The 118,287-nt window shown below is 54.4% G+C and overlaps 4 protein-coding genes and 1 long non-coding RNA gene across 8 annotated transcripts; 3 read left to right on the top strand and 2 right to left on the bottom strand.

The window, feature by feature from the left end:
- Window positions 1-13,761: 13,761 nt before the first annotated feature.
- Window positions 13,762-36,430, bottom strand: SMTNL2 (smoothelin like 2). Of its 2 annotated transcripts, XM_077165603.1 has the most exons (8): window positions 35,937-36,430; window positions 28,392-28,479; window positions 27,664-27,906; window positions 26,988-27,063; window positions 25,794-25,973; window positions 24,633-24,750; window positions 24,127-24,278; window positions 13,762-16,527 (listed from the first exon to the last, which is right to left on the bottom strand). In XM_077165603.1, exons 1-8 carry the CDS (start codon window positions 36,327-36,329, stop codon window positions 16,401-16,403), a joined length of 1,377 nt encoding a protein of 458 aa, XP_077021718.1. In that variant the 5' UTR covers window positions 36,330-36,430; the 3' UTR covers window positions 13,762-16,400. The 2 variants fall into 2 exon arrangements, with proteins under 2 accessions (XP_077021718.1, XP_077021719.1); XM_077165604.1 differs by lacking the exon at window positions 27,664-27,906.
- Window positions 36,431-61,225: 24,795 nt separating this feature from the next.
- Window positions 61,226-64,668, top strand: GGT6 (gamma-glutamyltransferase 6). The gene is made up of 4 exons (XM_077165602.1): window positions 61,226-61,759; window positions 62,385-62,587; window positions 62,676-62,789; window positions 63,139-64,668. Exons 1-4 carry the CDS (start codon window positions 61,626-61,628, stop codon window positions 64,152-64,154), a joined length of 1,467 nt encoding a protein of 488 aa, XP_077021717.1. The 5' UTR covers window positions 61,226-61,625; the 3' UTR covers window positions 64,155-64,668.
- A 1,524-nt stretch (window positions 64,669-66,192) lies between these two features.
- On the top strand, window positions 66,193-80,566 carry MYBBP1A (MYB binding protein 1a). 2 transcript variants are annotated; one of them, XM_077165600.1, is made up of 26 exons: window positions 66,193-66,451; window positions 66,655-66,750; window positions 67,387-67,470; window positions 67,545-67,619; window positions 67,734-67,841; window positions 68,751-68,926; window positions 69,054-69,221; window positions 69,347-69,464; window positions 70,878-71,173; window positions 71,397-71,507; window positions 72,117-72,242; window positions 72,398-72,565; window positions 72,672-72,771; window positions 74,424-74,523; window positions 74,620-74,771; window positions 75,095-75,181; window positions 75,261-75,425; window positions 75,504-75,677; window positions 75,776-75,933; window positions 77,026-77,278; window positions 77,511-77,636; window positions 77,712-77,780; window positions 78,177-78,290; window positions 78,453-78,554; window positions 79,572-79,696; window positions 79,861-80,566. In XM_077165600.1, exons 1-26 carry the CDS (start codon window positions 66,245-66,247, stop codon window positions 80,474-80,476), a joined length of 4,074 nt encoding a protein of 1,357 aa, XP_077021715.1. In that variant the 5' UTR covers window positions 66,193-66,244; the 3' UTR covers window positions 80,477-80,566. The 2 variants fall into 2 exon arrangements, 1 of the variants encoding a protein (XP_077021715.1); XR_013177807.1 differs by lacking the exon at window positions 79,861-80,566 and having other exon boundaries at window positions 78,177-78,352; window positions 79,572-79,583.
- SPNS2 (SPNS lysolipid transporter 2, sphingosine-1-phosphate) lies at window positions 79,386-117,685 on the bottom strand. Its single transcript, XM_077165601.1, has 13 exons — window positions 117,147-117,685; window positions 103,697-103,762; window positions 93,455-93,591; window positions 89,646-89,797; window positions 89,371-89,437; window positions 87,644-87,786; window positions 87,104-87,256; window positions 86,782-86,971; window positions 86,389-86,454; window positions 84,061-84,159; window positions 83,798-83,961; window positions 83,240-83,286; window positions 79,386-82,616 (listed from the first exon to the last, which is right to left on the bottom strand). Exons 1-12 carry the CDS (start codon window positions 117,505-117,507, stop codon window positions 83,244-83,246), a joined length of 1,641 nt encoding a protein of 546 aa, XP_077021716.1. The 5' UTR covers window positions 117,508-117,685; the 3' UTR covers window positions 79,386-82,616; window positions 83,240-83,243.
- LOC143688059 (uncharacterized) lies at window positions 102,621-105,414 on the top strand. Of its 2 annotated transcripts, XR_013177809.1 has the most exons (4): window positions 102,621-102,787; window positions 103,412-103,789; window positions 104,258-104,826; window positions 104,928-105,414. It is a non-coding gene; the product is annotated as an uncharacterized LOC143688059 (long non-coding RNA). The 2 variants fall into 2 exon arrangements; XR_013177808.1 differs by having other exon boundaries at window positions 102,621-103,789.
- Window positions 117,686-118,287: the final 602 nt, after the last annotated feature.

Genomic DNA, 118,287 nt, shown 5'->3' with positions numbered 1-118,287 from the left:
ACAGAACTAATTGAAAACTATTATATTACATGGTTACAGAAAATTATAGAGAAAGGATATTAAAGTTAGCCGAAGGAAAATACACACGGTAAAGTCTTTGAGGGTGCCACATGCCAAGTTTCCATTGTCCTCAGGTGACAATATCCTCCCAGTTATCAATGTGTGAGAACAGAATAGAGTTTATCCAAACTTTTGCTGTCTAGGATTTTTACGGAGTCTTCATTCATAGGCATGGCGGAGTGGCTGAATGATTACCCACACTGTTTAACTTAGTCTTCAGCTCCTCTCATTCAGGAAGTTAGCCTATCACCAGGCTTTAATTTAAACTCTCAGATGTGGCCTGAGCTGCCCACTATGAACACAATGAACTACTTTCACTTGAGAATGTCCAAGGGTTTAGAGGTTTCCTCCCAGGAACCAGGTGCCAAGACCAGACCTCTCTTTGGGCAAGATCAGATTATCTATTACACACCTTTCATCTGCCTATGCCTGAAAGATGTGTCTAACAATGCAGTTGCAATTAAAGATAGAAAGAGATACTATACTGAGAGTGAATGAGGTGCCAGGCACTGTGGCAGTATTGTTTCTTTTAAAAAAAAAAAAAATTAGTTCTATTGATAATCTTCACACACATACAGTCCATACATGGTGTACAATCAGTGACTCACATTATCATCACATAGTTGTGTAATCATCACCATGATCATTTTTAGAACATTCGCATCACTCCAGAAAAAGAAATAAAAAAAAACCTCATACATCCCATACCCCTTCCCCCCACCCTCATTGACCACTAGTATTTCAATCTACCCAATTTATTTTACCTCTTATCCCCCTATTATTTATTTAATTTTTTACCCGTCTGTCCATACCCTGGATAAAAGGAGCATCAGACAGAAGGTTTCACAATCACACAGTCACATTGTACAAGCTATATAGTTATACAGTCATCTTCAAGAGTCAAGGCTACTGGAACACAGTTCAACAGTTTTAGGTACTTCCTTCCGACAGTACACCATAAACTAAAAAGGGATATCTATATAATGCATAAGAATAACGTCCAGGATAATTTCTTGACTCTGTTTGAAATCTCTCAGCCACTGACACTTTTGTCTCGTTGCTCTCTTCCCCTTTTGTTTGAAGAAGGCTTTCTCAATCCCATGATGTTGGGTCCCAGCTCATCCCAAGGATTTCTGTCCCATGTTGACAAAGAGATTTACACCCCTGGGAGTCATGTCCCACATAGCAGGGAGGGCAGTGAGTTCACCTGCCGAGTTGGCTTAGAGAGAGAGAGGCCACATCTGAGCAATAAAAGAAGTTCTTTGGGGGTGACTCTTGTTGGTAATTTAACCCTCACAGGAATAAGTTTCATAGGGGTGAACCCCAAGATTGGGGGCTCAGCCTATTGTATTGGCAGCAGTATTGTTTCTGATTCTCACAACAACTGTGCAAAGTGTTGCTAGTTGTCCTATTTACAGATGAGAAAATTGAAGGTCAGAAAAGTTGCCTAAAGTGTTAGAGCTGGAAAGGAGCACATTTAACCGTGTTGCCACAGCATACTCCTTGGCTGTTTCACCATGTTGCCAATTTCATTCCTCCTCCTACAAACATATATTGAATTCCTACTATCTGCCAGGAACTGTGCTAGATGCTAGGGATACTGTGAAGAACAAAATAGCCTGAAATCCCCGGCTTAAATGGCCTTGCTATTCTAATGGGAGAAACAGACAACATGCAAATCAGAGAAGTAAAATTATGCTATTTGAATGGTAAATCAATATGTGTACCTTGTTTGGATCTGTATTCAAACGTAACATCTTTGAGACAATTGGAAAATTTGAATATTGACTGATAGTATATATGAGTATTAATTTTGTTAGATTTCATGATGGCGTGGCAACTGGGGCATTTTTTTTTTTAATGTGCCTCCCTACTCTGTATCTATACACACACACACAGAGAGGCAGATGTGTGATATGTACACCACAGGGAATTTTGTTCACGTTTTTTGGTTTTTAGGTTTTATTTTTTGGGGGGGTACATGTACTGGGAATCGAACCCAGGTCTCCCTCATGGCAGGCTGAACTAACAGTGCACTCACGCAACTGAGGTATTAAAACAAGTTACTCATCATTTAAAGATGCAGATCGAAGTATTCATTGATAAAATAAAATAAGATTGGAAAATTTTGGGAAAAAACCTTATCACTAATTTCTTTTGAGGGATAAAATAAGATGTTACAGCCATGAAACAAGAATTAGATGCGATTTTTAAAGGGTTAACAAGCATGAGATTTTTAAAACAATTTTAAAAGAGAGTAAGAATAAATAAGTTAAAAGGAAGTTGGAAGATAAAGGAGAACAAAAAGACAAAGAGATTTAAAAATAATAATAATCAAGGAAAGATAAGAGGACTAGTCCAGGAGGTTCAATTTCCAATTAATAAGAATTGTAAAAAGAGAGACCAGATACAGAGAAGGTCGGGTTTAACAAACGAGTATGATTGCTGAATCATTATACTGTTATTTCTTTTAGTCTCCAGTATGTTAGAGCAGGTAGAAGTAAAAACCTAAAATTGTGGAATTGTAACCCATTCCAAACTCTGAAATCTGTTCTATAGCTGATTGTTGCAATGAGCTTTGAAATTTATTGCTTTTTTGTATATATGCTATTTTTCACCAAAAAATAAAAATTATTCTAGCCTTCAGTGTTTTGGAGCTACTAGAAGGAAAAATCTGAGATAATGGAATGGTAACCCATAACAAACTCTGAAATCTATTCTGTAACTACTGGTCGAAGTGTACTTTGAGAATCATTGCTTTTTCTTTCTTTTCTTTGTATATATGTTACATTTAACAATAAAATATATATTTAAAAAAGAGAGAGAGAGAGAGCAGGAAGAAAGAAAAGTGGAAGGAAGGAAATTAGAGCAAAAACATGGAGATTTCCAGAACTGAAGGACAGGAGTTGCCATACTGAAAGATCCCGCTAAGTACCTGACACAATGATTAAAGACCCACACTAAAACGCATCATCACAGACTTTAGAGTGCCCATAATAGAGAAAAGATTTTCAGGGTTTCCAGAAAGAAAAAACATGCAATGGGCCAGGTTCAAAAAACAGTACTGGACTTCTAAACAGCCATACTAGAAGTCAGACCACAATGGAGCAATAATACCTTCAAACTTCAAGGTGAAAATGATTTTCAGCTTACAATAGTTGTCACTAGACAATCAATGAAGTATGAAGGTGAAATGAAGACATTTAAGACATGCAATGACTCAAATTTTACCTTATATGTATGTCCTCTCTTAAATAGCTATGGCAGTACGTGCTCCAATAAAATAGGAAAGTAAACTAAGAAAAACAATGTGGAACTCAGTGACACAGGACTCAATACAGAAGAGCAGAGCAGAGAAATGCTGGGATGACAGCAGATAGAGAGCAAGAGGGAAGCAGGAGAATGGCGGTCTCCACAAGGGACACACCCAAGGAATAAAAGAAAATGACATGTTCGAGCATATAGAGAACAGTAACCACAGGCGGGAGTGATGAAGCCCATGCAGGAAATACTAGCAATTGGTACATAAAATACTAGGCAAATAAAAAGCAAAAAGCAATGATTAATTCCAGGAAATAAAGGAAGAGAATGACCCATGCAATGGGCCTTAGGTAGAAATGAGCCTAGAACATTCAACAAATAGCAATCCCCTCTTGGAGGAAAGAGTAGATGGTGATGTCAGAGATGGGATAGGAGTACTTTGTGAGTACTCTGATTTTCACTGAGAGTGAGATGGGAGCTGCTGGCTTGCATGTTAGCAGGATAATTCTGAGAATAATCTCTGCAGGGGGAATAAATAGAAGCAGGATGCTACTGCAGTTAAAAGGACATTGCATGGGTTTGTTTCCTGGTGCCTGCCCATGTAAGAAAAAAGGGATATTGCAGTGGCCCAAGAGGATGGTGGTGGCTTGGACCAGGATGCTGGAGTGGAGGTGGTGAGAAGTATTTGTGTTGGCTTGAAACTGTTACGTACTGCAGAAAAGGCAATGTTCTTTTCTTTCTTATTTTAACTTTTTTATTGTATAGTATAACATATATACAAAGCAAAGAAATGAAAAAGCAATAGTTTTCAAAGCATTCTTCAACAAGTGGTTACAGGACAGATCCCCGAGTTTGTCATGGGCTACCATACGATTCTCTTGTATTTCTCCTTCTAGCTGCTCCAGAGTATAAGAGGCTAGAGGGCTTAAATACGCTTTTATCATCACAATCAATTTTTTTCCTTCTTTTTTTGTGAACAATAACATATATACAAAAAAGCTATAAATTTCAAAGCACAGCACCACAATTAGTTGTAGAAGATATTTCAGACTTTGACATGAGTTTCAATTTCACCATTTTAGGTTTTTACTTCTAGCTGCTCTAAAATACTGGAGACTAAAAGAGATATCAATTCAATGATTCAGCATTCACATTAATTTGTTAAGTCCTATCTTCTGTGCATAATTCCATCATCATCTTTGATCTTTACATCCCTCTCTTTAGGGGTGTTTGGGCTATGGCCATTCTAAATTATTCATTTTGGAAGGGTCTGTCACTAATATGGGGTAGGGAGGTGGAACTGTCTGATGTTCTGGAGAGTCTGGGCTAGGTTTCAGGACTTACCTGGACCAGGGACCCATCTGGAGGTTGTAGGTTTCTGGAAAGTTACTCTAGTGCCTGGAACCCTTGTGGAATCTTATATATTGCCCTAGGTGTTCTTTAGGATTGGCTAGAATGGTTTGCTTTGTAAGAGCAAACTACAGAGTAGCCTCTCAACTCTATTTGAACTCTTTCTGCCCCTGATACTTTATTAATTACACTTCTTTTTCCTCTTTTGGTCAGGATGTAATTGTTGATCCCACGGTGCCAGGTCTGGATTCATCCCTGGGAGTCATCTCCCATGTTGCCAGGGAGACTTTCACCCCTTGATGTCATGTCCCACGTAGGGAGGAGGGCAATGATTTCACTTGCAGAGTTGGGCTTAGAGAGACTAAGAAGGCCATGTTCTTTTAGTCTATTCCTGTGGGTGAAGACCTATTGTAGGAGGGAAATTTTTTGTTTTGTTTTGTTTTTTGGGTACATGGGCCAGGAATCGAACCCAGGTCTCCTGCATGGCAGGTGAGCATTCTACCACTGAACCACCTGTGCACCCTTGGTGGGACCTTTTGATTAGATTATTTCACTTGACATGACTGTCTCATTCAAGGTGAGTCTTAGTTCTCTTACTGGAGTCCTTTATAATAAGATAAAACACATACAAAAGAAGCTAAGAGATGAAAGAGAGAGAAATTTAGCAAAAAAGCCACAGATGGAGAAGCCAGAATCCCAAGCAACAAAACCCAGGAGGGAAGGACCAGCAGACGCTGCCGGGTGCTTTGCTGACAGAGGAGCCCGAGCTCCCGATAACCAGTCTTCAGAGACGGTATTGTCCTGCTGTTGCCTTAACTGGGACATTTTCATGACCTTAGAACTATAAATTTGAAAGCTAATAAATCCCTATCATTAAAAGCCAGTCCATTTCTGGTATATTGCATTTAGCCAACCTAAGCAAACTAAAACAGATTTTGGTGCTGGGAAAGTAGGGTGCTGCAATTTGCTAATACCAAAAATGCTGGAATGACCTTATAAATGGATAAGAGGAAGATTCTGGAAGAATTGCAAGGAGCTGGATAGAAAATACCTAGACTGTTGGTAGAAACGTCGATGCTAAAAGTACTTCTGATGAGGCTTTAGACAGAAATGATGGATGTGTCATTGCAAACTGGAAGAAAGGCAATTGGAAACAGTATTCAAATTCAGAGACGAGGGAGACTGCAGCTGGGACAATGCTCCCATTATCTGTTGCTGTGTAATCATCCAAATTAGGTGGCACAAAATAACAACAGTCATTTATTATTATTAGCTCTCCTGGTTCTGGCCGTTGGTGGGATGCAGCCAGGCCGTTCTCACTTGGTGGCTGAGGCTCGAATCATCTCAGAGGTCTCCTCTCTCATGGATCCGTTGCTATGCTGGAAGATTCAAATCGCTGGGGGGCAGCCCAGCAGGGGCTCCTTGGACATCTCTCCCTGTCTTTATCTGGTCTCTCCACACGATCTCTCCAGCAGGGAGGCTTCTTACACGCTGGCTTACAGGACTTTCGGGACTCCAAAGTGGCAGGTCCCAAGAGGGAGAGAGAAGTGCTATGGCCTTTTGTGGCCTGGCATCAGGGGTCACGCAGGGTGCATTCTGTTCCTTAGAACTGAGTCACCACCTTCAAGGGGCGAGTAGGTATTAGATTCCCCCTCTTGGTGGGAGGAATGCCAAAATAGGCATGGACATGTTTCTAAACCACCGCAGCAGGTTTTGGGGAGATGATAAGAATTCATCTGGGAGACATTTCGAGCTGAATGCTATTTGCATAGTCATAGCAAAGTAAACATTGGCTATCGATTTAGCCGAAACTTGTCATATGACCTCATGATGGGGGTGGGCAGTGGGAGAAGGAAGTGATGGGACCATAGTGTGGGAGCGCTAAGTTCCCACCCTGCATGACGGGAAATCAACAGACACAAACAAAGAAAAATCAGCATGTAAGAGTAAAACAATGTCCGTTGGAAATATGGGGATAAATACAAAGACAAACACTTAGAAGCGGTAAGGACGGCTCCTTGCAGGAAGTAAGATGGGGTAGAAATGAGATGAAGAAGGGGACTAGTGTGCTACATCTGTCTTTTAGTACTGACTTCTAAAGCTATAGACAGGTATCACTTTGATAGAAAGGACTGATTTTAAAAGAATATAAATTACATTTCAGTAAAATTGATTTTTAAGATTTATAGAGAAAATGGGGATGTAAATCTCTCCCTGGAAATGTGGGACAGGGCTCCCTGGATGAGCTGGGACCCAGCATCAAGGGATTGAGAAAGCCTTCTTGACCAAACCGGGGAAGAGAGAAAAGAGACAAAGTGTCAGTAGCTGAGAGATTTCAAACAGAGTCGAGAGGATATCCTGGAGTATGCATTATATAGATATTTCTGTTTAGTTTATGGTGCATTGGAGTGGCTGAAGGGAAGTACATGAAACTGTTGAACTGTGTCCCAGTAGCCTTGATTCTTGAAGATGATTAAATAACTATATCGCTTTTACAGTATGACTGTGTGATTGTGAAAATTTTGTGTCTGATGCTCCTTTTATCCAGGGTATGGGCAGATGAGTAAAAAATAAGGATAAAAATAAATAAATAATAGGGAGGATAAGGGGTAAAAAAAATTGGGTGGATTAAAATACTAGCAGTCAATGAGAGGGACGGGTAAGGGGTATGGGATGTACGAGTTTTTTCTTTTTATTTCTTTTTCTGGAGTGATGCAAATATTCTAAAAATGATCACGGTGATGATTACATAACTATGTGATGATACTGTGAGCCATTGATTGTACACCATCTATGTACCACATATGTGTGAAGATATCTCAATAAAAATATATTTAAAAAAAAACTTATAAGGAAAAAATCCAACCCATAAGTCAAATGCAATTTTAGGAAAGGCCTCAACCCAGGGCCCTTCCACTCCACACCTGTTCCTTCTTCTCTCTGGCCTGGAAGAGTACTTAGATCTGCAGGGGGCCCGTGCACACCCCAGGGGGACAATTCCCACTGTGTCTTCACGCCTGGACCACTGCAGATTCCAAGGCCCCACCTGGTACTGCGATCCCTCTTCCCAACCCTGCCAGGCAGGGCGGGGCAGGTGTCCATGTTAAAAAGGAGGCAACTCGGGCTTGGTGAGTGAATTCACGTACTCGGTTAAGTGAGAGAGATCTAGACTCGAGGTCCCCTGGCTTACAGTCTAATGACCTCGCCACATGAAAAACGGTGGTTACCAACCAACAGCAGATTACACTGGGGGGAGGCATGGGCATTCTTGAAAGGGAAATCCAGCCCTTAAATTAAGTGCATTATTTTTCCTGAATAAAAACACACCTGTCATGAAATCCACTGCCCCAGAAAGATACTTGATACAGCAACTGTGTTGGCCCCTGGCTGAAAATACTCCATTTCCCCTTAGTCACCCTCCTGCAAGTCAATTTGAGACTGCAGGATAAAGTAACGGAAAGATACAAACAGATCACCTTTGGAGTGAAATTCTTTGGCTGAGCAGAAAACACAGGGAGCGAAGTTCTGGGAAGAGCCCTGGGTTTTGCTCTTACCCCAAGGCAGGTTGAAGGTAGGACAGGAAATCAAGAGCCTAGAGGACTAGTCTAGTCTGCTACCAGGGGGCTCGTCCCGGGTGCCTGGAGACCAACCTTGCCTTCGGAACAGAAGGAAACCTCCCTCGACCCAGATTATGGAAAAGCGGTTAACCCTCTGCAGACCAGGAACCAGCGGCAGAGCTAGCGAATCAACTGATTTGTGATGTTATGCAAAACATCCTTCTTTGGAGGAAACATTTTGGAGAATGAAAGAGATTCGGAGCGAGCAGAGAATGCTGCAGCACCACGAAGCAGAGAGTCCACGAGCCAGCGACCTTTGGAGATAAAGAAGGAAAATGCCTCCCAGGGAGCTTCCTGATACTGGAAGCCAGGAGAGAAAGCTGGCAGATGACGCCATGTTTGCCACGTGCCCTTCCAGATGAGGGAGAAGCCCTGATTGTGTTCACCATGTGCCTTCTCACTTGAGAGAGAAACCCCGAACTTCATCAGCCTTCTTGAACCAGGGTGTCTTTCCCTGGATGCCTTAGATTGGAATTTTCTAGACTGTTTTATTGGGATATTTTCTCGGCCTTAGAACTGTAAACTAGCAACTTATTAAATTCCCCTTTTAAAAGCCAAAAAAAAGGAAAAAAAACACCCTTCTTTGGTCTGTCAAAGCCCATCGTGAAAGTGATTTAAGTGGGCTGGCAAATGGTGTCCCCCTCCCAATTTGTCAAGGTGCCACGCTATGGTAAACACGATGGTGGAACAGTTTTAATGGTGGGCAAAATGACCATTCCACAACCAGGTCCACAGACACCCACTGAGCTCCTACTATGTCCAAGAGAGCACTGTAGAGGGATGGGAGTGGGAACAGACATGAACTAGGGGTTTGTTCACAGTGCGTTCAACGAACTCTCAGTAGGCTGGGATGGGTTCATTTTTCTCAGCAGCAGAATGGGTTGTTGACTGCCTGATTCCAGCATGAGCCATGTGGTGAGTCCAGTTGGCATAGCTATGCGAGGAGAGGATCTGATCAGGTTTGCAGCTATGGGTAGTGTTTTATTCATCAGAAAGTGCTGCCTTGTTGATGGTTCTGTGTGTTTTGAAGCAACTGGAGAGGGCATTGTGGTCTGCTTCTCCCTCATGTCTGCTTCTCCCTCATGTCTGCTTCTCCCTCATGGTCTGCTTCTCCTTTGTTGTCCAGACTCAGTCAGAACTCAGCATTGCTTCTTGATTAAAGCATGGCAGATTCTCCTTAGAGTACCTGACCTGGCTTCTTAGAACGTCCCTAAACTTGATTTTCATGATAATGGCTGGAGGGAAGGAGACTGGAGACTTCCCTTGGGATACTAATTACTATCCTTTGTGTTCTCTCTAGTCCAAGGCACTTTAAGGCCTGAACGCTGAAACTTTTAGCCAATTGTGGCTCTTGTTATGGCTGAAGAAGCTATTACAGCTTTTTACCTTTGGCTTCATTTATTAACATCTGCTGAATAAACAAATGCTGAATGAAGAACCGGTTCCCCCAACAGTCTCCTCCCACTGGCTTTCAAGACTCTGGCGATTGGAACTTGGGCAGCCTTGAATAAGATGGTCCCATTATAAGATTCAGTGGCACCAGTAAGCACTTAAACTTCAGAAACTTGGGCTGGGTCTACAGGGCCCAGAACAAGTAATGCATTCAGCCAGTCCTTCCTGTAGTTACCTGGCCCCAAGCAACCTGCTAAGTACACTTGGAAGCAACACTCATCCATTCAAAAATTACTGATGGAGCATCTACTGTGGACCAGGGAACCAGACTCCACTCTATGCCCTCAGGGAGCATGTAGTCCAGTGATAAAACAAGAGTGGTGAATGATAGGATAAAGTTCAAGGTGCGCCAGGAACAGAGGTGATGGAGGGTGCCACTGAAGGCCCCCCTGGGAAAATGACGTTTCCACTGAGCTCTGAAAAGTAAGTAGGAAGTAAAGAATGGGATAGAAAGATCAAAGGTGATGGTGGAGTTATACAGAGAAGGTAGGGTTTAACAAATGAGTATGATTGCTGAATCATTAAATTGATATTTCTTTTAGTCTCCAGTATCTTAGAATAGTTAGAAGTAAAAACCTAGAATCTAACTCAGCACTCTCACTTCTGGGAATTAACCCTGAAATAACAGCCCCACAAACACAAAACAGCATCTGCTAAAAATTGTTCAATGTGGCACTGTTTGTGGTAGTGAAATACTGGAAACAGCAGAGATGCCCTTTCCTAAAAGACTGCTTGAATTAACTCTGGAATAACCCCACAGTGTCAGACCATGCAGCTATTTTTTTTTTTTAATGAGGAGGCTCTCTATGAAATGATTTAACTTGTTAAGCACAAGTCAAAAAGCAAGGTACACAAGACTATATGCTATGCTGTCTCTTGTCTAAGAAAGGAAAATAAAACATCGATAAGTATTGCTTACAAAAAAGAAGAAATAAAGACAGAACTGAAGAGAAGGAAGGATAACCAGAGACTAAAGGCGGGTGGGGAACAGATGGAGGGATGAGGGGAAATATACCTTTTAACATGGTTTTGACTTTGGACTAGGTACATACATAATTTACATAGTCAAAAATAAAATGAAGTAAAAAAAATGGAAATGAATCCTCAATTAAATACAAAGAGAAACAAACAAACCTAACTATATATCAAATTATTAACATGACTTCACAAGGGCCAGAATCAATACAAGTAGCTTTGGAACCCAGTATTCTGAATCCTTAGGGAATGGATGCTCACAGGGGAAAAGATAGCTGCAAAGAAATCCTGAACCTGACTTAGTAGGGGTTTTGTTGGCAGTGATAACAGTTTAATAATTCTGAAACTACTCTCTGTATATTGCAGTAGAGAGGACATTTGTGAAAATATTGAAATTGTTGGGAACTGGGGTTGTTGGCGAAAAGGAAATAAAACTATGGACTAGCAGAAAGTACAGGTGAATCCTATGGTACTGGATTTAAGTAGAAGGCTTCAGTACAGATGGAGACTCTGCTGGCTGAAAGGGCCTAGAAGCCCAGCACCCCGCTAGCAATGAGCATACTAGTCCCAGGTCTTGATTGATAAATACAGTTCCCCACTTAAAAAAAAGCCAGGATTTCTTGGAGAAATGGCTGAGTCCACTGGATGAGCACACTGTTGCAGCAAGGAGAGTAAAAGGTCAGCCTGGAACATCTAGTGCCAGAAAGAAAGGAAGGGCTCAACAACTGATAGGGACATATCAAAAGGACCTAAGAGCTGTCTCAGAGGCTCTCCCACTAGACATGTTTTGGACAATGAGGGCATGGTTCCAAAAAATAATGAGAGTAAGGGACTATAACAACACTGATTTCTTTTTAATGGTTCACCACTGATTTATTCATGAAGTTTACATTTTCAAAACTCAGCTGCATAGACCAAATGGCAAATGGTGGTTTCGTTCATTTCCCACCATTGAGCAATCAGAAGTTGAATAGAGTCATAAGTTTTGAGGAACAGTACAATTATTTTGCAGACCTAAAGCCTCAACTTCAGAAAAGGTTCCATGTTCAAACATCTAAGGGTATATCTGAATTATGAAACATCTAACCCATTGAATTTTAAAGAAAGAATCCATGAGTCCATATTCAAAAAACAAAGTAGGGGGAAGGAAAGCTCTTCTTTACAGAAGAATGCCAGCTAATAAATACAGAAGGAATGGTAGAATTTGAGTCACCATTCTCCAACCCCCAATATAATAATAGATTCCAGCAAAAATCATCAACAGAGAATAGTAAAACTATTGAGTGAAAGGTTATTGAGGAACAGGATATTCACATGGCCTTGCCTCAAAAGTATCACCCCAAAGATTTCTAATTAATTACAAAGGAAAAAGGTGCCATGGAGAGGTCTACAGACGCTACCTACCCCAAGTAATCAAACTTGTCATCACCAATAGTAGGCAAATCTACAAGTTCTCCCGATGGGATGCAATGGAAATTTACATCACCTGTGCAGCAGGCATGCCAAAATGTTTCACCTGAATCTAATCAGAAGGAAAGCGACAAATGCAGAGTGTATCAGTCTATGAGGCAACCGGTCTGAGCCTCTCAAAAGAGAGTCAAATAAAAAATAGATGGAAACAAAATGGGGAGAGGCCTGTTCTCAATTAAAAGGAACTAAAGAGACATAACCAATGCACTGTGTGGACTTTGATTGGATCCTGGATTTTTTTTTTAATAGCCATGAAAAGCATGTGGGAAACAATCAGAGAAAACTGAGAATGGGTGTACTTTAGATTAATTAATGTTCAACTATTTACGTGCAAATATATTGTGCTTATACAGAATGATGTTCTTATTCTTGGGAGATGTCTGGTAAAGTATTTAGGGTGAGTATCATTTTCTCTTTCTATTACTTCCAAATGGATCAGGAGAAGAAAAAACTATATACAGGGAGAGATAGAACACAGACATGGCAGAACGACAGCAATCGAGACAAAGGGACACAGATGTTCATTGTGTCATTCTTTCAACTTTTCTTTGAATTTGAAAAATTTCAAAATAACACCTTAGGGAAAGCTAGCATCTCTGATACCTCAGGACGATAGAAATCTTGATTCCCCCATGGCAAGGGTTTTGCAGATGCTCAGCTCACAGTGTGTTGACGGAATGGCTTTTGTGGTGGGCCACGACGCTCAGTGAAAGGGCGAGTCCCAGGTTTCCGGGACAAGGTGGGGGTCATGCTGCCATTTGCTGAGAAAGCAAATGCTGGAGTTGTTCAGGAGGGGAAATAAAAGGGGAGGTAAGACATCCAGTGACCCTCCAAAGTCCAAGCGGACCGTGAGCTAGCTTAGGACACAGCATGGAGGAAGGACGGGCAGAGGGACAGGCTGCTCTAATGGAGATGGTGAGGACCAGCCAGAGAGGTGGGGGAAACCAGGAGACGGGGGCAGCGTCACGGATGCCGAGGAGGGTCCAACAGTGCAAGTGCCTGCCCCACCATCCCAGACTTCAAACAAGATAGGGACACTTATTCTTGCAAGGGGCTAAAAATTGAGTTTGTAAAAAATATTATTTTTGACCCCTGTCTACCTGGTAGCAACAGGCTGGATCAACTCAAGGGATGAGGGTGGGGAGTGAAGATGCACAAAAAGACAGGTTGGTGTCTCTCCGTCCAGGGCAGCCTCCAACCCCAACCATATCACTTCCCCAACTGCTTGGGCTCCCCTTCCCTGCTCTTCATTCCACCTGGTCAGAACTTCCCCCGCCAGCCCAGACGGCCTGGATACCTTGGCTGCATTTTCCCTGGGTACTTTTTTCTGGATTGGTGCTCTCGAGGGAGTAGGCCTAGGGATTTTTAATGTGCTCCTTCAAAGGAAGACGAGGGCTGTTTGGTGTCAAAGCAAGTCCGAGCACTAGGAGATAAGAGATCAAAGGCTCTAAAAGCAAGCCCAAAGCAAACTTTCAAAGGGAGCAAGATAAGATGGCTCAGAAATAATCATACTGAGCATATTATCAGGAGCCAACCACACAGATGGAAGAGCATACCTAAGAGATGGGGGGGGGGGGGGAACGGGCTATCTCAAGAGGCACAACCGATTCATCAAAAAGGGTCAGTCACCTGCCACCAGCTGTAGAAGCAGCCCAAACCCGAGGTGGTGGTTTTCCATTGGTAAGATGTCCCACCCCAAACTGACCAATGAAATCAACATTTTTAGTCTTTCATCCAATTGCTTGGATGGGAACATTTCTCTCATGCTGGTCTCCTCCAATTACCGAATACCGACCACTGCAACTGGGAAACTGGAACCTTTTCCTCATCTGACACATTTGCGAAATTCATTGGCTTTAACAAATTGTTCCCCAAACACCTGGCCCGTACGTTCTCCTTTAATTGGCACATGCTGTATCATATTCCGACAGTGCTTATAGGCTCTCGCTTGCCTTGAAAAGTATCCATCAGCTGTCAGAAAAGCTAAAGCCCATCTTGGCTCTGGTAAAACATTCACTTCGGGGGGAAACACACAGCCAATTTGGTCAGACTTAATAAGTTTTAACAAAATCCAGGTGGAGGAATCAATCTGGGAAAGCAGAAACATCTTGGGAGCAGCTCCGAGAAATAGTAAAGATGTGAAACCATCTGGGACATGGCAGAAGGCACCTTGAAATGGGGTTTCATAAATGGGGGACTTTCAGGTAACCCTGCCCTGAAACAGTGGTTTCCAGAAGGTTTGGGGCTGTTGAGACCTGCTTGCATTTTCCCCCCTATGCCTTGGAACCCTCAGATTTTATCCAAGAAGTAATCAAGTTAAAACCCACTAAATCTTATAACCTCACATTCCACCCTGCCCCCTCAAAGACCACATACAAGGTTGCCGTAGGACCTAGTTTAAAAACATCTCAGCTGTATTATTCTAATGTGAGATTAAGAAACACCATTACTGAGGCTTATGGGAAATTGTTCCTTATTCTTATGGGATCAGCTCTGGTTTAGTGCAGAGGGGTGAGATCTGTCTACAATTCAGGAGAACTCCCATTTAAACATGGATGAGTACCCAGTAACATACAGGCTTGCTTTTTATAGAGCCCTTATGTTCCCAGCTCGGCCTCAGGTTTGAAACCCTAAGCTTCAGATGAAAAAGGACCCAGGCACTGGGTCTCTGCTAATAATAGGACTCAACTCCCCAAGCCTACAAGACACAAGGGAGCTGGAACCGAGGGGGTTCCAATGATGGGAGAAAGCAAACAATCGAGCGAGTCTGTAGCCTCAACAAACAAATCTGCTCACCCACCTGACAAGCTCTGCCAGGTTCCCCTCCCCCGTGGCAAAAAACCCACACACCAGGGGTACACATGGGACTCCAAGAAGGCACACACGGGGGCTGATGGTTAAGACCCATTTCATGAGAGGAGGATACATGTGCGCTCCTTAAAGGGAAATCTTAGAAGTTCATGGCTAAAATCCAGCACAACTATAAAATGATTCTTGAGCAAGAGTAAGCTCATGGCTGTGGCTTTACAGTCTGATATTTTCTATTAAGATCCTACAACCAAACCGCGGTGAAAATAAACCAGCGCTCCTTCATGGGCTTCCTGCGAGGGCGGGCCACCCTAAACCTGCCACCTCGGGCCACTGTGTATCACAGATACGTCAACACCAAGGGGACAGACCCACAAGGGGGGACCTGCTGTTCACGCTGTTTCGACATGAAGATTGGGTGCTTGTGAGGCAAAAGCCAGGCATTTGCAAACGTAACGTTCAACTTTCTAGGCAAGGGATTTAAGTACAGCAACAGTTGAGGGGGTATTTCAGTAGATTTTCACTTGGAATGCATGTAAAATCCCTCGTTCACAGGCTCCATCTCTCCCAAACAGAAACAACGAATTCCAAGTGCAGTTCGGCACATCTTTTTATGTACAAACAATTACGTGTACAGATGGAGTTGCTTTTCTTTTTATAAATATCTGCAGCAAATCCTCTAAAAAAAAAAAAAAAAGAGCCATGAGTTATAAAACCACCTCTCAGCACAAAGAGCCTGTCCTTTCCCAAAAGCGTTAACTCCCCTGAGAGCCTATTCTTAGCTGAACCCTTGTGGGGCCTCCCGGGAAGCACGGGGACAATCTGGGACCACAGCAGGAGGCGGCCCATCTCCCCCGGAGAGCAGAGGTGACTTGAAGGTCATCCCTTGCCTCGGACCTGGGAGTGATTAAAGCGTTTCTTCCCAAGACTTCGGTCTTGTCAGGCTGCTGATTAAGCGGTCTCGCTGTTTCCTGGCGGTGGCCCAGAGGGAGGGAGGAAAGAAACCTACAATAGTGCGGGGGAAGTAAAAAACCCTGCGTATTTTGATAAAAAACACTTGGTAATCAACGTAACCCTGCAAAGCCAATGTATCATATTCACCAGAGGCAGAGCTGTAACTGAGCATCCCGGAATCTACAAAGACAAGCATTTTTTTTTTTTAAAGAAGATAATCGCTTAGCACCCATTTCTCCCGCGCGCCTGTGATTTCGCCTTTCCCTCGGAGCCCTAGGCTGTGAGCAGCGCCGCGGGGGCCCGGCTCGGCGGCGCGTTTAATCAGGAGCACGGCGGGGCCGGGAGCGCACCCCGAGGCGGCCTCCCCCACGTCCGTCCTGACTTGGGAGAGCTGGAGCGGCCCCCGCAGTCTCTTCCCGGGGCTGTGCTTTGGCTCTCCAGGCCCGCGGGGCTTTACTCGAAGCGGCGCAGGTGGTTGTACAGCGACTGGACGTAGGTGAAGACACACATGGGGTCCGGCTTGCGGCCCATCACCATCATATCCTCCACTTCGATGAGGCGCTCACAGTTGGCCAGATTCCTGAAACAGAGACCCTCGTCAGGATGACGCTGCCGGCCTCGGCGTTTCCGGGGACCCCCGCCCCGCCCCGCCAGGGCCGCCTCTCACCATCCCCCCAACGCAACTCGGCCTGCAGGCTGGGGGGGGGGGGGGGGGGCCACCCAAGCGCCCATGAGCAGGAACTTAGGTCTTTCAAGCTATATGGGATTCAAATAAACCTGGTAGGACCCCCACACACAACCCCACAAAGTCCCCTGGTCCCATGCAGTGTTCCCCAAACTTCCATAGCCACAAACCACCTGTACAAGTCACATCTGTATTCAAACATACTTTACTTACACTTTAAATGAAATTAAACTTAAGTAAAAAAAAATAAAGTAAAATGCATTTCGCTAGCCTATGGGAAATCAGCATGAATGATAAAGACGTGAAACTAATAAAGGGAAAAATAAATTCACACACACACATGCTAAAACAGTACTTTATAAACTATACTGCTTTGCCGTGATGCACCATGAGAAAGACATTTTTCATCATAATTCAACACATGCAGGCATGTATGTAGAAATAAAGGTCCTGGAAGCATGTGGAAATAAAGGGGACGTTACCCTTGCCACTGCTGATAGTTTGCCTGTATCGTAACTTTTCATTTCTTCCCCCACCTTTTTTAATGCTGGTTATGAACCACTATATTGGTTTTACAATCTACTAATGGGTCACAGTTTTGAAAAAATATCGAAAGTCATCTTGTGACACCCCCCACCCCCAGGGCCCCGTGCCCCATGCTCTGGGAAACATGGGATTAACTTTGCACCCACTGGTGCAGACACGCGGCCTTCCACTGCGGCTGGAGGGAAAGCTGGTCCCCATTCCCAGATCAAGGCCATGAAGCTTCCCGGCCTCAACTGAATGGAAGCTGAGCAGTCAAGACACACCGCCCCAAGCAGGCCAGCCTTGAGTCTTGAAATAATGGCAAATATCTTCTAGAATTTCAAGCAGCACGCCCCAACTTCTGATTCTGTGCTTCCATCAGGCCTGGTTCCCCCAGGCACCCAGTATAGCTGGACTGACATTATCAGGCAGAACCGAAAGGGCAAAAGTGATTGCACTGGGCCCGCAGTCTCAGTGTTCTGTCTGGCTCCAACAGCCGTGTACACTTCTGCACTTCCAGGGACCCCAGTCTTTTGACCAGCTCCCACTCCCCCATCAATAATACAGGACTGTCAGAGTCGATCACAGGCAAAGGGGACCAAATTTGGAACCTAAGTAGTTGGGTACAAATCCCACCAAAGACCTCTCTGTGCCCATTTCCTCAACACAACATCGAAATACCACCTCTGCTCTACCTCCCATCAGGCTTGTTGGGAGGATGTGCCTTTGCAAAGGTACTGTACCCTAAAGCCCAGCCATGGGTGGAGGGGTTCAGTGAGCAGTCCACGGGCTCCTCTGACTCACCTGGAGCCGGGACCCCACTAAGTACGATCCAAGCAGCACTTTCTACCAGGACACGACATGGGAGCTTCATGGCCAGTGGGCAGCAGAGGCCAAGCCTGTGACATTACTCCAAGTTCTGCTCTGCCAGGCCCCCCTATCAGAAACCCAACATCGTGGCCACATGGAGACATCTGTCCCACATCCTACTGTCATGGGCTGGCTGTAAGGGAACCCAACAGCTCTGTCAAGTGATGAGTAGACTTGGCCCAAAGAGCCGGCACCCTCTCTCCCAGGCCAGGGCAGGGCAAGGCAAGGTAGGGCTCAGAGTCAGCAAAATAGGTGCTCCAATGAGAACAGGTGGGCAAAGGGACTGTGTCGGTAAAGGATTCTTACCAGTAGCCACGGACCTGAGCTCACCTTCCTATCACTGAGCACCTGGTGCCCCCCCACCTCACCTGCTGTGCAGGGACAACGCCTCCCGCCTCCTCCATGGGCTAACGAGCCATGCCCAGATTATCACCGACAGCCCCGGCGTCCCCTATGTTAAATGAGGACAGCACCAGAATCCTAGAATGTCAACCCCAAAAGACAACTTAAATGCTGCCCAGTCCGAATGCCTTCATCAGAACCAGACACTTCTCTCAAGTCCACCTCGGCTTGCCCTCCTCCAGAGAAGGAGACCTGATTTCTTCCAAGGACAGTTCAGATCTCTCTGCAGATGGACCTGGCCATCAGAAAATTCTCTCATATGTTTCTTATGCCATTTTGCCTCTTTATGCTTTCTACCTATTGGTCCAGAAGGCTATTTTTATTCTACTATTTTCTCCACAAAAGAGACCTTGAAATATCTGAAAAGAACCTTCACACCCACATCCTCTCCCTGAAGCTAAGCTTCTCTGGTTCTTTAACTGCCTGCCCAGAGGCCACCTGGGACGCCCTCCTCTGAGCTGGCTCTAGTTTCTTTCCAGCTCTCTGCACGTGGAAAGGAGAAGGCACCAGAATTGCTGCGATTTTCCAGGTTTTGTCGCCTGTGCAGAAGGTAGGGAGCTGACCCCTGCTTCAATCTAAACGCTGGGTTGACCTTTAATTAATGCCAACCCCTGCCCCTGCCCAGACAGCAGGTCTTAGAGAGCAAGGAGATGGTCAGGATGGGAGCTACAGACCTACCCTAGAGTCACCTTCGACCCAGACAGGAAGCCTCAGGCAAGGCACTGGCTTCCCCAGCAGGCAACCAAGGGACTGAGCCACAACCCTCCCAGCTCTAGTTCCCTGGGGTTGGACATCCCACCCCGCCCCCTATTATGTTTAAGTTGAGCAGAGGAGAGTGTGGAGTTTCCCGAGGAGGGGGTGTCCCAGCCTGCAGCAAGCAGTGGCTCACCACCTTCCAACTCTCCTTCCTGTCCAAGCCCTGCCTGCACCCACTTCTCTCCAGCAGGTAGAGCAACTTCCCTCTCTTTGAGGTCGTGGCACCCCCACCACCCACCCCCAACACGACAGTGGCTTTTTCCTGCAGAGCATGCTCTCCTCCGACAATATGCAGTGTCGGCTGCAAGGGTCACCGCAAGGCTGCTAGAAGCTGCAGACACGGGTGGAACTACACTTGGGAGACAAGAAGTGAAAAAAAGAAAGCAATGATGGTCACTGACTTTCACAGAAATATTTACATCTCAAAATATTAAGAGACTCCAATTTTGGGGGGGGAGAACAAAAAAATATTAAGAGACCCCAATTTATTTTTTGTATGCTGTATGGTGCGGTCACATTTCATTATTTTTTCATGGAAGTATCCTGTTCTTTCAACATCATTTGTTGAATTTTTGTTTGTTTTGCTTGTTTTTTTTTGGTTTTTGGACGTGCATGGACCTGGAACCAAACCCGGGGTCTCGCGCATGGCAGGCAAGTATTCTACCACTGAACTACGCTTGCATACCCCCCAATTGTTTTTTGTTAACTGCTTTTGTAAAGGTAATTCAAACATGGAAAAGGACAAAGACGAGCATGCAAATCACTGTGAGTGCCACCACACGGCAAGAACCAAGGTTAACACTGGCCTACTTCTGTTGTTAAATGATTAACTTAAGTCCCATCTTGTCTGGGGGGGCTGGGACAGGGGAAGGTCTAAAGGTTTTCCATATGGTGATCTTCGGCTACCCAGGGTTGGCCTTTAAGGGAGATGGAAGAGGTGTTTGGGGTGGAGGGAGGGAGGGAGGATTTTAATTTTTTTAAGCCTTCTCTAAAGGCGGAACAGGATGCCTGTTCCTGGAATCCAGCCTCCCGTCTGGTATTAGACAGAGACACATGGGCACTACAAATAGCCTGGAAGCCCACTTCCATCAGCTTGGCCGTAACCTGAGAGCAGAACACATTCTCCCTGGGGCAAGCGGGTCCTCCGCGTCCCTCGCGCCTTGCCCGCCTGCCGTGGGAGCAAGGGTGCATTCCTCCACCCTGCAGCCCTGAACACCTGTCAGGCAAGGGGAGCTCGGTTTGCTGTCAGCAGGGCATCACTCACACAGATTAGGCCAAAGGGAATCTTAATTATTGGGGGAAGGGGCAGGACAAATCCCCCTTCCTCCACAGGTTCCAGATGCATCTTTGTGCTTTAGCAGCCCTTGTCCGTGGAAAGGTCTGGAAACGTTTCCTTCCTGATGCAAATCAGACTACAGTCTGTACGGGGTCCTGCTTTTCCCTTCCAATGGCCATGCCTCCACCAGACCCCGGGCTCTGCACACCCCACAGCGGCAGCAGCCTGCCTGCTCCCCAAGCTGCCTTTCTTGGCTCTGTTCAGCCGTCTACGTGGCTCCCGAGGTCCCCACGGCCTTTTGCTGGGAAGCCTAGGAAATATCTGTGTCAGACACCAATGACCAGGATGCCCGAGCAGGTACCCTGCGCTTTCTATTGAGCTTTTCCAACCATCCTATTGTCCGAGAAGCGAGGCAAGCCAAGCCACTGGCCCCCCAAGGGGCCCCGACAGGCCAGCCCATCTCCCCGGCCCTCTCCCCCACTAACCTTCGAGATAATCTCATGCCTGACTCATCAGGGGAGACACCTTCCCAGGCTCTGAGCAAGCTCCCCACGCAGGCCTGCTGCCGCGGATGCCTTTCCCTGCCCCCTCGAGTCAGCAGAAAAGCAAGAACTCATCTCAGCAGCCCCGTGAGACCGCGCTCCCTGCCCGCTGGGAGGAGGCTCAGGCCACAGGGAGCCAGGGCCAAGTATCCTACCCGGCTACTTGCTCTAGGTGAGGGGGCGGGGGGGGGAGGCAGGCAAAGCTCGGTCTTGCCCCCACCCACCCCAGCCCCCCTCCCCACCCCCAGGTTGGGAATGGAAGAAACATCTGTTTGGAGTCTGCAGGCTCCATGATCTCAAACCCTGTGCTGGGAAAGCGCCACCCTGAATCACTCAGGCGCTGGCTGCCAAGGGAAGCTGTGTTCCCTGCAAGCTGGGGTGCAGGGCCACTGCCCAGTGGCCTTATCCTCCCTGCCACTGCCCAGCCTGGTCCAGGGCTGCCGGGACCGGAGCTGGCCCCACTGAACACACACAGGGAAGGGCTCTTCGAGTGAAGCATGGCCTCGCCCTGCCGAAGTGGGGTCTCAGGGAGCCCCAGCCCTGCTTTCTCTCATGGTTTCTGCCCGCTGCCATTTCTGGGCTTCGAGCAGCTGGGCCTCCCCCTGGGGCCTACCCCCTCCCCAACATTGCGCCGCCGGACTTGGCTCTCCTTGGCCAGTGTCGGGGTCCAGTTGCGCAACGTGCTCCGTTCAAAGCTGTTTCTGCAATTAGGATGACAGCTAATCCCGAGCAGCCAAGAAAGAGGAGGTTTTTTAAAGCATACAAGGAGTTCTTATGACCCCAGGGGGCCGGGAACTCGGGCACGTCATCTGCGACAACACAACGGGGGCAATGCCGACGTTCAAAAAATCCAGGCCCCGAGTTCAGAGCCAGAGTCTCCATTCTGTCCCCAGAACTAGAAGAGCTGCTCTAGAGGGGAACGGAGGGTGGCGGTGGGGGGGGCGGGGAGCCTTGGCTCAGGACAAGACTTACAACATGAAGCAGGGATCCCGTAACCGGCTGGCTTGGACAGGCTCAGGGCCTGGCCCAGGGGCCTGGGTTAGGGTGGAGGTGGAGTGGGGGCTCCTTCAACTTGACAGGCCTGGGAGGACCCCCCCCCCCCCCGGGATGCAGACACTGAGAACCCAGACAGGAAGTGGGCATGATCAGTCAGAGATAGCTCCCCAACCAGGAGCGAGGACGAGAAAGAAGCTTGTCCAGGAAACTCGGCTTGGGGGAAGGCTTCCTTCCCCCTGACCTCTTACCTGAAGCTTACATTCAGGCAGCCCCCACACCACCCGTCTCTGCCCTGCTCTTTGCCCCCCGAGGCCGGGATGGGCCACAGCGAAGGGCACCCCGTGCCTTCTGCCCACAGGAGGTGGGAGCAGGAAGTCAGGAGGACAGGGCGCTCGGTGTGCTTTGCCCACAGCAACCTCCCCTGCCAAATCGCCAGGAGCCGGCAGCACCCCCTTCCCGAAAGCACAGCTCCTGTTAGGGCACTCTCCACACAGCTCTTCTCCCCAGTTCCGGGGACTTCGGCTGCAGCTGGCACCAGCTCCACACTGCCACCAGCCCGAGGGTACTGTGCTACCCTCGGTTTCAAACCCTGGCTCCCGCCCAGGCCTTTATTAGACTCTCCTCAATTACCCAGGGTGAAATGTGCCACCTGCTCCCTGCCAGAGCCTGAGCGCAGGACCCCGCTCTGCCCGTCTTCTCTGCACACCAGTGATCTGCTCTGGGGGTTGCTCTTGGCCAAGAGCCCGATCCCAAATACGATGGCTTCCTGAGCACATCCGCATCCCAGAACCACCCCACGGCCCCACTCTCCCTCTCCCTAGGAGCAGGACTTTAAAAGGTACCAAATTGAATCATTAAATTGGTATCTCTTTTAGTCTCCAGCATCTTAGAGCAGCTAGAAGTAAAAGCTTAAAATTATGAAATTGTAACCATGTCAAAGTGTGAAATATGTTCTATAACTAATTGTGGTGCTGTGCTTTGAAATTTATAGCTTTTTTGTACATATGTTATTTTTCACAAAAAAAAAAGAAGGAAAAATTCTATTGTGATGTTAAAAAATATTTAAGCCCTCTAGCCTCCTATATTCTGGAGCAGCTAGAAGGAGAAACCTGAGAGGCTCGTATGGTAGCCCATGACAAACTCTGGGATCTGTCCAAACTCTGGGACCACTTGTTGAAGAGTGCTTTGAAAATTATTCCTTTTTTATTTCTTTGCTTTGTATATATGTTACACTATACAATAAAAAAAGTTTTTAAAAATTTCAAATATTATAGGGGCTATACACTATAGAAAGTTATCCCTTTAATTCCCTCTCCCAAAGATAGACACAATTAAAATTTATTGTATATCTTTGTGATTTTTTCTTTGTATATACTATCAAATTCTCCAAGACTTACCACTTTGCAAGTTAGTAAATTAGTATTTTTAACCTAACATTTTTTTTGTTTTTGTTTTTGTTTTTGCATGGGCAGTTACTGGGAATTGAACCCGGGTCTCCAGCACAGCAGATGAGAACTCTGCCTGCTGATCCATCATGGCCTGCCCCTCAACATTTTCTTTTTAAAAACTATATTTAACCTGTTCTGTAACTACTTGTTGAAGAGCGCTTTGAAAACTATTGCTTTTTTACTCTGTTTTGTATATGTTATATTATACAATAAAAAATTAAATATATATTTTAAAAAGTAGCAAATTTCATATTAAACACTAAAAAAGCAAGACCTACTTATTAGAGAACTTTTTCTACTGTGCCCTGATCAGGTAATAGCCTGTTTCCTGCTGCCAAGCAGCCGTGGCTTGTCCAGGTAACTGTGTGTTTCTGCGAGCACAGGGAGGACAAACTTGGTGTTTTGGGGGAGCCCATCCCAGTGCCCCCCATGCCCTGTGGCCGGTCTTGCAGGCTGCACACCAGAGGCTGCACCACCAGCAGAGGGTGGGCACCCCAGGAACATCCCCCTACTTCCTCAGTGGGCAAACCCTACTCCCTCTGGGCCTCAGTACCCCCATTTGCACAGGAGGCAGGCAGACTGCGTGGCCCCGAGGCCCCGTGGATGGCTCAGAGGGCTCAGAGAGGGTGGGCTCAGAGACTGAGCTGGGGCACGGGCTGCCGGGGCCCTCCAGACTCACTCGGCCATGGTGAAGGCCAGTTCGAAGTTCTTCTGCCGCTGCGTGGGGCTCAGGGCGCTGTAGTCGAAGGCGTCGGGGAAGAAGGAGTGCACCAGGGCGCAGAAGGCCATCCCGTCGCTCCAGCTGGAGGAGAAGTTCTGTAGGTCCACGTGCTGCAGGCAGGGCTCCATCAGAGGGGCAGGCGCTGGCACGGGCCCCGGACCCAGCCGCTCAGCAACTCAGGAGACCCTCCCACACCTTCCCTGGGCACCACCACCCCCAGCCACCTCTGCAAAAAGCTGCCATGGCCATTCACCCCCCGAGATGCATAGATGCGTCTGCTCAGGTCTAGATAAGGGATCCTGGAATTTCCCAGCAAGTGTCACGGACAGCTAGGTACCAAGCCTAGCTCCTATCTCCTCTCCCAGCCTCTGGGGTGCCTGCCCTGGAAAAGGGCAGGGGGCAACACTCATCCAAGCCTCTAGCTGTGAGTCCCAGCGGCCAGGCGGCAGGACCCTGGGGCCCACCTGGTAGCCAAGAGTCTTGCTGCGGCACCACTCGAGCAGGATCTGCTTGATGCTGTTGGCACTGGCCACCCCGAAGCTCTGCGATCGCTTCAGCTTTGCCCGGGCCTCACCTTTCCCCCTGTGGGGAGAGGGCAGGCCTGCCGTGGGGGCTGCGGGGGCTGCCCCACCGTTTCAACTCCTCCAAGAGGCAGGGGAGCCCCTGGCCCGGTCGGGGTGGGAGAAAGAACCCACCCCCAGCCCCGGCTCTGTTCACCCAGGGGAGCTGCTCCATCAGCACCCAGCCTCCCCGGCTTCACCCCAGCCCGCACCCGGGCCCCAGCACGCGTCCCACACACCAGTGACACAGCTGCCTTAGGCGCTATCTGGCAGGACCAGCTGCCCCCTCCAGTCCTCTGGGTCCCCTGTTTATTTTTCACAGTGGGGATCAGGGGTCACTTGGAAATCCTGGGACAGAGGACCTGAGCCTGCATGGCCCTATGCCCATATGCAAGCTGCTCTCTGTGCCTGGAACACCTTCCCCCTTCCCTTCATCCATCTGCCCTCTGGAGCCTTCCTGTTCGAGCGAGAGGGGATGGTTTGCTCCTCTGGGCCCCAAGGACATCCCTAATGATAAGGGTCACTGGGTGGGGGAGGCCATCGCCCAGGTCTGTCCCCCTCACTAGCCCAGAAGCAGGAGCCGGCAGGTCTCCCACACACTGACCGGAGGCCTGGGGAAATGTGCAGAGGCAGGCGGGAGCCCGAGGAGCCTCGTGTCTAAGGTGGGTTTGGGATGTGGCAGGGGGCCAGGGCCGCTGGACGCCGGCTGAGGTCTGGGCAGCACAGACATTCTCACCTGTGCAGTCCGTGGGCAGGCCCAAGCCCACGGCTGGGCATTCCCAGCTCCAGCCAGGAATCCCTACTAGCTGGAGACCTCTACAGTCAGGCCAGAAACTAAAGGAGGGGTGTGGGTGGGAGGGAGGCTGGAGGGGGGCATCTGGCTACAGAAGACTGGGGTGCCCAGGTATGGCCCTGCCTGGCTCCCTGACCCACCGTGGGCCACTAGCCTTTGGTGCCCTCCTGGTCTCGGGCCTTGCCCCTGGGAATAAGGAACTATGATGCACCATGTGACCTGACTCTGCTCTGCGGGGGCTCAGGGTCAGGTCAGGGAGCGCGCATCCGTACTTGCCAGCTGTGTCCTGCTCCCACTTCTCAAATAAAGCCTTCCGGGCCTGTGCCCCCGAGGTGCGGGGCAGCGTCTGCGACCTCACGAGCTCCCTGCGGCGCTCCGCTGGGCGATGGGTCTGGGTGGTGGCGGGGGGCTGCGGGGACGGGGGCGACGCGGCTGGCCTCCCCAGAGGCGGGCTGAGGGGGGACACAGACGCGGCGTCAGGAGCACAGACCCAGCCACCACTGGCTCGCAGGGGCCCAGGGGTCTCCGTACCCCAGCGCTGGCCCACACTGCTCCCGCCACCCCATTCGCTGAGTGTGAACGAGGCACGTGCGTGAGTGGAAGGGGCTGCAGCGGCAGGTGGAAAAGAGGCACCACGTGGCCCAGCCCCAACCGGTCAGGCAGGTTTTCTGAACTGAGCTCTGGGTAGAACGCAGTGGGCCCCCTCGCTGGGCATCTCACCCCTTGGCAGGTGTCAATGCCTGAGGTGGGGAGGGCACCCTGCTCGGGCAGGAGGTGTCCCTAAGGCCAGCCCCGCAAGGTCAGGCCTCCCTCCTCCACCACTAGATAAGGCCCCTTTTGTTCTCCCCCCTCTCCTGCAGCCCCTCTCCCGCCACCCCTCTCCCATAGAAAAGTTTGCCAGAAAGTTACAATTCTTCTTTTATCAAAATAAATTAAATGCCACCCCCACCCCCCTAACCATGCACAGGCCGGGAGGAGGCTTGTATCACACAGACACTTCTGCTGACCTGTCCCAGCCCTAGGGTGTTTCCAGCTACTTCCTCAGGCTGTGGGCAGGAAGGACGGGGTCTCTGAGGGGCCCCAGTGAGCCCAGATGGAGGGAGAGGGAAGTGCGAGTCCTTCCCCTCTCCTTCCTCCCGCGGGTCTGAGACATTCCCTCTGATCTTTCTTTGGACTTGCTTTGATGGGTCCACAGAGAAACCAGCCATCTTTTTCCAAACTAAACCCTCCACCAGTCCTCGCTGCCTCATTTCTCCTGCTGAAAGCCCACTCATCAGCCTTAGTTCTCAGCAGGTCCAGCCCCCAGCACCTCGAGGTGGGTGGCTCCCCCGGAAAGCAGCCCAGGGAGCACCCCCTGCAGCTGGCCTGGGCAGCCCGGCCTGAGGCAGAACTAAGAAGACACAAGGGAAGGGCCACCCCTTGGAAGCACAGTCTAGAGGCCGGGCCCTGGGGGGCCCCTGACTCACCTCTCCTTCCTCCTGCCTGCCACCACTGCTCCATAGCCAGAGCTGGACAAAGACCGCGTGAAAGAAGAATTCTTCTCTGCAGGACAAAGGGAGGGAGAGAGAGAAAACAAATCCTGGCCTCAGAGAGGGCCAGCCCCAGCCTCCCTTCCCCCGAGCGGGCCCTGCCCCACTGACCCAGCCTCACTCCTCTAAGCAGGACCCCAGGCTAAGCTGGCCCTGCCTCAACCAGGAGGTGAGTGGAAAAGAAGGTGGGAGCAGAGAGCAATGGCCTGATAGAGGTCTCAGAGCATTTGCACTCTGCTCTCGAGAGCACTGAGCCCACTCCTGGGCCTCCTCACTTTGCAAGCCCGGGGACTGCACCGTAGGACACACAGCTGGCGCCTCGCCACACTGTGTTGTGGGGAGGGGAAGGCTGTGCCCTTATAACTCCAACCTCGACCTGTAACAAAAGCCATGGTCGTCTCCCACGTGGACGAGGCTATTCCACAGCCTCTCAGGGAGAAGAGTCAGGCAGGGGTCAGCCCCTCTGATACCCAAATAGACTAAGGGAAGGGAACAGCTTGCCAAGGCCACAATGACAGTTGGGGTAGGGGGTCGGGGGCGGCAAGGCCAACTCCCGCCCATCCCCTGCCCTCCCTCTCATACCCCGAGATGGGGTTGCCCCATCTGCTCATACCACTCGGGCTGGGGGTCCAGGGCATGGTGGCCTCGCTGGGGCTCAGGCTGAGGCCCCCCAGGATGGCAGCAGAGGTGGGCGAGAGAGCTGCGGCTGAGGTCTCCCCAGAGAACCTCTCGGAGACCCGGGTGACGGCAGTGACCGGTTGGTGGGGCAGCCGCAGAGAGAGGCTCACGGGGCGAGGCTTGGGGGGCTCTGCTGCCGGGGAAGTTTGGGTGGCCTCGGGGGGTCCATCACCTGGGCCTGGAACATGTGACAGGGGGAGGGGTACTCAACCATGGCATCCACAGGAGCCTCAGATTCCCCCAGGAAGGCTCCAGCCTCTCTGCCTCCTTCTTCCACCTCCTCCAGGGAGGCCTCCCTGACCTCTCCTCCTGGGGATGTTTTGTTTCTCCAAGCAGAGTTGGAGTCTTCTTCAACTGGCCTCAATAAATATTAGTTGGTTTGTCAGTCTGTGCTGCACCCTATTCAGTGCTTGGAAAACTCAACCTTTGCTTGCATTCCTCCAGAAATGGGGAAGCTCACCCCCTTTCGAGGTCTCCCATTTTCCTCTGTGTTTAAAAAATGTTCCCACTGAATGATGCTGTTCTCCTGGCAGCCTCTCTGCCGTCTGGGAATCAGGCTCAAGTTGTCCATCCCTCCAGACAGGGGATGGCCTGGCATAGGTGCATGGTCAAGACCCTGACCCCAAGGCTACCCAGTCACCCCTCCTCGGCCCACAACCCTACCTGCCCCGGGCTGGTGCCCATTCTCGAGGATGCCAGAGTTCGAGGTCCGTCTCATCTCCAGCTCACCAGCTTCATCGTGATCCATGCTCTGCGGACACAAACACCTCTGAGGCCCAGGTCAGCCGTCTGTCCACCCTCAAAGTCACTGACCAAAACTCTTCCTGCTTCTGGCAGGGTGAACACTGCTCACTTTTGAGAGATAAGAAAATACCCCAGTGAGGTACGGCGATGGGCCAGGCTCACACTGTAACCTGGGGTGGACCAAGCCCCAGCAGATGAGCCCTGCCATTTTGCAGGGAAACACCTCCGATGACTCATCCCGGAGCCCCAAAAAGCTGGGAACAAAGGTCAAGATCGAGGGCTCCAAATGAGGGTGCCAGGCCTCCCCACCCTTATCCCCAGGCTGGATCAGATGACAGCGACTAGCGATGGGAAAAACCTGGCCTCCTACCCATCTCAACTGGGCCAGGCCAGCACAGTTGCCCGTGTGGGGGCAGCAGGAACCCAAGATCCATCCAGGTCAGTGACTGGCACCCCCTGTGCTGAGGCCTCAGTGGACAAAGGTGCACGAGATTTACTCAGAGGTCCAGTGTGCAAGGGCCTAACTAGCTCCATGCAACCCCTCGGTCCCCATGCCACCAAGTTGCCGTGTGACCTGGATCAGGTCACACCCCCTCTGGGCCTCAGTTTCCCCACCTGAGAAACAGGAGCAGACCATGTAAGCACTATATGAATAGCAGCGAAGACTCAGGTCCTTTTCCTGGACATGCCATGTATACCACCTCACTTCTGCCCTCCTGGGTGGGTGCTACTAGCCCAGTTTTACAGATAGGACCCCAGTGCTCAGAGGGGAGAGTGCTGTCCAAGCTTATACACTGAGAAACTGCATGGATTTGGGCCAGTATGGAAGTCTCACTCGACTTTGTCAGCCCTGCACACGGGAGAGGCGTGGAAGGCACCCAGAGAGTTTGAAAGGAGGCTGCCTGAGTACCCACAGCAACTGGTCTGAGAGGCTGGCCGTCCCTTTCCCTAGGAATCTCCAAGTTGGGCCTCTTGTCTATGTGGTTTCCAGACATACAATGGCCCATCCCTGGTCCCACGTGGCTCAGCTCCTCTTGCAACCAATGCAGAAGGGAGCCCCACCCCACTGCCCACCATGGAGGGAATCAGTCTGGTTGGGTGGCATGAACAGGTGCCTGGCCCCATGAGGGTGCCTAAGAAACTTCCTCCAGCCCGGGCAGCTCAGGGAGACCTTTCTCCAGGAAAGAGGAGGCATTCTCCAGGAGGGTGCCTCGTGTCTGCAGAGGCAGAGACACACCAAAGCACGAGGCATTCTGCCCATGCATGACCGGGGCCGAGCACCCGGCCAGGGAAGCACGTGTGGAAGCCCAAGGAGCCAGCTCCATGGGCTTGGATCTGACTTCCTGGACAAGAAAGAGCTGAAGGTCTTCAGCTCTGTGTCTTAGAACTATCCTTCAGATGCCAGCGAGAGAGAGGCCTGGGAGGGGGAAGCCGGGTGGGGCAGGCATCTCACCAGTCCAGGGGTTGGGGAATGGGCAGTGGTGGTGGAGTAGTCAAGGGCAAAAAGGACCCCAGACCGTTGGAAGAGAAAAGAATCTGACAAGGAGAGCGAGGAAGCTGAGCCTCTTCCAAACCTAAGCTCCAGGCCTGAGTGACTGGGTGACGGGACGGCAAGGCAGAGGCAGGTTTGGGGAGAAAACGAGGGTTTCCCTTTTGGATCTGATGAGTGTAGGGTGCTCCAGCTCATGCAGGAGGGGGGATTAGGAGGGACAAAACTGACTCTGAAATTTAAGAGAAAAGAGGGGGCAAGCAACGGTGACCCAGAGGCCAAGTGTCCAGGTGCCTTCTGGAAGCAGACTGAGAACTGGTGGCGCTGATGGGATGGGGTACTGAGGAGGAACCCCACATACAAGGAACTGGAGCAGAAGAGGCATCTGCAGAAGAGACCAAGGAGGGGCAACCAGGGAGTAGAAGAAGGTTGAAAAAGAAGGAGAAGAAAGTCTATCAAGAAGGCAGGGAAGGGATGGGCCACAGTGGCTCAGTGGCAGAGTTCTTGCCTGCCATGCCAGAGACCCGGGTTCGATTCCCGGTGCCTGCCCATGTTTAAAAAAAAAGAAGAAGGCAGGGAAGGGTCGGGCATGTCCTCAGGCCGGTGACTACCTATCTGACAGCCTACAGTGGCTGCTACCAACTCGCTGCTCCGTGCTGCAACCTAAAGACCAGACTAGAGCAATAATTTGACCTTTCACAGATGTTCTCAAAGGAGCTATTAAAGATAGCCTATGAAATAATGCATTTCATGGAAAGGCTGTAGTTATATTGTTCCTTATAAATAATATATAGCTTCTAAAGCCCACAATTATGCCTAGGGTACTGCAATATATTCAGTAGATCCTTTTTTTGTGTTTCCCATGTGTACACAGATTTTTGTTTAACAATGTTCTTTGGGTCCCCATATTAAATCCCAAAAGGGGTGGGAGGTGGGAGAAAGGAGGAAGGTATGTCACCAGTGTCCAAAGCGGCCAGAGGTCAAGGAAAGGAAGGTCCAGACAAGATCTAAAAGGTAGCGGTTGAGTTTAGCCAAAATAGCCGCTGCTGATGGCTGTAGGACTAAATCAGGAATCAAGGAGTGGTGGAGGCAAAAGTCAGCCTGGGGTAGAATTTGGAGAGAAACGAAGATGCCACCAGATCTGGACAAGTCTGAGCCAGTGACTTCAGCCATGAGGGAGAAGAGAAAGAACAGGGTGAGGAGACCATAGGCAGGGTGGGGTCCCTGGGGAGGCGAGAGAGGAGGCACTCCCTCAACTACTATTCTAGGAGGAGGGAGGGACCAGACCCACCTGCAGGACGATGGGAGAAGAGAGTGAGGCCCCCCTGGCACCCTGAAGGGCAAGGCGCCCCTGAAGCAACACCATGGCTAACTTGGAAGCCAACTCGGCTGGGGGAGACCCAGCCAGACCATCCTGAACCCCAGCCCGCACCTGCTCTGGGGTCTCCCACGGCCCCACCACCTGCCTCGCTCTGGTCCAACAGGTTCCACGGGTCCAGGCAGGGGCCCGAAGGGACAGACTGATGGCGAAACCATTTTCCCAAGAATGTGCATTTATGGGGGCCCCCCACAGACGCCTGTCCCTGCACGTCACAGGTCCCCCATCCCCCATGACCCCCAGGGGACCAGGCGCCACAACTAGATGGGAAAGTTGGTTCAGGACCAGCCAGACTCTGGCCAGAGGGACTCCAGCAAAGGGGCGGGGGGGGGGCCTGGGGCTGACTGTGGCTGGGAAGCAAGACCGCAGCAGGGGCGTAGGGCTGAGAGCTAAGTCCCAGGCCACCCTGCCCTCCCTCCACCAGCCCCTGAGGCTGGAAGCACCCCTTCATCGGGCAAAGGGCTCTGCCCATGAGCTGAGCAAGGGCTAGTCAGGACTACCCCCCACCCTGGGGTCCCACCAGGGCTAAAGGCAGTGGCAGAATCAAGTCTTGGATTCAGGTTTCTTCTCCTGACCCCAGGCTCTGTCCAGAGGGCTCTGGCCTCACACAGGATACAGAACTCACAACTCCTCGTCCCCCAGGCCCTGTCTTAGCCAGGTAAGCAGGAGGAAAAGGGGTAGCCACCCCAACTAGACTTTCCAGAATGCAGAGTTCTTAAACCAAGGAGCAGCGCTGGGTGGGAACAGAGCCGAGGACTTCCCGGTCCCCAGTGGGCTACAGACCTCCTCGGGTTGGGGCTGGGGGGCCACCTCAGCCACAGGGATGGGGACAGGAACACGGAGGGGCCTCTGCGTGCTGGAGTGGGGCGGAACTCATCAGAGCCCTGGGCTTGCACAGACCTTTCTCGAGCTGGCTCGGACACCCCTGAGGTTCCCTGGGATTCTCTGGGTTTTGTTCTGAGAAGGGGGAGGCTTCCCCTAGGCGAGCCCAGGCCTGAGAACATTAGCAGGAGAGGCAGGGGATGAGATAAGTCTGATCTCCAGGGATTCCTGGAGACCCTCACTGGGAAAGATTTTAATCGCTATTTGGGGGGCGGGGACAGTACAGGCCTGCTCACTCCTGCCTGACCCCACACGGGCTCTGCATGGCCACAGGACCCACGCGTGGCTGGAACCGTGACCCGAAGATGCTTGTCACAGCTGCCCTGCCCTCCTCCATTCACACCACGGCCTTCAAGGACTCGACAGAAACTTCTCCCTAAAGCATTCAACTCTCTTATCGCACAGTGTGTCTGGGAAAGGAAGGCAGATAAGGGCGAGTCTGGTTTCTTTCACGGTCAGCCCCGCCACAGCTCTCCTGGCCGTTGTTCCTGAGGGACGCGACGGCCCCGACCCAGCGGCTCCGGCTGGGCTAAGGACGATGTTTTCAGGGAGGGACTCCGGCTCCCGCCTCCCGGGCCCTGGCCCCGGTCCTGCCTCGGGCTGCCACCGTCCCCCGCGGGCACCCAGCCGGCGCCCCTCTCCCAGCCACACTACAGCCGTGGCTGCGGGGACACTTTGTGAGCCCGTAGCTCTTACAATTACTGGCATGCTCGGTGCGAGGGCCGATCCTCTCCAGGTGTAGACACAGGGAAACTGAGGCCCAGCAGGGAGCCCCTGAAAGCCTCACACAGTGTGCTCCAAAAGCAGCTCTGACAACTCCAAGCTCTGACCTCTGCAGAGAGGTTTTCCCAGTGTCACCCCCTCCCAATCCCCCACCCCCTCCCACACACCAGCCCCCCACACCGTCTCGCTGCTGCCCTGGCCTCTCCCTCCTCTCTCCACTCAAGTCTCCCTGTGACCTGGCAGGGTCGAGGTTTGTGCACTCAGAAAGAGAGGGTCCTTTCTGAGCTGAGTTCAGGGCACATTTATGTACAGAGTACAACCAACCCCTGCCGGCCCCAGGGTCTAGACAACTCTAAATCCCATTGCCTACATCAGCCCCAACGATGCCCGGCCAACACCAAATAGCATGGCCACCACAGGCTCGAGTGCACCGGGATGAGACCCACCCATGCACACCCCACTGGGACACTGATGTGGGAGGATGAGGCCGGAAGCCATCCGTGACTCTGTCTAGCATCCACTCCAGGCTTGTCACCGAGCCCTGATTCCTTATATTTGACCAAGCACACGATCCAAAGTATGGATGGTTCCGTAAACTCCCCCTCCCTGCACCAATGCTCCAGAGAGGGTGAGCCGTGGGGACCAGCGCTTCTGGAATGCAGTGCTGACTCAGGCCCAGGGCCCGGGGCTCAGGGGGCTGCAGCACCTCTGACCGAACTGGAGGCTTTGGCCCTCCTCCATCCCCAGCTACACTTCCTGGACCACCCCTTCTCAGACCCCAAACCCACAACCTGCCTCCCAACCGTGTGTCTCCATCCTTACTCCTACAGGCTTTGGCATCCCTGCTGACCCCAACTTCTTCTACAAGGGGAGCTCCCCTCTTTGAGTGCTAAGCGTGGGCTGTCTGGCAGCTCCCTGACCTGTTTTTTTGTGTCCTTCAGACTCCTCTGTCTTTGCCCAGAGCTCCTGCCTCATCCTCTCTTTCGCCCCCACTGCCCCAGAAGGCTTCGCCTATTTTACAACTTTAATTACCACCTGGGCCTGGACACCCTCTGGATACCCCCTGGAGCGCCAGATCCACCGGTCCATCTACCTTGGGACATTTCCACCGAGCTGTCTCCCAGGCCCATCCCATCCAACACAACTCAAATGAAACCCAGCATCTCGCCCCAGGTCTGTGATCCCAGGAGCTTAAAAAGCAGAGCTCCTCTCTGCTTCCCCTCCATATCTTACCTGTCCTGTTGGTTACCAACCCCCTCCCACCTCTCTCCACCGCAGTCCCGCTGGCCATCCGCTCGCCACTGCCCCAGCTCAGACCCATCCCCTTTCCCAGACCACAGTTAAGTCACCCAGTCTCCAGCAGTCAGCCCTGAGGCTGTACTTGCCAAGTACAAGAAGAACCCTGTGCCTCCCCTGCCACTGAAAAAAGTTCTGTTACTGGAGGAAATCCTCCCACATATGTACACACTATGCATGTATGTGCATTTATGTGTATGTATGTGACAAATTATTTTTCTTAAAACTTGGTTAGGTGTACTGAGAAGCAAGTGTTAAAACCTAATAACCAATGGCACCTAGTTTATGAGGCATACGTGAGGCCGCAGTGATGATTTTATTCTATGGATATGTGTGTGTCCTGCATATAGGACAGAATTAAGTGCATCCGCATTTCCAGACACTTCACAGAGCACTGGGACGTGTCTAAGAACCTCTCACCCCCCAGCCCCCAGGACAAGGTCCAACCCTCCTGCTCAGTGTTCCGGGGCCTTCACAACTTGCCCCTCCACTCTCACATACACCAGGCCCCCACCCCGACCAGTGAGTGCTTTTAGCCTTTTGGAGGCTGAATTCAGAGCCCCCCACCTGCACCAGATCTCCACCAGCTCCCAGCCTTCCTTGGACACCCTCTGGGAACGCATTATCCACATCTAAGCACACCTGCAGTCTAGAGCTGTGGCTGCCCACAGGTTGGTACTGCCCAGTCGGGTCTCTCTCTCACCCAGGCTGGAACCCCCAGAAGCCCAAACTGATGCCCCTCATCCCAGCTCCCCGGGGTGCAGACCAGCCCACAGTGTATCTAAATGCCTGATGTACTGGACTAAGGAGAAGCTGGAGGTACAGGCTACTCGGATCCCAATACTGGAAACCCAACCCCAGAGTACATGCCCCGTCGGGTGGAAAATCCCAAGGAAGGGCCACTGCACACACGCTGGAAACATTCTAACCCGGACCTGGACCTGCCAGACCAGGAGGCTCATGACCAGGGCAGGGGCTGTTCTGTCCCGGCCTCCACCCAACCCCGGGTCCTCCGGTGTGGGCCTCTGGCCAGTCACTGACCCCAGGAGTCTAGAGACTGCTCAAGGCAACATTCCCCTGTTCAGGCCCCACCTCTCCCCTGTCCCCACCCCCATTCCCCCCCCCCCCCCGCAACGCAGGGTACCCAGACGCCCCCACTGGACTGCGCCCCTACCAGACTGCGCTCCCCACACCTCACTACACACAGGGCCTCCATTCCCAATTCGGGTTAATCAATAACTCAAGCAGTCAGGCCTCAGTGAAGCGGCAAGGCAGGGGGCGCGTGAGTGCAGGTGAAGGAGTAGTGCTGACCCCTCCAACACCCCGGTGGCACCCAGGTGGTGCTGAACCGTCACGGGCCACACCCCAGCACTCACGTTCTTACCGTCTTGAGGCAGAAGGGGGAGGGCGACAGAACTCCGGGCAAACACGGCCCCGACTCCTAAGACAGGAAGGGACCCGAAACAGGTGCAGCGAGCAGGATAAGACAGAGTTTCCCGGTCCCCTTCAACTCCGGAAAGGTGGCCGGACCCCCATCACCAACTCTTAATGGCCCGATCCGGAGCCGCCCCCGGCCGGACAGACGCGCTCGGGCGCACGCACTGGGGGCGGAGTGGCGGCACCAAGGTGCGACCCTAACTAGTCCGGCGCACGCGCACATGAACACTCGCCATGCGCCGCACTCCGAGGGGCTCACCTGGCCGCGGCCGGACAGCGAGAAGGTGGCGTGACTGGCGAAGCGTGCGGTCCCCAGGCGGGGCGCGCGGTCCCGGGCCGCGGGCGGGGGACTAGGCGTGCCAGGCGTGCCGGCCGCGGGGGCCAAGCCGGTGGCCAAGCCCAGCGCCTCCACCTGGTGCGTCAAGCGCTCGAGCTGCGCCTGCAGCCGCTGGTTGTCGCGCTGCAGATCCGCCACGGTGCGTGCCAGCGGGCCCGCCAGACGCAGCGCCTCGGCCACGCGCCGCTCCACGCCGCGCTGCAGCCCCTGCATGTCGTCGTGCAGCGCGCGCACCGCGCCCTCCAGCGCCGCCTCGTAGCGGCCCAGCGCCTCGCGCACCGTGCGCTCCTCCTCCGCGTCGGGGGCTGGCTCCATGGCCGAGCAGGGCGCCCTGGTAAGGAGCGCCAGCCGGGACCGAAAGATGTTCCGAGCTCCGCAGCTCAGTGCCGCGACTGGCCGCCCGCTGGCCGCCCGGGTCTGAGTTCGCCCGAAGGGCGGCGGGAGGGGCGGGAGGAGGGCGTGGCGGGTCCCGCGCGCTCGGGGACTGGGCGCCGCGCGGGGGGCGGGGCATCGGGGGCGGGGCCGGGGCTCGTCTGAGTCAGCTCGGGGACACCCCCGGCCCTGCAGACCCGCGGGCTGGTGTGGGCTGGGGTCCCCGGAGGCGCCGACGGGGAAGAGCTCGGCCCCCCTCTCCTCTCCCGGGATGCGGAGCCACGGGGCAAGTGCTGAGCCCCAGGCTTCCCAGACCCGGGAGGAGGAGCGAGCGGCCTGGGGGCGGGGCTGCGGGCCCGGGGGAAGAAGGCCCGGGCCCCCAAGTCATCTTTACTTGGAAGGCCAAAGCATTCCCATGGGGCTCTCACCCGCACACCCGGGTCCTGGTGGGGATGGGACCTCCCCAGCTGCTCCAGGAGACCTGGAGCCACCCCCAGCACTGCCGCCCATCCCATCACTCTATCCCGTCACCGCCCTTCCCCTGAGCTGTGGGGGGCCCTCACACGCACATACTCACCTACAGCACCTTTTCCTGGAACTTCTTGCAACTATTGTAAGACTTACAACTTTGAAAGGAGGATGAGGTGGGCAACGAGGTCCCCTCTCTGTCCCTCCAACTATGAGCTCGCCCTTGCCAGCCCCCCTCTTTGTGTAGCAAGATGTTTTTTGCTTTTCTGGCCAGTGTGCAGTAGGGTTCCAGCTCAACAGGGGGTCCCTGTTCATGGAGCCCGAGGATGCTGAGAACAGGCAGGGTGGAAAAGGCGTACTTGAGGGGGAAATCTCCAAATCCTGGGGTGGCACTAATCACCCTCCTGTCCCCATAGGAGTTTCAGTCACTGGCCTCTACCCACAGGCCAGAGCTGCCACCTGCATTCCTTCTCGACGCGCCTTTCATGCCTGAACCCAGGTACTTCCCCCTCCCAGCTGCCCCCTACCATTACAGAAAAGGGAAGAATGGAAACAGTTGTTGCTTTAGGGTGGTGGAACGATGAGGTATCTTTTCTTTAGAAGTTGTAAAATGATTTAAAATAAAAATGGGAACAACCCATCCTTCTTTGTGCAAAAAGCCTTTGCTGATTCCCCTTCTCCTTCCCAGGCCTGGTCCACCTGGCATTTGGCTGGCACAGCCAGCTGACTGGCAAGAACAGTAAGTCTGAAAGTCTTGTTCCCATTGCGTTCGGTTTTCCAAGGATGTTTGGAGCCACAGACCCTCCTGTACTAGTCAGCGCTGCCCATGGGAGCTGGATCAGCCTAGCAGATGCTGAGCGCTGAGGTGCCCCCCACCCCACCCCTGCATGGAGACAGGAAGGAACGCTGGGTTACTTAATCCAAGGAGCCTTCCAGCAATTATTTCATGGGAAAGTCAAGTGCCAAAAGGCGTGCATGTGTGCACGTGTGTGTGTGTGAGTGTGTGTTCCAAGGAGCCGTCTGGGCAGGGTGAGCCAAACCGCTCCCGCATTCTTTCTCCGGGTGGAATCCTTGATAGAGGCCATGAGATGCTGCTGCAGCAGCTGCTGCCCCAGACGGTGCTCTGAGCCCCTACAGATCTGAGCCCAAGAACTGGGGGTCCAGAGACCCTGTTTTCATCCAAAGAAGTCCTTCCATTGCAGGACCCAAGAATGAGCCACGTGGGGATGTCTTAGGACTGCATGCGACTGGGCATGTGCCTGGGCAAACAGCATAGGTGGGGGGTGAGGGCGGGCAGGGGTCAGGCCTTCTCCTTCTTCTTGGGAAATAACCGGCTGGGCCACTGGGGCAGGAATCCTAATGAGGCAGCAGAGGCAGTTGACAGTAGAGACAGGCTGCCCAGGACCCACGCACACCCGTCAGCCTCAGGTGAGTTATCCAAGTTCCTCCTGGTCTAGCACGAGACTATTTCGGAGGGGCTGCTGGTGGCTGGCCAGGAGGGCTCCACCTGGGCTGAAGTAGGAACTCTGTCAAGGGCAGAAATTGGGGTTCACTGGGAAGGCAGAAGGTACAGAAGAATCAAACCACCCCCCTAGACTCCTTTCCCTCTGCTGTCAGGGCCACTGAGTCAGTAGCTGGAGATGCGCCGAGGAGAGGGGAGAGACAAACCCGGAGCTTGAGGGGGAGGGTCAGAGAGCCCGGGGTGGGGCCGAGAGGGACGAGGAGGGAGGCGGAGGGGGCAGGGCCAAGACTGAGCCCAGCATCATCCTGTGAGCTGGCTCCGTGACAAGTGGGGTGAGGCTGCGGCTCTGCTCCCAGGTCCGGGGGGTGCCCCACGGCCCCTCCCTCCTTCCCCTCCCCCTCCTCCTACTCAGGTCCTGCCCAGTGCCAGGCTAGGAGGGAGGTACGGGCTGATGAATCGGACGGAACTCCCTGCACATTCACCAGCCCTGATGTCAGCGAACGAGCAGCGCAGGCCGACCCCCCGCCGAGTCCTGGGGGCTGGGGTGCCTGGCGCGCCTGCCCCTCCAGCTCTGCCTTGCCTGGCTCCCTCACCCTGCTCTGGTTCTAGGTCTGAAGCAGGGCGTGAGACAAGGCTCAGCGCCTCACAAAATCAAATCCTCACCATGCCAAGACCATGATGTCAGGGAAGTTAGAGTCACGGGCCTGGGAGGGGGAAACCGGGGCCCTGAGAGGGGCAGGGACTGGCTCACGCCACACAGCCAGGTATGCCATTAGGGCTGGAACTCAAGGTCCTGCCCCCTGATTCGAGGTCTTCCTTTTTCCTGCCTGCTGGTCCAAGCACACCTCCAGAGCGGAGGCTGGGCCACCCCCTGGGACAGCTCTCAGGGACCTCCAGGGACCCCAGACCCACGTCCATGGCCCTCTGACCCTACCCCCTAAAGCCCATGCCCCTTCCTCCTCAGTCTCCTCGCTTCCCTCCCTCCTCCTTGCCTTTTCCTCTGCAGTGACCTTCCAGCGTGAGTCCATGTTTTGCTCATCCCTTGGTTGCGGTGGTCCCAGGGCACTGAACTGGGCTCCTCCCCCCTCCCCACTCACGGGTTGCCCCCGCCTCCCTCCTGCTGCTCCCACTTCTGTGCCCCCCGCGCAGCCTCTCTCCTGAGCCCCCCTCCGTATATCGCCCGCCTCCAGGACCTCGCCCCTGAAGGTCCCTGGCACCCCTCAGACTCCTCGGGTCCCGACTGAGCTCACGTCGGGCTCACAGGGGAAAAGGGACAAGTGGAATGGTTCGGTCAGCGCTGGTAAGAGGCAGGGGCGGCTGAACGGCTGCCGGGCACCCGCCTCTGCACCCCGGCCTCAGGCAGACCGGCGGGAGCCCGTGGGAGCTGCCCTGGCGCGCGGTGGCCTTCCCCATGGGGCCCCCCGCCGCTGTGAGCAGGGCCTCGGTCTCCGCCGCCCGCCTGTCCCCACACTGGTGTGGCTACCATCTTTCCCAAGTGCTCAGTAATTGGCATATGGGTTCAAACTCATGCATTCACTTGCGCCTGCACACGTTATACATATAAATATTTAATGCACACAAGCACACACACACACTGTACCGTCCGGAGATCGGCAGGCCCAGCAGGACTGCTTGATGGCCGGACATGGGGAACGAGGAAGGGGAGAGACAATGACGACTCCCAGATCTGATTAGGCACCGAAGACATGGGGGTGCCCTTCACTAAGATGGGTCACACTGAGCATGCATTGGAGGGAATTGTGAGCCCAGTGGGGCTCACAAAGTCCTGTCTCCAAGTCACATCTAGGTCGGAAGCAACCATTGGTCTCACGGGGTATCCCTCCAAGCCTCTCTACCAGGAAGGGCACCTACGTGTGTGTGTTGGCGGGGGGACGGTTAGGCAAGCCTTGAAGGGACAGCTAAGAGGCTTGGCCATCCAGCCTCATAACCGGGAATAGACAAGGTATCAGCCACACCCCTCGAGGTGCTCCACAGAGAGAGCTAATGAGGACTCAAAGGGGTGCACACTCCAAGACTGAACCCCAGAAGCCCTGGCAAACAGACCATCCCCCCTACCCCTTTCCAGATCCTGAAATTGGGCCTAGGCCCCTGGAAACAGTTGCTTTGTTATGAGATCCGTAGGGGTGGGGACGCAGGGCTTGTATTTATCTTTTCCTGCCAGGTTGCTGGGTTCAGGAGCCAAGAGGAGTAATAGGGAGGGAGGTAAAGCGTGGTGGAAGCTGTGCGGGAGCGGACGGTCCCCGGGTGGGCGGGTCTCAGGGTCCCCTGGCCTCACTTCTAGCTGGGACTCAGGACCCTGCCCAGGAGAGGGGACCGTCCCCAGCTCTGCCTGCCTGGACCCCACGGGCCCACGCCCCCGCTGTGTGTGAGGTCCTCACAGCTGCCCGCCCCCCCAGCCCCCGACCCCATGCCCAAATCCTCAGGCCTCTGGAGGTGGGAAGGAAACGCCTCCTGGATAACTTCACCCCACTTCCACTGAGCCCTCCTCTGAGCGCATCGCTCCGTCCCAGCGGACGCTCGGCCAGCCACACATGTACAGTTTTAATGCTCCCCTTTCCCCGTGTACCTGAGCTGTGTCATGCTTACACACACACCTGTGCCAGCACATCCCTGTCTGTGGAGTTGGGCAATATGGGGACTGTGGAGTCTGTACATATCTGTGCACATACTTGCACATATGTGTGGTGTGGGGGTATGTGCACATTTGCAGGTGTCCGTGTTTACAGGAGGGCTCCTGTATGCATTTGCCTGTGGATGGTAAGGATGTGTTTGTATGCACATGTGTATGTGCGTAGGTCAGAGGAGATACCAAAACGTGTCCCACGCAACTCGTATGTGAGCATGTGCTTGTACAATATTCAGTGTGTGTGTGTGCTTGTGGACATTAAATATTTATATGTATAACATGTGCAGGCACAAGTGAATGCATGAGTTTGAACCCATATGCCATGTGCCCCATTTCTGGTGGGCTCATTAACCAGGCCTAAAAGGGGACCTCTGGGAGACACAGATGATGGGTGTCGTGGGGTCTGCTCTGCAGAGACTCTTGCATACAAATTCTAAGGCAGCCCTGATCTGGGGAGAGGCATAAAGAACAGGACTTCCTGCTCTCCTGTACCAACTTTGGGGCCTTGGGGCTACCCAGTGAACAAACAGCACCCATCCCTGAATGCAGGGGCTGGTGTCCTGCTGTTCTCACCCCCAGAGGTGAGGGCTGGGAGGGTGTGGAGTAGAGACAGCTGCTTCCAGCCCAGATAAGGCTGTTGGGCTCATATTTTCCATTTCCAGGATCCTCCCCTCGGCTGCCAGCCCCAAAGCGCTGGCCCCACGGCCTGGCCAAGGTCTCTACAGCCCACCCCAGCAACCCCCAGCTCCCACCCTGGAAACCGCAGAGCCAGGAAGGGAGGTGTAGGAAGAGCAGGCACTTGCCCAGGCCTCGGCCAAGCAGGGGCAGGGCAGTGGCCCTCCCAGGACCCCGATCCAGGCCAGAGTGGGTATCTGGGTCAGGTCAGGTCTAGCCGGGGGTGGGGTGGGGGGCCCTCCCGGCTCATATCCGGACTCTCTGGCCTCCGGAAACCCACCCAGAGATGGGAGGAAGGAGGACCGGCCTCTCCTCTTAGAACAACAGTCCCTGCACGTGTGCACTCCCTGCCCTTCCGAGACCAGAGGGCCAAGCCGCCATTGTTTGGGCCGGACTCTGGGCTCCTTCTCCCCTGAGTGTCCCATCCCCTCCGCCACCCCAGTCTCAGGGCCTGGTCCCTCCAGCCCTGCCTGGTCTCCCCTCCCCCCTCCTGGAGAAGGGGCCTGGGAAGGGGCTATTTATAGGTCCTGGCTCAGAGGCCTCCAGGACAAGAGGTGCCGGAGCTCCAGGGCTGCCGCTCACCGGGCCTTCCCCAGGGGCCCCGCGGGCCGGGCAGTGTCTGCTTTCAGCCCAGCAAAAGGCTGTGTCAGTCACCGTGGGCAGTGGGGAGGGGGAGGCCCCGCTGAGGTTGGGGGTGGGCCCCACTTGAGCCCGCTGCAGCCCACAGACAAGCTGGGTTTCCTCAGAAGCACCTTGGAGACTCACTGGGGGAGGTCTGGAGGGCAGAGACCAGCATCAGTGCCCACCAGGGTGCCAGCTCCTCTACAGGCGCCCAGAGGCGTCTTGCTAAGACAAAACTGTCCTGGCTGAACCCCTCCACCCTTCACCCATGGGTCCCCTTCACCAGTGGGTGACGCTCACACTCCTTAGCACAGCTTTCAAGACCCTTCCAGACCAGGCCAACGCCACCCCCTTCCCCAGCCTCCCCTCTTTCAGCTTCCCCAAACCCAGCAAATGCACAATACGCTTTCAGGCTTCAGGGATGGTGCCTGGGCTAGTCCCTCTGCCTGGAGCATCCTTTCCACCTCCCATCCTGTCTGACAAACTCCTACTCCTTTTTCAGACCTCCCTCCTGGACGCCTTCTCTGATGATGCTTCCTCACCCCTCCTACCCACCATGCCCACTGGAATAAATCCTTCCTTCCCTGTGTCCCTCCTCCAGTACTGAGCTTGTGTCTCTCTCAAGTAGCCATCTCTTTGGGGTGTGTCTGTGTGGCTCCCTAAGCCTCTCAGTCTAGGGGCTCCTAAAAGGGCAGGGACCATCTCACTCGTCACTCTATACCCGTCATCAGGCAAAAGTATCAGCACATGCTTGTTGAGTGAGTGCGGGAGGGGTATGAATGAATGAGTGAGTGAACTAGTGAATTAACAGTGAATGTACGTTGGCACAAAGGAGGGAAGGAAAACAGGAAAGACCCCCTCCTCTTTGTCTCCCAAGCCCCAGAGAGTCCTGATGGGTGGGAAGGTGGCAAGGGCAGCCCAGTCCAGCAGCAACTCAGTCACTCTCATTCTTTCCAGATCAAAGTTCTCCCAGGGAACAGCCTGGAACCTGACACCGGCACTGGGGGCTTGGGCCAGCTGGCCCCATGCAGGGGGAGGGCACTGAGAGGCAGGGCACCTGTCCCCAGCTCCAGGGAGGAGGTTGGACACACATACGCGTGCCTACTCCCAGGCCCTCCCCTAATCTCACCCCTCCCTTCCAGTGGAGGGTCACACGGTGGGGGTGGGGGGCGTCCAGCTAGAGATCCCCTGCCCCGGACTTCAAACCCCCATGTCCCAGGGGGTCGGCTCCTTGCACTGCCACCCTCCTGCAGCTGCTTTGATACCTGGGCCTCAACTTCATGTCTCCCCACCCCCATGACCTTCTCCCTCCCCTTCAACCTGCCACATCCCTCAGTTGCCTTGTTCTCAGACACCCTCTGAGCACATCTCTCTCGGACTCCCAGTCTTTGTGTCTTTGTGTCTTTGTGGCTTTGTGTCTCTGTCTTTGCTCCCTTCTGTCTCGGCTCTGTATTTCTATATTTTTATGCCCTCTGTCTTTGTATCCTTGCCTCTCTGTCTGGACCTCTCTGCAGAGAGGAGCATGTTAGCCCATTCTTCTGAGAAAGGAGCTCTTTTCGCATCCCTCCCCACTCCACCTTCCCCATCTCCCAGTCCCTACAGTCTACAGTGAACAGACTTTCCAGATGGTGAGGTAGGGGGCGGAGAGGATGGGAGACGGCAGAGCCCACGGCCCCACTGCAGCCAGGCCTTGTGGTACCCTCAGGCTTTTGTACCTGAGCCAGTCCTTGGCCACACGTGAGCAGGCAGGGAGGACGTGGGGGCAGAGCTGGTCTCAGATGGACAGGTATGATTGGGTCGGTCCTCTGAGTCTGTCCTTCTCTCCTGCCTCCTCACTTGCCTCCCAGCTGTGGAAAGTCACACCGCAGTCAGGGTTTGAGTTCACATTTCCCACCCACCCCCACATGCAAGCGCACACAAAGCACACGCAGACACACACACACGCACACATGCATGCAGCATAGAGTCGTGCAAAGGCAAAGGACTCTGGGTCCTAATCATGGCTCCACCACTCTTTGTGCCTTAATTTTCTCAACTGTAAAATGGGCATCATAGCAACAGTTGTTAGGATTAAATTGCTTAATGTTTATAGGGCCCTTAGAACAACGTCTGGCACAGAACAGGCACTACATATATATGTTTAGCTAAATAAAATCAATAAATATGGAGACATGCTTAAAACTTGGCTCTTAATAGAAAATAGGAGTTGCTTTCACCTTTATCCTATTGTCCCAGGCTGAGCCAGACATGAAAAATGTCCAAATTAAAGCATCAACAAGAGAATACCTTCACTCAAGAAAGGCTAATTCCTGTCTGTGATTTCTCTGCCACCTAGGAAGTCACGTGGTGATGTCTGCCGGCCCTTTGCTCCTGGATTTTGTTGCTTTTAGGTTCTGATTCCAGTGGCCTTTTCTCTGAGCTTCTGTCTGTTTCCAAGCAGCTCCAAAGGTTCCGGTAAACTAATTAAGGCCCAACTTGAATGGGTAGAGTCACTTCTTCATACAATCAAAAGGCCCCACCCACCATTGGGTATGTCACATCTCCATGGAAACAGCTGATCGAGAGGTCCCACCCTATAATATTGGACCAGGATTAAAAGAACACGGCTGCCCCCACAAAACTGGATTTAGGTTTAAAGGAACGTGGCTTTTTTGCGGTACATAACAGTTTCAAACCAGCATAGATACTTTTCCTTAAAAGAAAGGAGACAGGCACCTGCAGTGGAGAGAAGGGGCTGAAGCCAGCAATCCTGGGGGTGGGAAAGGAGCAGGGCTGCCCATGCAGTGTAGATGCCGAGCAGGGCTGAGCTCGTGAACACAGACAGAACAGCTACATCCACCCTCCAAGGTCATGACCTAAGCTAAGTGCCTCAGCAGAGCCAGAAATCTCACAGGGACTGACCTACAAATGGGTCACTCACATGAGGTGGAGGCCCACAGTAGAAATTAAAGAAAGTTCTGGTCTGGAGCCAGGCCCAATGCAGACCAAGCTGAGGTCACTAGCAGATGGTCTTGGGTTTTATGGAATCTCCAGAAAACCTCCCAATCTAGAATCACATTGAAGAAGATCAATATCATGAAAGTAAGTAAAGTCAGGAAATGGAAGAACTTATGGCCGAGAAAGTAGAGTTTTAGGGCAATTTGGAAAGCACTTTAAGGAAGGTATCTTTAAAGTTCTCAAATAATTGAGAAGGGAAGAGCAACCATTAAACAAGAAAAGGAGGTCAAGGGACAAACAGGACAAATGACAAAGATCCTATTAGATCTTTGAAATTTAAATTATAGTTGAAAAAATTCTAAAGATGGCTGAATATCTGACTGAATACAGCTGGAGAGAAACTTAATGAACCAGAAGATTGGACTGAGAAAATCTCCAAGAACATAGCTCTGAGAGATCAAGAAATGAAAAATATGGCCAAAAAATAAACACAAGAATAGAAATAGATCCATCCAGAATGCACAGACAGAAGGAATGGCAGAGAGAGAATGCTAAAGAGAAATTGCTAAAGAGAATGATCATAAATTTGCCAGAAATGAAAGTAAATAAATCCTTAGGTTAGGAAAATCTTCTCATTTACCAAGCATGATACCAAAACCACCACCACCAACAACAAATCCATGCCTAGTTTTACATCTTAATGAAACTTCAGAACATAAAAGATCAGGAAAAAAAATCCTAATACCAAGAAGAAAAAAAAAGGGAGATTACCAAAAAAATAAGGACTTAGCATCTGACACCAGAGTTCTCATCAGCAACTCTGGAAGCCAGGAGACAATAAAATAATATCATCTAAATGATAAAGGAAAATAAATGTAAGCCTAGAGTTGTGCACATAGCTATTCTATCCTTGAAGAATAATAGCAGATTTGAATATATTTTTAGGTGTCACTTAAAAGGAAAAAAATGAACCTGGAAAGAAGATAATGTGTGAAATACTAAGTAAATAAATCAGTTAAACATAATGGTAAATCTAAGTAGCTCCCAGCTGTAATCATTAATTTTATGATGTCTGGTTGCTGGTAAAGTTTCAGACCCCAGTAACATGCAGGTTGGGAGGGAAGAGTGCAGAAGGTGGTCAGGTACAGAGCCTTTCAGGTAGTTTTAGCATCACCTCCGATTTCAGCCAGAGCTTCCGCCAACAGTCCCTGGAAGGCTCACAATGACGGGTCTCACCTTAAGTGTTTTTCATTTTCTGTTCCAGGACTTCTGGAGTCAATGCCTCCAGAGGCTACCAAGAGGGGATGTTTGCTGCTGGACGAATGGGCGGACAATCCTGAGAGGCGTTCTAGAATGGAGTCTGAATTGCCCACAGAGGAGACCTCAACAATGGACTCAGTCCTACAGCTTCTTCTCCAGCTCCCCATAATCACCCCCCATACACTTTCCTCACACAGTTCCTTATCTCAGGCTCTACTTTCAAGAGGACTCGAAGCTAAGACACTAGTGTTCTTGTCTTCTTCAGGAGGATCATGCAGACACTGACTTATTTATTATTGACCTATAGTTTACATAAAATTCTCTCTTTTAGAGGATGCAAGTCAGTGGTTTTCAATATATTCAAAAGGTTGGACAACCATCACCGTTATCTGATTCTTTACGATGACTAATGTACTATCTGTTTCCATGGATTTGCCTATTCTGGATATTTCATATAAATGGAATTGTACAATATGTGTCTTTGTGACTGGCTTCTTTCAGTTAGCATAATGTTTTCAAAGTTCATCCAGGCTAAGCGTATATTAATATTTCATTCCTTTTGATGACTGAGTAATATTCCATTGTTTGGATATGCCACATTTTGTTTATACATTCATCGGTTGATGGATATTTAGGTTGTTTCCACTTTGGGGCTTGTTTTGGTTTACTGATGCTGCCGGAATGTAATATACCTGAAATGGGTTCATTTTTTTTCAATGAGGATTTATTAAGTTACAACTTACAACTCTAAGGCCATGGAAATGTCCAAATTAAGGTATCAACAAGAGGATTCCTTCACTGAAGAAAGGTCAGTGGCATCCAGGGTTCCTCTGTCCCATGAGAAGGCATCTGCTGGTCCGTCGTTCCTGGTTCCATTGCTTTCGGTTTCCGAGTGTCTTTGCTTGCTTCTCCAAGGACGCCTCTCTGAGCTCTCTATGTCTGTAGGTCTTCTCTTGGCATCTCTGGGGCATTTCTCTTTCTGCACGTCCTTCACTTGGTTTCATCTCTCTGTCTCTGGGCTTTTATGGTCTTTTATCCTCTCACAAAGGACTCCAGTAAAGGATTAAGATCCACCTTGAATTGGGTGGGTGTCACCCAGAATAGGTCTGCCCCCACAGGGGTGGATTAAAGGAACACAGGCTTTCCTGAGGGTACGTAACAGCTTCAGACCAGCACAGGGCTATATGCGTAATGCTTCTGTGAATAGCTGCCTGTGAGTTTTCATGTGGATCTCTGTTTTTACATCTCTTGGAATGGAGAGGGGTTGGAGTTGCTGGGGTCATATGGAGACTCTATGTTCAACTGTTTGAGGACTGCCCAACTGTTTTCCAGAGCGGCTGCACCACTGTACATTCCCACCAGCAGTAAGTAAGGGTTCCATTTCTCTATATCCTCCCCAGCAGTTGTTATTATCTTTTCATTGTACCCAACCTAAAGAGTAGGTGTGCATTCATTGTCATTTTGATTTGCATTTCTCTGAGGACTAATAATATTGAACATCTCTCCGGGTGTTTATTGTCTATTTGCATATCTTCTTTGGAGAAATTTCTAACCAAAAATGTCTATTTTTAAAATTGGATTATTTGTCTTTTCACTATTGGGCTGAGCTTTCCATATGCTCTGGATGCCAGATCCTTATCAGATAAATGATCTGCAAATATTTTCGCTCATTCTGTGGGTTGTCTTTTCACGTGCTTGATAGTGTCCTTTGAAATAGAAAAATTTTTAATTCTTATTAAGTCCAGCCTTTCTATTTTTAGCAAGTGTTAAATATCTAAGGTTAATCACTTAAAAATTGTGGTAGACTATAAAATCTCCAAAGAAAACTCATGAGAAGTCTCATTATTTCCAGTCTGTCCCTTCACCCCCACTTATAGAGGCACCTGGCATCACCAATTTCTGAGCATTTCGGGGCTTCTGTGGTGTCAAATCTCATTGTCTGTTGGCTTTTCCCACTGTCTATTTGGTTTGTATTCTCTTGCATGCTAAATCTTTGCCATTATTTCTTTTTTTTTTTTTTTTTTTTTTTTTTAAAGGAAAGACAGAGAGAAGGAAGGAAGGATAGAAGGAAGGAAGGAAGGGAAACATTTTTTTAAACATTTTCTTGTTTTATTGTATTCTGTTTCTCCGTTTTTTGTTACATGGGCTGGGGCCGGGAATCGAACCGAGGTCCTCCGGCATAGCAGGCAAGCACTTTGCCCGCTGAGCCACCGCGGCCCGCCCTCTTTGCCATTATTTCTAATGAGACTTGGTTGAAATCTATTTTTAAAAGTCACATCCCCGGATCCCTTCCCTTCACCCCATACCAATGAAAATACTGAAGGCTAAATTCTAGAACGCTACTTTCCAATGTGGTCATCTCTGGCCACATGTGGCTACTGAGTACCTGAAATGTGTCTCGTCTGAATTGAGATATGACCCAAGTGTAAAATACACACCAGATTTCAAAGACTTGATATGCAAGAAAAGAATGCAAAAAACATATCATTAATAATTGATTACGTGTTGAAATGGTAATATTTTGGATATATTGGGCTAAATAAAATATACCTTTGAAATTAACTTCACCAATTTCTTAATTATTGAAATGTGGCTACCAGAAAAAAATTAATTATGTAAGTAGCTCATATTTCTGTTGGACAGGCCTGGTTAGAAAGTATAAAATGACTAATGCTTATGAAGAACTTACACGTGTCAGGCACTGTTCTAGATCCTTTATACAGAGTGACGCATTTAATCTTCCCAGCAACCCTAGCAAATTGTCCTTATTTTATAGACGAGGAAACTCAAGTTCGGTAACCGTCTGTAGTGGGTTAAATCGGTTCCTCCTAAAAGACATGTTCAAGTCTTAAACCTTGATACCTAAGAATGTGATATTATTTGGAAGTAGGGCCTTTGCAGATGTAAAGTAGCTAAGATGAGGTCACGCAAGCTTAGGCTGGGCCCTAAATCCAACGATCGGTATCTTCATAAAAGAAAGGGGAGCGAGATTTGGACACAGAGATGTGGAAGAGACACACCCAAGGAGGAAGACCACGTGAAGACAGAAGCAGATATTGGAGTGCTGCAGGCTGCAAGCCAAGGACACACCCAAGGAGGAAGACCACGTGAAGACAGAAGCAGATATTGGAGTGCTGCAGGCTGCAAGCCAAGGTATGTCATGGATTGCAGGTGCTTCGGTTCACCAAAGCTGCTGGAGTGCAATATACCAGAAATGGGTTGGCATTTTCAATGGGATTTACTAGGTAACAAATGTCCAGTTCTGAGGCCATGAAAATGTCCAAATAAAGGCATCAGGAGGAAGATGCCTTCTTGGAGGAAAGGCTGCTAGCATCCCAGGTTCCACTGTCACATGGGAAGGCACAAGCAATGGCTGCTGATCCTTCTCTCCTAGGTTGGTTTCAATGGCTCTTTCGTTCCTCCAGAGGCTTTCTCTGGGTTTCCTTCTTCTTAACTTCTCTCCCAGTGGTTCTGTCTTTTATCCTTTCATAAAGGACCCTAGCAGAGGGTTTAAGACCCACCTTAAATGGGCTGGGTCACATCTCCATGGAAACAACCTAATCAAAAGGTCCCACTCACGAAAGATCTGCCCCCCCTCCCCGCAAGAACGGATCAAAAGAACATAGTCTTTTCTGGGGTACATAACAGATTCAAATCAGCACAGCGGGCAACCCCCAGAAGCTAGGAAGGGGCATAGAAGGATCCTTTCCTAGAGCCTTCAGGAGGACATGGCCCAGTTGACCCCATGATTTCAGACTTACAGCTCCAGAACTGGGAGAACTGATGTTGCGCTGAGCCCCCCAGTTTGCAGTAATTTGTTAGAGCAGCCCTAGAAAACTAAAACACCACCCCAAGGCCGTACAATAAGTGGCAGGGCAGGGATTAAAATCCAGGTGGTGGCACCAGAGTCCACACCCTCAACTGCTGTGGAATTCTCACCAGTCCAAAGAGAAAGACGTAAAGATCCTGATATGACAGGTCCCCTGGCTAAACAGCTCAGCGAGACCAGCCCGCCGGGGAACTTGTGCTCACCCACCTGCTCAGAACCTCTCAGGAGTGAGCTCCACCCCCGTCGTGATTTTCTAGGTCCGACCCCAGCATCCCAGAGCAAAACATACAAGTGTGGATTTCAGCTGCAAGACCATAGTTCGATAATTAGCACAATGCCTAAAACGAAAATATCAAGAAGCAGCGACACAAGCATATTATTTAGAGATACAGCAGTAAATATTTTTTAAGTTAGCTAAAAAGAGAAGAAAGTGATTGCCTTTGGGGAAGATGAAATAGGTGGAAAGAAATAACATACAGCTGTTTTTCTAAACAAATCAGAAGGAGTTGATTCTTTAAACTATGTGCATATACAACTGATGGAAATAAAAACTGAAATAAGAAAGTAGCTGGGGGAAAAAAAGCATGATAAGTAGAAAATAGAAGGTAGGAGGGCAAGAGAAGTCCAACTATATCGGTAGTCAAATATAAATGGCTTAAATTCGTTTATTTAAAAAAAAAACTGAGCCTTTCAAATTGGATAAAATCCAACCATCTTCTTTTAAGAGTCACACCTAAAGAAAACAACCACAGCACATAAAGGTGGAAATTTAAAGGGGTGGAAAATATATATATATATATTCCAGGAAGTTACTAAAAAAAAGGAAGCTGATGTGGCAATGTTGATGTCGGACAAAATAGAGTTAAGGGCAGACGGGGTTCACGTGATACTCCGTACTAGTGAAATGAACCATCCACCGATATGATTCACCAGTCACGAGTGTTCCCATCAGTAGTGGGTCAGCAATCATTTCCTGGACACTCCCGCATTATAGGCACTCGCTGTTCCGGGTGCTGGGAATTCAGCCGCGAAACAAGCCCTGGAGGAGCTTATATTCTAGTTTGCAAATATAAGCTATTTTTTTATATAAAAAATGTATTATATAAAAAATTTGCAAAGGAAACACTAAGTCACGGGGCTGCAGGAGGTGGCGCGTGCCGGGAGGAAGCTGAGGCCAGGTGGGTCAGAGCCCTTGGGAGGCGCAGGGCTGCTTTATCCAGGGAGGGGCGTTTTAGGTGAGACCCCAAGGGTGGGAAAGAGGCAACCATGCAACACCTGTTCAAAAGAGCATTCCAGCACCAAGAACAAAAGCCCAAAACCGGATCCAGGTGGAAGGTTTACGGGCAGAGAGAAGGACGATGAGGCTGGAGGCAGCAGAGGCGAGGAGGGCAGAAGGCAAGGCAGGAACGAGATAAGGGCGGTCTTGAGGCTGAGGTGGGAGAACGCGGGCTCTTTGGAGGGCCTCCAGCAAAGGGGGAACAGGATTCCGTTAGATGCCGCTTGGAGGGTGGATTTAGTGGGTTCAGGGTGGAGAAAAGGTCTCCAGTGACTCGGCTGTGAGATGGGGTACGCCAAACCTTGAGGAACCACAAGGAAGGTTGAAAACTCCATCGCAGTGGGGAATTTTAACTTCTGGTGGAGAGCCTCTCTCTGCCCCCTCCCCATGTTGCCACCGGCTCCCACTGCCTTTCTTCCCGTGACACCGTGACACCGCCAGCGCTCCAGGTCCACTCCAGCCGCCAACATCCTCCCCCATACCTCCCAGCACCCCCCCATGTCTTCCAGCACCGCCCCCCCCATGTCTTCCAGCCTCTCCTGGTTCCCCCCACGCCCTCCCCCGCCCCCATTTAGAATCCCAGTTCTCCCCTCCTCTCTAGGTTCCTTTCATTCCCATCTCCACCCTATCAACTCCAATCCCAAAGTTACTCCCAGACCCCCCAGTTCCTCCCCAACCCTCCAGTACAGTTTTTCCCTCCCATTTCCCGGGATCCCTCCAGCGCGCCCACCCCCCACCCAGTCTGCTTAGAGACTCATTATCTGCTTCTTAGTGAGCAAGGCCATTATTCCCACTTCCTAGCTAGGCCATTACACAGAGACCCTCAATTTGTCCTCAGGTACCCCTAGACCCAATGAGACGGAAAGGCAGGGGCCCCCAGGCCTGCTTCCACCTCCCAGCCCAGGCGGGATGGAAAGCATGCTGCTACCGAGGGTGGGGAAGGTCCATCTGGCAGCTAGGAGCCCAGTCCAGGCCAGATCGTGGGGCCTGCCACAGCCGGTGTCCTGGCAGGGGGCGGGGGGCTCTGCCTTTGAGGGGCTAACTGAATGGAGTCAGGCCTCATTGAGATGGCCGGTCCCGGGACATCCCCTTCCCAGCCACCTGTCGTCACCCAGGTTCTCCAAACCCCTCTCATTCCAGCCAGGTCTTCCCAGGCCCTGCCCAGGTCCCCTTAACTCACCCATCCTCTTAGACCTCCGATTGTCCCCCGAGCTTCCTGGTCTCTTCAATCCCACCCCATCCCAGCCCAGAACAGGAAAGGATGAGGAAATCACAGCTAAACATCTCCCTAGAAGACACAGCTGTTGCTCCCACTCTGTTGTCTCCAGCCTGCCCCAGCTTCTCCCCAGTTACTCACAGATTCTCTCTTGGCCCATCTCTGTTCTCACAGCCGCCCTGCTCCCACGTATCCTTCCAGCCTCCCCATCCCTCTTCTCCTCCCTTCCCTCCCATGCCCCCCAGCCCCTCTGAGCACCCCCAGACACCCACGGGCCCTCCAAGTGCACTCCACCCCCATCCCCATTATATCCACTCCCCCTCACCCAACAAACTCTCGCTCCACCCCCTACCCTGTTGCACTCAATTGACCTGATTTGGTCACAATTATCTACCTGCTCCAGAAGGTATTTTTCTTCTGTGGGTTTGCATGAGTTCAGGATTGTGATGGAAACCCACCTCAGTGGTTTAAACAAGGGTAACAGGACATGAGGATGGGACTTGTCTCCCCTCAGTATTGACTAAGACACGACTGCAGGTGCCAATGGCTCCTGCATTCCACTCTGAGGTAAGACCACCAAAGCAGGGCTGGCAAAGGAGGGGGCTGAGAACTAGTTTTGAGACCCTGAGCCTTTCACCCACCCCACCCCCATCACTCACAAAAGAGGCTGGAGAGGCTCTAAAAAACTAGAGATAAGATTTCTCTGGAGAGAACGATGCAGTGTTCCCACTACTAACCCCCCTGAAACAAGGGGGAATGGTGTGTGTGTCGTTGCTCACCTCAGGTCAAGGAAAAGTGTCTGCAATAGGGCCACTCAGAAAGCTAAATGTGCATCATTCAGTCACTCAACAAACATTGAGCACCTACCAGACACTGGTCAAAGGAACCATAGGGAGAACTGAGAGTGAAATGGGGGTTTTCAGTAACAGAGAACACAGTGGATGGGTTTCTGACTCATGCCTCAAATACCTATTACATGAGTTAAGCAAGATCTCAAGACACAAGGTCAATATACAAAAATCAATTACATTTATTTATACTAACAACAATTGGACATTGAAAAATTTTAAATGCCATTTATAATAACATCAAAAAACTTAAAGGGGATGTTTAACAAAAATGTGTTCCAGACCAATACATGGAAAAGTACAAATCTTGCTGAGACAAATCAAGGAGGAACTAAATAAATGGAGAGCTTTCCCATGTTATGGAGTGTAAGACTCAATATTGTCAAGTCTCTCTAAATTAATACCTAGATTATCACAATCCCAATCAAAATCCCCATAGGCTTTCTTTTTTAGAAATTGACATGCTGATTGTAGAATTTAGCCAAAACAACATTTTTAAAAGAAGAAATATGTTGGAGAACTCAAACTATCTGATTTTGAGTCTCATTTATAAAGCTACAATAGTCAAGGTCCTGTTCTCTCGGTGTAAAGATGGAAATAGATATCAAAGGAACAGAATAGAGAGTCCAGAAATAAACTCACACATTTATGGTCCGTTGATTTTCAACAAAAGTTGCAAGGTAACTCATTGGGGGAAAGAATAGTCTTTTCTACAAACGGTGTTGAAATAATTGGATACTTGTGTGCAAAATCCTTGACCTTTTCCTCACACTATACCCAAATATTAATTTGAAATAAATCATACTCCTAGTTATAGGAGCTAACACTATAACTCTTTTAGAAGAAAACGTATGATAAAATCTCTGTAACCTTTGTCTTCGAAAGGAAACAAAAGCAAAACGATATGCTAAATGGAAAAAAAACGCAGATATGAATGGCGATACATATTGTACAATTTCATTTACATAATATAAAAGTATAGGAATCAAGAGCAAATCAGTGTTGCCCAGGGCCAGAATTAAGGGGTGTGGCAGGGAAAGGGTGCTGGGAAACTTTGGTGGGTGGAAATGCTCTTTATCTTGATCACGGGGTTGTTAAACGGCTGCATCCACTGAAACTGGTGAATTTTTTACTAGATGTCAATTATAGTTCAGTAAATCTGATTTTTAAAATTGAATGTGTGTGATGGCCTGGCTAACCGTGGTTCGAGGGTGTCCTGGTTTGCTAGCTGCCAGAATGCAATATACCAGAAATGGAATAGCTTTTAAAAAGGGGAATTTAACAAGTTGCAAGTTAACAGTTTGTAGGCCGTGGAAATGTCCCAATTAAAGCAAATCTATAGAAATATCCAATCTAAGGCATCCAGGGAAAGATACCATACTTCAAGAAGGCTGGTGAATTTCAAGGTTTCTCTCTCAAGTGGAAAGGTACGTGGCAAACACGGTCAGGGTTTCTCTCTGGGCTGGAAGGGCACGTGGCAAACACAGCGTCCTCTGCTAGCTTCTTCTCCAGCTCCCCAGGAGGCATTTTCCTTCGTCATCTCCCAAAGTTGCTCCAAATCTCTCCTTTGTGGTGCTGCAGCATTCTCTGCTCTCTCAGAATCTCAAGCTTTCTTCAAAATGTTTCCTCTTTTATAAAGGATTCCAGTAAAGTAATCAGGACCACCTGGAATGGGTGGAGACACGCCTCCACCTAATCCAGTTTAAGAGCCACTCTTGAGTGAGTCACATAATCTAATTAAAGTTTCCCACCTATAGGACTAAATAGGAATTAGAAGAAACTGTTGCTCTCACAAGATTGTTTAGGATTAAAACAATTGCTTTTTTAGACTACATAAATTCTTTCAAACCAGCACAGATGGTAAAGTGATGAGAGCTTACTGCATGGGAAAGGGTACCCCTAAGAATGTTTCCCAGGGACCAGGTGGGGCCAGGGGAAAGGACCGGCTGCCAAACTTCTTAAAACCTGCCCAACAGCGCCACCTGGAGGGAAGATGGGACCTCAGCAGCCAGAGGCTGAAGATTCTGCCTGAGCTGCAGAGGTCAGCTAGTAGCCGCGACAAGGGAATTGTGCGGAAGAGACCCCAGTAACTGTGTAATGGTGTGAACAGAGGGTCTTGGAAAAACTTACAAAAGTTCCCACTATATGAAGGGTCTGCTTTTGTGCCAGCTCACAACAGCACTTGTCAAAAGAAGACCTCTCGTGAACCTTGAAGACATCATGTCGAGTGAAATAATCCAGACATGAAATGACGAATATTGTATGATTGCACTTACATGAAACAACCAAAATATGCCAAATCCTAGGCACAGAAGGTAGATTACGGGGCACCATGGGCAGTGGGGGTGGGGCGGGGAAGGAGCTACCAAAGGGTACAGAGTTTGCGTGGGGGTTGCTGAGAAGTTTCGGTAAGGGGTGGCGTTGATGGCGACATAACCTTGTGAACGTAATTAAGCCCACTGAACTGTATATTGAAATTGGCTAAAATGATTAATTTTAGGCTGTATATGTTACCACAATAGAACTACACAATGCAGAGAATAAATCCCAACATAAACCATGGGCTATCTTTAATAGTATAATTAAAATAATACTGTGCCATCTATTGGCACACTAATCACAATAGTGCAAAATGTTAGTAATAGAAGAAACTGTAGGGGGTTGTATGGGAACGCTGTATTTTCTGCACGATTTTTCTCTAAACCTACACCTGCTCTAATAAGATATTTTTCATTAAAGAATGAAATAAAAGAAGACTTTTCCCACCCATTACCTGCCTCCTTTCCCACTTCAACCTGGAGGAACCGAGGGCAGCCTAGTGAATGGGATGGGGGTGGGGGGGAGTCCCAGGATGAATGGGCAGGCGGGGGGTGGTCCCAGGGTGAATGGGCAGGCAGGGGGAAGGGGAAGTGAGACGAAGCTAACCAGATCTGTGCACATACGCGTAGTCACACACAACTTTCCCCATCGCATGCTGTGTGCCCAAAACAGACTGCGAAGGCTGCAGGGAAGAAATTTTTAACCTTAAATGAAGCTTTCAGTTTATTATGGCTTTTAAAATAGTAATTCTTGAAATGAGACTTTTACAACTTGAAGTGACCCAGGGACTGTCTGCCAACAGAGAGTTTCCAGAAAAGACATGGGGCCTCCCCTGTATTTAACCTACAAGAGTAAAGAGGAGCCATCTCCACAGAACAAGTTCAAATGGATATCGGGAGTTAAAAATAAAGTCACCTTACAATGGCCTCCTGGGAGTCCTATTTATACAATCTTACGACTACATCAAAAAGGGATTTGTTTTTCTCCAGTAACAAGCAATGTGGAGGTCTCTAGTCCAGGGCAAATGCAACTGGTAGAGAAGTAAGCAACACCCCAGGCTCCTTCCAGCCTCTGGCCTTACCTTCTCATGGTCTGCCTCTAGAAACTGGATTCCAAGCAGGAAGAAAGCAAAAAGGCAAAGACTTTGGGGGGAGTTGGGGGAGGGTCACTCGAATCATTTCCTATGCTGTGTGGTTCAGATGAGTAACCCGACAAAACTGGCTCTAGAGGATTAAGAAGCAAGAAACTTGGCGGTGTCCCTTGGTAGGGCCAGACAGGCTGACGAGTCTCATCTCCAAACGCTGAACTCACTCACTCAGATGAAAAGACCTTTGAGCCCAATTACCTAACAGTTTAGGCCACACGGTCCGTCCTGCTGAAGGATCCTGCTTGCTCAGCTTCCATGCTGGGAGAAGGCAGTCAGAGGCAGGCCCTTGATGTCGTCAGCCTCTCACCAGGACTCTGTGATAAGAAAGGGCTGATTCCCCATCAGAGAATCTGGATACTTTTAGGGAGGAGAATAGAGAGCAGGCAGATGTAAACCTGGCCAACGTGCTCTATGCTGAGTGTGTCTGAAACCAGTGAGGCTCTGGCACAAGACGTGAGAAAAGCCCAAATGTCCTCCTTGCCCTCTTCAAGTTTCCCAGGCCTTTGACCTAGGGTCGAATGCGCTTCGATGCTGCTTCTGTCTGGGTACCCCTCTGCCTCTCTACTCCACCACTTCAAGCAGCATATGACGTGGGCTGCCCTCCAGGCACTCCTAGAGGTATGTGCCTCAGTCGGTGTTATTAGTTGTAAGAAAAAAAATACACCTTTCTAAGTGAATTAAACAGAAAATACATGCTTCAAAGATCGGTGGTCATAGAAAGCAGATTGAGGCGGTGGAGTACAGCTGAAAACATGGCTCAGAGATCAGGCACCCAGGTCCAAAGCTCAAAATCATGCTGCAGAAATGCCTGCTGAAGTCCCTACTGTCAGTAAATGAATAAGATGCCCACCGGATGCCACAGCTTGTCTTCCTAACTCTGAACATCAGATGCTGAGGCCAGATTGTGAACGTGCACTGCCGTCCCTACTGGGTAAAAACAAATGGCCCCTGGATTCTCTGCTCATTGGGAAAGAGAACAAAGCATTTGCCAGGGGCTGTGTTGATTGGCCCTAGTAAAGAAACTTCTGTAACAGCCACGGCAATGTGAGTTGCCTCTTATTGTCATCGTCCAAGGCCCATCTTCTTCTGCAGTAGACAAACCACTAAACAAAGTTGAAATAGGATAGGAATCAGTACTTCTTCATCTTTCAAGTCTTCAGTGGTAGCGTTCATCTTTGCAGTCCTCCAAGAATGTAGCATTGGCTGCTGTTCACTATTCTACTTACAGAGGGGATGCCCCAGAGACTTCCACCTGGCCCTTACTACAGTGACAACTCTTACTCTATGAGTTTAAGTAATAAAGTAGAGATTATGATAGTTACTGAATGTTTTTTCCAACTGCATACTTAGGAAGTGTGGAAATAGCCACAGAATGAGTTAAAAATGCCACCAGACCTATCATGCTGTGCATGGGTAATAATCCTCCTTATCACCCAACCAGCCTCATTCTGATTAGTGGACCACAGAGGCCTTCAGAAATCACCACCAGCTCAGAGCCAATCACCTCTGAAAGGTGGGGGTGTTTCCCTTTTCCTAGTGCAGTGACCCTAGCAAATGGCATATACCTGTCCTACTAATGCCTGCTCTGCCTGGCGCGGTTCTCCTGGCTGGTGCAAAAACATGGTCCAGTGGTTTCTGCAACCAGAATCAGCTGAAGTGATTTTCTTTAATACTAGTATTCTGGTCACATCCCACAGACCTTGTAAGGAAAAGTCAATTCTTCTACTCCCCACCCCCACTTCACTGTCTCCAAATCTATAATTAGAAACCAAATCCCAGCCTGCCTCATGGGGCCAATTATAAAGCCAACCTTGGAAAAGGCTCACACACACACACACACACACACACACACACACAGAAGCATACACGCTCACACAACAAGGCAGATCTGAGCCAGAGGAATGATGGGCAGGGACGTCCTTTCTGGGGCTTACAGGGATTTTAGAAGTGCCAACTGCTGGGCTCCTGTCTTCACTCGCCTCTGGGTTCCCTTTCTGGTTGGAAGGGGCGGCCAGGGCTGCTGAAGGACAAGCTCTGTGGAGTGACGGGTGGCTTGGGGTTGCTCCCCAGGCTCCTTGCGGCCCTCCCCCAGCACGCGGGGACCCGAAGAGATGCTCAGTGGGTCTTTGTTAAATGCATTTGCAAGGATATTATTATAAGCAACTATTCTCAAACCTGGCTACACATGAGAATCCCCTGGAGTACTTAGAAAAAAAAAAAAAAGAACCATGATGACTGGGACGCATTTCCAAAGATGCGAATTCAGTTGGTGTGGGATTGGGGGTTGGAGAGGGACCACAATAATGTTTTTTTTTTTTAAATCCAAGTGATTCTAGTTGCAGAAGCCGCTGATCTAAGGGGAAAAAAATGAGACAGCGTTCTCCACCTGATAGCAGGATCCTGCCCCAGAGATTCAGATTTAATGGGTCTCCCTGGTATTAAGAGTTATAAAGCTCGACCAGTGGTTGCAATATGCACCAAGGTTGAGAACAATTGGGATAAAAGAATGAATGGATGAGCAAATGAAGGGGGGATGGAATCATGGTCTTCCACTTCGGCCTTAGAGCTGCCCCGTGGGTGCGTGCGGGCGCGTGTGGCGTTGCAGAACTGGGGATTATCCAGATGGATCCAGGTCCGGGGAACAGAGAGGAGGGAACTCATGGTTTTGGGGAGGTCCTGCTGGCCTAGATGTGGTAAACGTGTTTTGTGCGCCTTTTTAACTCTCACAGCAGCCCTAGAAGGACAGATACTGTCCTCCCCATTATACAGAAGTGGAGCCAAGACTCAGAGAGGTTAAGAGACTTGCCTGCAGTCAGGGGAGCGGATCGGTGGCAGAGCTGGACTGGCCCCATACCCTGAAGCCACTGCCCCCACCTCACCCCACCCCCACCACTGCTGCCCCCCCCAACCCCCCCTGACATGGAGCTGCCCAGGCAGAGGCTGCCTGGCTTCCCACCCCTAATAGGAACATAGCTAATGGGCACCTCTGGTGGTAGGGAGTGGGAGACAGTGTGTCCTGGCTTAAAACTGTAGGAGTGATAAAGAGCATGTGGGAAAAGGTCCCCAGGACCCTATCTGGAGGTTCTGATGACAAAGAGCTTGCCTGGGCAGAGCCCAAACAGCAGGAAAATGTTGGCCAGGCAGGGCAGGAGCCAAAGAATTGAGTCTGGTGGACAAAGGGAGGCAGCGCCGGGAGCCCAGAGGCCAGGCTGAGGATGGGGCAGCCTGGACACATGAGGCTACCAACTGTCTTTACTTAGGAAGGAAGGCCTGACCTCCACGCTGAGATTATAACCTCCCTACGTTGGGTTAACACGAAGAGAGAGCCAAGAATCTGATGAAATGGGAGCAGGTGGTAATTGTCATTTCCCCTAGCCTTGGCAAAATTAAAATGTGACACATCATGCTGGCATTTCCTTTTGCTGTTTCATTGGCTAGCTTGCTTATCTATTTTATCGGTCAAATAAATCCCAAAGCCTAGAAACCAAAGGTTTCTCTGTGGGCTTTGGAAGAAGAAGCCAGCTTATCCTGGGCTGAGGGAAAGTGGAGACAGCGGGCGCATGTGCCTTTTTTGTAGAACAGTGTTCCCCAAACTGTGTGTCCAAGGTTGGCAGCATCAGGTTTACCTGGGAGCTTTTTAGGAAAGCAGATTCGTGATGTTCACCTCAGACCTACAGAGTCAAACTCTGCAGAAGTCTGTTTTAACAAGTTCCCCAGGGGACTTTGACACACACCAAAGCCGGAAAACCACTGTCCTTGCTTGTGAAGAGGTTGCAGAAAAGGGACATAGCTGGAGAGTGGTATAGGATTAAAGGACATTTTTTGTGGTCGTTTTAATGTAGAAAATACTTGAGGGTTTTAAAAAACTTTTTATTGAAATGCAATATGCCTACAAAGAAACTGCATGCCGTGGTGCACAGCTTGACTTTTTCACATTGGTTTTGCCCCAGAACATCCAGGATGGAAATCCCAGAGCGTAGGAACTTGGGGACTATGGACTCCCAAAAGAGGTCTGTGACGCCACCTGCTGGACAGGAAGCTGTATGACAGGCCTTGGTCCACCCAGAAATTGCTCTCTAGATGGGGGAAACCCAGCATTCAGACTGAACCTTGACCCTAGTCCAAGCCCAGACACACACCCCAACCTGAACCTAGTCACGTGATGTGCTACAAAGAAACTGTAGGGCTAACTTAAACTGCACTGTCCCCACACCAGAGTCCCGGGCTGGTATGGGGGACGCCAGGGGCCACCTGCTCCAAGGGGAGGGGGCCAGCAGGTGTCCTGGGCTGGGCTCCCCGTCACAGGGACCCACTCTGGGAACCGTGCTGTGAGAGCCCCTGGAGCCCAGGCCCGAAAAGGGCAGCCTCACAAGTGTGCTGCCTGCTCCCGCGCCCTGCCCAGACCTGTTCTAGGCTCCGCCACCCTTCCCCAAGGCCGCCTCCACCTCCCTCCCACCCTTCAGCTGGGCAGGGCCTCCCAAGACTCAGCCAGGCAGGGTGGCAGCCGAGAGGGCTGGGAGGGCGCCGGGGGCCCATGGAATCTGCAGCAGGCCCCATGCTGTACCAGAAGCTTCAGCTCCTGGAGCCGGATTTGGAGTCTGAAGAGGAAGAGGAGGAGACAGCAGAACTGCTGGTTCTACACCCCGGGGAGCCCCAGGAGTCCTCAGCGTGAGTCTGGGAGGGGTCTGGGTGCCCAGCTCCTCAGATCTGAGATCTGAGTTGGCAGGTCCCTCTCTCTGGAGCCCCTAAGGGGGACCGACAACCCCCCATGCCTGGCTCAGCCCCAGGAACTTTCTGGTTGAAATGGGGGTGGGGTTGCCACCCCAGTCCTGGCCTGGGCCGGTCAGCCAAAGATAAGTGAACCTCAAGGGGTACTGGTACCAAGCTAGCCCCTGCCGGCTGCTCTGTCCCAGCCCCCACCCCCTGGGGCAGGTGGCACCTGCTGAACAGGTTGGAACCTGGCTGCACCTGGCTGGCCCGGCTTGGCAAGGCACATCTCCTCAGCCTCTTCTCCCGTATCAACCCCCACTCAGGCCCCTCTCCCAGTTAACCCGATCCTGCCTCTCCAACCCCCTTCCTAGATGCGCCTTCTCTAGCTATCCTCAGCTCCTCCAAGCTCTTTCCCATCTCCATGTCATTGTCCCTACTGTACCCTCTGCCCGGAAACCCTTTCTCTCTGGCAAACGTGACCCCTCTCGCAAGACCAGATCCCTTTGGGAAACAGTCCCTGGTTCTCTTGGGGCTCTCTGGGGTGCCCCTCAGGGATGCTGGCTCAGGACACCCAACCCTGCAGGAAGCAGGGTGGTGGCCTGCCTGGGGCCTGGGCCCGACTAGTCGCTGCCCTGCTGCTGCTGGCCGTCGGCATCTCCTTGGCCCTGAGCAAACTCCACACCAGGGGCGGCTCTGCAGGGGGGTTGGACTCCGCGGCCCCCTGGCCCAGCGGCCACTCCCACCACCCCAGCGTGTTCCACCACGGGGCCGTCATCAGCCCGGCAGGTCAGAGCTCGCGGCGGCCCGGGACCTGGGAGGGGCAGGGGTCCCGGGTCCCTAGTCCCTTCCGGTGACAGTCGCTTCCTTGCTGCAGCCGTGTGCTCCCGCCTGGGCCGAGAGCTGCTCGTTGCCGGGGGCAATGTGGTGGACGCTGGAGTCGGAGCAGCCCTGTGCCTCGCGGTGGTGCATCCTCATGCCACGGGGTTAGGTCAGTGACCTGCGTCCCCAGAAAGCGACCCCAACCCTCGGTCTTCTCGGTGACTTGGAATGTGAGCACAGTCAGTGGCCCTGACCTCGGGGCTGGTTAGTGAGCAGGACCTAGGATTTGGGCAAATGATAATGACCCCTAGACTGTGACCTTTGACCCTAAGTATATTCATTCTTGGCCCCAGGACTGGTCATTGACCCCTGACCTCAGGCCCAGTTGGGAAGCTCAACCTCAAACAAGTCAGTGACCTTTCACTTGGGGTTGCTAAGGGACGGTGACCCCAGTCCTGGCCAGTGCTCCTGACCCCTGCGTGACCCCTTTGTTTCCACCCCCCCACCCCCGCCCTCAGGTGCCAGGTTCTGGGGCCTCTTCCACAACGGCTCCTCAGGCAACGCCACTGCCCTGACCCCAGGCCTGGCCCAGACCCTGGTCCCCGGCGTGGGGCTGCCTGCGGCTCTGCCTGCCCTGCAACTGCTGCACGCACACTTCGGCTGCCTGCCCTGGCCACAGCTGCTGGAAGGCCCCACCACGCTGGCCCAACAGGGCTTCCTGGTGGATGCATCCCTGGCAAGGGCGCTGGCAGCCCAGGACACAAAGGGCCTCTGCCCACTGCTTTGCCACGCTGATGGGACACCCCTGGGTGTAGGGACCTGGGCAACCAACCCAAGACTGGCAGCAGTGCTACGCAACACAACCCTCACCCGCACCCCAGATCCATCCAGCAATGCACTCCTGGGTCTGGTGGCCAGTGACCTGGGGCTGGAGGTGCCCTCAGCGGGCCCCATGCCCACCTTGGAGCCAGCGCTGCAGCTGCCTATGGCCCAGGGTGTTCTGTTCACCACCCCCAGCCCCTCGGCTGGCCCAGAACTGCTGGCTCTGTTGGAGGCAGCCCTAGGCTCCGGGACGCCTAGCCCTGCCCCCTGCCCACCGCTCCCACAAGCTGCTGGGACTCCCATGAGCAGCGTCCTGGCCGCCGTGGACAGCAATGGCTCTGTGCTCCTTCTCACCTCCTCGCTCAACAGCTCCTTCGGCTCCAGACACCTGTCCCCCAGCACTGGGGTTCTGCTCAGCAACCTGGTGGCCGGGCCTGCAGCAAATGCCTGGGCCTGTCCCCTCATTCTCCATGGCAGCCCGGATGACACAGAGGCGGACGTGCTGGGGCTGGTGGCTTCAGGGATCCCTGTGGCGGCCAGAACCATGGCTAGTACTTTGCTCAGACACCTGGCAGTGCTCCGGTCCCAGCAGGAACCAACGGAGAGCCCCAGCATTTGTGGCCAAGGCACCCTGCTGCAAGTGGCGGTCCACGCTGAGCATGCTCATGTCTCCAGCGTCCCCCATGGCTGCTGTCCCTTCCAGGGGTTCTAACAGGAGGAGGGTCTGGCGATGGGTAGGGATGCCTCAAGCCTGGGGCACAGCAAGCCCAGCAGCAATGCGTGCACATCTGTTACATGGTACTATGGGCTTAGGCCCCCAACCTCTGGCCTGGTTAGTGACTCTTGATCTGGTCAGTGGCCCCCAATTCCAGGCCTTGTCAATTACCTAGACGTCTAGGGCTAGCTCAGCGGATCTTCAAAGCACCCCTCCTGGATGGATTTTTTGGCTCCTCTTGCAGCTTAGGAGGCTCTGAGGTTAACAGAGCCTGGGAACTCGGTTCTAGGAAGACCAGGTAGGAGAGTGCTAAGCCTCTGGGCCCTGTCCAGCAGAGCAGGTGGATCCTGGAGTGCTGCTGGCATCTCCGCCCTCCCCTTTGGGACTCTCTGGGCCAACTCTCTCCACTGTTTCCATGGTATTTTCTTCTGGACACCGGGGCCACCCTCTGCTGATCTCTCGTGACTGGACAGGAAACAAAATAAAGATCGAATCTCCTAAACGCCAAGTACCATTCCTGCCTCTTGGCTAATTTCACATCAGTCTTTGAAGCACCTAGGTCAGGGCTTCACCCCTGGGCAGCACGGAGACCAACCCCCCCAGAAAGGGGCACAGTCTGAGTTGCTGTCTTTCAGCCCCCCCCCCCCCCCGGCTCCCTTCACCTTCTGTCTCCTAAGGCACACTATGGGCACAGTAAACCTCTTCCTTTCACTTTTGAAAACAGACAGGAGGGCAAGGAAAGAGTTGAGAGGGTGATGAGGAGGTGTCCCAGGGGCCTGGGAGCAAAAGGGGCTGGAGCTGGGCATGTAGAACCTAAAGGCTGCAGCCAACTCTGATCTTTCCCCTTAGGGCTGGGGCCACTTGGGACCACAATTCCAGAGACAGTTTCTCAGGCCAAAAAGCAGGACTAGCCAGTAGAAGCCTGTCTACCCTCTCCCACCCCCACCCCCTCCCCACAAGTTGTAAAATGCATCTCTGATTTAATCGAACCCTTCATCCCACCATCTCTTCCCTCCCCCAATAAGTCCTCCCCAGCTCAATATAGTAGCACAATCTACCCAGTTATTTTGGCTCTAAGCCTCTCTCTTCCTCTATTCCCACATCCAATCCATCACCCACCCTGATCAGCTCCTAATTGGCCGGAATCTCACCTGGGCCGGCACTACCCTCGCCCTAAACACTAGAGTCTCTAACTGGTCTCCCTGTGTCTATCATTACACTCCTACAATCCAACGCCCACCCCAGCAGCCAAAATAATCTTTTTAAAATGCAAATCTGATCCAGGCTTGCCTCTTGTAAAACCCTCTGCTGACTTTCCATCACACTCAGAATAAAACCCAAACTCCTGCTCCTGGCCTGGGGCCCCACGGGATCTGGCTTCCCTGATCCTTTGCCCCAGCTTTGAGGCCCGGGTAGCTGCAGTGCCCTCCTTCCCTGAGCTTCTCGTCCCTCTTAGATCTTCGGGCAGGGGCTCTTTCTCGTCCTGCAGCTCTCCCTGCACAGGTGCCCCCTCCTCGTGCCCTCAAATCAGCCTCGTCGAACCTATTCCACTTTCTTTTTAATTGCAATGTTTTTAATCGATGACGCATTCAGGCGTTTCCAAACTGCAAAGCCTCCCTCTGACCTGTGTGTCTGTACTTTCACTTCTTCATACTAAGTATCATTTTAAGATGTTACTTGGATACTTGTCAATCAGTGATCACCACCCCCACCCCGACCCGTGGAAGCAGTAACTTTGCTTCTATCTCTTAGCCCCGCGCGCAGCACACAGGAGCAGCTCAACAGTTTTCAAAGCACAGGGGCCCCGCGGGGAAGGATCGATTTGCTTCGCGTGTTTTCGTTTTCTGAGAAGGATCCTCAGGGGCCCGGGGAGAGGAGGGTCCCAGGGAGAGGTCAGGGTTGCCACACTGCTCTAAGAAGGTATTATCGCGGAGCAGCCCGCGTCCTCTGGCCCCGCCCCTGGTCCGCCCTGACCACGCCCATTGCCACGCCCCTGGCCACGCCTCTCCCCGGCGACCCAGTCAACGCGCATGCGCCGGGACCTGACCTGGAAGAGGCAGGCTTCAGGGCCCACGTGTTCTTGCAGCATGGCGGAGATGGACAGTCAGGACGTCGCTGAGCCCGTGGCCCCCGGGGAGGCGACGAAGAACGGCGCCCGGCCTACCGATCGCCATGACTTGCTGCAGCATAGCCGCGAATTTTTGGACTTCTTTTGGGACATTGCGAAGCCGCAGCAGGAGACGCGGCTTGAGGCCACAGAGAAACTGCTGGAGTATCTGCGCACCCGGTCTGAGGTATGGTGGCGGGGCCTGGGTCCGGGGGCCACGAAGATCCCTGTAAAGAGGTGGCGGTGGGACCCCTAGTTTGGGGGCTGGCTGGGGCTGGTACGTGGTCCCGAAACGGGAAGCCAAAGTAAGGGCGGGCTGAGGAGCGATGCTCAGCTAGGGCAGGTTAACTCGTGTCACCCGCCGCCACGAGGTCTGTGTTGGCTCCGCAGGGATCTGAGATGAAATACGCCCTGAAGCGCCTCATTAGTGGCCTCGGGATCGGGCGAGAGACCGCCCGGCCCTGCTACAGCCTGGCTCTGGCACAGGTGAGGTGCTGGCTCCTGGCCTGTGGCAAGATGCCCAGCCATGCTAGTCAGCGTGGAGGGGTCCGAAGGGGGCGGATGCCTCCGCTGTCTAGAGAGGGGTGTCAGAGGAAGAGGTTGTAGGGCTGCATGGAGTTGATAGGAACCCACCCTATCTGAGGAAAGGTTCACCACGTGTGTGTAGAGAAAAGATGCCAGCTGTGATTTGGCTGCTAAGAAGCCCAGGCAGGTGGGGTGGGAGGTTGAGCAGGTTCAGGGTGCATGGGGGGATGGAGAACTTTGAGGTAAGTTCCCTTACTTCTGCAAGGTTCGTGGGCGCTCAGCTGGCCGTAGGCCGTCTCTGGAACTTGGATGAGTGGAAGGGCAATAAAGGAGGCTGTGGGGGGAGTCCAGAGCAGACTTTTGGGGACAGGGTGTCGAGCAATCTAGAGGGCAGGGAGATGAGGTTCAGCCCCATTTGAGCAGCAGTGATCTTTCACTGCTTAGTGGGATGCAGCTTCAGAGGCATCCTTGGGGGTGGGATTAGGGACCCAAGGCCTTTTGGCAGAAGTTGAAGGGAGAAGGGGGAGGAGGCCAGGATCTGGGATATGGCTGGGCTGCTCCCTGAGCCTCTCTCCCTCCTGTCACCACTCCTGGCAGCTGTTACAGTCTTTCGAGAGCATCCCCCTCTGCGGTGTCCTGCAGCAGCTAGAAGAAGCCCATGGCCTGCGGAAGGTGAAGAAGGTGAGTGGGGCTCATGACAGCAGAGGTTGGGGAGCACTTGGGCACTTCTCACCAGTGCCTGGGATCCTTTCTAGGCTCTAGTGAGATCCGCTCTCTTCGCAAACCTGTTTGGGGTGCTGGCGCTCTTTCAGTCAGGCCGGCTGGTGAAGGTAAGATTTGGGGACCGGGAGAGTCTCTCACCTGGGGCACCAGGACCGGCCTGGGAGTGGCGGGGCGTAGTCGCATGCCCTGCTCACACCATCTGCTCCTCTGTGTGGTGCCAGGACCAGGAGGCACTGATGAAGTCGGTGAAGCTGCTGCAGATCCTGGCCCAGCACCACAACCACCTGCAGGAGCAGCCCCAGAAGGTGCTGGTGGACGTCCTCTCCCAGGTGCGGGCTCGCTGGCCAGACGGCCTTGGGCAACTCTTCCCCCCCACCGCCATATAGAAACCTTAAGGAAGTGAATGTGTCAGGCCACCCTAGAGTGGCACTGTCTGATAGAGAGAAAAAGACAAGCCACATATGTAGTTTGAAATTTCCTAGTAACTGCATCAGAAAAGCAAAAGGAAATGGGCAATGAATCTTGATGCATTTCAGGTTCTTGTAAACCACTGTGTCTGAGAAGTCTAACATCTGAACATGTAATCAACATAAAGAGAGTTTACTGATACGTTTTACACTCCTTTTGTCATACTGAGTCTTCAGAATCCGGCATGCAGTTTGCACTTACATCAGATTTCAATTCAGTCTCATCACATTGAAGTAGTCGGTAACCACCTGTGGCTGTGGCTGCCACATTTGACAGCACAGCTCTAGGACAGTGCCTGGCACGTGGCAAGGATTACGTATGTGCTTGTTGTTGCTGCTAGTTTGAGTAGGGACTGCACCACTCTGCGAAACTGAAGTAGGCTGGTACTTGGACCCTCTGGAGGCTGAGAAAGGGGCAGGAGGCTGGCACAGCCCAGGCCAGGGTTTTCTGTACAACCCCAGCTCTTCCACTGGTTCTTAGCTAAGACTCTTTGGATAAGAAAGGGGCTGGTTCTCTGAAAGCAAAAACAGAGGAATTATCAAAAGGGTGGTCCTGGGCTAATGTAATCAGCCTCCGTTGGATGCTTATTAAAAACCTAGCTTTCTGGGACTTCGAAGTTTGAAATTTTTTAGCAAGTGCTCTTTGATGGTTCCAAGGCACAGCAAGGCATATGGTGGCTGTCCCACCTCAGACTGTGCCAGGGACTGTCCCAGGAGCCTGGCAGGTAGAGAGGCTAAAGGTGCTGTGCGTGAGCTGTCCCCACCCCCCAGGTCCCAGAGGCCACACTGCAGGAGATCCTGCCAAAGGTCCTCAAGGCTGACCTGAGTGTGGTGCTCAGCTCCCCCGAGCACCTGGAGCTCTTCCTCTTGGCCCGGCGGAAGGTGCCTGCGAAGCTGGAGAAGCTGCTGGGACCTGTCAACCTGTTCTCAGATGAGAATCTTCCCAGGTTTGTGTGAGAGGTGGGGAGGGTTGGCTCTCAGAGGCTTCTGGAGCTGTCATGGCGTCTGGGGGTGGCCCTTCTCTGTTAGGTGGGTACCCTGACACCCCCCCACCACCACCACCCCCCTCTGTAGGCTGGTGAACGTGCTGAAGGTGGCCGCCGCCTCTGTGAAGAAGGAGCGCAAGCTGCCCTCCGTGGCGCTGGACCTGCTGCGCCTGGCACTCCAGGAGGACCAGTTCCCGCGGTTCTGGAAGGAAGTGGTGGAACAAGGGCTGCTGAAGAAACAGTTCTGGCCGGCCAGGTGCGCGCGGCCCATGTCCCATCTGGCCCTCCTCTCCCTGGCTGTGAAGCGGGAGTGGGACAGTGGTCCTGAGTTCCACCTGGGCAGCCGGGGACTCTAACCAGGCTCTGTCCCACGCCCCTTAGCTACCTGTGCTTTCGCCTGCTGGGCACAGCCCTGCCCCTGCTGTCCAAGGAGCAGCTGCAGCTGGTGATGCGGGGAGACTTGATCCGCCATTATGGGGAGCACTTGATCACGGCCAAGGTGGGTGACCCACGTGCAGCTCAGCGCTGCCAGGGAGGGCTGCTGCCTTCCAAGAAGAGGGAGGTGCTGCTTCTGGAAAGGGGCATTGGTTGCTCTTTGCTCTGACATCAAGCGTCCTGGTCTGGGGTGGGCAAACTGAGCTGCTGTTGGGAGGGTCCTGGGACCCAGGTGTCCCTTCCATCTGGGAAAGGTGGGCCACCTGAGCCCTCTCTCCTCTCCTCCCCCTCTGAATGGAATCCTGGCAAGGTCAGGCCCTTCCGCCCTAGACCCCCTTAGCAGAGCAGTGTACATCCTGTGCTCTGTGCGGTGCTCCCTCTGCCCCCAGCTGGTGCTATAATAGTGACAGTTGTCATTGTCACTAATGTTAAAAGCGTTTTCCACATGCCCTACTATAAGCTGCATGCCCAACAGGAGAATCTAGTCGTGGTTAAGTGCCTCGCGGAGTCCAGGGGCAGACTGCCAGGTCCCAAGCCTGACTTCACCGCTTATTAACTGTGTGACCTTGCATAAGTTGCTTACCTCCCCTGTGCCTCACCTCCCCATCTATAAAGCAAAGTGAACAGTAGCTTCCTCAAAGGGCAGGGATGAAGATTAAGTGAGCTAATAAATACAAAATACCTGCCTGGTACGTAATAAGTGCTGTAGTGTTTGCTGGTCTCGCTCTCTCAGTCTTTACAGCTGATTTCAGAAAGCTGGCATTCCCCTCTGATGGGTTAAGGACCAGGCTCAGAGTACCGAGTGGTGGTTAAGAGCCTGATGGCCCCAAGGCCAGACTGACCAGTTCCAAATCCCATTTCTGCCCCTTATGAGCCCCAGGACCCTGAGAAAGTTACCTCTAAGCTTTTTTTTTTTTTTTTTTTGCCTCTTTGTCCTTATCTATAAAATGATGTTAATAGTGACCAAGCTCAAAGGGCTGTTAGGAAGATTCCACAAGCTCTGCACACACACAAAGAGTTTATGGTGTGCTGCCTGGCTGGTGGTGAACCTGTCAGGAGGTGTTGGTTTGCATCCCCAAATGACAGAGCTAGAAACTGGCAGAAGCAGGGCTTAAACCTAGGTCAGTCCGAGGATCCCATCTGTAGCCTTACCTGCTGCTCTGCCCTGCCTCAGGCTGGCCTGATCCAGTGAGAGGTGGGAAGGAAGGGACTTCTGGAGCCAGAGGTGCAGGGGCTGGAGTCAGGCGTGGGGGAGGGGTCCTTGGTCCCAGGCAGAAGCATTGGGATGACCTGGAGCCACTACAAGTTTATGAACAATGGAATGGAGAGGATTCTAGGCTCAGCCTGGTTGTGTGCACAGAGGAGGAGGGGCTTCCTGGACCTCAGTTTAACCTGCTGTGGAAGGGATTGGTGGGCCCGCCTGGACTGGTCACCCCACAGCCGGGTCCCCTGCCAACACCACGCCTGGCTCTTGCAGCTCCCAGACCGGTTCAAGTTTGCCCCGGAGATGGATGAGTACGTGGGCAGCTTCCTGGAGGGCTGCCGGGAAGACCCTGAGCGGCAGCTGGCCTTGCTGGTTGCCTTCTCGTCCCTCACCAACCAGGGCCACCCGGTCGTGCCCACCTTCTGGCGGGTCGTGCGGTGCCTGAGTCCCCGTGCCCTCCGGGACTACGTGGCCTGGCTGCGGGACATGTTTCTCCAGCCTGACCTAGACGCCTTGGTCGACTTCAGCACCAGCAACCAGAAGAAAAGCCAGGACACCTCGCTGCACATGTGAGTGGGCCCAGGGGGCGGGCCCTGGACTTGGCCTCCCAGGGTGTGGGGGCTGGTGGAGGTGGCGGGGGGGTGTTCAGACCTGGAAGGGAAGGGGGACGAAAGAAGCCCGTGGTCTCCTTTTGTGCAGTCCCAGCTGGTGGCTGGGGCGGGCTGGCTGGGGTGCCTTTTTTTTTTTGTTCCCTCTAAATGGCCCCCGTTTCCCCGGCTCTGCTGCCCCCAGGCCTGAGCGATCTGTGTTCCGGCTTCGAAAGTGGATCATCCTCCGCCTGGTGAGCATCGTGGAGGACTCTCAGGTGGAGAAGGAGGAGGACTTGATCGAGGAGGTAGCCAGGTGCGCCCCGTGCTCATGCCTCAACTCCCCCCAGGAGGGGCGGCCGAGGAATGGGGCCCATGGCTGGTCCTAGTGTGGGCCCCCTAGAGCCGAAGGAGGCCTTCGGGTAGAGGCGTCAGTGGGAAGCAGACAAGCCGTTCCTGCTCCTTAGGCACAAGGGGGTTTAGAGAAATTCCTCGTGCCCGGGAGAGGAAGAGTCCCCCGAAGCACAATGTCACAGAGCCCTGAAAGGCTCAGGCTGCCTCCGAGTGTCCTGAGGGCAGCCTTGGCACACTGGCCTTGCCAGGGAGGCCTCTTTCCCAACACTTGTGCCCAGGCACACAGCCGCGTGCTCGTTTAGCCTTACCACCGTCCTGGTGGGGCTCCCTTAGTCCAATTCTTGCAGAATTGGAGGCATGATTTTGCGGTGACTACTCGGCTGGCATCTTCCCTGGTTCAAAGTGGAAGGGCTCTGGTTCCCTCCCCCCAGCTGGCTTGCAGTCCTGAGAAATGGCCCCTTAGGTCACACCCACCAGCTCCATTCCCCTGTGATGCCATCTGGGAGGGGAGCCTGCCACCCTGGCTGGTGCTGTCCGACACTGAGGCCAGTCGCTCTCCTGCCCACCCCAGGTTCTGTTTGTTCCACTCATTCTTTGAAACAAAGAAGCCCACGTCCCAAATCCCAGAGACTGCACAACAGTTCTCCTTCCCTTTGGACAGCCGGGCCCGAGAGGTCGTCAGCAATGCTTTCTTCAGGTGAGCCCTGGGCCACCGGGGAGGTGGGGAGAGTTACAGAGGCCCGATGCGTTCCAGTGGTTGGAGGGCAGGGGCACCGAGCCCTGGGGTGGGTGGGGGGAGGCAGCCAGGGCCCGAGTCCAGCCCCGTGACCCCGCTTCCCACCCCTCACCCAGTCTGCTGCAGGCCCTTGGCATGCACTCCAGGCAAGCGCCGACCCAGACCCAGGAGGGGCAGCCCTGGTCCCGCCGCCTGGTGCAGTTCGCGGGCACGCTGCTGAGCCACACCCGCAACGTGACCTCTGTGACGGCCTTCACCCCGCAGCAGCGCCAAGCCTGGGACCGGTGAGCTGGTGGCTTTCCAGGGCGTGGGCGGGTCCCTCGGTGGTGGTGGGGGGGGGGCCTGGCACTGGCAGCAGTGGCCTGAGGCCATGCCTCTCCCTCATGCCAGGATGCTGCAGACCCTGAAGGAGCTGGAGGCCCACTCCTCGGAGGTCAAGGTCACTGCCTTCCAGCACCTGCTGCTCCTGGTGGGCATCCACCTTTTCAAGGTACGGCCTGCCCGGAACGGTGGGGCTATCGGCTCAGAGTCCTGAAGCATCACACACTCCTTCCGAGGGGCTTGCTGACTGTGGGGCGGCCACAGAAGGCACTGGGGAGTCAGTGCTGGGAGGTTTCCTAGACTGACCTGGTTGTGGATGGATTTCTGCCACCCAGGGGCAAGTCAGTCCATCACCTAGAAGGCACCAGCCAGCGCCCTGGGCTTTCTGGGCAGGTCTCTTGTGATCTCCACCCCTTTGAAGCGGACATTCCTTCTCTCTTTTGACAGCTGTGGTGGATGGGGTGGGGGATGAGGCTTAAAGGCCGAGTAACTTGCCCTGGACTGCACAGCTAGCAGCTGGGATTCAAACATAGGCTGTGGCATGCTGTCCCACGGGGCCTCCCAGAAATGTCCTTTACTGGCCAGAGGTGGTGGAGGTAAAGGGGATGTGCTGCTTTTCCATAGGGGAGGCCCACTCTGGCAGGCCTATCACCCTGGGGTGGGCATGGGGTGAGGCATTTCTTCCATCCTTCAGTACTCCATGAATATGGAATCCCAACTTTTCTATTGAGCTCGTACCCACGGGGAATCAGTGGTAATGGGCTGAGGCTAGTGTTGGTTGGTTCTTTGTCCCATTGTTTTTATCACATTTTATATTCACACACCTAGTAAGGGTTCCCGTACACAGTGACGTCTCCCTTTCCATGTTTTTCACCGAGAAGTTTGAACAGCTCTAAAAGCCATTGCTAGGAAGCCTCTTAACCCTGGTGCTTTCTTCTTGACGTTGAACCCTGATTTCATAGGAGGTTTTCCTCTCGCATTGCACAGGGGGCTTCAGGTGGTAGGACGCCTGAGTAGGATAGGCTCTGGCTCCCTGCTGGCCTCTTGGCTGTGAGGTGTTTTGCTTCCAAGCTCAGCGTGTGGGGAGCGGTGGCCGGTGGTTGGCCACGATGCCCCTTTCGATCCTTGTCTTTGGGCCCTGGTGATTCTAAGACATGTGCGGAGCAGACCCTGGCGTCTCCTGGCTGGATTTGAACAGAGGAGGCTGCAGTTCGGGGTGTGAAACCCAGGATGAAGGAGCACAGCTCAGAGAAGGGCTCTCCCTTCTGGCCGCCCCCCTGCCACCCCTGGCCTAAACACTGAAGGTGCCAACTGCACTGTGTGGGAAAAGTTCTTGTTTTAGGCATCGCATGTCACAACAGGATGTTTTCAAAATGCCTCCCTAACTCAAGTCTGGGCTTTTCCCGAGCAGGATGGGTTTCAGTTGGTTTAAATTTTAATTTAGTTTAGTCGACATAAACCAAGTTCATTGAAACTAGTGGTTTTAAATGCTGTCTTTGTAATGCCAAGCCAGATGTGGGGGAACAATCTAATATTGTGAGTCGGTCGGTCTGGGACCTGCCAGCGTCCTTGTCAGGCTCAGCCTCTGTGTCCAGTGGGAACATCGGGCTTCCGTGTTCCCTGAGGGCTCCTGTGTTCCCCGAGGGCTCCCAGGTGCTGTGGCTGCAGGTCAGGTGCGAAGAAGACCTCTGAGGTCTGGGTCCTCTGTTCCGGATCGTGAGGTGGTTGGTGCTTCAAGGCCACGTGACTAACCCTTCACCTGGCCCAGTAAAGCCTGGGAGTGGGGCCTGGCCCCTGACTTGTCCCCTACCCTGCCCGCAGTTCCCTGCAGAGAGCTGCGACCTCCTGGGTGACATCCAGACCTGCATCCACAAGAGCCTGGAGGGGAAAATTCGCTGGACCCGCTCCAAGGCTGTTGTTGGTGGGTCTTCACCTCTGCAGCGGGGTCGGGGGCATGTCTTGGCAGGGACCTGGAATGGGGGTGCCCTGCCCAGGCTCAGCCTCCTCCTGCCTGCAGGCTCCCAGGAACCCCCATGGGTGGAGGTGCTGGTAGAGATCCTGCTGGCCCTGCTGGCCCAGCCCAGCCACCTGATGCGCCAGGTGGCCCGGAGCGTGTTCAGCCACATCTGCTCCCACCTGACTCCACGTGCCCTGCAGCTAATCCTGGACGTGAGTGGCCCTCACCCTCCTCCCCACGGCTCTGCAGGGGTGGGGGTGCCTCAGTCAAACTCTGTTGCTGTGCAGGCTTCTTCCCGGGGATCCTGAAACGGGTTTGGGCCTCAAGAGGCAGGAAGCTCTGTTGAGGAGAGCACTGAATCCTGGCCATTTGAGAATATGACCTTCTCTCCTGGGCTCCATTTTCCTCCCCGAATCAGGGCCCTTCGACCAACACTGAGCAGGGATGTGGTCAGCAAAGGGCAACGGGAGGGTCTGGTGAGCTGAGGAAGGTTAAGGGGCCCCAGATGGGTCAGTGGCTCTGGCATCCTTCGCAGGTGCTGGACCCCGAGAAGAGCCAGGATGAGGACGACAGCTTGGTGGTCACGGATGATTCTGACGAGAAGGAGCTGGAGAATGTGAAGGTACCTGTCGACGGGGCAGGCAGTGGCCGCAGACACCTGGGCAGTGCGGGGAAGTGACAGGCCGCCCACCCGTCCACAGGACTCAGATGGCTCAGACAGCAAGGACGGCGAGGAGGAGGAGGAGGAGGAGAGCGACCAGGAGAGCGACCAGGGGGAAGAGAGCGACGAAGAGGCCCGAGATTGTGATGTGGACCAGGGCTTCCGGGAGCAGCTGATGGCCGTGCTGCAGGCAGGGAAGGCCCTGGTGAGCTGGAGCGGGGCTGGGGGGTGTCCGTCTGGGCCCACCGGGGACCAGGCTCACAGCCAGGCGTCTGTCCCTCAGGGCGGGGCGGACAGCGACGAGGAAGAGGAGGAGCTGGGCGACGAGGCCATGATGGCCCTGGACCAGAGCCTCGCCAGCCTCTTCGCCCAGCAGAAGCTGCGCATCCAGGCCCGGAAGGACGAGAGGAGCAAGCTGCAGAAGGAGAGGGTGCTGCGGCGGGACTTCCAGATCAGGGTGAGCCCGCGTGCCGCCTGCCCCGCCGCCCCACGCCTTCCCTGGCCCCTCACTCCGGCCCTTGAGCTCTCAGCTGAGCCCACCCGCCCTGGCCACAGGTGCTGGACCTGATCGAGGTGCTGGTGACGAGGCAGCCCGATCACCCGCTGGTCCTGGAGCTGCTCGAGCCGCTGCTGACCATCATCCGCCGCAGCATGCGCGCCAGCAGCGCCAAGCAGGAGCAGGACTTCCTGCACAAGACGGCCCGCATCTTCACGTGAGTGACAGCGCCGTGGCGCGCCTGGGAGGGGGGCGGGCGATCCACGCCCTCTCAGGACACGAGCCGGCCAGGTGCTCCGCGAAGCCGGGGAGGCGGGATCCTAAGCCCGGGCGCCGGGCTGCAGGCTCACCGTTCAGCCCACGGCACATGCCAGGCCTCGGGCGTCATTCTCTGGACACTCGTGGCGCTGCCGTGTGCTAGCGCCAGGGGGCGCCCATGGCCCTGTCGTTGCCCTCACAGAGTTCAGAGTTGTTGGGCAGGCAGACTGGTCACCAGGCAGTGGCCGTCCTGAGAGTGGGCTGGAAGGGGGTAAGTGTAGAAGACAGTAGGGGGCAAGTGAGATAGTACTGAGGCACCATGAAGGACTCCTGGGAGAAGAGGCAGGGGCCCAGGGGGCTGCAGAGTGAATGGGAGCTGATCCACTGGGAGACCCTGGCTGAAACCTAAGGCAAACGGAGGCAGAAGAGCCCCCAGGGACCTGGTCCTAGCAGTATAGGGAGCCAAGGGGTGTCTCCAGCTAGCACGTGGCGGAGGGTGGATGGTATGGGGGGGCCTGCAGAAATGGGCTGCAGTTTGGAGGGGACTGTCTAGAGGCCAGGAGCCCCGCAGGGGGTGATGCCTTCTCAAGCTCATAGTGGGGGTGGGGACAAAGGTTCAGAGACTTGGGGTGCCAGATATACAGATATGGAAGGATGGGGACATGTGGCTCACAGGGCCAGCCCAAGCTCACGCTTTCTCAATTACTTCTCCCCACCGCCTGCTTTGACAAAGTCTGAGGTCTGTGCTTCTCACCCCCACTCTGTTTCCAGCCCTGTGGGGGCACAGAGGTTCTGAGCACAGAGGCACTGTCTCACTTTACCCAGGGCCTGAAGGCCAGTGCCCTACGAGAGATGGGTGCAGGCAGACAGCCGGGGCCCATGAAGCAGCTCCACCCCAGAGCCCTTTCCCCTCTGGCTGGGCCTCTCTCACATCAAATCCCTGTTCTCCTGTGAAATGGGACTGAGGATCCCTGCTCTTGCAGCTGGCTCTGCTTGGCTGGGAGCAGGGGTGAGGAGGAGAGTCTGACCTCTCTGCCCCTTCCCCTCCCAGGCACCACCTGTGCCGTGCCCGCCATTACTGTCGAGACTTGGGCAGCCAGGTGGAGGCGCTGCACGCCCAGGTGGGGCGGCTGGTGCAGCAGGCCGGCCGCCAGGCAGACTCTTCTGTCGCCCTCTACTACTTCAACGGCTCCCTCTACCTGCTCCGCGTCTTGAAGGGCAACGCCACCGACAGCTCAGCCCTCAAGACCCCGAAGAAGCAGAAGGCCAGCGGGGACACCAATGCCAAGTGCAAGGGCCCAGAGGTGAGTAGGGCCTTGCCCTGGAGAGCTGGAGGAGGCTCTCCCGCTTTGGGCCGGAGACCTGGGGGCCGAGAGAAGAGCAGCTCACAGCCAGCCAGCCGGGGTGGAGAGCTGCCCAGTTCACAGGCAGGAGATCGAGGCCAAATCTTCAGCCTTCTAAGGGCAGTCCAGGGCCTGCTCCCATTCCGGGGATGCCCCTCCCTGGCACGTAACTAGCTCTTCTCCCCTGGGCCAGGCTACCACCTGCTTGGACTTGAGCCTGGTGACCCCAGCCTACTCGTCAGCGCTGAGCTCCTTCCTGACCAAGCGCAACAGCCCGCTCACCATGCCCATGTTCCTGAGCCTTTTCTCCCGGCACCCGGTGAGTGTGGGCTGTCCTGCCCCGGGAGCCCCTGCCCGCACCAGCCCTGCCTCACGGCCCCGGCTGTCCCCCCAGATGCTGTGTAAGAACCTGCTCCCAATCCTGGTCCAGCATGTGACGGGCACAGCACGGCCCCGCCAGCAGGTGAGCGACTTCCCGGGGCCCAAGAGGTCCCCACTGCTGTGCTGCCCTGGCTGGCCCCTCCCACCAAACCCGAGCCTTTCAGCCCCGTCCTGAGGGCTCCTACCCCGGCCCACCCAGAGGAGGCCCCTGGCAGCATCTGTGTAGTTTCCGCAGCTGACAGAGGCAGCCTGGGCAGGTGGGACAGGGTGGCTGGGAGGTCAGAAGGAGATTGCACAAGCCGGGAATCTCAGGCTGAGGTCCTTGCTGCTGCTCCCCAGCCTTCAGTGTCCCCACCTGCTTAGCCACAGGGATGGGAGCCCAGACAGACGGGACCTGCAGCAGCAGCCAGCCCCCTGCACACGGCCTGGCTCATCAGGCCCCCTCGTGGCGACCACATCCTCACCTGCCTCCCCCCAGGCCCAGGCCTGCCTGCTGCTCCAGAAGGCCGTGTCCATGCGGGAGCTGAGGCTGTGCTTTGAGAACCCTGAGTGGGAAAAGCTGATTGGCCAGATCCTGGCGAAGGTCACCGAGGTAACGGCCTCAGAGCCCCCCTGCTACTGACCCCGTCAGAAACAGTACTCTGGGGACCAAGGGTGAGATTCGGGGGTCTCCCCAGGAGACATTTCCTCCTTAGTCTTCCAAGGGGGTTGGCGAATCTTCCTGAGCGCCTCGGCCTTGCCCTCTCCTCCCTAGAACCTGCAGACGCTGGGGCAGGCGCAGGCCAAGGCGGAGCAGCAGAGGGAGCTGTCCTTCCTGGAGCTGCTGGTCACCCTCCTCAGGACTGTGCGTCGCCAGGTGGGGCAGGGCCCCGAGCCTGGGCTCCGCGTGGGGAGGGCGTCATGTTGGGGTTCCAGGTCGGACCAGGGGGTGTGGCGCAGGCACAGGAACCAGGTTGAGCAAAGACTCAGGTGGGGAGATGTGGGGTAAAGGCTTTGGGTGAGGGGTCTGGGTTTTTTTATTTGGGTGTTTAGAGCCTCCGATGACAGGGAAGGAGGTGGGAGGGGAGTGGCCACACCTGTGCCTGGCTGGCGTGGGGGTGAAAGGTGCTGCGCTCCAGGCGGAAAGCTAGAGAAGGGGCTGGAGGCTGGGCAGCAGTTGGGAAGGAACCCAGCATGACTCCAGGTTTCCAGGCCTGGGGAAGGGGCATTGGCGGCTTCACCGGGAGGAAAGGAGGGGTGTCTGGGGAGCCGGTTGAGTTCGGGGCGTGTCTGCACATCTGCAGTCTGACTCAGGGGAAGGTTGGGGAGTCCTTGATGTAGATACTGGCTGAAGCCCAAGTGGAGGTGAGCTGGCCAAGAGGTGGGAGCGCTGGGAACGTGCCTTGCCAAACCACAACATTTAAGGGGCAGGCAGAACAGAGGAGTACACAGAGTGGTGGTGAGAAAGCCAGGAGAGAGAGTTGTCTTGGATGCCAAAGAACCATTGCAGAAATAGCCTGTCATTCAGTAGGTGGCCAGGAGGGCAAGCCAGCAAGAGGGGCTTTGGCAACCCTAAGGTCTCTTAATGACGTCCTCAAGGTGGAAGGGTCGGGTCCCCCGCTGGAGCAGGGGAGGGAGGGAGGGAGGGATGAGACAGCGGAGATGGGGCCTTGTGGAGATCTCACTGTGAAAAGGAGACGGACACAGCACCTGGGGGCAGGGTGGGGGTAGGGCTCTTTTTTTTTTTCCCTGCTAAGGTGGGAGAGAATGATTTACAGGCAAGGGGAGGTGGGAGTCAACAGAACGGCAGGGACCGTGCAAGGGTGAGGTCTGGGGGCCTGGAGGGGGCTGCCTCCCACCGCTGCTGCAGCCGCGGCCTTTCCTCTGTTTGCAGAATCTGGCCGTGGACCTGACCGCCATCCTGGGCATGCTGCGGGGCCTGCAGCAGGGGGAGCACCCCACGGGCTCCAGCCGCCTCTACGACCTCTACTGGCAGGCCCTGAGGTTCCTGGGCGTCCGGTACGTCAGGGGTGGAGGTCCTCCCCCACTTGAGAGAGGGCTGGGAAGGCCCTCTGGCTGCACACGCTCAGATGGGGGAGTGGCTGGGGCCCCCCAGGACCCCGGAGGTGGCAGTCACTCGGGCCTTCGCGGGGGCCTTTCACTCCTTGCTCTCTTCTTCCCAGGCGCCCCAAGTCAGAGAAGAAGGATGCCAAGGAAGTCACCAGTGCCCCCCAGAGCCCCGTTAGCCTGAAGCGGAAGAAGAAGGGATTCCTGCCGGAGACCAAGAAGCGCAAAAAACGCAAGCCAGAGGGAACCCCAGAGCCGGAGGCCGGGCCTGCAGCCCCCAGTGGGGAGCAGACGCCCAGCATGGGCAAGAAAAAAAGGAGGAGGAGGAAAAGGACGAAGGCCAAGGTCCCAGCCCAGTCCCAGGTGAACGGGGGGCCTGCTGCCAAGAGCCCTGCCATGGACCCCAGCACCCTAGCCACCCCTGCCACGGGCCCCGGCACCCCAGCCATTCTCACCACAAGCCCCAGCATCCCGGCTAAGACCCTAAAGCTACGGAAGAAACATCAGAAGCAGTCCCAGGTGAATGGAGTCACTCCCGCGGCCACCGAGGGCCCTGCCGATCAAAAGCAGCTTCAGAAGGTTCATCCCAAAAAGGGGAGATCGGGCAGGTTGCCCCAGTCCTCCCCACCACAGAAAAGGTCAAGGCTGTCTTTGGCCAACGGGAGCCCCAGCCTCCTCCAGAGTGGAGCCAAGAAAAAGAAAGCACAGGTGAAAAAGGGGCGAAAGCCCTGAGGGCAGGCCTTGCACCCTGGCCCCACCTCCGTCGGCCCTAGAGACTCCTATTTTTTTCACCATAATTTTAATAAACAAGCCACAGTCTAAGCCACTACTTTCTGACCTGGGGCGCGGGGTGGAAACGTGGTCCTGCTGTCACAAGCAGTGTCTGTACTGGTTTCCGTTTGGTCCTAATGGGATACAGACCCCTGGTCCTGGGCTCGGGCTGTCTCTGCCTCTAACTGGCCAGGTTCTGAGCCCACAGAATGCTTGACCTCTGTGGGCTGGCGCCTTGTTTCCTGCGGCTTCATGGGCCAGGTCCAGGGATCTGGTGCTGTGGCAGCCGCCATGTGCCGAGGCCTGTGTCCCGTGCTGGTGCAACAGAACATCCCGCGCCACCTGTCTCCCACTCTGGCCCGGCCCAGTGGGGCCACTCCTCTCATGTCCCCACCCCAGGCCTCTTGGCTGCAGGAGCTACCAGGGTGTGATTTAAATAGGTTTATTTCTTCATTTACAAGAGGAATATATTTGGCTTCTCTTAGACTCTGAGATTCACAATCAGCAGCTCTAAAAAATAAAGGAGCAGTTTGGCTTCCGGAAGGAAGAGGAGGCAACACTTGGACCTGGTTCTTGTACAACAAGAAAACATTGCTGGGGCCCCAGCTGAGGCTGGGGTGGGGGTGCAGGCCAGGCTGGTCTTTGGGGGACATCACCCCCACCCCTAGCGTTAGGCCCTCGGATGCCCCAGAGCACGGTGGGGAGTGGGCATTCCACTAGCTTACACACCACGGAAGCCAGGGCCGGCCAGCGACTAAGGGACGGAAAGAGCATTGTCCAGACGGACCCTCATGTCCTGCTGGCAACAAGGACCTCGCAGAGCAGGGCCACCCAAATTCCAGCAGGTGTGCCGCAGTGACGAGTTCCTCCAGGGAGCTGGAGGGCCTGTGTGGGGTTGGCAGCTGCACACCAGTATGGGATGCAAGGAGAGTGGCTTGTTTGCACGCACAAACAGGAGTAGGTGTGATCAGGCTGGGGTGAAGGCCTGGGCCCCCCAGGGTATGCTAGGAAGAGTAGCAGAGTATGTAAGTGTGTATGAAATCAGCAACAGTGAAAGCCCAGAGGTGGTTCTGGGGTGTCAGCCTATCTGGGGGCCCTGGGGTAGGGGGATGGGGGGTGTTTTTCCTCTAACAAGTTCATTCCCTAGGGCAGGAAGCTCTGGATGACTGCTTCCTCTGGCAGCCAGAGTCTTGGCTACCGGCCCCGTGGATTCTGGGAACGGTCTCCTGGGCCCAGCCCCTGGAAGAGGGGTGGGAGGAGGGATTCCTGACTTCTGGCGGGATCGGGAGTGCGGCAAAGACAAAGTGAAAGTTGCCCCAGGGATTGCAGGGATCCCCCAAGGATCAGCCTGGTGGCTACTTCTGAGTGGAGACAGGAAAGTGCAGCTGCCACGAGCCTTCCCCTGTTGGTGTCAGCTCCCTGCCTGGGGCGGTCCCCACCTGGCTGGGCAGCCCGGGGTGTCCTCTGGAGTAACCAGCCAGTCTGCGGCAGCCCCGGGCTGGGAAGTGCTCAGTGGCTTGGGTGTGCAGCTCTGCCTGCCATGGCTGAGTCCGACCTCCCCAAGGGTGGAGGCCCAGCTGAGGGGCATGGTCCCCATACTCCAGGCCCACTGGGGAAACTCAGCCTGAGCTGCCTCCGTGAGGCCTGGGCCGCCCCCTCTCTGGGCAGCCCAGGAGCTGTTGGATCTTCAAAGCTGCAGAAAATGCCTTGCCCTGCAGGCTGCGTGGGAAAGTCCAGCCCCCTGGCCCCACGGTCCAGGGAGGGCAGGGACTTGCCCAAGATCACACAAACTGGTGCCAGGCCAGGCTCTCTCCATACACCCACTTGGGGTTGTCTTCTCCCTCGGCCCCAGGGGCCCTGCAGCCCAAATCCAGGGCTGGGAATCTGTCCAACCACCTGGCTCCAGCAGATGCAGCCTTCCAAGTTAATCGAGGACACAGCCTCTTGAAGCCAGGGCCCTTCAGCAGTTCCAGACCAGAGAGGGTGGGTGCCCAGCTGTGGGTCACACAGAAAGCTTTGGGACAACCCAGCAGGTCCGGGATGCCGTAGGACACCTCCCAGACCAGGTAGGAGCAGGAGTTCTTCACTGTCCCAGCAGCACCTGGTGGGGGTCGGGGGGGACAGTCAGAGGTCAGGGTTTGGGGGGGCATCGTCCCAGGGCTTTGCTCCTCTCCTCACTTCCCTTGCTGTTTAGAGAAACGCCTTTTTCCATGTCCTGGGGGAGCTGGCAGGCAAGGGGTATGGGTGCCCTTGGGCCGGCATGGGGGAGCAGTGACTGCGGGTCTGGCACTGCTGGGAAGCTGCAGCCCCCAGAGGCCAGGCCCGGAGGAGGGTCAGAGGCAGAGCCAGGCCTGGCATCTCTGGCAGAGTGAGGAAGGCTGGAGCTGGGGACTCCTTTCTGGCCCTTTGCTTATCTGTCCTTCCAGGCGCCTCCGAGCGGGGAGTTCCTGGCCGCTCCCGGCCCTGACCCTGAGCCCTTCCAAGGAAGGGGGGGCTGACTTACTGGAAGCACGAGCCTGGCCCCCACCCCCCGCAGGTCCCGCAGTTCCCAACGCGAGTTGGCGGGAGGGGCTTAGGCAGGGGGAGCTGCTCCCGCCTCCAGGCCGCCCACCCCGGCCCCCTCCCGGTGCAGCGCTGGGTTCCCCTCTCCCCTAGGCCCTCAGCCCTCCCCGCCCACGTGGAGCAGGGCCCTCGGCGCTCAGGGCCTCCCTGGCCTGCACTCACCGCCTCAGACTTTCATGGATGCCGGCGGCATGGCCAGCTGGTTCGCCCTGAGGGAGAGACGGGCGGGGGTCAGGGCGGCGGCTCAGCGGGGGCCGGGCCCGGGCACGGCTCTGGCACATCGCACGGCGGGGGCCGGCTGACCGGAGGTTCTGGGCAGGGACCTCGTCAGCCCCAGGGGGAGATGGGAGAGCCCAGGAGTGGGGAGAGGAGAGACAGAGAGAGAGAGAGAGGGGTCAAGGGGAGAGGAGAGAGAAGTCAGAAAACCAGAGAGAAGGGAACACCCAAGAAAACCCCAAGTACAGAACGGCTACTGGGGGGCGGGGGTAGCCTCATGCCCACCAGCCGGCACCCCAGGGGGCTCCCGCGGCGCAGAGGCTGGTGCTGGGTGGGGGGCAGAGGCGCCTGGGGTGGGGCGGCAGAGTCACGAGGACAGCAAGGCCTGGGGGGATGTACCCCCTCAGCCAGATTGCCCGCCCCGGTGCCTGGTATGCCTCCTGTCCCGCCGACCTCCCGGGGAGGTCCCTGCCCCACGGCGGACCCCCTGTGCCACCCACTCACTGCTGCTCGGCCTTGGCGCGGTCGCTGAGGAAGAAGAGGGCGGTGGCAAGGAAGAGCATGCCGCCCAGGACCACGACGAAGGGGCAGAGCATGAGCGCGTAGCCCAGGCTCAGGAACTCCCAGAGCGGGGAGTCCTTGGTGCTCTGGCGGATCAGGTCTGAGATCTGCAGGGATGTGGGTGCGGGTCAGGGCGGGGTCAGCTCCAGGCCCCCCCCCCATCCCTGGGCCCCACTCCCCGCTACCCCGCTGCCCCGGGCACTCACAAAGCCGATGAGGTAGGGGCTTCCGGCGTCCCCCAGCAGGTGGGAGGTGAAGCTCTGCAGAGCCACTGCGGTGGCCCGGCGGGTGGGGATGACCACATACTGTGGAAGAGACGGGCGGCTCAGGGCCCCTCCAGGCCACCTCCCGGGGCCGCTGGGGCTGGGACACCCCAAAAGCCCCCATAGCCTTGGACTCACACCTGCCTTGGTGTCTTGATGTCCTCCCCCTCCTGGGCCCTTCCTTCCTCTGCCGCCCTCTTGTTTATTACCCCCCACCCCCAGCCCATTCAGCTCTTCCCAGGCCCCCCCGAGCTTCTCCATCTACCCCCTCACCTCCCTGGGGCCGGACCTCACCACACACGGTTCAGGCACCGCCTCCGCGCTGGTGGTTTCCCGCCCTTCACCCCCAAAACCAGATCTCTGGGAACCCCAGGCCCCAATCCCCTGCTGTCTCCTGGACACCAGCACATGGAGACCCCAGACACTGCCACTCAACCTGCCCCCAACAGCTCAACATCCACCCCCGAACCTGCCGACGTCCCCCCAGGCCCCAGCCACAAGATGGATGCCTGCACGCCCCTCACCCCCCAACAGCTGTTCAAGGAGAGAACAGTTTGGGGACCCCCTGGCCCCAGTCAGGGCAGGCCTTCAGTGCAGGGCTTTTTGAGCCAAGGGACTGTGTCCTCAGAAATAGTCAAGGTTCAGAGTGCTGGGCCACACTGCCTCCACCAGGCTCTGCAGGGAGCTCTTGTTTGCAACTCACGGGGAAACTGAGGCCCGGAGAGGCACAGATTCCCAAGTGATGGAGTCAGGCAGATCTGGGATGACCAGAACCCTGGCCGTGGCTTCGTGCCTTTACCTCCCTACAAGCTAAAGACCCATCCTGATTCCCCCATGGGGACTGGGAGCAGGGCAGAGCTGCAAAGCAGCACCCTGCCTGGAAGAGCTTCCACTTTGACCCATTGGTACCCTTAGAACCGGGTGCCAGGAGCCACTGGGCCCAGGAAACAGCACTCCTGGGAGTCCCCATTAGACTGAACAGGCCCTGACCTCGGAGGGCTGCATCCCCAAGGCCAGGGCAGGCCAAGGTCGGACACAGAGGAGTGGTGGGGCAGGCAGCAGCCAGCTCAGTGGGTGCCCTGGGCTGCCCCCTGACCCCGAGCACCAGCTGCCTCATGTATTCATGGAGCACAAGCCTTAGTAGCACCAGCGTCTGTGGATAGAGAGCAGCCAGCACCCACCGGGCACCCTGGAGGGTGGGGGGGTGACCTGGGTCAGATGAAATTATGTGGCCCTGTTTCCAACAATAATTAGTCACTTGGCTGTGACACTTAATAAAGTAGGACACAATTTCCCTGGGACCCAGACCCTGGAGCCGGAGCTGCCTCTGGGTGGAGCCTGGGCCTTGACTCAGACACAGTCACTCTTCCCTTCACCCTGGGAACATGCAGTGACCCCTGCCCCACCCCTGGCACCCTCCTGGCGCTAGGCCGAGGCACAGAGCTGAGTCAGAACCCCCACACACACACCTCCCCACCCCGTGGACTGGTGGGAGAGAGACACAGCCCGGGAAACTCAGGGCCGGGCAAGCAGGCTTCCTGGAGTAAGAGGAGCTGGCTGGCCCCGACGCCCCAAGCATCCTGAGGGTCGAGCATCAGCGGGCCTCCCTCTCCGTCCCCCAGACCCCCAGCTTCTCCTCTCCTCGCCCTGACTTGGAGGATCCCCAAAGACAGGCCAGGTGGCCTCCGCTCCCCAGACTGTCACTAGCGACCAGGGCCACAGCCCCCCCGGCTCCTCCCAGGCTTCTCCAGTCCCCACCCAGGGACATGAGCCCCTGCTGGCTGCTCAGATGGCCCTTTGTCCCCCGCCAGCCGGCCGTTCTGGAGCCCATTGTTGGCCCCGTGAAGACGGCCTCTGTCCGCCCGGCCCCAGCCGCAGGCACTCGGCCGGCACATGGGGGACCCAGGCTGGGCTGGAAGGGACGGAGCCCGTGGAAGCTCAGCTTCGGGGGGAGGAGTGCTGGCAGGCAGCACCACCGCAGTGCCAGCCTGGCACCGCCAGCCTCCCGTCCGCAAATCTGAGTCTCGAGACATCCCCTTCCCCACCCAGGTCCCCACATCCCACCCTCCTGCCTCCTCAGCCCCCTGTTTCCAGGCTCTGCCCTGGACCCCCTACCTCCCACCTCCCGCTCCCCTCCCTGTCTCCATGTTCACCCTCCCAGGGCACCTTCTCCACGCCCGCCCCCCCCCCCCCAGCCCTGCCAGCTCTCCCACTGCTTCATCCGCCCTCCCCAGCCGCCCCCTGTGTGGTCAAGAGGCCTGCATCACTCACCATGAGGATGTCCGCAGTGATGGCCCAGTTAGAAAACAGCAGTGTCTCCCCCACAAAGATGCAGACCTGCAGGAGAGACCAGAGCAGCCCTCAGGGGGCCTCCCACCCAGCTGCGGCCCCCCGCTGCTCCCTGTACACTGGCTGCTGGCAGGGAGCACCTTACCCCTCCCAACTTCAAAGCCTCCCACCCCTCCCTGGGGCCTGCATCTCCTGGCAGTCACGCCCCTGAGCACTTCGTCTTTTATCCACAGACTCCAAGCCATGCCTGCAGCCCCCAAAGGGTGCCCAGGCCCAAGGGAGGGAGAACCCAGCAAGTTAGACTCAATGTCCTGCTCCAGACCTGCCCCCCCCCCGCGGCCCAGACCCAGCGCCCCACCCCGACCCCGCACTTACATAGGCCCCCACGATGCTGCTCTTGGCAGCCACAAAGATCAGGCAGATGAAGATGGCGGAGCCCAGCATGCCCACGGCGCACACCAGCGGGTCGGCCCTCTGCGTCCGCAGGCGGCACCAGCGCGTGGCTCCCGCGCCCGTCACCACCCCCAGAAAGCCCGTAAAGCAGGTGATGGCTCCAAAGATGAGGCTGTGTGGACAGAGGACGGTGGGCACGGGTTGAGGCGGGAGGCACAGCTGGGAGCAGAGGGGCTCTCCTGCCCGGGCACCCGCACCACCCCGGGCCCCCGCCCCCACCCCACCCGGCCCGGCCTGGCCCCACCTGTCCTTGGCCCCGCAGGGGGGGCTGCTGCACGTCTCCGCTGTCTTCTGCACGACTTGGGCGCGGTGCAGGTAGAGTGGGATCCACATGCCCAGGGCCCCTGTGGCGAAGGACACAGCCGACGTGGCCAGGGAGGAGAAGACGTAGCTGCGGCTGGGGAGAGGCCGGGGCAGCGGCACTGAGCTGGGGGCCAGGATGGGGGAGACGGTGGGGGTGGCCAGAGGCCTCGGGGCCCCAGGAGGGTGTCTTTCTCCCCACCCCTGACCCACCAGCTCACACCTTCCCCAAAGACAGAAAGCCTCTGATACCTTCCCTTAGAGGCTCTAGGGATGAGCGCTCAGGGTACCGGGGCCTCTGGGGTATGAGAATCAACACAAGTGGCCAAAATGTCCCTCCCAGCACCGGGAGCAGCAGAGAGGAGGTTCCTGGCCCCTGGCGGGGTATCTGCTGAGGGTGCTTGCTGGGCTGCCCTGCAAGGGAGGGCTCCTCTCCTCTCAGCACTTCGACCTCCCCTCCAGGACCTCTCCGAGTAGGACTCACTTGCGGATCAGAGCTTTCATGTCCCGGAGCCACGAGGTCCGTGCCTTGAGCTGCCCCCCAAGCTGGTCAACATGACCCCTCTTCGTGGCCGGGACCAGGACCAGGATGAGTGTGCCTGTGATCATGCCCAGGACGGGGGACACCTGGCAGGGCAGGGAGCAAGCAGTTAGGACACCAGGACAGGACCCAGCTTGAGCTTTGCCTCTGCTGCATGAGGAGGGGCTCTCAGGCAAGCCACCCTTCTCCGGGCCTCAGGTTCCTCCTCTGAGCTAATATCCTGGCCAGCCTGCCCATGGGCTGCTGAGCAAAGCCACTGGGGATGATGTTGGTGAAAGGCTTAGGGGCTCAAAATGGACTGCCAAGAACAGAGGCAGGATGGGGCTGGAGGAGCAGGCAAGGAAGACAGACTAAGGAAGAAGGGAGGGACAGGTGGATGGCTAGTAGGCCAGATGGAAGAAGGAAGGGAAACAGCTGAATAGATGGATGTGGAATGGATGGAGATGGCTGGCTGGATGGGTGGATGGGTAGAAGAAGGAATGGATAAATGATGGATGGATGGATGGATGGATGGATGGATGGATGGATGGATGGATGGATGGAAGGGTGGGTGCGTGGGTGGATGGATGGATGGGTGGAAGAAGGAAGGGATAAATGGTGGATGGATGGATGGATGGATGGATGGATGGGTAGATGGAAGGAAAAAATATGGGGGGAGGAACAGACAAGTTGAATGATGACCTTGGGAGAGAAATAAGAGTTTCTGGAGGCAGAGAACCAGAAACCAGCCCTGCTCAACACCTAGGGGCTGGGAAAGTTCCCCAGGACAAGTCCTTGCCCTGTGGGGTACTAGGAAGGACCTGGGTGGCCCTGAGACTTACAGCTAGTAGATCAAGGAGCTCATCATTTGGAAGGAGTTCGTGTGGGCCCTACAGTAACAAAGGCTGAAGGACCCCCTTGGGTCTTTTCTGTGTCCAGACCGTTGTCAAGAACAGAATCTCCAAGGCCCCATGCCTCTTTCCAGATGGGAGGGGGGCATCTTGGCAGCTTGGATTCCACCACAGCAGCTCCTACACAAGCCCATGAGAATGGGGATCTCTGTCCCTACCCCCACCAGGCCTGGGAGCCCCTGAGCTGGGGAGTTCCTCTCCATGCCACTCCTTGCTCCCCATCAAGAAATTCCACGGAGGCTGCTTCCTTCCTGCTTTTGAGGAAAAAACACTTTGTCTGAAGCTTCCGCTCCTCCCGAGACTGGGGATCTCTGTTTCCTCCAATTGCACTGTCCTGGGGCCTTGGCAAACTTGCCCTAACCCTCCTGCAGGACAGGAAGTGGCTCCAGACTCTGGGGACCTCCATGCAGGGGTCTTGTCCCAGCCTCACTCTCACACAGCTCCAGGGCTTGAGTCAGGAAGTGCCACTATGGAGCTGGAATTTCCTGACATGGTGGGAGAGGCCTTCAAGCTTCAACCTGGGGCTTCCAGGGCGGGAGATACCAGCCCTCCAACTGGGGACCCCTGAGGGTGGTGCTGGGTGTGGCTCCCCAGACTTCCTGATCCATCTCAATCTAAACTAATCTGGAAGGACAGGGGTTTCAGCATTCAGGCTTGCGAGGCAGGGAGCTTGAAGGACCCCACCTGGGTCAAGACTGGGCTCCTTCCTGGAATCTCAGGGTGACCCTGGATAAGAGCTGGTCTTGGGGTATCCTGTTGTGGGAGGGAGCCAGGCCTTACCCGCAAGGCCCAGTGCCAGTCTCCAGCCGCCTGCTTCACGCTGGAGCCAGTGATGTAGCCCAGACCGCTGCAGAGAGGACACAGGTCAGGCTTAGCCGTGAGGGAGGCACAGGGATGGGGAGTGCGCTAGCAGGCAGGCTGCCCACCCCTACCACCCAGCCAGCTGGGCAGGGAGCGAGCTCAGTCCTTTCTCCCAGGCTAGCCACCCAAGGGCACCCACCTGTGCCGAAACTTATCTGGATCCTCACCCAAACTCTGGGACCTCAAGTGCTCACCTGCCCAGTGGGATGGCAAAGTAGAAGACGGATAGCATGAGCGTGCGCGTGTTCTTGGTGAAGAGGTCGCCGATGATGGTGGGTGCTATGGTGGAGTAGCTGGCCTCGCCGATGCCCACCAGCCCCCGGGACAGGACCAGCAGCCAGAAGTACTGTGGGGGAGGGGCGGAGAAAGCCGGGGGTCCGCCCTGCTCCTCTGCCTGCTCCCCCTCGGCTCCCACTCTGCCCCCCCACCCCTACTGTGGCAGTGCCTGCACCCCCAGGCCACTTTGGAGCTCAGTCTCCCCCGTCTGCATAGTTGGCCCAGAGCTGGGAAGGGACTCAACTTTCCCAAATTGAGTAAATAAGGCCCAGCTAGGCCCTCCATCCCCCCAAGCACTGGAGTGGTAGAGACGTAGACTCCCCCCGTGGGGAGACCTCCTCCCTGGGTTCTGGCCCCACCTCAGAAGCCTTAATTCATCTCCCACCCTTTGCCCCTCCCCGACATGGGGCCGCTGGGTTGACCCTGGCAGCACCAAGGGCCCGTGTGGGTGGGGAGTGAGCAGAGCAGCCCAGTGGGCTCGGTGCCCCCTCCCCCACACACACATCAAAGGGCAAAGCCCAGCTGCGCAGGCAAGGGTGGGGCCATGCCAGCTGCTGGTGGCACTCCCCTTTGATGTGGACCCCCCACCCAGGTGCCCCCCAGCTCCCCAGGGCCTGAGAACCCAGCCTGGTCATTTTTCCCTAGCCCCACCTTAACCGCCCAGCTGGCCAGTGTTGCCCACATCCAGCCTTCCCAAGGTCTCCCGGTGTCCTTCTCCCCCTCTGCCCAGCCCGTGTCTGGGCCTTTCTCTGGGTCTGGATTGCTGCTCACCCATCGCGGACCTCCCTCACGTCTGCAGCTATTTCCCTTTCACTCTCCCCACCTCCATGTCTTTCCTTAGCTCTTTTCCTGGAAATGCCCGCCCACAGCCTCAGCCTATGTTTCTCTTGGGTTGTTTTTGCTTTGATTTACATTAGCTTTTTGCACATCACTGGTATTGAGCCTTCATTACATATTTCATGCTCATTTTCTGTCATCTTTTTTCCAACTATATGAGAGGTTTCCCCGTGCAGAAGTTTTGTTTTGTTTCATTTAATTTAATTCTGTCAAATCTGTTGATTTTCCTTTCCTGGCTTTTGGATTCCTCACCTTGTGCAGGAAGCCCTACTTCATCCCCAAATCATAAAAGCAGCCTCTTATATATGCTTGACATATTTGAGAGGCAGAAAGAGAGTGGGACAGACCGCATCGGTCATTCACTTTAGCACGAGAGCAGGAGGCACCACCGCCTCCACACACCCCCGCCCCCATTCACCCCCACTCCACCCGCAGGGACCCACCTTATCGCACATCGGTTGTGAGTCCCTCTCTCTTTGCTTGCATATCCGTATATGCACCCATGAACCACATAAGGTGTCCTGTGTGTGCTTTTTTAAAAAAAGAGCATAAAAGGGGACACTTTCCTACACCTTATCCCGAAATTTTCCTCCTCAATCTTATCTTTTTGAAACCCACTTAATGCTGCTTAGTGTTGGTCTACTTCATTCCTTCGCCGGTCAAGAAATTTCACAGAATGAATGTAGCCCTTTTATCCGTGCATCCCACCGTGATGGTCATTCAGATGACTCCTGGGGGTTTTCTCCCTATTGTTACAAGACTGCACCCAACACCCATGCATGCGTCACTGCCTGCCCACGAGTTGGGGTTTCTCTCTTGGGAAGTGGGCTACATACAGCCAGAATTTTACAAAATACTGCCATTTTGCTCTCCAAAGAGGCTCTACCAATTTACACCACATCAGCAGCAGGAGTCCGGGATTCTCCACAGTTTTAATGACACTTGGTATTGTCAGCCTCTTAAATAGTTGCCGATCTGATGGGTGTGAAATGGTATCTCATTGTTGTTGAAATTTACATTTCTCCCGATTACTCAAAAAGTCTGAGCAAATCTCCTCCTCTGTTTCTTGGCCGGTTGGGTTTTTCTGAATTGCCTGCCACTATGCTTTCCCTTTATTTGTCTTTTTCTTGCTGATTTATAGTTCTAGATTTTTATAGTTTGCTTTTTGCTTTACTTTAACCTTTCTGGAATTTATTTTGCAGTATGGATTGAAATATGGACCGAACTTTATTTTCAATCCAGATGGATAGTGAATTCTCCCCAAACCATTTATTTGCGATGGGACTTTCCTCGCACACTAAATCCCCGCAGAAATGAGGATTGCACCGCATCGGTCTCTTGGTGTGCTCCTCTGCTGTTTTAGCCAGAATAGCCATATTTTGATATCTGATAGGGCAAGTTCCCTTTCATTGTTGTTTTTCACAATATTCTTGGCTGTTCATGGGCATTTCTCTGCCAGATGAACTTCAGAATCCCGTTGCCAGGTCCACCAACAACGCTGCAGGACTCAGCGTGATGGCGGTGAATTTATCGATTAATAGGGAAATCTGTTTCTCTCTCTGCTTCTACTCGTCTTCTCTCCCCAACCCTCCCACGCACACACTGAGGGGCGGGCCGGCCTTGGCACCGTGATCCTGCTGACCAGGGCCCTGGCCAGGGGCCCCAGAGGATTCTGGTCTATTCCTGTGACTGTGGCCACCAAAAAAAGAAAGCTCAGCTTCCCCACCGAACGTCTGAGGTCCATCAGGGCCTGATCCCACTACCCTTTCAAGGTAACTCGCTCTCCTCCTTGCCCCTCAGGACACTCCACCATTCTCTGCATTCTGTGGGTTTGCTCCCTCTGCCTATCCCTGTCCTGTCTGCCCTGCTCAAACCACACCTCCTCCAAGAAGTCTTCCCTGATTCTGTGGACTGCAAGAGACTGCTGTCTCTTCCCCGAGCACTCTCAGCACTTGGCATATTTTGAAGGTTTTGAGCATGAGCACTCCTTCACGTCTCCTTCCCACCTCCAGCCTGAGATCTCAGGTCTCCTCCTTTGTCTCCCACACTGAAAGCTCCTTGAGGACAGATCCTGGTCTCCATCTCCTTTTACGGCAGCTGCCATGTGATTGCCCATGCTCTGTTTGAACACCCCTAGAAATGGGAAACTCACTACCTCATGAGGCAACACATCCCCCTCTTTGGAAGAAAAGAGAAATAATTATTTGTTGAACACCTGCCATGTTCCAGTGTCTAGGCATTCATTAGCCCAGTTAGGTCTCACAATAAACTTTCAAGAGGAGAAGTATTATCCCCATTGGAAAGATGAGGAAACTAAGGCTCAGAGAGGTTAAGTAACTTTCTCCAAGTCACAAAGCTGAGTAAGCAGCAGAGTTGGGATGTGCAAACCCAGAACTACCAGAGCCAAGTGAGAAACAGCTTTATGATCAATTAATGTTTGCTCCCTGGAACTTTGGCTTAAGGAGTTAGTTAGCTGGTCATCAAACAACAAAAAGAGTGCGACCCAGAGAGGGGTAGTGACTCCCCTCGGGTTACAGAGCAAGGAATGGCAGAGTCAGAACTGGAGCCCAAACTGGCTTCCACTGTTCCCTGCTTCCTCTACAAATCATGGGGCAGCTCGGAAAGAGCCAGGATGCCTCACGGGGCTGCAAGTCCCTTAGTTCAGGCCAGCACAGGGAAGGCCCCATCTGCAGGGCTGGTTTATAAAAGGGGTCCAGTGACCCCCTCATGCCAGTGCCCTTGGGAGATACTGTCTGGGGTTCGAGCCAAAGGACCAGAACCTTCGGTCTAGACTAGCACAGACCAATCAGACCAGCCACCCACGGGAGGGACCAGGACACACAGACAGGATGTACAGGGATGCTGAGTGTGAAACCGGGGCAGGCCTCACCTGCTGCGGGATGAAGGAGCTGGAGAACGTGACTGCAGACCAGAAGAAGATGCCGCAGCTGAGAATCACCTTCCTGTTGAAGCGGTCACCCAGGTAGCCGAAGATGGGGGCAGCCACCATGAAGCTGCAGATGAACACTGCGGGGGGAGAGCAAAGTTCAGGGCCCCTGTGGCCAGGCCCATGTGCCCACACTGCCCATGAGACAAAGCCCAGCCCGGGCCAGGAACCGAGGAAGCAGCCCCAGACAGGGGACACCTCAGCCGGGCCTGGGCCCCGCCAAGGCAGGAGGAGCCTTCCTGCGTTGGGGGGGATACCATGGCTCCATCCTCTTGAATACATGTCTACAGCTCGCCCTGTCTTGGGTGAGCCCTTCTTAAAAGAGTAAACACTTATTTATTGAATGCTTTCCATGCGAGGCACCGTGCCAGGGGCTTACCACACGGCATCTCGTGTCTCCTTCCAACCTCCCTACAAGGTGGGGACGATCCTGCCACCTCACAGATGGGGAAACAGAGTCAGAGAGTGGAAGTGACCCGCCCAAGGCCCCACAGGCTTTAAATGTCCCAACAGGGATTTGAACCCCTGTCTGTCTGACTTCAGAGCCTGTGTTTTTATACTTTGCCACATTGCTCTCCTAATGTGGAGGGGGAACAGGTTCAGAGAGGGGAAGGGACCTCAGCAGGTCACACAGCAAATCAGGACAGAAATGGCATCGTGCCTGCCAGACCACACAGCTATCCTAGCTCCCAGCAAGTGGCAGAGGCCTTCCTAACAGTTAAAAACACTGTAATTCATTCATTCATTCCTTCATTCATTCATTCAACAAAATTTTTTTGAGGACCTACAATGTATTAGGTACTGTTTTAGGTACTTGGGATATATCAGTGAACAAAGCAAAGAGTCCTGTCCTCTTGGAGCTTCATTCTAGCGAGGAGAAACAGAAAGTTACAAAAATAATAAAATATAATATGTCAGATGGTGACAAGTGCCAAGGAAGGGAAAAAGGGCAGAAGCAGGAGATAGGAAATGTGAGCCTGTGTGTGAGAGAGAGAAAACAGATGTTACCATTTTTAATAGAAGGGTCAGAGAAGGTGACATTTCAGGCCTAGAGGAGATGAGGACACAAATCAGGCAGCTATCAGGGCAAGGTCAGCAAGTGCAAAGGCCCTGGGGTGGGAGTGTGCACCACACTTTTGAGGAACAGCAAAGAGGCCAGAGTGGCTGGAGCAGAGGTAGCGAGGGGGAGAGATCAGAGAGGGCCGGGCCTCCCGGCCTACCATGAGAGTGGCGGCTTCCACCAGCGAGAAAAGGACACACGGGGGGAGGCTGTGCAGAGGCGTGATGTGACCTGGTTTTGTTCTTCCAGAACAAGAGAGCAGCCGAGTCTTACCGGGCTCCCTGGGGATGCCACTGTCAGTGCTGGGCGGAGCCTGGCGGGTCCTGAGTGGGATGCAGAGGCCCAGAACCAGGCAGGAGAGGCCCTGGGTCACACGGCAGCCAGCCCCACCCCTAGCCGCATCCCTCTCCCTGGAAGGCGGCCCCGGGGCAGGCAGATGGCTGGACAAAGGCCCGGGGCGGGCAGGCGAGAACGGGTTAGCTGACCTCTGATGGCCAGGCCGATGTGGGCATGAACTCGGCTGTCCGCCCCGAACTGCATCCCTCAGGAGCCAGGCGAGGGGACGAGAAAGAGGGAGGGGAAGAGGGAGGGCAGAGAGAGGTGAACAAGGGAGAGAGGACTCGGCCGAGTCCAGGGTTGGCAGGGAACAGTGTGACTGTCCCTCTCTTACCCCGCGAGAGCAGGACAGGGGTCTGTGGGGGTGTGTAAGGGGGGCCAGCATCAGCTGTGAGAACGCAGGCACCAGGCATCCCCTGCCTGGGCTGGGAGTCAGCGCTGCCCCTTCCTGGCTGGGTGACCCCCAGGCAGGCCGCAACTTCTCTGTGCTGATAAATGTGTTACAACTGAAATCTTTGCAAAGGGAAGAAGAAAATTTAAACACCCTGACTTGTTGTGTCGGCTGATTTCCATGGCCTCAAGACTACCACTGCAGCTGATTTCCAGGCGACCAACATGATATCGCTGATCAGAGTTGGGAAAGGATGCCAAGCGGTCCCCCGTTATGTGGCATTTCCACCATTCGGACCCGGCTGGCATAAATAACCCTCAGAGAACAGGCGCTAGTGAGACGTAGTAAAACAATTAGGAAGCGAGCAGTTTTGAGTATGTATTATTACCTGTGCTCTTAATAGAACTTATTTAATTGTAAGTGAATATAATTTGATTTTTAATAATGGCTGTGCTTAACAACTGGCTCACAAAATTCCTGAAAATTTAACAATCCACTCTCACGGGCCGGCACAGGCCAGCTCCAGCACGCCACCTTCCTCATCTGTAAGATGAAGATAAAAATAGCAACTCCCTGGGTGGCTGTGAGTATGAGATGAAATAATGCATGTAAGGTGCTTGACACCACACCCTGCCCAGAGCAGGCCAGCCTCAGTCAACATCAGCCCTTGTTTAGATTAGCCAAGGCAGATATCATTTCCTCACATCTACAAAAAGGAGAATTATTCCTGCTGGGCCTGCCTCCCAGGACCTGCCTGAGATCAGATCAGTAATTTGGCTCACACGGGGATTTACACACATTAGGGGGAGGAGGTAAAATGGTTCCCTCCATACCTGTCCATTCTGGGTGGGGAGTGGCAGGAAGAAGACAGAAAAGGAGTTGCCCCCTGTCTGGCCACCCCTGTCTGGCCAGGAGGAGGGGCCGCCCATCCATGGGTTGCCCAACTTAAAAGGCTAAAATTCACAGGAGCCAACAAGAAGTGCCAGGTCCTGCCAGGAGAGTTCAAGGGAGGCTTCCTGGAGGCAGTGATGTCAGAGTTGGACACTGAAGGATGCATAGGAGTTTATCACGAGAAAATACTTAAAATAATAATACCTACAAAAATATAAATTACAAATCTTACAAGCACTAATGTACAATGCTTAATGATGTACATTGCTCATTGTTAATCATAATAACTGCAGTTTTCATTTATGGAGCACTTACTATATGCCAGGTCCCAGGTTGCACGCTTGACACGTGCACAGATTATCTCATTTAATCATCACTATTATCTTCATCTTCCAGAATAAACAACAGAGGCCTAAAGGGATGACATCACACAGCTAGTCCATAGCTGAGCCAGAATTTAAATCCCAATTTGTCTGACTCCAGAGCCCTTGTTCTAAATCACACTACAGGCTGACAGGCTGGGAAGGGGGAAAGTCCCAGCTGATGGTCCCAAGGGTAGAGAAAGCTCAGGGCATATTGGGGACGGCAAGAAGTTGGGTTAGGCTGCAGCATGGGAAGAAATGCCAGGAGGCGAGGCCGCAATGGGAGCTGGGACCCCAAAGCCGATGCCTGGGGTTATATTTTAGTTAGAGGGCAGTGGGAGAACCATGGCAGGTTCTGTTCTCCTTTACTGAGGCTGGGCACTTGGAAAAGCCCCCACTGGATGGGCAGGGAAGGGCCCAAAGGAGGTAGCCCAGGCCCTTGGCCAGACCTTAGCCATTCTGGCTCATCTTTCCTCCCCTGTCCCCATTGGAGCAGGAAGGGTGACCCCTCCTAGTCCTTCCAACCCCTGGATTTGTGCCTGCTGACCGAGATGGGCAGAAGCATCCAGGGCTGCAGCTGGATGACTCTAAGCTGGCAGACCTGTCCCTGCCAGCCAGCCCCGGCCTGCTGCAGGTCCCCGACATGCCCCTCGCTCACCTGGGCCTCACCATTTCACAGCTGGGGCCCCCAAGACCCCGGGCAGTAGAGGAACATGCCTGAAATGACACAGCAGGTCAGGCGGGCCTCCACTGGACCACTGCCTGCCCCTCGATGGCTTTCTCCAGGAGACAGAGACGGGAGGGGGCCCGGCCTGGAGGAGAGGCGTGAGCACAGCCAAGGTAGAGGGAAGGGGGCGAGGAGGAAGGATGTTCCTGGCAGAAAAGGCAGGAATTTGTCCCAGATGGGGGCACGGAGGCTCATCTAGCCAGCTGGCAGCTTGTGCTGGAAAAGAAGACCAGCCCGGGCTAGAAGCTTCCCCATCCCCACCACCCCCAACCCCGTGGTCTCTGTTTGTTTGAGGAGAGCCTTCTGGGCCGGCCAGCCGCCCCTCCCTGATTTCAGTAGGGGTGGCTTTCCCAGCAGTTCCCACATGAGGACATCCTGTGGCCTGGGCGTGGGGAAGCCCTCGCCCCGCTCACGTGTGCTGAGCCCACAGGTCTGGGACAATGGAGCCGCAGGGCTGGGAGCCAGGCGGAGGGGGCAGGGCTCCCTGCCCCTCGCTGGCCTCGCTGCCTCTTCTGTGGGCTGGAGTGATGCCCCGTCCTCACAGGGCAGGTGAGAGGTCACCTGAAAGGGAGCGGCCTTGGACATCACTACAGTGTGTCTACCTCTCATGGCTGCCCAGGGCTCAGAGGGCTCTGCTGGCTGAAAGCCTTCTTCTCTGGGCACAGCCAGTTGTGGGGGGAGGGGGGCAGGTGCAAAGGGACCCTAGAATCCAGAAGTTCAGACCAGCTCCGCTGAAGACCTGTGTCTTGGTACAGACCCCCCACCCATGGTGCCCGGCCTTCACGGGGCTGCTGAGCCACCTTCACCCCTGGTGGCCCTGCTGGACCTCAGGAGGTGGCCCTAGGCAGGAGTGGTCAAGGCCAGGGGAGCCCTGGGCTCTCGCACGGTGGCTTTGGAGCCCGAGCTCAGCCCCGCCTCGGCCTGGGCTCAACCAGGACTATTTTTACAAAGTCCAGACTTCGGCCAGCATGTTATTTGGAGAAGGCTCGCCGCCCTCCACATCCTGTGGGCAGGGAGCTCACGCGGGAGGGCACCACGCCTGCGGCGAGTTGGGCAGGGGACAGCAGCCCGGGCCAGCCATGCCGACGGGAGGGACGCTCGTGGTCACCTGAAATCCCACCAAGCCACAGTCTTCCTGCAGGAGAAGTGGCGGCATCTCCTCCTTTACACCCCACTCGGAGTGGAAGACCAGGGTTGGCTCCCAGCCTCAGGGCCTCCCTTCCGACTGGGAGGCCCTGGGGGGAAGAGCCACAGGGGCTGTCCAGTGTGGCCCAAGCGGGAGGATGGTGCTGTTTGGCTGAAAGGGGCAGGGGGGCCAGAAGGAGACTCGGCCCAAAGCAGAGTTGCCGTCTGGTTTCAGTCTGAGCTGGCTCTTCCTTTGTCTCTACTCTCTCTCTGTGCACCTCCTCATGGCACTTCCTCATTATGACCCTAAAAACCCCAGCCTTGAACTGCCTTCCAGCCCACTCTCCCCACACTTGGGAACATTCTGAAGTGTACATCTCACATGTCCCTTCCAGGCTCCCAAACCTTCTCTGGCTCCCCAGTGCCCCAAGATGGAATACTAACACCCAATCCCAGCCATCAAGGCTTTCACAACAAAAACCCAGATGACTGTCCCTCCATTCAGCTCACAGACAAGGAACCAACAGATCACTAAAACCAGGTGGAATCACAAACAGTCTTTATTCTTTCACCTCCCTCTACCTGGGATGCCTCCTCCCTCCACCCTGGGCTGCATATGTGCCAATTTCCTCAGACCCATCTTCCAATTCATGCATTTTATCTTCACCTGGGTCTAGTCTACCTGTTAACTCATAATTATTAAAATTGTTTATTTTAATGGCATTTTTCACTCTGAGAATTTTGAATTTAGGACTTTTAAACATCTCTTTTCATAACGTGCTATTCCTGTCTTAGGAATTCTCCTCTTTCCTTTAGAGTTTTGAGAATAAAGCACACAATATTTTTTTGTATGCTGTATGGCAGGGGTCTTTTTCCATGTGAGTATCCCCTTATTGTAGCACCATTTGTTGAATTTTTGTTCGGTTGGTTTTTTGTTGGCTTGCTTGTTTGGTTGGGAAGTGCATAGGCTGGGAATTGAACCCGGGTCTCCCACATGACAGGTGAGAATTCTACCACTGAACTATCCTTGCACCCTCCCTCCCACTTAATTTTTTTTTCTTTTTGTATGCTGTATGGCAGGGTGACATTTCATTATTTTTCCATGTGAGTATCCTGTTATTGCAGCACCATTTGTTGGATTTTTGTTTGTTTTCCTTGTTTGTTTTTTGGGAAGTGTATGGACTAGGAATTGAACCCAAGTATCCCACATGGCAATTCTACCACTGAGCTACTCCTGCACGCACACACACACACACACACACACACACACACACACACACACACACACACACACCGCACACTTAATTTTAAAGTTGCTTTATGATAACTGTATCCCCTGCAGTTCTCCAGTAGTTGGTTCTTCCATTTCTGGGCCAGCTGACTCTTTCACAAAGGGGTGGGCTTCCTCTTGTGCTCCATTCATTTTGAATTTGAGTTTGATTCTATGGAGCTATCATCTGTGTCCATGCATGAAAGTGTCCCTCAGGAGCTGTTCTGGCTTTGCCTCAGTGGGAGTCCCAGAAAACATCAGGCCTGCGTGGAGAAGGGAATGCAGGTCCCAAGCCTATGCAGAGCAGGAGTTAGAACCGGGCTCTCTACAGAAAGCTGGAGCTAAGGAGAAGACGTCTATCCCTGAAAAGGAACATGCCAGAAAAGCTGCCAAACCACCCGGGGGCACAGCTTGGAACTAGGGAGCTTGCCCTGGGTGCTGGGTGGAAACTAAGTTGCAGATGTGATACTAGAACCCAATCCTGCATGGACCAATCCTCAGAGTAAAGAAATGCTGAGCCTGGAAACTGGGCCAGCTGGTGAAATACTTTGATGAATCTGGGTGATGGGCAGATGGGGGTCCGTTGTGCTTTTCTCTCTACTTTTCATGTACGTTTAAGATTTTCATGATAAAAATGTTTATCTTAAAAATATTGTAACAAGCTTCTAAGACATATGTCTGGTCCCCAAACTCTCTGCAGCACTTGGCTTCAGTTCCAGCTTCCACTCCAGTTTTTGAGTTCAACTCTTTATTTCTGGCACCTGGAAAATTCCCTCCTCGCTCTAGCTTTCAAGCTTAGCTAAGCAATATGATTTAAATATGGTTTCTTCGTATATTTTAATCCAGATTCTCACCAGTTTGGAGGGGGAGGATGGCTTCTCATATCTGCTCAACCAGACAAACCAACTGGAGATCCTCTCTCCTAAACAAACTCTAACTCATCCTTCAAAGCCCCAATCAACTGTCTCCTCCTCTGGGAAGTCTTCTCTGCTTGCTAACAGTCAGAGCCAGGTGCACACTCACCACCTGTCCCCTAGGCTCCCACAGTTCCCGTGCGCCTGGGAGATAATTGGATCGCTTGTCTGTTCTCATTAGTAGAGAAAACCCCCTTGAGGGCAGGAACTAGATCTGCAGCAGAGAGCCACACAGGCTGGTGAACAATAAGTTCAGTGACAGCTGCCCATTTAGGTGTAACCTACGGGGTTCCTGATTCCCCCAAACAGCAAGACCTATAAACTGTGGTTTGGCTGTGGATTTTTGGAGACTCTGAGCTGTGGGAACTCTCACCATGGCCGGAGGCACCCACCCGCCCCCCACCGGGCACACCAAGATGCCAAAGGCTCAGACACCTAGAACCCGCCTGTGACCACACAGGCCCTGCACGAAGCCAGCGACACAGAAGGCCAGCCACTATCTGCAAGGGGGCTATCAAAACTGGGCTCATCCCAAACCAGCTCCCATGCTCTGGTCCCCAGGGGAAATAGCAGAGCAGGCCCAGGCCTACCCTTCGGCCGCCCCCACCTTGTCTGCAGGCCCAGCAGTTCCCAGGGCCCACAAATAGGCAGGCACCCCTGGTTTCAACCCTTTGATCCAGGCAAGCACCAACAGCAGGCTGGCGCCCTCCACCTAGCTCTGACCTTATCGGGCTTGGGGAACAGACAAGTGTCTGGGGCACAGGCCAATTAGGGGACAGGCCAATTAGGTTGCCCAGTTACATCCTGGCCTCGCTTGACAGGCTTGTTGGCTCAGATGGCCGGAGAGGTGAGGACATTCTAGGGAACCATCCCAGCCATCTGTCTGGGCCAGGGGTCGGAGGTGGGATAAGAGCCATGGCATAGGAACCGGAGGGCCTGTGGGAGTGCTGGGAACTCTTGCCATGGCCAGAGGCACCCACCCTGAGGACACCAAGATGCCAGACACTCAGACACCCAGAATGTCCTCTGGATGCCCCAATCCACTTGTGACCATCCAGGCCTTCCCAGGCCAAGAGGGCAGCACATGCAGAGTTCTGGATCCCAGTTCCAGGCCTGCCACTCTCTCACCATGAGACCTTAAGCAAGTCACTGCCCCTCTCTCAACCTCTGACTCTTCAGCTGAAAACTGGAGCTGACAGAAAGGAGCCTGTGGCATTACTGGAAGAATCCAACCAGATGATGCATGTGGGTGAGTTGTCTACCTCTGGCCAGGCTGCTGTAGATCAGTGGGGATTGCTGGGGCTCTGACTTCAAGGGGCATAACCTCAGCAGAAGCCAGGCCACCCTAACCCTCACACCTTGCCTAGGGGCAGACGTCCCCTGTCTCTGTCCCCATTTCTCCCAAGGAGGCTGGACTGGCCTTGATCACACTCAGTGGGGGTTGAGCGGAGGATGCTCAGAGCTGAGCAGAGCTTTGTTCCAGATCAGCCGGCAAGGCTAGGCCCCAGGAGAAGCTCAGGCCAGTTCCCAAGTGACCAGGGGCCACAGAAGGAGGGGTCTGGGGGGCTGGGTTCCTCCTGGGCCTTTCCTTACCATCTCAGCAGCCTGCACCCTCCCACGCTCCCATTTGGCCTAATGCCATCATCCCTTCTGTGAGTGTTGGCCACCACAAGTGCAAAGCCTAGAAGGCTGGAGCAGGGACCTGTCCCAGGCCCTAGGGCAGGCTGACTTGCTCTGGCCCAGCTGGGGAGGTTCAGAAAGGAGGGAGGGGACAGAGGAGGGACTTGGCCTCATGGCTTGGGCAGAGATGATAGCTGCACCCTTAGGAGGTGCTGGAGTACCCAGCCTTGTCCCAATCCTACCTCAGTCAAATCTCCCTTTTTAGAGCTGAGGCCTGGGGCTGTCATATCTCCTCTCTCTGAGTCCCAAAGACCCTCTGGGAAATGAGGACAGGCAGCCAGGCCTGGTATTCTATGAGCTCACAGAGGCTGCTGTTGTTGAGGTCTGGCATTGTGCATGCTGGAATGCCACCCAGACAGGTCAGGCGGGTTCCTGGATAAGCCAGCTCACTCTTGCCCTCTCCCTCCCCGGACAGCCCCGGTGACCACTAGAGCTGGAATTCATATCACAGACCTTCTGCTGCACATCTGACTGGACTTGGCAGCCAGGGAGACAATAGGTGCAAGAGGCTCAGAGACGGGTAGGAACCAAGCCGGGGCTTGGTAGGAACCAAGCATGGTCGGGGCTGAATCAGGGCCAGGTCTCCTTCCCACAACCCTGGGCTCCAGCTCTGGCTCTGAGTCTCTGCCGAGGCCCATGGGTAGCCTGCTGAGGGTGGACCAGCATAGCCTCAACCAAGGGGAAGGCTGGAGAGCTGGAAGTTTGGGTCCCAGGGAGCCATGTAGGGGTAGGGCAAAGACAAGGGAGGCCTGGTGCCCCAGAGCCAGGCCAGCAAGCATCTCTGGGCAGCCTGGACCGATGGGCTGGGGTAACTGCTTAATGACCTGCCACACTGCCCGGGCCCTGCTCACAGCCCAGGGCATCTCAGGCTCTGCCTCAGGTGGCCCTGAAGTCAAGCAGGCAGTTCAGAAGGCTGGAGTCCCTGGGGAGAAGGGAACTGGGTACTTTAGGTCTGGTTCTAGCCACGACCCAGATTCTCAGACTCCTGGCCCCAGGTTTGAGGACCACTTTGGGGCCAACCAGGTGAGTTTTCTGCTTTGTCATATAAGATGATTGCCGGGGTTGATGGCAATGGCAGTGGGGGAGGGGTATGTGAAAACAGGGTCACAAGGCTCTGCTGGCATTCCCAACTTTCTGCCCCCAGGAGCTCCCTCGCTGCCGCCTGGGGATGGAACCCGGACCACTGGGCCTGCAGGTGTCATCCGCCTCATCACACAAAGAAAGCAACAGACGCTCAGGGAAGGGGCATAGCCTGGGAGTGGCAATGGTGGGAGTCCAATGCAAAGCTCAGGCTCCCCTGAGTCTGGGGCCTGGGGAAGAGCGAGCTGGCGTGAGCTGGTGGAGGTCAGCTGCCAACGAGGGAGCCCAAGATGCCAGCACTGGGTGTGGGGGGGGTGAAGGTGGTGGTTGCAGGGGGTGGGGGGCTCACCTGACTGCAGTAGGCCAGCGCCTCGGTCCTTGACTCCAAAGTGCTGCTGGATGTCCAGAAGGACACCTGGAAAGGAAGACAGGGAGCCTACAGGTAATGCCTGGGTGCCCCACCGGGGATCCCCCAGTCCCCGCCCAGCCTACCATCCCACCTTGCGGCACCCAACCTGGCCCCACCTAGAGAAACCCCTGTCCTGCTGTGACCGCCACCCTGCCCAGGCCAACCAGGCCACCTTTGGGATCTTCGAGGTCAGGCTTTCATCCTTGCATCTGCCTCCACCCAAGCCTCCCATCCTCACCCTGGGGATAGGATCCCTCTGAGGTGCAGAGATGGACAAGGGTCCTCCTGGTCAGAGCCCAGAGGGGACAGCCAAGCCTCCCGTATGCCAGGCCAGACCTTGGCCAGACAGGGTGCTGGGACCCTAATCTCCGGGGAGACCGAGAGCCCCCCACCTTGAGGGGGGCAGGCAAGGGTGGCAGCTACCAAAAGCTGGGGACGCCCTCTGGCCAGGCGCCACTCACAGCCACTCCCAAGCGCTTGCGTTCACCCCCACTCTCCCAGCTGCCCTCAGGACTACACCAGGATCCCCCAGTTTTCAGACGGGGGTGCCGAGATGCGGAACGCAGCAGGGGAGGCTTCAGGCCTGCTTCCCTGGGGCGCAGAGGAGTTCCTTGACGCCATGCCTGTCCTGCTCACAAGTTCAAGCTACCTCTGCCTCGCCCAGCGGGATTTTTTTTTCTCAATCTTGATATATATGTATTTATTTATATTGAGAAATCACACACAAACAGTCCATCCATAGTATACAATCAATGACTCACATGATCATCATAGTTGTGTACTCATCGCCACAATCATTTTTAGAACATTTGCATCACTCCAGAAGAAATAAAGAGAAAACTCATCCATCCCATACCCCTTACCCCTCTCTCTCATTGATCGCTGTATTTTAATTCCCAATTATTATTTATTTTTTTATCCATATTTTTTTACACATCTGCCCATACCCTGGATAGAAGAAGCATCAGACACAAGATTTTCACAATCACACAGTCACATTGTAAAATCCATATAGTTACACAACTGCCTGCAAGAATCAAGGCTACTGGGACACAGCTGAACAATTCCAGGTACTTCCCTTCAATACACCATAAACCAGAAAGGGAAATCTATACAATGCATGAGAATAACCTCCAAGATAACCTCTCGATTCGGTTTGAACACGCATTAGGATCTGCTGTGTCGGGGGGCAGGGAGTGGTGCCGCTGGAACCCCTAGAAGCCACCCCTGGACAGCTGCTGATGGACAGAGAGAGCCGTGGCTGCACGGAGGGCCACCCATGCTCCTGGACCCCTCCCACCTCTCAGAGCACTCGACCTGGGCTCCTGAGTCACCGCCACCCCCAGCACCCCCGACCCTCAGGCCCCAGGGGGGCCTCTGCCTCAGGCTTATCTCTGAGGACAGCAGAAGGTGGGGCCACAGGCCAGAGCCCTCAACCACAGCACTTCTGCATCAAGCAGGAAGAGGGGAGAAAGGAAGAGACAGACCCTGTCTTTAAGAGCTCCTCGCGCAGGGGACAGGGGAGGAAGGGACCCAGGCCCTGCCCTCGGGAAACTCCCAGCTCTTCCTGACAATAACAACAGCATTTTGATAAACCCTACAACTACTCTAATAATATATATAATGAAATAAACAAAAAAAGATGATGGTTTGCATCACCAAGCATTAAATGCCTTACATGTTTAATTCTCACATCACCCTACAAACCTGGTACTATTTCCCACCTGACAGAGGAGGAAACTGAGGCACAAAAGGTTACGTCACATGCTCAAAGTCACACAACAAGGAAACTGGGCACAGTGGAATCTTCAAGCACTAAATGATGAGGGTCAGTCTGGCCGATCACTGGGGGCCTGGAAGGGGGGAGTAGGGTGCTACAGCCCCTCCCGAGACCAGGACTGGGGTGCCAGGTAGTTTCCCGGACACCGGCTCAGACCCAGCCAGGGTCCGGGCTGTCTGATAGAGAGATCAGCCTCTGCGTTGTTAGTGCCCAGAGTAGATTCACCATAATTACCCATAATGAAAAGGCGGAGTGAGACCCAGTTAATGACTTAATAACCAAGGCGATCTGCGGCATTGTCTTGAAGGCGGCAGCCAGGACTCAGACCCAGTGACCTGCTCCAGGGCCGTCTAGTGGGAACCCCAGGCGCCCTGCCCTGGCCTCAGAGGCCCAGAGGCCCATCAGGGCCCACAGGCAGCACAGCTGGGCCTGACCTCGGGGAGCTGCCATGCTCAGCACCCAGCCCCACAGCCCACCCCCACAGCTGGGCCCGGACACCGTCTCTTCCCTGGTTGGGACCTCCACTCCTCCTGACATGCAGAGCTGACCCCCTCCCTCTCCCGCTTTGTCACTGTCACCAGTGGCTCCCTAGTGCCTTTGGGGAATGTCCAAGCTTCTCACCAGGTCACAGGGTCCGCCCCTGACAAACCTGCCCCCAGCCTCACTTCTCAGGACACCATTCTCAGGCGTGGTCCCTCAATGCCATATGCTTCCTTTTCTATTCTGGCACAACCTTGCCGGCTGTGCTAATGCCTACCAGTTCCTAAGGCCGGGTCAGATGCCTTCTCTTCTGGGAAATCTTCCCTGATTTCTTCTCCCTCCACCCTCAATAAGCAAAGTTATCCTCACCCCTCTCTGCCCATCCTTGTCACACAGTAGGATGACTTAGTTCTATAAAGAAGACACACAGGGACATGGATTAGAGGTCTTTGGACCCATCGTGGCCAGCAGTACAAGCCACTAGTTAGTGGTTCCTGCTAAGTTCCAGCACTTGGATGGTATATGAAACCTTACCACCTATGCTGGTATTTATGGTGAACACCCCATTTTACATATGAGAAACCCAAGGTGCCAACAAGTGAAGTACCTTAAGTTGTCCGCGGTGGGATGAGAACCCAGGTCTGAAATCCAAAACCAAAGCTTGTTCCCTGCCACTCTATGTCTGTGTGGCCCACACCTCTGTGTGGATGCACCCAGCCAGCCCACACTGTGAGGCAGGGTGTGAACGGGTGGGCAAGAGTCCGCCCCACCCCACCCCACTAGACCTTGAGCCCCTTGAGGGCAGTGGCCATGGTGAGTCATCTCCAGAACCCAGAACAGGGTCTGTCACAGTTTAGGTGTAGGGTGGACAAGAGGCTGGGTCGGGGTGGAGGTGGCACATGGCTCTAGTGTGACAGCAGACTCACTCTCTGGTAGGGAGGCCGTGTCAAACTGGTCCCCCAAAAGGCATCACATGTCCACAGCAAATTGAAGCACTCAGCTTCCTCCCCATGGCACATCCCACCGTCTGACTGGACCTGCTCCACGTCAATGACTCCAAGATCCGCCTTTTGCCTCTGCCTCCAGGAAGCCTCCCTTGACTTCCTCCGCTACATATAGCTCCTGATAACGGGAAGGGACATTTCTCTTTATTCAGAGAGGAATCTGTGTCTCCTCGCAATTCCAGAAGGCCCAAATGGGCTCTAGACCCCAGTACACAGGAAGCTTTGGAGATGGTCCCCCCATCTCTACCCCATCCCCTGCCTCCCAGAGCCAAGGCCTCAGCTGCAGGCGGAAGGCCAGAGAGAACCTTTCCAGGAAACAAGGCCTTGTGCAGGCTGTGAGGCCCCGGAGCAGGCACTGCCTGAGACTTTCTGGGCTTGTCTTCCGTCTTCCGGACCTGGACGGGGCCACGGCCGCAGAGAGCCCGGATCCTGCTGGTCGCTGGCACGGGAAGCGTGTGTCACGGCCGCTGCGCCGGTCGCCTCAGATTTTCCTCGGGGCTCCAAGCTTGTTTGGGCCCACATGGCCCCTCCCTTCTTCACCACAGTCTTATTTTTAGCCTTTTTCCTGGAGGCTGTGGTTTGGTGGGCCACAGGGCAGGCCTCAGGGCCAGGAGCAGCGTCCCACCTCTCAGGGCAAGCCCACCCCACACGCCTCACCAGCTCCGGGGAGTACCAGGCAGCTCCCCTCCCACCCCCATACCACAGCTCAACTCCTAATCCGGGTCTCTCCAGGTCGCCACCCCAAATCCACATCCAGAATCTCCTCTGGCCACACACAGGCTCTCATCCTGAAGCCAAGACAATGTTCTAGAATGGCACAAGTGACCCAAATCTTCTCATCCAGGGACCCCAGCCACACCCCCCCAAGCTTCTGGATCCCGCCTCTCGCCCAAGGTCACCTGTCCCTCCTGCCTCCCAGGATCCTGCCTGGGGCCTCTCCCTCCTGCACATCGGCCCATGATTGTGCTCACACCCCTCTCACGCTGGTGGTGAAAGAAACCCTGACCCATGCCCTCTGCCAGCAGCTCCTTTGCTCTCCTTCCTTCCCAGCTGAAGTTCCTGAAAGGGCTCTCTCCTCCCCACCCCTGTGTCCTCACCTCCCTCACTCCCCTGCCCGACCACATCCTGGTGGCTCATCCCTCAGCCTGTCCCCCTCCCTCATCTTCCCAGCCACCTGGACTCTGCGTCCACGGCTCAGCCACTTGGTCCCACTTCCTGGGCAGCACCACCGCGTGACCCAGGCCAGACCCCTGGGAGCCGGCCGGATCACCCCACCCCCACTCCCATGCTCCTGCAGCCCCATGAATGCCAGTCCCGGGCCCCAGCGCGTCTCTGTCTTCTTCACCACTGGCCTCCTCCCCGGGCTCCCTGCCTCCTGCCTCCCCTGGCTGGCCCAGCAGCCCCTCTGTAGCCTGTTCTCACAGGTACTTTCTGATCACCTCCGAAGTTCCAAGCCCTGGATGAGGCTCCAGAGACCACAAGACAATTTCTGGACTCAAGGAGCCGCTGCTGTGGTCCTTTGTTTCCTGGTCCTGGCTGGGCCCTAGAATCACCCACGAATTCTTCAAAATCTACCCCTGGTGCAGAACTACCACCACCATCACCATGACAACAACAACACAGTTATGGTTATCGGCAGCTAACACGTGTTGAGTGCTTATCACGTGCCAGACGTTGTTCCAAGAGTTTTACTGGTGTTAGCTCATTGCGTACAGCTACCCAATAACACTCCCTGGCTCCCCATTGCCACCCAAGTAAAGCCCAGACTCCTAGCATGCAAGGCCTCCACGATCGGGTCCAGAGTCTACCCTACACACACATGCACGCCCAAATGCATACACACCCACACACAATAAGCTCCAGGCAAAGGGCAATGTTGCTAATTGGCTGATTGACCTTTCACCTCCCTGGACCTTTATCCCTTCTTGTGTAAAACCGAGAGACTGGGGAGCTCAGTAGAACCAAAAGCTTCCTGAGAGTCCCAATCGCCTCGAGGGAAGGTGCTTGGTAAAATACAGCTTCCCCAAACTTCTCCAGAGGTGGCACCCAAGAACCTCCTGTTTCAATGCATTGCCCAGGTGATTGGAAACCCCTGGCCAGGTTCACCTGAGGCCCCCTAAGACATTGCACAAGAGCCTGCAGGGCAGCTTTCCTGCAGCTGCACCCTCTTCCTGAAACGTCTGTCTCCATCTGAGATCAGCCTCCTTTTCCAGGGCCCAGGCCCAAGGTCGCCTTAGGCAGGGCAGGATGCCCTCCAACCCCCTTCCTCTGAGGTGTTTGGTGAAGGACTGCCTGCAGCCTCTGGCATTGACTCACCCACCTGGCTGGTCCCAGAGGCTGGTGGCGCCCCATCACTGCTGGCCCTGGGGTATTCCTGGGCTCTTCCTCTCTTCCCCAACCAGGCCCAACCCGCTGACATCATGGAGTTCTCATGAATGCCAAGGTGCAAGAGAAAACCCCCTGCTCAGGTCAGCCCCAGACGCAGGAATGAACAGCATGACCCTGGAATTTCTCCCTGCCTAATTAGCCAAGACAGGCCACCCAGCCCTCATTGCCCCGTGTTCACCCTGCCCAAGTCTCCCTCAGAGAAGCAGGCAGCTTAGCTGAGTTCTCAAGGTCCTGGACTCCAGAGCCAGACCACCTGGGTCCAAATCCTTGTTTCCCCACTTTCCCTGCAGTGTGACCTTAGGCAAGTTACTTAACTTCTCTGTGCCAGTTTCCTCCTCTGTAAAATGGGTTAATCCTAAAGCCTGCTACATCCGGCTGCTGTGAGCGGTAAATGGGTTAATCCATACAAAGTGCTTAGAACAGTCAAAGCGGGCACTCAATAATGTCATCACTGAGCATTAGCCACAAAACGATGGAGAAGTCCTGCTTCAGTTTTCTTTTCTCCAGAAGGGAAGCAGATCCTGGAAAGACGAGGCCTGGGCATCCGAAGGGACAGGCCGTGCCTGCTATTGGCCAGGCCCTCTCAGAGGGACCCTGGGCCTCAGCCACAACTCCCACCCCGGTAGGTAATTACAGGGGCCTGGGGGCCTGGCTCTGCTGGCCTGGCTTTGGATGACCAAGGCTGGGAACCCACAGCCTGGCCCTGCTGCTGTGAGCCAAGGCAGCCCCTCAGCCGCAGCTTTCAAGCACACACACCATACCCCCTGGGCCCCCGCATCCACCCAAGCTCCCATGGGCAAGATCCTATCCCCATCCCTCAGGGACAAGTTGAGTGACCTCCAGCGGCATCGGGTTCCTTCTGTGAGCCTCAAGGTACCCATCTGAGAGGTGGCCCAGGGCCCTAATACATCTTGGCTGAGCCCATTCCTGAGCCTCAATTGCGTTTGTTCTACATATGCCAACCCTCTCCCTGCCACCCCACACATCCGGGTCATCCATGTCAAGACAGTCTCGTGGTCCTCTTTGCAGAGACCGTGAAGATGAGACCCCCAGCTCAGAGCCTCAGTCTCTCAGAGAAACCCCGCCCCCTCCCCAGAGACCCTCGACTCTGCACTGGCCTCTCCGGGGCACCGCAGCTGAAGACCACACCTCTCCCTAAGAGCCCGGCTTGCAGGCTGGGACCGCTCCAAGGAGGTGCCACCCCCAGAGCCCAGAGAGCCCTCCCTGCACCCGGCCAAGTCTCTGTGCCCAGAGTGGGCGGGGCTGGGCAGCCCGGCCTCTGCCCTGTGGTTATAGTCTATCATTTGGGGTCAGCTTTCCTGGAACCAGGCTCTTTGCCTTAGCAATTTGGGGACTTTGCACAGCCACTCCTTGCCCAATTCAGCCTCCTCAGCCTCGTGCTGGCCCAGGGACTCCAAGAACACTAGGGGCCAGGGAAAAAGTGGCCACACCCTTATCCGGACCCAAGGAGGGTGCAGCTGGGGTGGACACAGACAGAGGATAAGGCAGGGGTACGGGGGCAGAGGGCGGTGGAGAGAGATAAAAAGACCTCAGAATGGCGAATCTCAAGCCCACAAACCCTCAGTCTTCTTCCACGTACTGCTTCGGTAGCCCCAAGAGACTGGGGACTCTTGTTCCCATTTCTCAGAAGGAAAACAGACGCAGAAAGGTGAACGGACCAGAGGCCCCCTGACCAGGCCGGAGCCAGGCTGAGCCGGCCTCCCAGCTTCAGAGCTGGCCTACGTGCCCTGCTTTCACCCTGACAACCCCCCAAAGAGGCTGCAATCAGTCCCCTCACAGCACACACACACCAGCTGCCCTCACGTGGGGGCTAGAAACAGTCATGTGACCAAGTAACGCCACCCCTCTCCAGGCACAGCCCTTTACAGTTTACAAAGCCTGATCATGCTCCCTGGTTCCTGGGACTGTGTTTGGCACACCCGCACTTGGCAGTGCAGGGACCATAAAGACCTCTTAGGACTATCAGCTGGGGGGAAGGGTATGTGTGCGGGGGGAGACCCCAGCTAGGTCTCCATGAGGGCAGAGGACTGAGGGGGAGGCTGGGAGGACAGCACCCCACCCCTAGCCTCCAAGCTCTGGCCAGTGTATTTTGCCTGCTTATTTCTTGCTCTCATGTAAATGCTTCTGCCCTTAGCTCTATCGCCCCCAAGATCTCTTTCCCCAAAACTCTCAGGCACCAGGAGATGAGATGAACAGGCCATCACATACCAGCACCCTGCTCCCCACCTCTTTACTGTATACCCTGGGCCCCTCCACTTTCCCTTGAGCAAAGCCACCCCATGCCCTCCTGAATGTATAGAAGTTGCTCTGCCCAGCTTGGGGGTGGGGGCGGGGAAGTCCCATTGTCAGGCTTGGGGCTGGGCAGACAACGACCGCTGCTGACCACTTCCTCCTATTTCCTTCCCGGAGACGCAAGTCCTGGCGGTTCCCTGTGTGCCCTGGTCAGGACGAAAGGGCAGCACCAGCCACTGGCAGAGAAGCCTTGGCCTTGGCACAGGAGCATGGAGGGGCTGGCCTGAATCCAGGGCTGTCCAAACCTACACAACTCTCCTTCAGCTCTGAAGAGTGGGCTTTGGGGGTCAGGCAGAGCTGGCTGCATCCCAGCTCTGTCACTCCAGCAGTCAATAAGCCCAAGCCTGTGCCAGCCCTGCGTGCACCCTGGGGTCACAGAGACAACCAGGAGCAGCCTCTCGAAGGCTGGAGGGAGAGGGTCACCCTACACGGTAAGGGAGAGGGTCACCCTACACGGTAACAAGTGTTACGTTAGATAACACTGAAGAGAATAAGGTTGAAAACCAGGAGTTAGGTACCGACTCAGCCTAGAGAGTTGGGGAAGTCTTTTTGGAAGGAAAGCAGAGGCGCTGCCAAGACTTGCCAGGGGAAACTGAGGTTGGCTGCTGCAGCTTCTGGGGAACAAACCTGGTTATCCTGGGGGAAGGAGGTACAGACCGAGCCACAGACCAGCAGCCAAGAGTTCCTGAGACCAAGTGCCCCATGCTACCCTTGGCCATAGCATGGGAAGGAGAACACCATATTCATGGACTCAGGGCCCAGAGTGGGTCAGAACCTGCCTGAAGTCACACAGCAAATACGGTAAACCCAGAAACAGGAAGCTGAGCCCAGGAAGCTAAGGTCTGGAAGCTTGTTGGATCAGGTCAGTCTTCTCTTTGCCTCCCTCACTATACTCAGGACTTCAAGCCCCCAAGCCCAGGCAGAAACAAAAGCCACTTCCTAGCTGGGGAAGGGGCGAGGCACTCCCCCTGTCTGAGTGGCTCTGATGGGGCAGCCTCACTCTCAGAGCAGGCTGCAATCTGCAGTCCTGCAGCTTCCTGCAGGTCAACAGTGCAGCAGAGGTGCTGGCAGGACCAGCAGCAGGTGCCTGAGGAGGAAGAAGGAGCAAGGAAATGGGCAGCTGGCAGTTAGTCACTTGGGCGCTGACATTCCAGGCCAGCCCAGTGGCTCACCTGCGTGCTGACTCTGCCAGGCCAGCGCTCTGGAATGCAGCCCTGGGACACCCCACCTCTCAGACCTTAGAGGGAGTTTCCCACAGTGAAGACGTGGCATGGCCAGGGTAGGGACACGTGAGGGGGCAGGGCAGGAGGTGTTTTCTGCCCTCATTCTTAGCGATAGCTACAAGTCCGGGGCTTGGCTCAGTTCCACCCACCCAGGGAACCCTGCGCAGGGTTCCAGGCCTCAGTTTCCCCTGTCAGCTCTGGACAGGCTCAATCTGGCAGATAAAAATGAGCCGAGAGGAAAGTGAGCCCCAGCCTGGCACCCAAGGGGCCTAACAGCTCTCTCCCTCTGCACCCAGCTCAGCTGCTTGGGGAAGCCCCCAAGCCCTGCCAGGCTTGTGCTCCCAGCTGGGTCCCTGCGCTCCTCTCTCCTTCCAGGTTTGTGTTAGTGAGGGGTTGCTATGGCTACCAATCTCAGCTTCATTGGCAAAAAAAAGACTCCCCCAGGGCCGGGCTCTGCCTTTCCTCACCAACCCCCACCCACCAACTCCAAGTGCCCAGTCTGCCATGGGCTGGGTCAAATGGAAGGAAAATTGGTTTCAGGAAGGGAACAGATACCCCAGAGAAGTTGGGGAAAGATCTCAGTTCTCAAATAGTCTCAGATAGCCAACATGACAGGGCCCAGGGCAGCTCTCCCTTTGCTGCTACCTACACCCCCGAGCTCTGCTTCCATTTTGCAGATGGAAGAATGGAAGCCCAGAAGCAGGGGTAGCTCTGGCACCAGGAGCTAGGGAGAGGGTCCCTGAAGGGCTGTCTCCTGCTCTTGACCCAGCAGCCACAAGCAGGCTCATTATACAGAGTGTGTGGCTGCCAGGCTGTGTGGGGCAGGGGTTCGGGGTTATCTGGTCCCACTCTGCCCTCCTGAGTGACCTTGGATAAGTGCCTGTATTCCCTGGGCATCAGGGTCCCTGTCCGTGCGAGATGGGTGCAGCCAAGATTTTTCTGGGCTATCTCAATTTCATCCAAGAGACCAAAGCAATGCTCGCTAAGAAAGGCAATGCAGGAGCCTGGCCCTCCTCAATGGCTGCCCTCAGGGGCTTCTCACGGGGGCAGGAGAAGCCATAATTAACTGGATCACTGGGTGGCTCTGGGAATGCTAGAGCAGACGCAGCAGCTCCTGGAGTTCCCAGGATGAAGACCAGCCCTGGTGGAGAAGGGAGGAATCTGCAAAGGAGACCTGAAAAGGGCTGTCATAAAGCAAGAAGGGGAAGGGTACGGTGGCTGGAGGTACACCTTGAACAGAGGTATGGCAGAGAAGGCAGCTGGCATTTTTAAAGCTCTCCTAGGAGTCTGGCCTTGTACCAGGTGCTTAAGATGCTGTCTCATTTACCCCACACGACCTGGGAGGTGGAGAGGAAGAAACTCTCACACAGATGGCTCAGGTGATGTCCCAAGGTCACACAGCTGGTAAGCTGAAGAGTCTGGACTCAAACCCTGGCATCAAAGACTCCAGGCCTGTGTTGTCCCCCTGGGTGGCCCCAGCCACGGTGGCTGCCGAGCTCCTGAAAAGCACCAGTCCAAATTGGCATGTGCTGTAAATGTAAAACCCACCACAGAGTTTGAAGACTGAGTATGAAAAAATAAGGTAAAAGGTCCCTTTACTAATTTTCAAATGGATTACATGTTGAAATAAAAATACGTTGGATATGAGTTAAATAAAATATTAATTAACTTCTTGTTTTCCTTTTTTAATGTGGAAAATTTAAATTATATATGGGGTTCACATTATATTCTTTTGAGACAAAGCAGATCTAGCCCATGAAGACAGAAATGTACAGATGGATTTAAGGGAAGAGAATGAAGACCCATCCCATTTTTTTGATGGGGGAGCTGTGGCTACAGGACTCAGAGGCCAGGTGGGGCTGGACGTAGAAGGTGGCTAAGCAGCAGATTATCTGTATCCCCACCTGTGTCCCAGCTGGGCCAGCCAGCAACAGGTGGACTAAGGCCTGGAAGGTCCATTCCCCTGCCCACCCCCACCCACCCCCCAGCACAAGACACATCAAGCCATAGTAGTTGCCATAGAGAATGTAAATGTTCCTAAAAACTGACCTTTGCGAATAGGGAGTGAGTCTGCCATAAAGAAAGAGAGATGGAGCCAGGCTTATCCGGAGAGGAAATCTGTGCTGTGTGTTGGGGGGAAAGAAGGGGGGGCAGGGCGGCACAGGAGCTCCCACCCCTGGCTGGGACAGGGAGGGATGCACAGCTCAGCTGGGTGTTTGCACAGGGGTTTCCTGTGCCTTCCTCCCTACAGCCCTACTCCCCTCTTAGCCACCAGTCCCCGCCCCCCTTACCAATTCATGAGAAATCTCCTATCTTGTGCATTCTAACTCATGAATTCTTACCAATTCATGAGAAATCTCCTATCTCCTATTTTCAAGCATTCTAACTCTGGGACCCAAGTAAGGGTGGGGCAGATAAGCACCAGGCCTCCTGATCCCCACCCCCATCCCCAACACACACACACACACAGCCCCTGGCAGAGTTAGTTCCCCTAAGAATATCAGAGGGGGTGGTCTAGGGCCGGAAAAAACAACATGGAAAGTGTTGCAGTGCCAGAAGCTTCGCCATTCATTCCATAGCTAAGAGAGGGAGGGGAAAACTCTTCTCAGGCACAAGCTTACTAGGAGAGCTAGCGCCAGCTTTGTCATCCACTCGCTGGGTCGTACAGGACAAGAGCCATACAGGAGCTTTGGTTTCCCCATCTGTATATGGATGCCTATTTTGCTCTGAGTGCAGGTCCCCAGTGCTCTCTGATTTCTCCCCACAGGGTGGCACCTAAGCTCCCATCCCAGGCAGCATGGCATATGTGCATGCATGGCAGGGACTGGTATGCCTGGGGGGCACTCGGTATTCCTGCTCCCCAGGCCAAAGTAAGGGTCTCTTGGGGATGACCCAGCATACCCAGAAAGAGGGGGAGACTGAGACCCAGAGGAGGCCCCCCCAGTGGCCTGCTGTGGGTGGCCACCCAGACAGTCATTGTGCCAGGATTTCCCTTTCACAATTGTCACAAAGTTCTCTTTAGAGTCTGTTCAAATTTTCTCTTGCTGTCTTTTTTTTTTTTTTTTTTTGTCTCCAGATTTTACTAAACTGTGGTTAGGCAGGTTCTGGGCCAGCATACCAGGTACTCAGTCATTTCTCACCTCCCACAGGGAGCCCCCACCTATGCCAACCTGGCCAGAATCCTTTTGTCTCAAGGCTGCACCATTTCTACCCATGGACAGATCAACCTAGGGCAGGTCACTATTCCCAGGCCCCTGGGAAGTGAGGGAGGAGGGCGAGCAGACCCGAATCCCAGAACCTCATCCATTCTCAAAGGGTCCAGGGATCAACAGACCTCACAAATGAGGAAGCAGACCCAGACACAAGCTAAGACTAGCCCAAGGTCATACACCAATCATATCACAGGCAAGGCTAGGGCTAGAACTCGGTTGTTCTATCCACCCCCACCCCATCCCCAAGACTGGTTCCCAGAGATGCTCAGAGAGGATGAAGCGGCCCCTGTCTAGTCCCAGCGGCCTGTGCCCTGCCCCAGGCCCTGAGCGCCATGGAGCAAGGGGGAGGCGTCTTCAGGCCTCTAGCCAGGGCCAGCTGCAAACCGCATCCTGGGTCCCCAGGCGCCGCGGACCCGCCCCGCCCCTCCCTCCGCTCCCCGCAGCCCGGAGTCTTTGTCAGCCACGCGCTCACACGCTCACACACACATCCGCGCTGCCACGCGCGCACACACTCGGTCTCCCTGGCGCACACCCGCAAGGGGCGCACGCACTCGTCGCACGCACGCAGGGGGGTGGAGGCGACCGAGGAAGGAACTGCTGGGCCACCGACGGACAGACAGCCTGGGTTGGGGGAGGGGGCGGAGAGGCCCGGGACCCTGCGGTTGGGGCAGGAGGGAGTGCGGAGGCAAGAATACTAGAGAGTGGCAGAGGAGACTCTCGAGAAGAGGACAACGGATGGATGGGACGTCAAGGGCTAGGCTGCTCCACGGGTGGGGGCTCCCCCCGTACCTGACCCTGAGGGATGGTGGGGAGTCTTTGGATTGGACCCGTGTGAGTACCGGGGCATCGCTTGCCCAGTTGGTGCCCGAGCAGACGGTCCCATAGGGAACCCACGTTGGGCTTGGATATAGGAGGCCTGAGACCAAAGTCTCCCCGGGGTACCTCGAGGTGGGGGTCCTGACCCTCGGGTTAGGTGGGGCACTCGCTCACCTGCCACGGTGTATCTGTCCAGGTAGTTGAGCACGTTGCCCAAGCTGAGGATGGCGGCGGCTGCCCCCCGCCCGCGGCCCAAGCTGGCGGGTTTGGGCTGCTGCGCGCTGGGGCCCTTAGCAGCAGCTGCGCAGCCGGGGGTGCCGGGGGGCCCGGGTGGGGCCCGCCTCACGCTACCGGACAGCGTCTGCACCTCGTCGTCGGGGGCCGTGACTCCAGCGCCGCCCGCGCCTCGCGCCCCGCAGCAGCTGCCACCGCCAGCCCCTCGTTGCGCCCCCCGGCGCCGGCGCCGCCGCTCCGCGTCTGCCTCCTCCTCCTCCGCGCCGCCCGCCGCCACCGAGGCGCATTCCAGGCACATCATGCCGGCCGGGATCGGGGCGGCGGGGGGCGCGGGGGGCCCGGGGCCCAGCTCGGGCCCGCTCAGAGCGAGAGTGAACCGCGAAGTCGCCGCTGCACCATTCCGGCCGGGCCCCTTCGGCTCCTGCGCTCCGGCCGGGGCTGCGGCGTTGCCACTGTTCAGCCCGATGCGCCGCTGTCGCGGCGGCGGCTGACAGCTGCGCCCCGCCCCGCCCCGCCCACCGGGCTCTCGCCCAATCGGCTCCAGGTTCTGGCCACAGCCCCGCCCCGCACGTGCTGCCCGGGGAGGGTGCGGGGCCGCAGAGCCCCTCCCGCCCAACAGGGGCGCAGTCTTGCCGGAGCCAAGCGGTCGCCGAGGTCCGCGAGGACTGGGAGGGGGTTTACGGGAAGCTCCGGAGCCGGGAATAGGATGAAGGGAGCAGGACTCCCCAGCACCTGCTTTATACCCAACCCCCGAATCCCGACGACGAGGGTGGGCTCCTGGCGTAGACTGGAAGACCGCTGAGGGCTACGGCCCAGGGCCTTTGGACGTCCTAGAGAGAGGGTCGCAGACGGTTAAGACTGGGGCGCCGGTTCGAGAGCCTGTGGCCATTCAAGCAGCTCCCCACCCGGCCTGGTTTAATCAGTTCAGGGAGGGTTGCGTAAGAAGCAAGAAGCATGGAAGGTGGGGGGCTTGGCGCAGGATCCAGGCCCCTGCGAGGCCCAGGAGGCTGTGTCGCCTGCCTGTCCGGTGAAACCCAGCCTAGTCCCGACGTCCCCTTGGGCCCATTCCTGTGTGCGCACG

Source organism: Tamandua tetradactyla, chromosome 6 (assembly GCF_023851605.1).
Source record: "Tamandua tetradactyla isolate mTamTet1 chromosome 6, mTamTet1.pri, whole genome shotgun sequence".
Classification (NCBI taxonomy): domain Eukaryota; kingdom Metazoa; phylum Chordata; class Mammalia; order Pilosa; family Myrmecophagidae; genus Tamandua; species Tamandua tetradactyla.
This window is presented reverse-complemented; position numbering and strand designations above follow the sequence as displayed.

What these genes read in the sequence shown, in the direction of transcription:
- SPNS2 (XM_077165601.1), bottom strand. Translation starts at nt 117,507, where the DNA reads ATGATGTGCCTGGAATGCGCCTCGGTGGCGGCGGGCGGCGCGGAGGAG. An exon ending in ATGAAAGCTCTGATCCGCAA is followed by an intron (nt 87,257 to 87,643) that starts GTGAGTCCTACT and finishes GCCTCTCCCCAG; the next exon opens with CCGCAGCTACGTCTTCTCCT. An exon ending in GCCCCTACCTCATCGGCTTT is followed by an intron (nt 83,962 to 84,060) that starts GTGAGTGCCCGG and finishes ACATCCCTGCAG; the next exon opens with ATCTCAGACCTGATCCGCCA.
- MYBBP1A (XM_077165600.1), top strand. Translation starts at nt 66,245, where the DNA reads ATGGCGGAGATGGACAGTCAGGACGTCGCTGAGCCCGTGGCCCCCGGG. An exon ending in TGGGCATCCACCTTTTCAAG is followed by an intron (nt 72,772 to 74,423) that starts GTACGGCCTGCC and finishes CCCTGCCCGCAG; the next exon opens with TTCCCTGCAGAGAGCTGCGA. An exon ending in CCAAGTGCAAGGGCCCAGAG is followed by an intron (nt 77,279 to 77,510) that starts GTGAGTAGGGCC and finishes CCCCTGGGCCAG; the next exon opens with GCTACCACCTGCTTGGACTT.
- GGT6 (XM_077165602.1), top strand. Translation starts at nt 61,626, where the DNA reads ATGGAATCTGCAGCAGGCCCCATGCTGTACCAGAAGCTTCAGCTCCTG. An exon ending in GAGCCCCAGGAGTCCTCAGC is followed by an intron (nt 61,760 to 62,384) that starts GTGAGTCTGGGA and finishes CCAACCCTGCAG; the next exon opens with GAAGCAGGGTGGTGGCCTGC. An exon ending in GGCCGTCATCAGCCCGGCAG is followed by an intron (nt 62,588 to 62,675) that starts GTCAGAGCTCGC and finishes TCCTTGCTGCAG; the next exon opens with CCGTGTGCTCCCGCCTGGGC.
- SMTNL2 (XM_077165603.1), bottom strand. Translation starts at nt 36,329, where the DNA reads ATGGAGCCAGCCCCCGACGCGGAGGAGGAGCGCACGGTGCGCGAGGCG. An exon ending in GAGCAGGACACAGCTGGCAA is followed by an intron (nt 24,751 to 25,793) that starts GTACGGATGCGC and finishes CTCTCCCCACAG; the next exon opens with GGGGAAAGGTGAGGCCCGGG. An exon ending in GCAAGACTCTTGGCTACCAG is followed by an intron (nt 24,279 to 24,632) that starts GTGGGCCCCAGG and finishes CCCTGCCTGCAG; the next exon opens with CACGTGGACCTACAGAACTT.